This window comes from Sebastes umbrosus, chromosome 13, assembly GCF_015220745.1.
Source record: "Sebastes umbrosus isolate fSebUmb1 chromosome 13, fSebUmb1.pri, whole genome shotgun sequence".
NCBI classification, from domain to species: domain Eukaryota; kingdom Metazoa; phylum Chordata; class Actinopteri; order Perciformes; family Sebastidae; genus Sebastes; species Sebastes umbrosus.
Genome location: NC_051281.1, coordinates 2,904,980 through 3,026,875, shown reverse-complemented (window position 1 = coordinate 3,026,875; position 121,896 = coordinate 2,904,980). Strand labels below are relative to the sequence as shown.

The window sequence follows — 121,896 nt, the reverse complement described above, 5'->3', positions numbered from 1 at the left end:
TTCGGCCGTGGCCAAAGTGTCACTGGGGCGGACTGTCCTTAGTGCGTCCCAGCCTCGTCGTGCCCCCAGGGCAGGGCTAAGCCCACGTAAAAGGCGCCAGGGGTCTGCGGCGATGTCTGCAACCCACTCGACTCGTCTTGAAACACGGACCAAGGAGTCTAATGCACGCGCGAGTCAGAGGGTGCAAGCAAAACCCCGTGGCGCAATGAAAGTGAGGGCCATCGCGCGCCGGGTCGAGCGCACCACCAGCCCGTCTCGCCCGCACCGTCGGGAGGCGGAGCGCGTGCGCGTGCGATTGGAGCTGAAAGATGGTGACGAGAGGTTAACGTCATGAAATTTGGTGCAGACATTCATGGTCCCCAGAGGATTAATCCTGCTGACTTTTACTCTAGTCAGGTCGGCGATGGAAACTGTACCGTTGGTCACAAGAACAATCCCTTTTTTGTTTTGGGTGCATGTTCAACACACTGTTGTTGGAGCCCCAAATTGAGCTTTGTCTGGTTGTCAGTACAGCCGCGGACAGCGCAACAAGAACCACAGCTCCGCAAGGACATTTTAGAAAATGCAAATTTAACGTTAGTTAAATATCTATTAAAAAAATAAAACAGGATTTGTTAAATTGAACGCAAATTACTTTTCAAAAGAAGCGCTGTTGGCGGTTAACCACTATGGTTAGCTTATGGGACTAACTAGCTTACTGCTACTTCCGCTACCTCACCGGAAGTTACGCACATAATCATTTCTACAGTAACACCCCCGAGAATAAGATGGATAGAAGTCTATGAGAAAGTGAGCCTACTTCTCATTTTTGTTTCTCAGTAAACATTGTAAACATGAGTTTATGGTCTCAATCAGGATGCACCGATCGCAAAATGATGGGCCGATACCGATGTTTTCTTGTTGTTTATTTTGTTGGTATTTATTCTTCCTTTGTTGCCGCGGAAACAAAGACATCTTCATTAAAAAAAAAAAGTACAAAGTAGTGTAAAAACTAACATCACTAATTCTTCCTGCCCGTCGTCCGCCATGTTTGTTTACACTAAAGTCACGTTTGATCGCCAGAGACTTTGCGAGATATCAGATTTTTTCAGTGGGGACTCTTGTCGTTCATGAGTGAATCTGTTAGTGTGTGGTGTGCTGTTTTGTCCAAGTCGTTGCTCTCCTCACACTATAGGAACAGAACTGTTAAATTGAACATAACATGGTTGGGCTCTCTCTGAATGTGGGCCAGCGTTGAGCTGTGCCTTCAGTACAGCCTCACAGAGCTGCTAGCAAAGCTGTTGTCTCTTAGTCTTGTTTATTCTTGCGCTCTTGTTTCACCTCCATGTGCATCACATTTTCCTCTGGGTTTTATGCTATTTGCCTCTGTAGACATTCAAGTTGTTTTTTTCCATCCCTGTGTGTATTCTTCTTCCCTTTTATTATATCGAAAACCAGACTGAGAATCTACTCAGACTCGATCCAGACTTTACTCGGGGTCACAAGCGTTTGGAGTTTGGTTACCAGTTGTTAAAAAGGGGACAACAAACCACCACATTGGACGGGCGACAGTAAACCAAAGAAACTGACTCATTCTCAACAGCAGCGTTGGTGTTTAATTCTTGGTAGAAAGCAGGGAAACATATAAACAGCAGGAGAGGTAATGACTTTGGAAACTACTCAGCCTCCCTTCGGAGGTCTCATTAGTGCGTCCGCACATTTTTTATGGGTCTGACCGTGAACGTGACCGAACTCACACTCGACAAATCAGGTCACATCGTCCAACAGCTTCCACATGCACTTCAACATTCCTCTCTTGTTTTGTGTACTGTTACTAATTACCAATAGGGACAGTTTTTAATTTTCTTTATCATCTGGAGATCGGTTCTATTGATCATGCAGTCACACAATACTGTCTAAATGTGAGCTTCAAAGGAAGTGCTGAGACCTAATAGCTATGAGCTCATGTCAGACGTGAAAACTCCACACATGGTTGCTGACTGTGTGCTTACAAGTTTATTTTTCTAACCTCCATTGCACTGTTGAAAGTCTGCATTTCATTTTGCTGTTTCACTAATTTGTCATTAGTTTGTCTGTGCGAATGTGTGAACCTTCTGCAGATGAGTCACTCTGATTCACAGCCTTTCCCTTTCTGTCACACTCCCTACAGGTGCCCACTCACTGCTCTGAAGTCAGAGTGGATTATGGGAAACATTATCATGTAAAACAGCTGCACCGCCGGCCTATAAGCTGAGATGAGTCATCAAGGCTCTGCAGATGGTCCACACCAAGAATGCATGGAGGGGTTAGTTGAGTTTGTTTGACCAGGTTACAGCAGATAATGCATTGTGAACTTTAGTTCAACATTTTGAGGAATGCACTTATTTGCTTAGAGTTACAGTAGATGAGAAGATCGATACCACTCTTGTGAGCTTTAGAGGTGCTCAGAAGGCAGATTTTGTTACCGATGTATGGAGCCAGGCTACATGTTTCCCTCTGTTTCCAGTCTTTGTGCTAAGATAAACTAAACTAGCTTTATATTTAATGTTCGGATTAGGGCTGTCAATCAATTCAAATATGTAATTTTGATTAATTGCACAATTTGTATCTGTTCAAGATGTACTTTAAAGGGAGATTTGTCAAGTATTTAATCCTCTTATCAACATGAGAGTGGACAAATATGCTGCTTTATGCAAATATATGTATATATTTATTATTGGGGATCAATTAACAACACAAAACAATGACAGATATTGTCCAGAAACCCTCACAGGTACTGCATTTAGCATAAAACAATATGCTCAAATCATAACATGGCAAACTGCAGCCCAACAGGCAACAACAGCTGTCAGTGTGTCAGTGTGCTGACTTGACTATGACTTGCCCCAAACTGCATGTGATTATTATAAAGTGGGCATGTCTGTAAAGGGGAGACTCGTGGGTACCCATAGAACCCATTTACATTCACTGATCTGGATGTCAGAGGTCAAGGGACCCCTTTGAAAATGGCCATGACAGTTTTTCCTCACCACAATTTAGCGTCATTTAACCTCCTTCGGGGCGAGCTAGTATGACATGGTTGGTACAGATGGATTCATCAGGTTTTCTAGTTTCATATGATATGATGTGTGTTTTCCTGTTATATATCAGTTTTCTGTATATTTAAGTTCAGTTGCAAATAGCACATTTTGTCCCTCAGAGTGTAATTTGATCACTCCGAGGCGACTGATAGTTTCCTGTGTTTTCCTGCTCGGTCTGCCTCCGTGTTCTGACCAGCTAATCCTTGTCTGTCACGGAGGGAGGTCCATAAAAGATGGATTTGCTTCCTCCACTCACCACAGCTTTTTCATTTACAGAAGAGACCGCAGCATCCTTCCATCCTCATCCCCCCCTCGCTCAGTGCTTTAATCCAGCCGGAACGAATAGAGAGATTAAAAAGCTGAAGATGAGACATGATGAAAGAGGGTCACAGCGGTCAGCAGGATGTGGGCAGGTGAAGAGACGGGAGGTGTCGAGGACAGAGGAGGACAGACGTGTAGGTTGGAGGTTTTTAATCAGCACAGGGCCACTACTTCACTTCCTGGAACACGATGCTGTGTTTCTGCGGAGGGAAGGTGAAAAAAACACTCTGAATGCAACACCTGCTGTTTATCCTCCTTATTCAGCCACTTATGTGTCTCCATCTTTCCTGTGCTCTTAAAGGGGAAACACTATCTGTAAAAAGTGTTTAACCATATACAGTGGTAGGAGAAGTGCACTGATCTTTTACTGATGCAAAAGTAGTAAAACCAAAGTGTAGAACTACTCTGTTACAAGTAAAGGCCATGTATTGAAAATGTTACTTAAGAAAAAGTATTATAATCAAAATATACCACCAAAACACCAAGTAAACATACTAATTATGCAGAACAACTTCAGAATAAAGTGTATTATATATTTGTATAATAACCAGTATATTGTTAAAAAAATAAGAACAAATTCATACTATAGTATGTCATAAAAACTGTCATAAAAAAAATTCATAGTATAGTATTTCATATTTTTTTATGAAAAAGTCTTACTATAGTATGTCATACAAAAAATGTCATAGTATAGTAGGTCATAAAATATATTATACAAAAGTCATACTATAGTATGTGATAAAAAATCCATGGTATAGTATGTTGTAAAAAAGTTAAAAAAAATAATACTATAGTATGTCATAAAAAATATTATTACTATTTTTCTTTGTTTATTTATTTGTCTTTGTATTAATTCCCTTATTTATTTACTCTTCTCTTTAATTTTCCCTTTTATTAATTTATTTTTTATAATTGTTTTTTAATTAATTAATTCATTTTTGCATTTATTTATTTATACTTATTTATTTATTTTTTGCATTTATCTTTTATTCATTTATTTATTTTTGCATGTTTTATTTATTTATTTTTGCCTTCGATCTTTATTAATTAATTTATTTTTGCATTTATATTTATTTCTTTTAAAATTCTTTTAAAATGTTTGTATTTATATATGTATTTATGCATTTTTTTATTTATTTCTGCACAATTTTCCCATTGCATTTCACCCCTTATTCATTTCCCCAAACTAATTTATTTCTTTATTTATTTTCTTCATATATTGATTATAACTGGGATGATTGAGAGGCTGTCTGAGTTGTTATATTTATTTGTGCTGTAGGAGGAGCTGGTGGTGCAAACAGGAGGTGAAGAGGTCACTGGAGAAGAAGAAGATGTGCAAACAGGGCCTGCTTTGCAGCCCAGAGTTGTTGTGGTGCAGGTGAGTCAAGTGGTGCAGGTGGAGGTGAGTCAGGTGGTGCAGGTGCAGGTGAGTCAGGTGGTGCAGGTGGAGGTGAGTCAGGTACCATGAGACTGGAGGAACTGCATGGAAAATGTTTGCAGACAGTGCACATGTGCCATGGAGGCTGGAGTGGATACCATCTCTGCTGAAACAGGACTAATGTTCCCAAAAAAGGACTAAAGTTGTTCATAAAAGAGGAGTGAAGCCTGAAGCATGCCATGAAAAGGTAAGAAAACATAATTGTATAGTATGTCAAAAAATGTCATGAAAAATGTCACAGTATGTCATGAAAAGTTGTAGTATAGTATGTTGAAAACAGTGGAGAGGACAAGAGGAAACCAACCCACTGTGTCATGTTATTGTATACTAGTTGGCTACCAGTGGAGGCTGGACCATAGAGAAAGAGGAGGTTCCTCTATTTCTGAGAGGCAAGAGGGAGAAATATTTAAAAAGAGTAATTGGTTGAAATGAACCATGACCAAATCTCAGTATCATTTATAAGTACGTTTTTCTATTCAGAAAAAATCCATGCTTTACATAATAAAGTAGAGATAAATAGCCTAGTCAACTAATGATGTAGTAGTAGTAATAATAATAATAATAATTTATATAGTAATGTTGTCAAGCTTAAATGCAAAGTGCTTGCCGGATTAAAAGATATACGGATACAAATTTATTTATTTATTTTTGCACTATTTTTTAAAATAATTAATGACTTTTAAATGTATTTATTTATTTGTGCATTTATTTTTATTTATTTTAAAGTTATTTTTGCATATTATGTATTTATGCATTTCTTTATTTATTTCTGCACAATTTCCCCTCGTCCATAGGTTCCTCCTCTATTTCTGAGAGGCAAGAGGTCAACTAGTGTAGTAAAAAAAAATTATAATATAGTATGTCGAAAATTTCATGAAAAAATCTCACAGTGTAGCATGTTGAAAGATTTCATGAAAAAATGCCATAGTATAGTATTTCGAAAATGTCATGAAAAAATGTCAGTGTAGTATGTCGAAAAAAATGCATGAAAAAAAGTCATAGTATAGCTTGTTGAAAAAATTTCGTGAAAAATTGTCACAGTATAGTAAAACGAAAAATTTCATGAAAAAAATGTAATAGTATAATATGTCGAAAAGGTTTTATGAAAAAAAGTAATGTTATAGTAAATGTTAAAATTTTATGATAAGAAAGTCATAGTCTAGTATGTTGAAAAGTTTCATGAAAAAAATGACAGTATAGTATGTTGAAAACATCTCATGAAAAATTGTCATAGTATAGTATGTCGAAAAAGTTTCATGAAAAAAAGTAATGTTATAGTAAATGTTAAAATTTTATGATAAGAAAGTTATAGTCTACTATGTTGAAAAATGTATTGAAAAAAATTATATAATATAGTATGTCGAAAACATTTCATGAAAAGTCATAGTATATGGTAGTATGTCGAAAAACCTTTGTGAAAAAAAAGTCATAGTCTAGTATGTCAAAAACATTTCTTGAAAAAAGTCATAGTATAGTATGTTAAAAAATTTCATGAAAAATTGTCACAGTATAGTATAACAACAAATTTCATGAAAAAAAGTCATAGTATGTTGAAAAATGTCATAGTATAGCATGTCGAAAAAATTTCATGAAAAAAGTCATAGTATAGCATGTCGAAAAAAAATTGGAGAAAATAAGTCCTAGTATAGTATGTCGAAAAATTTCATGAAAAATTGTCACAGTATAGTATCTCGAAATATTTCATGAAAAAAAGTTATAGTATAGCATGTCAAAAAAATGTCATGATAAGAAAGTCATAATATAGTATGTTGAAAAAAAAGTCGGGTCACACTATCACCTCCATCAGGACAAAGAAGCTGACAGTATTTATAGTTTTACATCTTCTCCCTGGAAGACGCCCACCCTGAACTGTTTAAGTGTCTGAACTCGAGGCCTCAGGAGGATTATTTGACATGTTAAACGTTTTACAAGAAAACCCTGTTTGAAGACAGATTTTCACTTCACAGAAGTTTGGCTGCAGCACAGGCTGAAACTCTCCAACACCTAATAGCCGACTGTCTTTAACTTGTGAGTGTTGAGCTAGAAATGTTTTAATTTTCTCCTCATCCGCTGCGAGCGATGGATTTGATTTCCCCCTCTGTGGCCGGCTTAAATTCACAGCAGTGCCTGGACTCAGTGCATATAGACAACAGATTTAGTAAATGCGTAACATATGACTTTTAATTTGTCTTGGTATTATTATCTCTGCTAAGAATTCACGGCTTTCCATCACAGTTGCAAAAATCACTTATAGGTCCAATTGTTTAAAGGTGCAGTTGAACTGGAGGTGAGGCGTTATACTGAAGGGGAGAGTTTAACCATTAGAATAGAGCACTAATTTGTGAATGTAAATAAAACTAGGGCTGTCAATCAATTAAAATATTTAATTGTGATTAATCGCACATTTATTTTATCCGTTCAAAATGTACCTTAAAGGGAGATTTGTCAAGTATTTAATACTCTTATCAACATGGGAGTGGACAAATATGCTGCTTTATGCAAATGTATGTATATATTTATTAGGGCTGTCAAACTTAACGCTTTAATAACGCAACTTGGGATTTTTAGGTTGTAGTCGCAAGTTTCGTTAATGCGTTAACGCGATAACTTCAAGTTCAACTGCAACTTAATACACCTGACAACCCTCTTTGATTTGAAGAGCATGATTTAAAATCAAATTAGTCTGCTATATTGTATTCTATTATGATAGACATGAGCTTTATTGTCTTAACAATCAGAGCTTTAAATTATCAAACTGAAACAGTTTTACAGAGGAAAATCATTTTAATCAGTATATATATACACACGATATATATATATATAAAAAAAACAGTAACAATGCTGTAAATCTCAGGAGTTATGGACAACCAACCCCCATTTATCACTTTGAAATCATAAAAAAAAAGATAATATACATTTTCAAGAAGTCAAAGTTTGGCTCATCATTTATATACATTCAGACATCATCACAGTTCTGACAGTAAAGTTTATCTGAAGCCATTTTTCTGGTTGTTTCTTGAGACGGCTGGAAACATCCCGAGTCGTATATGTGATATTTTTAATGAGTCATATTCGGTCTTTAAATCTGTATTTTTATAAAAGCACGAGGTGAGGAAAGTCACTAGTTTTCAACTCTGCTTCGAATCATCTCAGTTGTTTTTAGAAAAACAAGATTTAAAGTTGTTAAAATCTAGTTAAGCGTTGACTGCTTTCTTTACAGGGTGATTGTTTGATTTAAAACGGAGTACAGCAATCGAATGAAACGTCCTCGAGCGACTGACACGACACATCTCCCCGCTGGAAGATGACTCTACACAAATCCAACAACGTGTAAGTTACAATTTAAGAAGCTGAACTCTGTAATGATAATCTCTCTCATGACTCGCCTGACTGTGCCGACATGCTTCTGTGTCAGGATTGAGAACATCTAAGGACGAGAGCTCTACTGTACCACGACGGACGAGAGGAGAGGAGGGATGCTGCTCCTCGCCAACAGCTGAAATGATTTAAAGATGTGCAGATTCCTGAAGCTGTGTGGAAACACGGCAGACGGGACAGTGTGAGATGAGTACATGCATGTGGAAGCTCTCCCAACAGTGACACACGTTAGTCAAACACAACCTACATTTATTGCGATAGTGTTACCTCTCGGGGTGCTGGACACCGGGGTCTGCTACATCATGACTTGAAAGTTAAATCACAGGAATGTTTTCAAAGTTTATTTCACTACATTTGATTTGCCGTCGCCCCGTTAAAGTCTGGTAGTCCGAGTTAAATCAAACTACTCGTGCATTGTGAAAACACCAAGTAAAGCTAACTGTGCAAATAAAAAAAGGGACAAAACGCACAAATGTCGAGCTCCGGTGGCAACGGGAGGAGAAAAATGAGCTTTCCTTCATCACGTGAGGTGAGAATAGCTATAAAAAAGCAAGTCTCCTCCTTTCTGGCTTGTGTACCCTTAAAGCAACCTCTGTCTCCTCCATAATCACGTTGCCACTAAGCTGCATTCTCAGTTACATTTTGAGGGACCGGATCACGGTCGCAGTTTTAAACATGCTTTCATCCTTTTATCCAAGGTGCTTGGGAGGTTGCGCTGCTGTCGCACCTGCCGTTACTAAGCAACCAAAACCTGCGCGCTGCGATGACGAAGTAATTTAGTAGTAAAAGCCGCACTGACTAAAGTAAACAAAGTCGGACTGAGAGGGTGAAGCAAGTAAAACAGTCAGTAGGGCAGATGGTAAAGCTCTGAATAGTCCTGCACTAAAATTATCCATTTATTTATCGTTGACTTATATTTATGGAAGTAAAGATATCCGCCGGCTGTGATTGGTTGTTCCTCGTCACATGACATGCGGTGCTCCAAAATAACTGTTTATCTCGGGTTGCAAGACTGTAATGCTGCACTATGGCGTCCTCCTCGGCTGAGCTGTAACGTGAGCTAGTAACTAGGTGAGCTAGCAGTATTGAGTGTAGACGCACGCTTGTTCTGTGCGGTGATACGGTTGCTGGGTGTAGTTCGGTATAGTTTACCATTATAGGATCATTTGGAAGCAAATACACGAGAGGATATTGTTTGTAATGTGTATAAATCATCTCCTGACCTGCAGGTGGAGAACCGCAGGCATAAAGCTGTAAAACTCATCTGCTTACAGGAAGGACCTTCAGCGTGACAGGAAGGACCTTCAGCGTGACAGGTAGGACCTTCAGCGTGACAGGAAGGACCTTCAGCGTGACAGACAGGTAGGCTGATTTAACAACAGCAGAACTTCCTGACTGACGGCTTTGTGATTAGAGATTTAAAATGAATTGCTTTATTGTATAATCTATAAAGTTTCAAGAAATACATCACAGATTCCCAGAGGCTCAGGTGACGTCCAAAAAATGTAGAACAATATAAAACAGAAAAAGCAGCAAATTATTTCAGAAACTGAAAGAAAAAAAGTCGTTGCAGTTTAATTTTCCATCCCATGAATTGTTTCAGAGCTACTTTTATCAACGATAGTGACAGAACGTTTAGTTCACTACGTATTCAGGTGCCTTCAGGACACACCATAAAGTGAGAAATTACAAACTTCCTGCGAGGAAAATCCAACAGAACAGCTGTCCCAAATATTTTGTGAAATATGCTTATTTGCTCTCCTGCCAAGAGTTAAATATAAAGAAGGATACCACTCTCATGTGTGCATAAAACCTGAAGCTACAGTTAGCGTGGCTCGTTTTAATGTGAGAAAATACACCTACCAGCACCATTCAAACTCTCAAACTAAAACGCTACACCTTGTTTGTGTAATCTAACAAATAATTATGTGGTTTTCCCCATTTCCAGTGTTTATGCTAAGCTAATTATCCCCTCAATGTAGCTTCATATGGAGCGTAAAATATGAGCGTGGTATTGATCTTCTCATCTAACTCATGTTAACAAAGCAAATAAGCGTATTTTCCAAATTGTAGAAGTATTGCTTTAAGTTGCTAAATGGATAAAAGTAACGTTGTGATATAAAGTGAATGTTCTATGATGAGCTGTGGAGTTTCTTCTGTGTCTTTATTATTCAAGCAAACAGAATCAAGTTTGAGAGCAAAACTATCAACATGAAATCAAAACTAACATGTTTTATTGCCAGTCAAATAAAGTTGTGATTATAAATGTATTAATGCAAATCTAGAAATTTGACTTGCTGTTGAGCTGAATCTCGTGGGCGGGACCAACGCTGAGAGACGTAAGACACGATTGGAATGACAATGTGGCGTGGAGACGGAGTTTTGAAGTTCACGGAGAAGACGAAGATGATGAAGATGAATGCGCTTAATTAATTATTTACAGACATAACTTCCGTCTTACTAATGACAAGAATGTAAACCTAACTAAAGTGGGTTTTGTTACCTAAACTAAAGCAAGTGTTTTTGTTTAATTCACACCATTTATCACGTGTTTACTGCGACCAAAAAGTGACGGCGAGGGGTCTGACAAAGCGTCAATATGTGACGTGGTGGGACGGTTTTGTTTGAACTGGTGCATGGAGATTGATGATTTGTTTAATGATCGTTGTGTTAGTTTGTTATTACACAGCTATTTTCTTTATAACAGACCGTTGCTATGGGTGCAGTGCTGATCTCGGACCCAATCAAAATATTGATTTCTTCAGTAAGTAGTCGTGTAATAAGCGGGATAATGTACAGCTAGCGGGTCATTGTTGTGAAAGAATCCCCTCTGGGGCGATGAGAGACCTGTCGGGGATTCTTTCACAACAATGACCAGCTCGCTGTACATTATCCCGTACTTATATTTGTGATGTAATGTGCATTTACTAACTAAGTGGATGTTGCCAAGCTATCGATATTAACCAATAGAAACAAGACTTGCATCTTTCAGCGTACGTCGCGCCCACGGGATTCAGCTCAACAGCAAACACACATTTTGGATTGGTATTAACAGCTCCAATTTTATTTTACTTGCATTAAAACTTTTCTGACTGTAGTGTCATTAGTTTAGCTCTTTAATTTATTCTGTTTGATCGGATGATAAAGACACAAAAGTGACTCCATAGATACGTAGCTTAGCTAACATAGAACCGGGGTTTTCCGATTGTGACTGCAACGTATCGGGTGGGAATTTCCAGTTTCCGTCTTGAGTCTTTATATCCGTGCAGCGCGGTGCGGCACACAATGAGACAGACGGACGTCATGTTACTCCAGCATTTAAAAAAGTCTGACAATAATCTGAGACGTGGGCGAGGACGTCCGACGCGACCACACGGTGGAAAACGTTTAGAGCAAACTGTCAGGCTTCACACGGAACTTCATATTTCGGGATGTTTGAGGAAACTGCTGAATAAGAACTCTCGTCGTAAGGCATAATCCAGAAACCGTTACCAGATCCACAAATAGAGTCTGTGGTGAGGGAGAGAGAGAATGGCCGCTCAGCAGACCACATGCTGCTAAATGTGGGCCGCGACTGTTAATTTAGTCCTTTTGGCGGAGACGGAACAGAAAAGGAGAGTTTCCCCCGCGGCGGTTCAGAGCCTTAAAGAGGAGGTTAGGAGTTCAGAGCCACACGATGGGCAACACCACGTCCAGAAACGGCTTCCAGTTGACGGGCTGACGTCACCTCGGCGGGGAGGTCCGACTGGTCTCCTGTCACAGACTGGAGGACTGGGAGCGATGGTACGGTCCATTCACCTGAGATGGAGGAGAGAAACAGTCGAGGTTAAAGGAGCTAAATGTGAGATGGGGAGCTTTTCTATTGCCTCCACACGGCTCTCAACATGGCGGCTGCTTACAGCTAACGGCGTTAACAGTGACAGCAGTGTGAACCTGAGGGGGCTGGAGGGCGGACGCTACGCTGGCATGACTGGTCAGTCTCGCCCGGTTAGTCTCTCTCTCGCTCGCCCCGTCAGTCTCTCGCTCGCCCAGTCAGTCTCTCTCTCTCTCGCTCGCTCCGTCCGTCTCTCTCTTCTCTCTCTCTCTCTCTCGCTCGCTCTGTCAGTCTCTCTCTCTCGGTCGGTCTCTCTCTCTCACTCTGTCAGTCTCTCTCTCTCTCTCGCTCCATCAGTCTCTCTCTCTCGGTCAGTCTCTCAGTCTCTCTCTCGCTCTGTCAGTCTCTCTCGGTCTCTCTCTCGCTCCATCAGTCTCTCTCTTGCTCCGTCAGTCTCTCTCTCTCTCTCTTTCGCTCGCTCGCTCTGTCAGTCTCTCTCTCTCGGTCGGTCTCTCTCTCTCTCTCCATCAGTCTCTCTCTCTCGGTCTCTCTCTCGCTCCATCAGTCTCTCTCTCTCGGTCAGTCTCTCTCTCTCCATCAGTCTCTCTCACTCTGTCAGTCTCTCTCGGTCTCTCTCTCGCTCCATCAGTCTCTCTCTCGCTCCGTCAGTCTCTCTCTCTCTCTCTTTCGCTCGCTCGCTCTGTCAGTCTCTCTCTCTCTCTTTCGCTCGCTCGCTCCATCAGTCTCTCTCTCTCTCTCTTTCGCTCGCTCGCTCCATCAGTCTCTCTCTCTCTTTCGCTCGCTCGCTCCATCAGTCTCTCTCTCTCGGTCGGTCTCTCTCTCTCACTCTGTCAGTCTCTCTCTCTCTCGCTCCATCAGTCTCTCTCTCTTGGTCAGTCTCTCTCGCTCCATCAGTCTCTCTCTCTTGGTCAGTCTCTCTCACTCTGTCAGTCTCTCGGTCTCTCTCGCGCTCCGTCAGTCTCTCTCTCTCTGTCTCTCTCTCGCTCCATCAGTCTCTCTCTCTCGGTCTCTCTCGCTCCATCAGTCTCTCTCTCTCGCTCTATCAGTCTCTCTCTCGGTCTCTCTCTCGGTCTCTCTCTCGCTCCATCAGTCTCTCTCTCTGTCTCTCTCTCGCTCCATCAGTCTCTCTCTCGCTCCGTCAGTCTCTCTCTCTCTCTTTCGCTCGCTCGCTCTGTCAGTCTCTCTCTCTCGGTCGGTCTCTCTCTCTCTCTCTCTCGCTCGCTCCATCAGTCTCTCTCTCTTGGTCAGTCTCTCTCTCTCTGTCAGTCTCTCGGTCTCTCTCTCGCTCCATCAGTCTCTCTCTCTCGGTCTCTCTCTCGCTCCATCAGTCTCTCTCTCTCTGTCTCTCTCTCGCTCCATCAGTCTCTCTCTCTCTGTCTCTCTCTCTCTGTCTCTCTCTCGCTCCATCAGTCTCTCTCTCGGTCTCTCTCTCGCTCCATCAGTCTCTCTCTCTTGGTCAGTCTCTCTCACTCTGTCAGTCTCTCGGTCTCTCTCGCGCTCCGTCAGTCTCTCTCTCTCTGTCTCTCTCTCGCTCCATCAGTCTCTCTCTCTCGGTCTCTCTCGCTCCATCAGTCTCTCTCTCTCGCTCTATCAGTCTCTCTCTCGGTCTCTCTCTCGGTCTCTCTCTCGCTCCATCAGTCTCTCTCTCTGTCTCTCTCTCGCTCCATCAGTCTCTCTCTCGCTCCGTCAGTCTCTCTCTCTCTCTTTCGCTCGCTCGCTCTGTCAGTCTCTCTCTCTCGGTCGGTCTCTCTCTCTCTCTCTCTCGCTCGCTCCATCAGTCTCTCTCTCTTGGTCAGTCTCTCTCTCTCTGTCAGTCTCTCGGTCTCTCTCTCGCTCCATCAGTCTCTCTCTCGCTCCATCAGTCTCTCTCTCTCTGTCTCTCTCTCGCTCCATCAGTCTCTCTCTCTCTGTCTCTCTCTCTCTGTCTCTCTCTCGCTCCATCAGTCTCTCTCTCGGTCTCTCTCTCGCTCCATCAGTCTCTCTCTCTTGGTCAGTCTCTCTCACTCTGTCAGTCTCTCGGTCTCTCTCTCGCTCCATCAGTCTCTCTCTCTCGGTCTCTCTCTCGCTCCATCAGTCTCTCTCTCTCTGTCTCTCTCTCGCTCCATCAGTCTCTCTCTCTCTGTCTCTCTCTCTCTGTCTCTCTCTCGCTCCATCAGTCTCTCTCTCGGTCTCTCTCTCGCTCCATCAGTCTCTCTCTCTTGGTCAGTCTCTCTCACTCTGTCAGTCTCTCGGTCTCTCTCTCGCTCCATTAGTCTCTCTCTCTCTGTCTCTCTCTCGCTCCATCAGTCTCTCTCTCTCTGTCTCTCTCTCGCTCCATCAGTCTCTCTCTCTTGGTCAGTCTCTCTCACTCTGTCAGTCTCTCGGTCTCTCTCTCGCTCCATTAGTCTCTCTCTCTCTGTCTCTCTCTCGCTCCATCAGTCTCTCTCTCTCGGTCTCTCTCGCTCCATCAGTCTCTCTCTCTCGCTCTATCAGTCTCTCTCTCGGTCTCTCTCTCGGTCTCTCTCTCGCTCCATCAGTCTCTCTCTCTGTCTCTCTCTCGCTCCATCAGTCTCTCTCTCGCTCCGTCAGTCTCTCTCTCTCTCTTTCGCTCGCTCGCTCTGTCAGTCTCTCTCTCTCGGTCGGTCTCTCTCTCTCTCTCTCTCTCGCTCGCTCCATCAGTCTCTCTCTCTTGGTCAGTCTCTCTCTCTCTGTCAGTCTCTCGGTCTCTCTCTCGCTCCATCAGTCTCTCTCTCTCGGTCTCTCTCTCGCTCCATCAGTCTCTCTCTCTCTGTCTCTCTCTCGCTCCATCAGTCTCTCTCTCTCTGTCTCTCTCTCTCTGTCTCTCTCTCGCTCCATCAGTCTCTCTCTCGGTCTCTCTCTCGCTCCATCAGTCTCTCTCTCTTGGTCAGTCTCTCTCACTCTGTCAGTCTCTCGGTCTCTCTCTCGCTCCATCAGTCTCTCTCTCTCGGTCTCTCTCTCGCTCCATCAGTCTCTCTCTCTCTGTCTCTCTCTCGCTCCATCAGTCTCTCTCTCTCTGTCTCTCTCTCTCTGTCTCTCTCTCGCTCCATCAGTCTCTCTCTCGGTCTCTCTCTCGCTCCATCAGTCTCTCTCTCTTGGTCAGTCTCTCTCACTCTGTCAGTCTCTCGGTCTCTCTCTCGCTCCATTAGTCTCTCTCTCTCTGTCTCTCTCTCGCTCCATCAGTCTCTCTCTCTCTGTCTCTCTCTCGCTCCATCAGTCTCTCTCTCTTGGTCAGTCTCTCTCACTCTGTCAGTCTCTCGGTCTCTCTCTCGCTCCATTAGTCTCTCTCTCTCTGTCTCTCTCTCGCTCCATCAGTCTCTCTCTCTCTGTCTCTCTCTCTCGGTCTCTCTCTTGCTCCATCAGTCTCTCTCTCTCGGTCTCTCTCTCGCTCCATCAGTCTCTCTCTCTGTCTCTCTCTCTCGGTCTCTCTCTTGCTCCATCAGTCTCTCTCTTGCTCTCTCTCTCCATCAGTCTCTCTCTATCTCTTGGTCAGTCAGAAACATCAGATCTAACAGTAAAACGCTGCTCTATCAGTACTGTTACTTTAAGTGCTGTTTTCAATGCTGGCCTTGTAGTGGAGTATTTTCTCAGTGTTGTATTAGTACCTCTGCTGCAGTAAAGGATCTGAATACGTCTTCTACTGTTCTAGAGAAATGAGTGAACATGTTGTCCCTTTAGGAAGGACACAGTCCCCCTCTGGGCCAAATCAGGAACAAAAATGTCACAGCGGTGACATAATTAGTCTCCAACAGGTTGAGAATTAATTCCCTGAGGGAGGTGACGGAGGCTCAACTAACAACTGGCCATGAATGCATCATTCTGAGACACTTACAACTGCATTTCCACACAGAAATTGAAAGAAAAAAAATGTTTTTGGGTGGGTCGAAACACCTCTCCCTGTTCTGGCAGAGACAGTTACAACAGTGACTGGCCTCCTTTGAGACCAAGAGCTGTGACAAATGACTGTTAAGTGTTAAAAGGAAAGAACTTCCACAAGTTTCTGGCAACCAGAGAGTCTGCAGTATGTCATAAGAAAGGACACAATAATGTCCCCTTTTGGACATCCTGTTTATTCCAGCTGGACCTGTCTGCATAATAATAATAATACTTCCTTGATTATTCATCCTTTACTGTTACAACTGTGGCACCGTGACAACCAGATTACCTCCAGATAAAAGTTACTAAAGACACTAATTATTCATCTAACAAAGCAAGAGGTGGGCATTGGGCTGGTTTAACACTTTGATGAAACACAATCGGGGGTTTTGTACCTGTTTGAATGGGAGGCTTTCAGTAGAAGTAGAGCTGATAGCGGTCCAGCTCCAACTAGCTGAGCTCTGAGGTAACTCAAGCTCACCTGTGTTTCTCTCACGCTGCTTATCAGTGATGCTGCTGGTGTGTTATATCATCGTGAAATACCATCGGACTGAGTGTGTGTGTGTAATGGAGGGCTGCTGTAAACTCTCAAACTAAGTCCTAAAAAAGCTTTTTAAAGGGGGAAACCTGTATTTTAAGTAATAATCTCGAAGATTTACATTTAAATAAATGTCTATTAAAGGTGCTAAATGCCAGATTGGGAGCATTTCTATTGCCTCCACCCGGCTCTCAACATGAGGATGAGTGGGTGGCTGGCAGTTAACGGTGCTAGGAAATGCTGACAGAGATAACAGCATTTACCTGTGGTGGGACTGGAGGGTGGGCGCTACACTTCCGCGACGACGGCGTCAGTCGGGACGGCGTTATCAGCTGTAACCGTCGTATGAGCGCAATACCGAGCGGCGGACCTGAGCTAACCAGTGGGGCATACTCACATGCTCAAACATGCACTAGCAGGCATGGCTTGCCCGGCTATGTCAACAAAGCACAGAGGGAGAGAGACTTCATTCTCTGCTCAGGTAGACATCACTCCTATCTTTACGTAGACAATAGTTGTTCTGCTGTATAGAGCACCTTTAAACCTGCAATAACAGTTTTTTTTTTGGCAACTTGGGGTCAGCGGAAACTAGATGTGATATATATAGCGTATTTGTTAACAGAACAGTTGCTTATTTACACATCCTGCAGTTATGGAGCAACATTATCATTCATTTTGCGATTGTAAGTCTAATATTCACTCTCTTTTAGCTCTGTTTTTGGTCTCCACCAACTCCTGAGGGAAATATCTGTCTCTTTAGCCGCTAAATGCTCCACTATGTTCACCAGATAGTCGCTAACTGTGTCTGTCTGCTGTTTGATGCTGAGCAGGTAGTGTACAGTGCCTTTTTGCAGCTGAACTAGGCGGCCTACTACGACCAAAAACAACACTATAAGAGCAGTGAGATTCAACCAAAACAGCAAGGTCGGACAGCTAAACAATAAGCTGAAACTTCCTATAAAGCTCTCTGAAGCCAGTGTTATAAAACTGGTCAAAAGGAATCATTATTTCCTGGACTCCGGCACCATCTCTGTAATTCAGCCCAGCAGAGAGAACTATTTCTGGGTAACAGCAACACACAGGTGTTGATATGGATGTTCCTGCCCAGTTCACTGGCTGGCTGCAGCAGCGCTGAAAAAGAGGGGAAATGCACCGTACTAAAGCCTTAAAGGAGGCCAGCTCATTGTGTTCACACACTGACTGTTAAATTCCCCGCAAGAGACTGAGGGTGACCTAAAAATAAAGTTCCTGATGAGTAAGCGAAGCCACAGAGAACAGTAAAACACCGGCAGTGAGAGTGAAGCATCTCAAGACTACTGAGACAGAAACTAAGCAGCATGGCATCAGACTACAACACTTATTACTTCTAACCCCTGATCAGTGCAGTTTCTAAGTAAGAGGACTTGTTTTGGCTCTGTACTCCAGCAGTTTAGCAGTGAAATAAAACAGTGACTGACTCTCAGCTGTTTTAATAAATATCAGATGAACATTGGAGGAACTTTTTGTCCAAACCCCCAAGAGAGCTACGAGTCCTACGTTGTTCACCCGATATGGAATTTAACACCAATAAATACCTCAATTTGAGGTCCAATGTCTTTACGAGCCAACAAACCAAAAAAACATGTTGCTCTCATGTCTCCTGCTGGAATATTTATACTGTGTCTTTTCCTTAGTCCCCAACAGGACAAGGTTTACTTTTACCGAAACTGCAATGGGTATCTAGTACTACCCAAACCAACTACTTAAACATCATTTACAGATCAATCTCGGTATGGATTGCAATACCAAAATACATCATCTAAAGCGTCAGCACAAGTGCAAAACTAGAATTACCACCTCGGGGTTACAGTCCAAACTGTCATCACTTCATCCTGTTAGACGTTTGTGTGAAATTGTCATAATTAACATATGAATTCTTGACTTAAGAGCAGGATCCGGCACACATTAAGCCCCGAGTCATAGTATACAAATAGTATAACCACCGCAATCTAACCGTAATACAACTATTTTAATGTTATGTTAACATTTTCACATTAAATAAATAGTTTACTGGACTTGAACCAAAGCTCCTACAGAAACATACCCGTGATGACGCAGCGTCTAACAGACAAAGTACGTTGTAAAACAGGTGGTAAAATCTTTAAGCCAAGTTCACACTACACGGCTTTCAAAGTCGTCTCATCGTAGTACTGTTCACACTACACAACTTTCTTAGTCATCCCATCATAGTACTATTCACACTACACAACTTGCTGTCTTGTAATCAGGAGTCTTTAAGACTCTTTAATGACTGACCGGCGACAGGAGGTCACACACTACAGGAGGAATCCCCGATGAGGTCTCCAAACTACGTTACGTCACAAAAACACGCGACAAATACACGGTAAATGACACGATACCATACGTGAGAAATGCAGCACATACAGTAAGTTCCTGTTGTTACAGACGACCCCTCCTCAACCTGTGTCTCGCAAACTGGGCATTAGCTCCGTTTGACCTACAAACACACTACATGTCATTTCAGTTTGCCACCAGTGCTGTAAGTACAAAAAAACAATGTAAATATGACGGTAAAGAGTCGTGTTTCTGGAACACATAGAAGCTAATCTGTTCATTTGTTCATGTAGAGTTCACAGTGAGGCTGAAATAAACGTTCCATGAAATGTAACATGCCTCTTATGACTCCCCATATATGTAAAAAATACATTTATATATCAAAATCAAATCTTAATCAAATGGTGCATGAGGAATTTAACACAAAATGAATTAAAATAATAAAAGGTTTTGGGATGGCCTACAAAAGAATACTTCCCTCACATAAAACCAGCACGTCAACCTTCGTTCTACAGATAGTTACCAGCAGTAAGATGGATCCAAGATGTATAACAACACTGTTCCTATTTGTGCCCATGTGCCGTCCCAAGTGACTGAAAATTATTTCATGTCAAAGAGGTTTTTTCCAAAACAAACTAGACACGCTAACGTTCCTTGATGCTGCTTTTAGAACCGTCATCAATATTCAAATCAAGTCCCTCCTGATGTGAAATCGTGCCCAACTGAAGAAACTTACAACACCAAAGTCATTTCATGGACTCGAGTCTCGACAGAAGAATCAAAAATGAGCTTAAAAGGTCACGGCTCAACTGGACCGAATACTCCTCAAAACCTCATCCAGAATCTCAACTCAACTCAGGAAAAGGCACATCGATACCTTTTCATCAGCCAACAAGAACAACTACAAAATCACCACAAAGTCAAAACACAGAGGCAGATGCCAGACAATCACGGATCAGGAGGAATCCAAACATGATTCATCTAAAAAGGAGCTGAACATGAAAACCTTTTCAGCTGGATTGGACTCAGAGCAGAGTCACATCTACATCTGGTGCTCTAAACATCTATTCTTCACGTTCTCACCGGTCAGATCAGTAACAAGAGTTCCCTCTTCCTACTGCCCTGAAGCCTTGTTAAATCAAAGCTATCGATACCCATGACTTCATTCGATTATCCTCACATCACTTCCAACATTTCAAAGGGTAATCAACACAGAGCATCCTGTAAATCTCACGTTAACTTGTGAGTGTGCAGGCTAACTGATTTATAGGTTTCATTTATGGAAACACACAATAAACAAGTCGTTAGCTGATTGTTAAACCCGTTTACCCCCTTTCTCTGGTTTACATCAGTAACAAGACGAGAAACATCAAATGGAGATAAATTAACAGACTTTTTTCCTCATTGCCTTCAAAAAACAGCTGATGAATAGTTGCTCAGAATAAAACACACATGCTTGTAAACACGTTTCAGTGTTTAGATTTGACATGTGAAGACACGGGGGAAATCTGCGAGAGGTTAAGTTTCCATTAAAACACAATAAGAAAGGGGATGTGAGGCTATACAGTATGTAACTGTGAACATTTCCTGTCACCTGCGAACGCTAAAGACTGACCGGAAATACAAAAAAAGCGAGCTGCAGACACAGACACTCACAAATGTGTATAAGGAAGTCAGTCACTGACGATAAGTTTTAGACATCAGAGCTTTTAAAGCTGCAATATGCATCTTTTTCCTTATAAAACAGGTGGTTCAAATCAAGCTATTTGTATGGTTTTGCTTGCAGCCAATCACCAAAGGCGTTCTTCGGATTAATGCGACGTGTGACTGGCTCACTACCGCCACAGCTACAACCCGTACAGCCGGGATTGTCTGCCTGCACACGGAGATGTCTGAGCCGGCGGCCAGCAGCTAACAGCGCTAACAGCAACAACAACAACAACAACAAGTGCTGACAGAGCTCACAGTTTGAACCTGGAGGGAAACCGGAGTTGTGGGCGTTACGCTTCTGCGACAACGCGGTTGCGCCACTGTGAGTCGGGGGGACGGCGTTATCAGCGGTAACGGCTTTATGAACGCTGTGCAGTGCGGCGGCGATTAGCCAACCACATGATGGGTATTGAAAGAAGTACTCTATTGGTATCAGTATCACAAAAGGACCAGACACACTAACTTGACAGCGACGAAGGCCACCAGGTGCGTCGCCTCATGTTGCCTTATGTCGCCTTTGCCAAAAAGTTGCACTCGAACACACCGAAAAGACTACAGTACAGCACAGTATCGATACACGGATGTCAAGTATTGATCTTTTATTATATAAACTATTAACCTCTTTAACAATCCGACGCTCTCGGGCGCTATTCTGTCGGCATCTTATCAGATAAAACAGATGTTGACAAACTGCATAATTTGTGGTTGTAAAAAGGTAATATAACTTATCGCAATACTCAGCGTATGTTTAAAATCACAATGGAAATGTTCAAGATTGTATCGCGACTTAAGTATGACGAGTATTACGAGCCAGTGATATCTGTGAGTGTGTGTACGTTATGGATTAATCTACCCGTCTGTGTATTCGTGTGCGTTTTGCTGCTTACCCGCGCGTCGTACTCCAGGACGAACGGAGGGATGTCGATCTGCTCCGGTTTGATGCAGGTGAAGAGCTGCTGCAGGTTGTCCAGGTAGCGGACCTTGTCCTTCGTCCCCGACACGCTGAAGGTGGTGAAGAACCACGTTGAGACCTGGAGTGACCCGGCGAACAAAAGAAGACGACACATTTGATCTTGATTTACCGACAAAGACAAAACTCTCTAAAGCTAAACAACAGAACCAGATTAAGTCTAATGAACCTTTAATGATCTCAGAGGAGAAGTTTGGCAAATGGAGCAAAAAGTACTGGAATGTCAGTAAACAACAAAGAAACTGATGTAAACCAGAAAGCACTCAGAGAGCACAGACCTCCGCCCAGGCTGCACAATTCTGCAGATATGTTATTTTAATAACAGAAAAGTATTTAGAAGTTTTTGCATCCAGATCCAAATCTCAATACAGTATGATGGACAATCATGCTGTTTTTTGGATAATACCTCATCTTGGGAAAGTTAGGGTTTTATCCAAGAACAAAATTAATCAAAATTTCAAGCGAGGCCACCGAGCTATTTAAAATGATCTCGTTACCGTAGCGGACTAACCAAGTAGCAGATAGTAAAACAATATTATTAGGGCTGTCAAAGTTAACGCAATAATAACACCACTAATTTCTTTAATGCATTAACACAACTTGTTAGGTTTTATCGGGCTTAGTTTTAAAGTTATAGTGAAGATACTGGTATATGAAACTACAAAAAACAAAAGAATCCATTGGTACCAACCATGTCATTCTAGCTTGATTCAAGGGAGGCTAAATAACGCTCCAAACTTACGCTAAATTTTGGTGAAGAAAAACTGGCATGGCCATTTTCAAAGGGGTCCCTTGACCTCTGACCTCCAGATCAGTGAATGTAAATGGGTTCTATGGGTACCCACGAGTCTCCCCTTTACAGACATGCCCACTTTATGATAATCACATGCAGTTTGGGGCAAGTCATAGTCAAGTCAGCACACTGACACACTGACAGCTGTTGTTGCCTGTTGGGCTGCAGTTTGCCATGTTATGATTGGAGCATATTGTTTTATGCTAAATGCAGTACCTGTGAGGGTTTCTGGGCAATATCTGTCATTGTTTTGTGTTGTTAATTGATTTCCAATAATAAATATATACATACATTTGCATAAAGCAGCATATTTGTCCACTCCCATGTTGATAAGAGGATTAAATACTCGACATATCTCCCTTTAAGGTACATTTTGAACAGATAAAAAATGCGTGATTAATCACGATTAAATATTTTAATCGATTGACAGCCCTAATTAAACCCAACCGCAATCGAATGATTTACTCTGGTACATGGGGGGGGAATTAAACAAAACAAAAAAAGGTTTGGGGTTGACCTAAAAAAAGTACTCTGATTACATAAAACCTGCAGGATGACCTTCCTCCTAAAGATAGCTACCAGCAGTAAGATCGATCCAAGATGTATAAAAACATTGTTTCCATTTGTGCCCATGTGGAGTCCAAGTGAGTGAAAGTGATTCATGTCAAAGAGGCTGGTACAAGACTGTGGTACGTTTTCCCACAACAAACCAGACACGCTAACGTTCCTTGATGCTGCTTTTGAACCGTCATCAATATTCAAATGAAGTCCCTCCTGATGTTAAATTGTGCCCTGACGTCTCGTTTCACCACTGAAGAAACTTACGACGTCAAAAGTAATTTCATAGTTTTATAATTTTATGGTTTTTATTGTTAATACTTATTTTATTTATCCTCATCATTATAGTGTTTATTTTACTCTATTTTATTTATTTAATTAACATTTTATTGCTGATCATTATCTTTTTTATTCTATTTTATTTTATTAAAATTGTATCAGATTAATACAGTCTGCTTATTTTGTGTAGTTTCATAATTTTTATTCATTTATTTTTAGTTATTTTTATTTCCTTGTATTTTATTTATCTTTTATTATCCTAAATACCCATCTCTTATTTTTTTTTCTTATTCAATGAACTTTTATAATGGTTGTTTTGGTATGCATTAGTCTCTAAATCCATTTTTAACACTATATTTTTGTCAATCGTCTGTCCAGCACTTTGAATTGCATTTGACTTGTTTGAAAGGTGCTATATAAATAAGTTAAGTAAGTAAGTAATAAGTTTGATTGATTGATTGATTGATTGAAGGTCACAAATAAATAAAATAATGTGTGATTAATCTGCAATTAATCGCAATTAACTATGGACAAATATTAAATATTTTAATCGTGATGAAATATTTTAATCAATTGACAGCTCTAAATATTACCTATCAAAAAACTAATTAATTTTGTCTTAAGGTCACTCAAATGTTTTAACAAATTTGGTGAAGGTTGGTTCAAATGTGGTAAAAGGTTTTGCAAAAATCTTTACAGATATAAGAAATTATTTTTATTCTCCTTTTTTACATTTTATTAACTCATTAATTTATTTATTTTAAGGTCTATTTTTTTTCTTCTTTTTTACATTTAATTTAAATTTATTTATTTGTTAAGGTCTCTATTTGTTTCTTCTTTTTTACATTTAATTAATTAGGTCTCTATCTTACTACCATGATTATTATTATTATGTTATTGTAGTACTTATTATCTTTAATTTTAACCAATTCATTAAATTATTTTTAAATTTATTTCTATTTTTTTTTCTGTAACTTTACCTCTCGGGGTGGAAGGAAGGATGAAGAACCCGTTTCTTTGTGGGAGTGAGAAGCGATGTGTATGTGTCTATATATACTGTATGTATGTACATATTAAATGTTTAATGTAAGATGTAATGTCTTGTATTATGATACCGATGTTATGTTTTCTTATGTTTGTTATGCTGTAATGATTTTGCCTTTATGAGCCAAAAGTGGCAAATTGAGCTGAAATGTGATAGATAGAACGACAATAACACTTCTACAACAATTCTACTTTACTACTACCACTACTGAAATTTAAATTTTTATTACTCCGACAGTACTCACTGATATGATCCTCTAGGCCTGAACATACAGCTCTGTTGACACTGCAAACATCAACACATGAGAGAGCACACTCTTACCTTGGAGCGAAACGTTGGATGTACAAAGTAGAAGGCCTTCAAATTCTTTTTAAACCTGCAACACAGAAAAACAGAAAACCTTCAGGAAGAATACTTTACAGTAAGGAATGACTCATTAATCCTTAAACACAACAGAAGAAAATGACAAAGATGAAGTGAAAGGGGATTAATCCTCTGAAAGAGAAGACGGGATAGTGTGTGTGAAGTCACTAGTCGTGTCCAAAGACGAGAGATTCTGACCCAAAAAACACAACTTCACAGTGAGTCAGCTCCAGCCCGTCCATCCATCAGTAACAGGAACATTTACCACATAGAGACACAAAAGCATCTGCAGCACATCAGCCTTTCAAATAGTCACTTTTTTTTATCTTACAGCCTCAAATCAAAGCTCATTTAAACATATCTTTTTACAGCTTTATTTATACATTTTGCCTTACAGCATTCAACTAACGAAAAGACTTTGAAAAACTAGAATAACAGGAATGGAAAAGTGATCAGTCCTCTGATTTAATACTTCGTAGAGACAACTTCTTTTGGATATGTCTCTACCAGCTTTGCTCACCTAGATCGGGGAATATTTGTCCATACTTTTTTGCAGAATTCTTCGAGATCAGTCAAAGTTTGTGGATTTTCTAACGGGTTTAAGTCTCTGACTTGACCATTCAAGGACTTTCCTATGCACAAGTCACTGCGTTGTTCTTTTTGGCGGTGCGTTTAGGGTCGTTGTCGTGCTGGAAGATGAACCCGCCTGCTCATCTTCAGCTGTCTAGCACAGAGTCGCAGGTTTTCATCAACCACTACTTGGAACCATCCATTTTCCCAATCCTGACCAATTGCCCAGTCCACGCTGAAGAGAAACACCCCCACAACACAATACTGCCACCACCATGTTGCACAATAGGTGTTTTGTTTTCAAACATAGCACTTGGAGTTCAATCTTAGACTCATCTGACCTTAAAACCTTCTAACCTCCTAACTGTTTGAGGGTTTCAAGCAACTCACAAGAGCAAGCTCAGACTTGCTAACAGTTTTTCTTTTGACTCGTCACATGTTTTAAACTAAGAATACCAACTTCCGCCCTCCAATTGAGTCCCTTAATTTAAACGCAACAGGCTGAAGAATTTCTTTATACATCAGTCTGTCCTGTTGCTAAACTAAAAACAGTGTTGCTGCTAAATAAGATCTGAATCAACATCATAACTGTTTGAATGTGTTTCGCACGTCTATGAAACTGTCATATGTGTAAAAGTATGTTTAACCTATATGGAAATTTCTTGAACAGAACTGCCTGAGGATGCTGAATTATTTTTAGTGCAAACTGACAATAAAGGTGTGTCGTGTCTTATCGTATCGTTGATAGGCTACCCTGACACTTTTCCTCCGGTGCTGCCAAGACGTCACAATTTGCCAACATTCGATTTTGACAGTGTATTATAAGTAATAAGTAACAGCAGGAAATTAATGGATTTCCTGCTGGCCTTTCCTCCAGCATCACACACAAATCAGATTGTATTAACCAACATATTAATACATATTCTGCATTGGACAGGTGTGTTGATAGACAGTGTTAAGTTACAGTACAGTGTTGTACTTTACTGTACGGATCAGAACTAATGAGAGTTAAACGTGTCCCTAAAGGGGGAAGCCAAAACAGCCTGCAAAGGAAACTCATTTCTGTCACTTGTCTCCATGATCTCATACCATGAGTTCATGGCCAGAGGTGAGGACTGGAATAGAGTTGTAAATGGAGACCTTCACCTTCAGACAAAGCTCTTTTTTCAACACGACACTCGACATTTAACGCAGCCAAAACCACAGATGGTGCACCAATTCAGCCCGTCAATCTCACACACACACACCTCACATTCGCTCATGAAAAAGGACCTCAAGACACTCCTTCTCTTGGGGGCAGCAACTCAACAGTCCCAATCCACCGTTATCTGGCAGAGTACCATGACCTCAGAAGAACTGGAGGTGCTGACCCTCATCCCAGTCACACTTCACCCTCGGCTGCAAACCGCCACAGTGCGTGCTGGAGGTCTCGGTCCAGTGAAGCAAGAAAAACCACATCATTGGCAAAAAGCAGAGATGCAATCCTGAGGTTACCAAAACCAGTAAAAGCCAGTTAAACCGGTGATTCCTTATCCCTAATAATTGGGAGCACACGCTTGGCTTCCTTGTTTTAACCCTCTGAGACCCACAGTAGACCTGTTTTTGTCTTTTTTAGGGGGGTAGAGGGGGTCTTTATGGGGAGATAGCAGGTAAACAGGAGATGTCACATAGAAGTGGTGTACATCATCTGAAATTTGGGAACCTGGAGATTAATTTGTGATGCAGCTCAGTACTCTGTGTCAAGCTTTTCTAGTCATAAATCAGAATTAACTAATTGAAATAAATTGTGAAAGTGTATAAGGGTTTAGAACATTATGACAGAAGTATATGATGGTCATCCCCATGCTCTATTATGTCTCATAAGTTGTTATAGCAATTTTTTGGGGTTGATGCCATTTGTTACACAGATTTAGTGCTAAATTTAACCATTTTTTACCACTCAAGAATTGATAAAAAAAGGTCAATAATCCCTCTACAATACCACATTAAGACACCAAGACCTTGAGGAACACCATAGAAAAAGCCATGATGTGATTTGGTCTCAAAAACGTTTGACATTTGGAGATTTCTGCAAGAATTGCATTTTTCGGCGATTGGATGGCGAGCACTTCTGTTGTGTAAACTGCTCAGAAACCCCCTTATTGTCAATCTACCTAGGAAAGCCATCCATCCTATGAATGCTCTAGGTCTGTAGTTTGTGGCTGTACAGTTTCATGAGGCTGTGATTATCCTAGAGGTCACCACAGGTCATTTTATACAGTGAGGTCAAATTTCACTACAATGAAATGTCTCCTATGGGGACTAACATCATCACACATGAATACAGTTGGGCTCATTGGATCCACAAGAGTCTCAGCTTTACAGTGATACCCAATTTATGTAATTTCAAGACTGTTTAGGGACCCCAGTATGCAGAAATATTCAAACACACCATTTTAGAATAGGAGAAAATAACATATTTGCACAAACCCTTTGAAAATGGCCATGCCAGTTTTTCCTTCGCCAAAATTTAGCGTAGGTTTGGAGCGTTATTTAACCTCCTTCACAACAAGTTAGCTTGAAATGGTTGGTACCAATGGATTCATTAGATTTCAGGGGGTTAAAGATGGGAGACACAGTTTCCCAGTCGAGATTCAATGGCCCTGATTTGCCAGCTTTAATACTCAGAGGGCGACTCTAGGACACCAGCAAACCTGAAGTAACCTAAACTGTAAATACAAACCAAATATCAGCAGTTATTTTCAGATTTTCAGTGACTGACAGGTCATCTATAATCTACTCAGCACTGGAGACTCATTTCATGGCTGCACTCTGACAATAACACGCCACATTTGCAACAGTTTGCATTGTCATGCTACACACACACACACACATAGTGGTGGTCTGGCTGCATCTGTTGATATAACACGAACCAGTCGGCCAAGAGAGGGAGGAACTCGATGTCTTTAAGTTGTCACTCTAACTCAGAGGGGAATCAGGAGGACTAAACCATGACGTGGGGCTTCTGCTCCGGTCCAGCTCAGGACCCTGAGGGGACAAAATATAATGATCAACCTCATCTGTCTCCTGGAGAAAGCAATCAACGTCGCCCCACTTAGCCAGACAGTTTTGGAAACTGTTTGTGTTGCATGTTTGGCTTTAGTCTGCTTAGTTGGGGTTTGTCTGGAGCCAAATTGCATCTGCAGCAAATCAATAGCTTGATGGGTTGAACATGCTGGACATGCCAAGCCAGGGTTAGTGGTAGATCAACACTGCCTCGCCAAGGCAAAGAACAGGAAGAGTGTTTGAGAAGTGACTTACAAGTTGGGGCATAAGTAGAAACTGTAGACCTTAAATTTGACATTTACAGACGAAGGTTGTGTTTATATGACATGTGATCCCTAAACTTGATCTGAAACAGACTTTTGTGCTGCTTGTTGAGTAGAATAAGAACAGCAAGTACTTGAGGAAAGGGTTTGACTCCCACTGGGACTACCTGACCTCACGATGCTTTAAGGTTCATTATATACAACCGTTCAAGAGTTTGGTTTTTCTCCTTTCCTTCAATAACGGCTATTTTAACTAGGGCTGGGCAATATGGTCAAAATCTTCTATTCCGATATACGTTATTATTAGGGCTGTTAATCAATTAAAATAGTTAATTGCGATTAATCGTAAATTAATCATACATTTTTTATCTGTTCAAAATGTACCCATGTTTCAAGACAAATGTTTTCTATTGCTAAGATGGATCACAAGACTATTTCCTGAAGGTGTGGAAGCCGTTTTTGACATCGCTTGATGAGACTTAACTGTATGACACATGAGGCCAATTCATACTTTCTTTCTTACTCACTTATAAAAAGGGACAGCCGGCATAGTGGGACTCACTCACACACTAGACGACGACGCTGTTGTGTTAAACGTCACGACGCCATGAGTGAGTCCACGACATGCCGCAAGTCAGTTTATACGGAAGTTAGCCTGCTACAACCGGCTACAACGGTTGCAATAGAGCGCTACAGGAATGAGTCCTAAAACCCAGAAATGAGTTAGCATTTTAGCACTTCCTGTTCCCTCGTCTGGAAGTCAATAGGTTTTTAATTAGATGTCTGAAATCAGGTCTGTGGTTAACACAAACTGAAGAGATTTTAACGTTTTGTTCTACGACATAAAATACATCAATAAATATCCCACTCGTGAATTTTGAAACCTTTATGTGTCTTAAAAAAGGCGGTTGCTAACAAGTGGCTAAATGAGACTACTGAACGTCACCACGTTGACTCGTCATCCGTTACAACCTTGTTGTGTATACTCGTGCTCATGTGACCATAGTGTAGTTCGTTTATAGCCTACAATTAGCTTTTTACTTCTGGTGATTACATTTACACTTCGAAAATCATCAAAGTGGTGATAATTTGTGGAGATTATCTTGCTGAACAAAACGTGTAAGTATCATAAACATGTGTTTGCCACAGAGCTTATTTCCTGCAATAATCCAAAACCCAATGGAACAATCTCATTGGCTTTTTGTGGAGGGAACCAGAGCGATGCTAACTTCCTGGTTGGCCTACAAAAATACGTCATCCCTGGACCACTCTACGGCAACGGTGTGACCATCCTGCTGTTGATTTGAATGGGAATGTCTGTTCTACTCCTATTCTATTTCTATGGTATATAGCTAACCAGTCAAGTTGCAGTTTCAACCATATCTGTCCAAAATAACCTTCAACCACGAAAATCGAATCAACTCATCCTTGATGGACGTTTTTGCCAAATTTGAAGAAATTCTCTTTCGCTTTCCTGAGATATTGTGTTCACAAGAATGGATTGGACTCACTTACGTACGGACAACCTGAAAACATAATGCCTCCGGCCAAAGCTGTGGCCGGCGTGGAGGCATAAAAAAAGATGACTGCTCACAGAATCATAGAGAGCTGCTGAGCCTAGGTTACTGCTAAATATCAAACCTTTTAGAAGAAACTGGTTCTGTGTGTTTTTCTACTCAAATTGTTCCCTTCAGGCAGCCAGAGTCTAATATCTAAGTCAAAAGTTGTTTAATACAAAACATTAAAATCAGCAGGTCTGTGGTTGTCAAACTATTCCTAATTTCAGTCTAACCAGTCCAGCTTCTCTTGAGCCAAAGCTAAAGTTTGCAGAGAGTCTGTGGAACTTTAAATGACCGTGACATTTAGAGGCGATTACACCCCGGGCTGTGATGAATCAGCAACAAAGCAGTCATGGTTATTGTTGATGGCTGAATGGGGTTTCCCTGTTCCGATGACAGAAAGGGGGAAGCTGAGTGAAGGTGTCTTCACTTTTGCAGCCTCTGGGTGACAAACGCATCATGTGAAAGAAAAAGGGCAGACATCAGGAATATGTTGCTTCATCTCACTGAAGTTTCCAGACAGAGAAAGGTTAAGAAAGGTGTGGTGAAACCAACTGAATGACCAGTCTCACAAAGAACTGAATAGAGAGACACGGTTAAAGGTGCGTAATGACTGCATGGAGTTTCCCACCGACACAGGAAGCTTGTTTGGTCGTGGTTACTAGAAACTAGAAAGAGACTACAACTCGAAACCTTTAACCCATTCAGGCCTGGAGTTTTTCTTTAAGTAAATTAGAAAAATACAAAACTATGATTTAATATTCCCCCACAAATGTCCTCCTGTTTCTGTAACATGTGCCGAATACAGCTGAATCCCAGCTGTATTAGGACATGATTAAGCCCTTTTCTAAAAATAAAACTATATGTGATCTGTTCTTAAAATGTACTTTCATTGAATACAAGTTAAATCACATCATTCTGTTAGAGAAGCCCAAGAATGACCTTTATTTCTATGATTATGGATTATTAGAGATGACAAATTTGTGGCGCTTTTTAGGATATTTTAGGGAGAGTGTAGACAGGCAAATTAAGATAGGGGCTGTGTTTTTTGCACCCTTTAATCCATTGTTTTCAATGTAAATGTGCAACGGGCCTGCTCAAACGAGGGCGTGACGCCATCGTGACATGCAAGGCTGCACCCTGAGATAAAAATAGTTCAAACTTTTGGAACGCTGCAGCACGCACCGCATGTCATGTGACGAGGAATAACCTATCACAGCCCACAGCAGTTATCTTTTCTTTCTTCTGTAAATATCAGTCTACAGTAAATATACTGTATGGAGGAGAAGTTAATCATTTTAGAGCAGGACTACCCAGAGATTTACGATTTTTACTTTTACTTGCTTCACTCTTTCTGTCCGAGGACGTCACAACATCCTGTTGAAAGGTCAGCCAGACTGACGCAGACAGATCGAGCGTAAAGCTACTGTGAGGGATGTACGATGCTGGATATCCATTAATCTTTTTGACTGCGTTTAGTTTAGTCAGTGAGGCTTTTACTGCTAAATTACCACAACTTCAAACTGCAGGTTTTGGTTGCTTAGTAACAGCAGGCGCGACAGGAGCGCAGTCTCCAAAGAACCCTGGATAAAAGGATGAAAATGGCACGACTGGCGTTTTCTACGCATTTTTAGACGCTGCATGTGAACGTCCCCTGAGGAAGCTTACTTGATGCAGGAAGGGCTGTCAAACGATTAAAATATTTAGTTAATCGCGATTAAATATATTACATTTATTTATAAGGGAGATTTGTCAAGTATTTAATACTCTTATCAACATGGGAGTGGACAAATATGCTGCTTTATGCAAATGTATGTATATATTAATTATTGGAAATCAATTAACAACACAAAACAATGACAGATATTGATCCAGAAACCCTCACAGGTACTGCATTTAGCATAAAACAATATGCTCAATTCATAACATGGCAAACTGCAGCCCAACAGGCAACAACAGCTGTCAGTGTGTCAGTGTGCTGACTTGACTATGACTTGCCCCAAACTGCATGTGATTATCATAAAGTGGGCATGTCTGTAAAGGGGAGACTCGTGGGTACCCATAGAACCCATTTACATTCACACATCTGGAGGTCAGAGGTCAAGGGACCCCTTTGAAAATGGTCATGAAAGTTTTTCTTAGCCAAAATTTTGCGTGATTGGAGTGTTATTTAACCTCTTTCATGACAAGCTAGTATGACATGGTTGGTACTGATGGATTCATCAGGTTTTCTAGTTTCATTTGATACCAGTATCTTCACTCTAGCTTCAAAAGATTGAGTGCGTAAAGAAATTACTGGCATTAAGACAAATTTGCGTATTATCGCGTTAACTTTGACAGCCCTAATTTAATGCTTTTTATTTATTTTTTTCATTTTCCTTTGTGAATCACTTTGAACTGCATTTTATGTATGACAGGTGCAATATAAATTCAAAATATTATTAACTTTTAACAATCTAGTTTTTATTTGGAAGATGTTTTTAGTTACTATTTAGTTTAATAAAAACAGTCGGACAGAGCAACACCAGGCTGGTACTGATACAACATCTAACTACATGTGTGGAGTATTTGATGTGATAATCGTCCGTATGTGGTGAAACGTCGTATTCAAAACAATCTTTGAAGTTTCTCTTTACAATCACTGACTTAGATCCAGGTCCGACCTCTGGACCGCATCTGTCGGGTGTTTGACACAGCAACGTTGACAGATTATCATCAGCATGTTGATTTTAAGATAAGAAGGAATATTTTTCAAGTTTGTTTATAAATATATGACACTCACTCTATCCTGTATTTATTGAGAATAAGAGGAGATTGTCCTGCATGTAATTCAGATTTCATTTAAAAAGTGAGTGGGCTATTGCTTCTTTGGTTTCTATGTTCTTTATTCTTTATTTTGGATTTGCACCGTCAACCTGTTTATTTTCCTGGCATTATTGATAATCTTTATTTTGTAATCTCTGTCCTACTTTGTACTGTAACTGCTCAGGATGAATAAAGCTCTATCTATCCACAGTAAGTTCAGAACAAGAATCTGCTCTCAAATCCTTGAACCCTCTGATTAAGGGCTGAGTCACAGCCGATACATCACCCCGAAAACACGCTCCAAGTTTGGGTTTCCTTGTTCCAAATATGGCCGCCAGATTTCCACGGCGAAACAAAAGCGTTTCACAACTCGTTTTGCTTTCCCAAAAGTCTAAACAGTGTAACCTTGGCGGTGTCACGCTGTAGCATGAACGATGTATCTGAGTGTCAACGCAGCTGCAGCTCAGACAGAGGGAGAGCCAAAAAAACGAGGGTCAGATGACAGCCCTGGCCTCAAACAGAAGATGATGCGTTTATCATATCCAGCTAGAGCCTGTCAGACCTTCGGTTTCCATCTGGAGGACGTCTTTCGTATCATTTCTTAGAAAACGCCTCACGATTTATGTTCGATACGCAGTTCTGGCTATTAAAGAGCGGAGACGTGGAACACGCAGCACAGAACATTAAAGTCGTGCGCTTGCGTAGGCGGGAGGTTAAAGCAATAAGAGTTTCAATCATAGTATGTGGCAGAGAGATGAGACAAAACCGAGAGTAAAACAATGGGATCTAAGCTAATGCCTCATATAATCAGCTTTATATTTGACTTCAAAGTAATCACAGTTAACACACATGAGGTGCTTTGATCCAAAATGACGAGTCCAATAACTGGACATCGTACAAATAGAACAAAATGTCTATGAAATGCATTTGGTGGAAGGTTTAGATTAAGTTCATCTGACTATTTGTCCCTTCCAGTGTTTCCGCTGGCAACGTTTAGTTGTGTTTTGAGTTACTGGTTGTAACTTCAGATTTATGAGTATGGGAAATGCAAGGAGAGGAAGAGTGGGTGTGACAGCGCCTGGTTTTTATAGATTATAAAAATGCAGCGCAGTCGAGACATTTCATACACGAGAACCTGCCGATTCAACCCGCGTTGGACCCGTTGACTCCGCTGTCACACCATACCACTGACAAACCAGAGAATTACACAGTAACATTTAGGGCTGCCCCGTCTTAAGCTATGTTCACACTACACAACTTGCTGTCTTTAAGTCGTTGTGGTTTTCACACTACATGACTGACCGGAGACAGGAGGTCACACACTACACGATCTTTCACCGGGAAGAATCCCAGATGAGGTCTCTAAACTGTTTTGTCACAAAAAACACATGCAAGAAATACACGGTAAATGACGTGATACCATATGCGAGACATATTGCTGATGTTGTCTTCACAAAAGAGCCTGTTTCCACTTGTCTTTTTTACTATTTATTCCTCAAGGTGCAACAACAACTTACAGCACATACAGTAAGTTCCTGTTGTTACAGGCGACCATCAACCCGTGTCTCGCGCTCTCATTGGCTGTAGCTTGTGGCCGGAGTCCCCGACAGGTCCAGATGTTTAGCCTGCTAGATATCTGGAATGTGTGTGTTCGTGTCTTGAGCAGTTCACACATGACGCTCGAGCACCGATGTGCGAGCAGCGAGCCAAAGCCGATTTGCCTCTGATCTGGGACTTTTTTTGTCGGGGACCGGAAAATCAGGGCTAATGTCATGTAGTGTGAACTAGACATTAGTCGATTAGTCGACTAATCAGTCGTTTTGGTCGATTAGTAACTTTTCATGCTGAACCACATCTCTGGTAAACACCAGATTTAAAGTCTTTCTGGAGAAACTCCATTAAATCAACTAATTGATAAGTCGACAAAATCGTATGAGTGTTAGTCGACTAAGAATCTCTTTAGTCGAGGACAGCCCTAGTAACACTAGGCCTCATTGGTTGCGTTTGAAAGGTCAGCGGCATCTGAGGTCAAAGTGAAAATAATTTGAACTTTTAATTTGAACAACGCCAAGGGCCTAGTCAGGCGTCACCGCAAACAATGAGAGTGATTTTACCGCTGATCATATGACGGGCGGCTTTAGGCTTCATGGTCAGAGAATGTTTTTGTATCCCGTCTACACTTCTGTCCTCTCTCTCTCTCTCTCTCTCTCTCTCCCTCCCTCCCGGGGGGAGTACAGTATGTTCAAACATTATTAAATAAAAAAAGGCTCCAAGCCTTCTAATTTTAGAGCAAGATCTAGTTGCCAGATCTATTTTATAATCAAGAGCTAGAACAAAATCACACCTCCTGTTGCAGGGTTCAACGTTCTTGCCCAGTCGGGCAAGTAGGTCATGAATCTACTTGCCCCTATACAAATTGTTTTATTTATTAGTGGCTATCAAGTAACAACAGAGACTAAAGTTAATTGTCATATTGTATCCGCCTTGCTCTCAAAGTTGCAGCAAACTGCGCAATACATAGTTGGGAGTCTCGCCCACATCCTCCAACGCCACCCATCTAAACTCCTGTTTCCAGGATAATTAAAATGCTCGCTTACACTTCAGCTCATAAACTTTGTCTTTACCAGCCGCCATTTTCTTGTGAGTGCCTGATCTGTACTGTGCATGTGCAAAGAAGGAAGATGAGAGGGCTCACTCCACAGCTACTTCTAACATCAGCTCCTTTTTTTACCACTAGCAAGTGAGTTGCTAAATTGACGAGCTTGACGTGGCATTTTACTTGCCACCGGGCAAGCCGGCAAACCTTCCTGTTGAGCATGAGTCTCCAAACAATCTAGACTTATAACGAAATCACACATCCTGTTGTACAAATTGCCCCGGTCTCTGTACACCGACAGTAATAGCAGTTACTCTATAGCTGACTGGATTGAACTCTCTCCAGAGAGTCTGCCTGGATTCAGTGGGACCTTGAAAAACGTTTGTACTGCGATCAGTCTGCATCACAAGGAAGCTATAATGGACTAATGTAAACGGATAAAAAACAAAGCAAATCCTCTTTCCCACCACAAATACTTGTGTACTACACATGTAGCCTGTATCCCAGTAAGAAAGTTAAGAAACAGTTATAATCTCAGTGTAACGAGGAGTGGAAAATGTCAGACTCACTTGGCGTCGACGATGTCGTAGACGTTCTTGAGGAAGTCGGAGTCCAGGTGGTTGTGCTCGCCGGTCAGCGTGTGGAAGTAAACCATCACATATTCCTTCACTGTGATGTGGTCCATCACGTGGATGAAGTACAGCAGCGCCTGCACACACAAACACACACCAAATCAGTCTTATAGTCCTGGATTCTCCAACATTTTCTATATCATTTTACAGTATTCACATTTCTTGTGTTTGTTTTAGTTTCTTTTGGTTCAAGTTTTAGTGTTGTTGGTAGACGGTGGTGGATTTAAATTACAATAACAGATGTTTTGAAGAGGTCCAACATGTATTGTGGAATGCCAACATATGTACACACAAACGAAACACATTTGCACAGTTTGCACACAGCCATAAGCACATGTGAATACAGATGAACACGTGAAAAGACACACAAACACAGATGCTTAAAACACGCACAAAAACACATCGACTGAAACACGCACATAAAACCCACCAGACACAAACACACAACTTGGTATCTCACATTAATATAAAGACGAACATGTGCTCAAATATAATATATAATATAAATATCAATAAAAGCATTTTACTCTGAAATGATTTTTTTATTTTGTTACCTTTTCGATGTCGATGAGGGTCACTGGGATGTTTCGTCCAACCAAAACCATCACTGTCCTTCCACACATGTCCACACCTGAGGACACACACAATATTAACGGGTCAAACACACACAATTAATCCCCAAATATCATCTCTTAATTCAACAAAGACGGTGTCACTGTGACATCTTCTTCACTGGACTTCCTGTTGATGCAGTTTTCTCTTTTTCTGTTCAGCTATGATCGTGGTTATCACTGCTTATGTTCTGATATGTTTTGATAATCATTAAGTTAAATGACGTATAAAAGGAAAAATGCCAAACATGCATTAGTTACAGCTTCTTAAAAGTGAGGATTTGCTGTTTTTCACAATTGCATTTCATTGTAAATTGAACATGTTTGGGTTTTGGGCAGCTGGTTGGACAAAACTAGATATTATAAGATGCCACGGTGGGCTCTGAGAACTGGTGACAGACTTTTCCCTCCAATATTCTGACATTTTATAGACTAAATGAATAATTAATTTATTCTAAAAAAAATAAATCAACAGATTAATTGAGGAATGAAAATGAAAATTTACACTAGCTGATAGAAACAGAGGTTAAATTGCTGATATGTTACATCAAAACTGGATCGTCAGTCTCCTGCATGTGAAACACCATCATATATTGAATTTAGAGCTGCAACAAGTTGTTATTTGATTAAGTTATATAATTGACAAATTTGATGATCAGTTAATAGTTTGCCATGTTATGATTTGAGCATATTTTTTATGCTAAATTCAGTACCTGTGAGGGTTTCTGGACAATATCTGTCATTGTTTTGTGTTGTTAATTGATTTCCAATAATAAATATATACATATATTTGCATAAAGCAGCATATTTGTCCACTCCCATGTTGATAAGAGTATTAAATACTTAACAGATCTCCCTTTAAGGTACATTTTGATCAGATAAAAAATGTGTGATTAATTTGCAATTAATCGCGATTAAATATTTTAATCGATTGACAGCCCATTATCTTTGTCACGTGAGGACACAGTCATATACTGGTAAATAAAAACAGAGACCTCTATTCATGATCATCCTCATAAGACAATTAACCACAAGAAGAAACTGAAATAAGGTTTCAGAAAAGCATTATATTCTGCTCTTTTGGATTATTTTATACATTATGTGTGCCATTTATTGTGTTTAATTCCAATTAAATATCGTTAAGATTAACAGGAAGACAGGAAGTTCATATGGGTTTAATCATATCATTTTAAATCTGAGGTCGTGGGCAAATTGACCTTTGACACCCATAACCCAAATGAGATAACACTGGGGCTAAACTGTGTAACAACGCTGCCTCCTACTGGTAGTTAGATTCAACTGCACCTTATAACAGCTGGAGATGGAGATACAGGGCTGTGGTGAATGAGGTGGAAGAAACATAAATGTACCAGATGAAGAATCACCCAACACATTCTTCTGTTTCTTTTTCCTTTTACATCTACATTACACGGGTGACAGATTCACACTTATATGACTTCCCTCTCTCTCTGTTTCTCACACACACACATGAACACATACCGGTTTGATATAAGGCCTTCAGTGCAGCGACGTCTGACAGATCCTCTGCTCTCGCCCGACACAGCCAGCGGTTGTAACTGCAGGAGAGAAACACACACACACACACACACACACACACACAGAGAGAAGTGGCTTTAATTTATGGCTCATGGTTACATCGCTGCAACGCGCAGCATATTATACAGATTAGACATACATCTGAAGTAATAACAACCGTCTATCTGGGAAGATTTAAAGGCAGGAAGGGCTCAATGAAAGTAATCAAGAGGGGGAAGTTTCATGGTGATGAAAGACTCTCAGACTCGGTAAGCTACATAAAATCTTCCCACAAATTTCACCAATTTGTGAGAACCAAGCAGAGGCAGATTTACGTCATAGCTACAGTATGCATTATGCCCTGTTTGTTTTGTCTTGATGCTTCTGTGATTGTCAGTTTTAAACTCTGGTTCTTAAAGCTGCAGTAGGTAGAATATTTTTTGGCATCATCGGGCAAAAATCCCATAATAACCTTTCAGCATATTGTAATTCAAGTGTTCTGAGAGAGACTTCTGCTCCTCATCATGGCTCTGTTTTCAGACTTTAGAACATCTAGTCCGTGACGGGAGACTTTAACCAATCACAGGTCATTTCAGAGAGAGAGCGTTCCTATTGGCTCTGCTCCGGTCATGTGACCAGAACTTGGCGTTCCTTCACCAGATTTCTACAACGGCGGCGGCGTCACAATCTTTCTCATTTTACAGCTAAACCGTGCACTACAAGATGATTCTGAAATCATTTGATGAGAGAAATAGGCATTAACGTAACAAAATATTGATTCATATTTCATCAGCGCTGCCTAGTTTGACCGTTTGGTCGGAGTTCGTGAGTGACTGATAGACGGCTCTCATTGATGGCAGACCTTAGATCAGCTCTTGCTGCTTGTTTTCCTCCGGTCTGTGAAATCTTGCAGATGACGTTAGGAGCACCGGAGGACACAGAGACACATGATTTTTTTCAGGTTCTCTTTCATGTACTACTGTCACGATATAGCGACCGTTTTATAAAAATAACTTCTTTTTTTTAATCACATTTGCTCCAATCTCGCCTACTGATGCTTTAAGAAACATTATTCCATCTCAACTGCATTTCTTACATCTGTTTATGGTCTTAATTTTGTGAGTAAAAACTTCAATGCAGGAATCCACAGTTTAGTTCTGACTGGGTTCCCTTGTTGCACGTCTTCCCACGTTTCCCATCTCTTCCTACTGTCAACTACTGAATAAAGCCAGAAATGCTAATGTTGCTAATGTTAGTGCTCATGGGTCACAACTGAGACTTGAAGCGACATATTTTATTATATAAAATGCATTTTTCCCAGTATGTTCTAGTTATTTTAGTTAACATGGTGTTGGACTCTTACTTCCTCTGGTGTTGTTTCTGGATGGCCGCCTCCGACATCTGGCCCTGCAGGATCTGTTTCCGCTGTTTGTCCACGTCGCCCTCCATCCGGGCGAAAGCGTGATTCCCCACCTGACCCAGATCTGACTCCAGACTCTCCTCTTCAGAATCATCTACACACACAAACAAAACACAAACAAACAGATGACAACCCGACTTCTCATTTATCTGCTAGCATCACTTTATTTGTGTTTGAAGACAGAATCCAGGCTCTGGTCTCTGTTTGTTTTTCTAAAAACCACGTGTACGGTCACGTCCACGTTATTTTATCTACATCCAAATGGGCATGTGCGTCTGTCAGTGTGTATACATCAGGCCTGTTGTTGTTGGGTTTCACTCACAGGCGGCCTGCTTGCTTTGGATCAACACCCCAAAGCCACATCTCGTCACCTCTGAAGCGCCACGCCAGCAGACGTTCGGACTGGAGGTCAATGGAGGCAACAGGCTCAACGCCGAACCCACAAACACACTGATGTTCACAATCCTCTTCACCAAAAACTAACATTTAGACAAAGGGCAGGCAAAAGCTCGTACTAAATACAGTTTATAGGAGGCCTTAAAGGGAGCTGCCAACAGTCTTTATGTCTCATTTCAACCTTTTTCTTCTTCTTCTTCTTCTTTGCGGGTTTTTATTTTCGGTGCAATGGAGCCAAACACTGAACATGCAGTCATATAAATAAATAAAAAGCTTTCTCAGTTCCTCCATGGCTACAGAAAAAACTATTCAGTCTCCATATGGATGGAGGACAAATAAAAGGTAAGAATACAACATGTAAATTGTATTGTTGGGTCACACTGAGCCTCCAGAAGAGCTTCAATATGACTTGATATAAGTTTCTGGAACTCTACTGGATAGATCATCCCTCATTTGATACTGGCATGGTGACCGTTTTTAACATCATTTAGGAGCATATTAGTGCAGAATGGTTGACTGTCAGATCCGAGAAACTAACTTATTATAACCTTATTGATTAGGTTACTTTGCTAACCTACGTCACTGCTTTTTGGAAAAGAACGCAGATGGACCCGCTCTTTAACTCTCAACTGAACAAAGCTGAGGGTGATTTTGTTTTCATTTTTTCAAAAGTAAAAACACTGTAAACATGAAAAGCTTCACATTATTAACCTATTAAAAAACGGGTCTTTATTTTGCACTTGACGCTTTCCTCGGTTACGTTTTGCCTCAAACTGAAATAAAAGCCGACATCTGTCTAAAGTCAAATTACACCAGAGGAGAGGAACAAAACAACAACTGGTTCCTCTTGAGAAATAGAGCAGAACACAATATTAAATTATGCCATAAAGGCACATTAAGTGATCTTGGACTATGTTTTATTGACACAGGAAAAGAGTCCAAAACTAAATATGAACCACTTGAAGAACAGAAAAAGATGCCTGCTCTTATAAATAGATTGCTGACATGAACATTACGTGTCCTTTCTAATGCCGGGAAAACATTTCATCACATTATATATATATATATATATATATATATATTAATATATATAATATATAATAAATATATATAATATATAATAAATATATATATATATAAATATATATATATTATATAAATATATGTATATAATAATAAATAATATAAAAATATATATAATAAATAATATAAAAAATATATATATAATAATAATAATAATATATATAAATATATATATATAATAATAATATATATAAATATAAAATAAGGTCTTTTTTATGATGTCCTTGTTTTATGATCTTTCTATCTATGTAAAGTGTCTTTGAGTTTTTAGAAAAGCGCTATATAAATAAAATGTATTATTATTATTATTATTATTATTATTATTAAGGTTTGTTTGTGTACCTTCTAAGGTTCCTGGTTTCTCAGCGATGCGGATCTGTCTCTCTGGGACGACGGGTTCCCCCTCAGAGTTGCCAATGTCGGCTGGGATGAGAGGCAGGCAGGTCTTCTCCTCTTCCTCAGAGCGAGGGTAGTACAGAGGCAGCAGCTTCTTGTACACCGTCTGAAAGAAAAATACACACATATCAGTATTCATATTAAAGCCCAAAAGTATACGTACATATTAGAAAGCAGGGTGGCATAAGAAAGACCGACATTAAATAAGTGGAATATGTGGGTTTAACAGCATCTAACTCTCTGAATTGACCTTCAGCAAGACATTAAAGGCGTCAGTATGCTTCAACGAACAGAGACCCTGTTTACACTTGGTTTTAAAATGCCAAATATAAAATAATAAAATAGTCTAAAAGTGTTTTCCATTATCACCATCTGAATGAATATCACGTCTCGCCCCACTCTCATGGCTCTTTCACACAGTAAAATACTGGGATAACCTTTCATGCACCGCGAGTGATTTTCATTATTCACACCTTCACTACATTCAGGAATACTTCCGACTTGCACCTTTTCACACATGACATGGCAATAGATAGATAATAGAGTCAAGGGACAGTCCAGCAGATGGCGGTAATGCCAACCGTCATAAAACTCAACAGAAGAAGAAGAAGATGGGGCGAGGCTGGATGTACGTGTACGCGGCGGAAGAGTTATTATTTTCAGGAACATGGCGGGTGAGGAGTTGTTTTTGTCTGCTGCCAATGTTCTTGTAATGTATTAAATAATCAACAAGTTTGTGAGACAAGTAATGTTTTTTTCTTGATGTGCTTGAATCAGAAACATGCATTCGATACTCAAATACGTCATCGGCGCAGTCTTGTGATTGGTTCGCTCGCTCCACTTGAAAACGTCTTTTGTCAGACGGACGTAACCCTTTACGCGCTTGTCCATTCACAAGATGTCAAAACTCCAGCAACACTATATAGAACAACTTTATTGTAAGACCAACACGTGGCATTCATGAGTTTCATCAGGGCTGAAACTCAAAGTTGTTCTATATAGTGTTGCTGGAGTTTTGACCACTTCTCCCTTCTCCATGTTTGGAAGTAGGTGAAGTTGTGCCAGAAATCCCCCCTCTGTTCTCATTCACAACACAGCCGTACCCTGAAATGTTACACAAGGTCTTGAGATGGGAAATTTGCGGTACTGATTACCCTGAATATCGATCCCTGCTCCCATTCACACATGACCACATGCAAGAAATGTTCCTGAACATTTCATGGATTGACTGCATGTGCAAAAGGGACTTAAGACCCAGGTTTTTCATCCTGCCTTTGGGTGTGGCCGCTCGCAACAGCGTTAAAAGCACACTGACACCTTAACGTTGTCCCAATTAAGGGACTGAATCGTCTGAAGGATGCAGACAAGAAGGTGGGTCCTTCAGAAGACCCAAAGACGAGGCTGACCAAAACTAATGGTGACTTTAGGCGCTTTTCATCAACATATAAATACAGAACTTCACATTATTTCCATCAGGAAGACGCCCGCAAACAGCTGACAAAGTGTAAATCAGAGTGGTAAACACAGTGGGCATAACCCACCTTTCACTCACTGCAGGATTAATCTGGACACAGATTATAAATTCCTTTCACATTTTTGTGAATATACTTCTCAGTTAGCCATACTGTGACTATTGTGGGATGTAGTTTTTAGTTAGTTCACAGACTAAAGTCACACAAACCTCCTCTGTGTCTGACACTGCGAACACCACGGCCTCCAGCCTGTTTCCATGATTCTCCAGGAACCGGCGCACCGTTCCTATAAAACACATGAACACACACCGCTGTTACAGTACTCAATAAGACATGACAAACGACTTAACAATTAAAGGAATTATACATTTAGATTGACCATCTATAGTGTTCAGTGAATGTTCAGTTTTACATCACTGGATCTGTGATGTGTTTGTGTGCATCTGAAACGTGGATGTTTCCATTATCAGATTATCAGATCTTATCAGGTCATCATGTGCGTTTAAGTGATAAAGGATTGCAGTGTGTGTTATAATTAAATGTCTGCCTGTATAAATTGTTGACCTAATTTTGGAGTATGAGTCGTATGTGTGTGTCTTTGTGGGGCTGAGGTTAAATGTTATTTAGTCCCACATACTCACAGATAATCGTCTTGGAAACTGTGTCTACCAAAGAAAAGTAAAGTATAAGATACGACACCTTAAAGAACCATCACTAAGTTGTGTACGTCTGTACCTCACTGATATAAAGCTGTGTGTGTGTGTGTGTGTGTGTGTGTGTGTGTGTGTGCGTGCGTGCGTGCGTGCGTGCGTGTGTGTGGGTGTCTTACTGAAAGCGATGTGTGTTGCGTCCGCCAGTGGGTAACCTCTTTTGGTCGTGTTCACCACACAGAAGCCAACAGATGCCATCGACTGCTCTCTGAGCCCACAAGAAAAACAAATGACTGGTTAGATGGTTTCCTCACACACACACACACACACACACACTCTTTCAAACAAAGACAACTACACATACCATAAGTAAAAATATAATGTTATTAAACACCTTTATTGATATTTTTTGCTTCCACAGCTATTAAAAACCCACTGTGGTCAATTTGTAAACCACATTCAGAGCCGCAGTATCGATCAGGAAACCTCAATGTCACAAAAACTTCCATCTTGTCAAGCAAATACAAGATGCAAACGACTAATCGCAGCTGGTGCGAGAGGCTTTAGCAGCTTTTATGTTGTGGTCTGAGGCAAATCCTGTATTTTCCACTTCTGAATTACTGCATTTTACATTATTACAACTTTAATGAGTTCACAGTAGGGCTGTCAAATTTAACATGATAACGCTTTAACGCAAATTTGTTTTAAAGCCACTAATTTCTTTAACGCATTAATGCCATTTCTAGTTTTAAAGCTACTGGTATCATGTGAAACTAGAAAACCTAAGAAACCCATCGGTACCAACCATGTCATACTAGCTTGTCAGGACGGAGGCTAAATAATGCTCCAAACTTACGCTACATTTTGGTGAGGGAAAACTTGGCATGGCCATTTTCGAAGGAGTCCCTGCAGCTGTTGTTGCCTGTTGGGCTGCAGTTTGCCATGTTATGATTTGAGCATATTGTTTTATATTAAATGCAGTACCTGTGAGGGTTTCTGGACAATATCTGTCATTGTGTTGTGTTGTTAACTGATTTCTAATAATAAATATGTACATGCATTTGTATAAAGCAGCATATTTGTCCATTCCCATGTTGATAAGAGGATTAAATACTTGAGAAATCTCCCTTTAAGGTATATCTTGAACGGATACAAAATGTGAGATTCATGTATATCATACATTTGTTAATCCATTATATATATTTGATTAAAAAACAATTCTTACGCTGCCAGCTGCATGGTGTTCCGATAGCAGCTGTACAGCGAGCTCTCCGCCGCCGTCCGGTACTTGGATTTGTACTTTGGTCCCACCGTGTGGACGATATACCTCGCCGCCAGGTTGAAGCCTTTGGTCAGCTTCGCCTCGCCCGTCCGACATCCTGCACACAAACGTGCAAATTATTAGATTAGAAAGATATTATTTCAAACATGTAACAAATAAGAAAACACAACAAGTTCAAAAAGGAGAAGGTAAACGCTTATGAGATAATATACTGTATATCAGAGTAACGATGGCAGTTACGACCCTTTTTATTGAGTTCAGCGGAGCGTCATGTGCCGGCTTTTGTCTCCAGTGAAGTTCATATTTTGTGGTCTCCTTATGTCCTCCAGACTCTGCAGCATCACCAAGCAGCCAAACTCAAACCAAACTTTTCCTGTTTCAACTCCTACCTTTGAGTTTGAGCAGCTCGTCTCTCAGCTCGGGTCCCGCCAGCTGGTGGACTCTGTCGGACACCGGGTTCTTGTCGTTGAGCGACTCGTTGCTGGTGTTCACGATGGCGGTGCAGTTCAGCAGAGCGATGTCACCACAACTGTTGTGGAAAGGAAAAAAAATGATATATGTTAGTTAGAATGATATGATATGTAAAAACATGTAGGCAGAAACACAACATATGTTATCTGGCTACAAAATACAACTATTTTTAAAATTGTATTTCACTCTTAATCTTGCACAAATCTACGACGGCATATTAGTGCCATTGTAGGAAAAAGAAAATTAACTACAGAGCCGGGTTTTACTTATCATATCATCACTTTTAAATTATGGAAAGAATTTTATCGTAGAAAAACAAATATTTTATAACTGGGACGGCCAGCATTTACTTCGGGACGGTTTAAATTGTATTTCGGGGTTATTTGAGCCCCGCATGTGCTACATTCTTATTAATATTTCATACCTACTTCAGTATTTATTGCAGTGAATCCCCAAATATCAGCACAAGCCATTCACCATGAAGATTTAGACATTTATCCAAAGTCAAAAGCTAATTTTATTGCTTCAGTAAAATCATTTCTTTACTCTGGAGCCCTTCAGGGTTCGTTTGGAGAGAATATAGAGGAACTACTCAAGCACGTGTTGAAAGCATTTGGTCACAAGACGAGTTCCGCCTCCAGGAACGACAAGGAAGAAGGCTTTTTTCCCTTCTACATCATCTCTTTTATGTTAATAAAAGATGAGTCAGGCACTAACTCTTACTGAGAAACAGACCGTGTTGGCAGTCACAGCCTTTAAGATGCTGTTTTACTGAGTCTTATCTACATCCGTCTGAATCTTAAGGTTACAAATACTTAAAAGCGTTATATACAATGACTGAGCTACGTCAACAGTCTCACCCTCAACACATTTATAATAGGTACTAAAAGCTTTGCATGCTGCTTGTGTATGAGTCGTAATCAGCTGGGGTTTGCCATATCAAATTGTTCATGTGGCAGCAAACGTTTTTGACAGCAGCAACAAGCTCATCTGAAAGTGAAGGTAATGTTGCTGCTGTGACCATTAAATGTAAGCAGTAATTAGATTTATAGGGGACATATCATGCTTGTTTCCAGGTTCATACTTGTAGTTTGGGTTTCTACTAAAACATGTTTAAATGCTTTAATGTTCAAAAAACAATATTATTATTAGGGCTGTCAATCGATTTAAGTATTTAATTGAGATTAATCGCATGATTGTCCATAGTTAAGCGTGATTATACGCAAATTAATAATTTTTAATCTGTTCAAAATGTACCTTAAAGGGAGATTTGTCAAGTATTTAATACTCTTATCAACAAATATACTTTCTTTATGCAAATGTATGTATACATTTATTATTGTAAATCAATTAACACAAAACAAAGACAGATATTGTCCAGAAACCCTCACAGGTACTGCATTTAAATACATGCTCTGCTGTGTCTGAACATTTTTGTGTTGGGTTCCATAGAAACCATCATCCTCTAGGTAAATGGTTCTGAATCCACGGGTTGCAAGTTAAATCTGAGAAGCAGTGGAATGATTACCAACCAGGACATTTTCTTTTTTACGTGAGAAATACTTAACAGTTTTACCTCGTCTAAAATGCAACCAAAAGGTTCTAAGGGACAATCCATCTATGGTTGGACTGTTCAGCACTCATGACGAAGTGGTCACAAGCTAAAAGGTGCTGCTGCTGCTGGAGGAGCTCCGGTCACGTTAGAGCTGCAGGAATGTGCTCGCTCCAACAACAAGGCTCTCACAGAGAGAAACCGCTGCCGAGTCAGACTCCGGACGGTCATGTGCTCGCTCCTCCACAAAGAGGATTTATGAGGTGTTCTGGACTCTGAACTGGTCCGGGGCGAGCACGTGGAGAGAGCGCACAGGCAGCAGCGTTCACACGACAGACCCAAAAACCTGCTGCTAAGACCTGAGGAGTTTGTATAACTGCTGCTGTATTTTCTAGGATGTAACTGATTAACTGACTGCATGTAGAGTCGTAATAAACTGTCACAACCACCTCTGTGTGCTTTTTCTACTACACGGAAAAACTGTCAAAATGATGATGTTTCCCCTGATTTACAATATTTCTATTCATTACAACACTGACAAATTCTACCTCAAGCTTCCATACAAGTGTTGCATGTAGGCTGAATGCCTCGGGATCAGGATCTGGGAGGTTTTGGTGCTGCAGTGTGAACACTGAAGAGTTCAAAGGGCACCAAAAGAAAACAAACGTGTAGTATACAGTATAGTGATCAGATCAAATGAGATATTTGACTGATTTCAAATAAAAAAAAGCAGACAGATTTTGAAATTTGAGTCATGTGATTCCACTGAAGATGATTCATTTACTGCATTATAAAATGATCCAGATTGGACATTAATGTTTCATTGATTAGTCTGAATCTGTCTGCTGCTGTTTTAACATTTGAAACTGGTCAACTATCACATTCTGCTGTCTTTTAGGTGTCTTGTTTCTCCAAACTCCATCTACTGTAGGTAATACACTGACTACGGAGAAGAACCTCATACAACCACACTTCAAAACACCCAAACTATCCCTTTAAGTCACCATCATGCATTGCCTTTGTGTCAGCATACCAAAGTACAAAAGGCAAAGTACTCCAAACCTGTTCTGTGGTAGTTCCCGCTACAGTAGGACCATGTTTTGACATGATGACACACACACAGAGACTCAGGCTCATACAAGAGCTGAGAATCCCACGGTTCAGACACAGTTCAAAGCTCGTCTCTATCACAAACGGATCCAAAGTTATTTCATGTTTTGTAGAAACATGTCAAGTGTAGCATCGATGCTAAAAGAGCGTGACCCCAGTGTGAGAGTAGTTTTGTAAACATTTGGCTTTAAGACTGAAATATAAAGAACTATTGAAAACCGATTTGTCAAAAGACGACACAACAAGTCCAGCTGACGACACAGCAAACCTGGTTGAAAGATTATTCACAGACGCGCTTCAGTTAGTGGGAAATCGAATTCTTTACTCTGTATGAAAAGAGGATTCAGAGGAAATCCCACTTCACTGAAACATATTGAAATGTAAAACTTTTGGTTTTCATTGTTTTTATTGACTTGGCCTACAATGATCGGATATTGAATTGATATGTATTGCGATTTTTAAGTATTGCGATTTGATATCAAGATTTATTGTGTTGGATCCTACACTTCTAGGGACTTTTACCTCAGAAAATATCTAAATTAATACAGTAAAAATGTTTGATTTTCAGCATGTATGTAGTCGAATGGAAAAAAATCAACTCAAGTTTTGGTAATTCATATGTTGCATCATAATTTAAAAGATGATATGATCCTCTACTGCTGTCGACAGGAGATTTTCCCCCAACAACAGCAACAATGTGAAGAAACACACGTGTGACTCACAAGAGGATGATCTTGCGGTTGATGTCCGGTCTGAAGGGGAAGGGCGAGGGGAAGGCCTGCTGGCTGAGCAGGCTGTCCGTGTGGTCCCGCGGCGTCTCCTCGCCATCCTCGCCCAGCTGCTGCTGCCACGTGGGGAGAGTCTGGATGTCCACGAACTGGGAGCGAGCACCCAGAGGATCCATCCCACCTCTGGCTCTAACAGGCTGACGCTGGACCTCCAAGCAGCCGCGCTGCAAGAAATGTGGATTACAACATTAGTTATCAAGACCACTTTACTTATAAAAACTAAAATCAGAAATCTGCATCAAAGGGATTTAATAGTGTTGTTCATGTCTGCTATGATCAAGGTTCCTCCCAGGATACAGTGACAGATAAGCATTAATCAATTAATCCATTAGTCATTGTTTTCTCCATTCATCAAGTCATCATTTTGACTATAATGTCAGAAAATAGTGAAAAAATGCCCAGTATCATTTCCAAGAGGTGACGTCTTCAAATTCTTTATTTTACCATGAGTCCAATTTTCTGTTGATCAACCAATCAATTAAGCAATCCATTTCATCCATCCATTAATCTTTAAAGTCCTTTATGATGCAGGAAATGCCAAACCATCTGCAGGCTCCAGTTTCTCAAATATTTTGTTTTCAGATTAAAATCGATAATGAATATAATTATTAGCTTCAGACCAAACTGAAACTACACCTGCTTCAATTAAAAGTTCAGTTGTTTCAGTTTAGTGAAGAGGAGTTGAACCGTCTGATTCTACCCAAAGAACGTGTATTGATAAGAAGTGAAAGTTAATAGATCGTTCCATTGCAAAATCAGCGCCCAGTAGTGATGTTACGTGACGTACCGAGGCTTCGGAGCGTGTGTCGAGTAAAACAGGAAGTTTTCTGTGAAGCGTGTATCGAGGCTTGTATCGTTTTAGACAAATGAAAGACACCCGAAGCCGAAATGCAGTTGAGAAATTATTATTCCTGAATAAAAACGAATAGTGTCTCCCTTCTTTCATTTTCCTTTAGTTACACAAACACATCCACTGCCCTCTGCCCAGTTAAAGCCACTGCCACATATCTGGAATATATGTACCTGTTCTACACTATTTGACCGATAGGTGGTTTTGTGTGCATATGAAGCCCAGATGAAGCCTCGTGAAATGAACCCTTTTGCGAACCAATTTGTGCTTCATGAAGCTTCATCTCGCCATCACTAGCGCCCAGCAGCAGAGCTACGCTTTCACCATTTTGGACTGTAGGCAACTACCGGACGCCAGTAAAACGTCCGCCTGAAAAGACTTTACAAAAGTAAAACTAAATCATTTCTACTCTATTGTCATATTCTACTGAAATGGCCTGTGTTGAACCATACAATATTATAAATATAGTAAGCATTCAGTCCAAAATGGCAGCAGCGGCTGTCAAGAAAGTACCTGAGTTTTGTCTCTTTGCTTCTACACACTTTGGCTGTACCCGAAACCGCCTACTACAAACTACTGACGAACGCAGCATGCAGTATGTACGTCAGTAGTATGTAGTATGGAATGTAAATTGATTTATTTTGTAGTACGCTAGGCCGGGTTTCGCGGGTTTTCCGGGTTTGGAAAGCGGAAGTAAACAGCACGGACAATAGCAAACCTCCACTACTTTACATTACAAAAATCACCGAAAGTGACGGTTTCAGTGCTTTGCATTGTGGGATACAGTATGCGAAGTAGACTGGTCCGATGCATACTTGTGATTTTTTCCGAATCAGTATGACATCCGGGTATTTTTGGCATACTTTCGCATATTGCATTCTACAGGCCTTTGATTCTACTTTGCTTCATGGTTTCCCAGAATGCCTGTTGTCCCCGACTCAGATTGCATTCTGGTCTATTTTTATGATGGATTGTTGCAGGTCGGTGTAAAATAGCAGCTCTGGAAACAAAACCTCGCTATCTGATTTCTGCAGGACAATAAAAACGTTGCTATTTGAGACTGCTGAAACATTTTGTGCTGAACATCACGAGTTCCCGGAGTCCACAAGGACGTCTTCAGATAGCTTGTTTTGTCTGACGAACAATCAAAAATCGAAAGATATAAAATTTATAATTATATAAAACAGAGAACATGGAGAAGCTGGAAACAGTAAATGTGTGTTTTATAGTTATTTTCCATGATAAATGGCTTAAAATGATTAAACAAGTATAAAAACGGCTGCAGATTATCATCATTTATCATTTCATCTGCAGATTTTTCCTTTAAATAACAGTTATGTGTGCCACAGTCTAAAGAACTTTTTCATTGGTGTTTTCAGTGGAGTTTTAAAAATAAAAAACCAGAGGGAACACTTGTGATTGTTAGTATGAAACAGCTCAAATCTGGAGATACAGATCATCACAACGTACTTCTTCAAAAGACCGTCAGTCTGACAGCTGACACATAAATTACTGATGTCAAACAGTAATCTTACTGAGAACCCTGCATAACGACATTATCTACAGATCAGAGAAGATGAATGCTTCATTAAATACAAGCATGACAACAATTTCTCTGCTCACTAACTAAACTAAACTATATTAATTCATAGGAAACACAGGAAGTTATAGCAAAACTGATTAAAGTTATTGGTTCACATAATCATTTTCACTTATTGATTGTTATTCAAACACTGATTTTTATTTTTGTTAAGTCATTTATCAAACACAAAAATGTCTTTCCAGCTGTTTCCAGCTTCTAGAATGAGATAAATCGCTGCTTATATGATTGTAAAATTGACATTTAGATCACCAACAATTCTGATTATAGTTTAAATTATTTATCAAGCAAACATTTTACGACTTGCAGCTTCTCTAATGTGATTATTTGCTGCTTTTATCTGCTTTATTTCACTCTAAATTGATTATCACAGAGTTTGAGGTTATTTTAAAAGGGATTAATGGACATGTTACTCTATCTTTAACACCATGTATTCCTAAAATTATATGTATTTTACCTATACTAGTCATTATAAGACAAATTCTCCATTTGTTTATGATTTATTTGCCACCATGTTGCTGCTACATTTCTGTTTTTGTATTGTTATTCAACACTAATTTTGTGTCTTATGGCTTATGATGATATATGATTGTAAAATTGACAGTTAGTCGATTAATTGATTATTCCATTCTAATGATAGTTTAAATTATTTATCAAGCAACTTGCAGCTTTTCTAATGTGATTATTTGCTGCTTTATTTCACTCTTAATTGATTATCACAGAGTTTGAGGTCATTTTAAAGAGATTAATCCACATATTACTGTATCTTTAACATGATATATTAATAAAATATATGTATTTTACCTATACTGGTTGTTTTAAGACACTTATTGATTGTTATTCAACACTAATTTTGATTTTGATTGAGTCATTTATCAAACAAAAATGTCTTTCCAGCTGTTTCTGGCTTCTAGAAGGAGATAAATTGCTGTTTATATGATTGTAAATTGACATTTAGTCGGTTAATTGATTATTCCATCGACAGGAAATGAATCACCAACAATTCTGAGCAAACATTTATGACTTGCAGCTTCTCTAATGTGATTATTTGCTGCTTTATTTCACTCTAAATTGATTATCACAGAGTTTGAGGTCATTTTAAAGGGATTAATCAACATATTAGTGTATCTTTAACACCATGTATTCCTAGAAATATATGTATTTTACCTATACTGGTTGTTATAAGACAAATACACCATGTTTTAATGATTTATTCACCCTTACATTCCTGCTACAGTACTCCTCACAGCTGCACATCATCAGATAAATTAACCAAAACACAGCAGGATGATGAAAAAGAAAGCAGGAAAACAGTCGAATAAATGTATTTCTCCCACAATAACTGATCTCTTCTGTCTTCCTAAACATATTTACATCACTGTAGAAGAGGACTCTTGTCTTTATAGATGTATTAAACCTGTTTTTAGTCCTTTAATCACAGATAACCAGTAGAATCACTCACCTCTCAGCTGAGTCTCCTCCAGCTAGTTTCTGATGTTTCCAAACGACCAAAAATAAACTAATAAATCATAAATAAATCTCCACACGATGATTTATACACTCAGGAGGTGTTGTAGTTAAACTGAGTTCTCATACTAGCGAGTAAAAGAATCAAAAAGAGTCAAAAATGAAGTTAAAAAGTGATAATTAACCAGTTTACCTCAGTTAGCCTGCATGCTAGCTGATAGCTGCTAGCTGCTGCAGAGTCATGCTGGCGGGAGTACACACAACAACATCCGGTTAAGAGTTTCAGAATAAAGGTCAAGGTTTTTTTCACATGCTCAACATACTGAATCTCTACATTGTGAAATGAAATGCTTGTTTAGCTAACTATGTTTGAAATATACATATTAAAAATACAATATACAAAATTATAAAATATGTAAAACAGAGAAAACACAGTTTATCAGCCAACAACAAAGATGGCAAATATAGATATGTGCAAAATGAAATATTAAATATAGTAAAGAAAATATTAAATATGGTGCTAATAAAGGGATGCAGGGCAATAGTGAAGATTATTGTCAGCATTGTCATTGTAATATATATATATATATATAGAGATATATGTATATATATCTCTCTCTCTATATCTATATCTATATATAGATATAGATAGATAGATACGACACGATACTCTGCATTTGATATACAAGCTGTCAGGATTTCTGCCCATTTGTGATGTCACAAATATACAGTATTTAGACCCTTGACACAATTTTAAACGTAAACATTCTAAATGTGTCCCAGTTTATTCCTGGTTGCAGTGGATGTGAATGTCATCAGCTGACAGGAAGTAAACATGGACTCAAGCTGTTGCCTAGCAACGCAATTCTGTTGCAATTCCGTCAAAATGCGCTAAAACGGAGCGTTTCAGGCAGAGGGTGAATACAGGTATATTCAGACAGACAGTATGAGGAAATAAAGTGTTTTTTTAACATTACAGCATGTAAACATGTTCTTGTAGAAACACAAAATACAAGTATGAACCTGGAAATGAGCATGATATGGGACCTTTAAACTAGATAATATATATATATATACTCAGTATGAGTATCAAAATATACTTAAAGTACCAAAAGTAAATGTACTTATTATGCAAAATGGCCCATTTCAGATTCATATTCAGTATATACGTTACATTTACGTCTTCACATCTGTCTATATACGTTACATTAACGCACATCTTTGAGACTATAATTGCATATTCTTTTATATGCTTACCGTGAAACTTTGCACATTCCTTGGTCAACTTTGCACAAAAACTACCACTTCTAAAAACTGAAGATATATTGCACATATATTGTATAATTTTTTTCTTCATATTTTTATTATATTTTTCTTCTATTCTATGTTTGTTTCTTGATTTTTCCAATACTTTAAAATTAATTAAATTAATAAAAATAAAAATTTAATTTTCTCTTGCTATGTTTATGTTATGCACCAATACACTGAAGCAAATTCATTGTATGTGAAAACCTACTTAGCAATAAACATTTTATTTTGTAGGGCCTACACAAGCAAACTTCCGGTTCTCTTCTTGTTATTTCTATTTAACTTGTTCTCCAGCTTCTAATCAGGTGACTAATGAGAGAAACTCACTTCCTCTCTGGTTGTTAAGCAACTGACAGAAGTCACTGCACCTTTTCCTGTGAGCCAAACATGTCAGGCCACTGATAAAATAAACAAAATGATTATCAGCAACAAAATCTGAGCTTTATTTCTGGATTTATTTTAAAAGAAGTATAAAATCTTTTGTAACTCTGCTGTCAGGTGTGTTGGGGTTCTTCTGGGGTGCAGACAAAAGCAACAGAAACAGAAAGATCGAGCAAAGAAAAACACAACAAACAAACTCACCACAGTTGTTTCATCATTGCTACTGAGTACTTTTTATAAAAGCATACTATATTTTAACAGTGCACGTCAGAGTTGACATGAATATTCATCAGATATGTGTGTTTATATATAAATACATGTTCTTGCATTCTTCTCTACCATCATCGTTTAGCAACTTCTTTAAATCTAATTCTCAAATTCATTCACATAATACTAGACAGGTTAATCATCTTCACCAGAACACGACCAGTACTCCCTCAGATATCGTGGTGTACAAATATGAAACACCAAAAAGATGTTATCAAAAGCTCGTTATCCTTAGAACATTTTAAAAGGAAATTATCATCACATTTAATTAATGATGTCTAATTATCTTTTGATATGTTTAGATGTATTTTCTTTTTTTCCTGCACTGTTTCTTTTGTATGTATTTCATAGATTTTATTGGATTGTTTTCCACTCTTTGGTTAGGTTTTTCTGCACATTTTGTGTACTTCTTGTTGTTTAACTTTTGTTGTATTTTTAAAATGATGTTAGTTTAGATCTTTCTTTCTTTCTTTTTTCTCCTGGGGTTGGTGGGAGGTCCTTTGTATAAGCCTGTGGCCTCTTGACCTTTCCTGTCACATTTCTTGTTTCTTTTTCATTGACTGGATTTTGTGCAGTTTTATATATGTGCAAATAAATTAAAAAAAACACTGCGTGTGCGTATATGTGTCCATCCATCCATCCATCTGCAACCGCTTATCCCGTTAGGGGTCGCGGGGGGGCTGGAGCCGATCCCAGCCGACATTGGGCGAAGGCAGGGTACACCCTGGACAGGTCGCCAGTCCATCGCAGGGCTGACACATATAGACAGACAACCATTCACGCTCACATTCACACCTACGGGCAATTTAGAGTCCACAATTAACCTAACCTGCATGTCTTTGGACTGTGGGAGGAAACCGGAGTACCCGGAGAAAACCCACGCTAACACGGGGAGAACATGCAAACTCCACACAGAAGGGTCCCAAGCCGGATTCGAACCTGCAACCCTCTAGCTGTGAGGCGCCAGTGCTAACCACTGCACCACCGTGCAGCGTATATGTGTATGTATGTATATATGTATGTATGTATGTATGTATATTTATACAGTATATGTGTATATATAGTAGTATAGTATATATATATATATATATATATATATATATATATATATATATATATAAATAAATCGATTTTATTTTGTTTTATTCTTTTTCATTTTTATTTAATTAATTTTTCTTACTTGTGTATATTCTTTTTATTTATCTATTTTTTGTATATGATATGCTTTTTCTAAATCTATACTGACTTATTTTAAATGAATATTAGGTTTCAAAATGAACAAAAAAAACTAATAAATATAGTATTGAAAAAAAAATACATTAATTAATTCATAAATAAATAATGGAATTTAAAATTATATTATAAAATGCAGTTTATTTAGTTTCAGTTTACTAAAAAAAATGTCACTTATTTTGTTTAGTTGTAGTTTACTATAATAACCCTTCAGCCTCAGTGCCTGTGTATCGATGCTGTGTGTGATCGACTGGTCGGGTCTGGATCAGCAGCTCAGAGAAAACAACAGAAGTGAAGCTAGCAGCCGGATTTTAGAGGTAAGAAGAGAAAATAAACCAACATTTAAACACGTTAAGTTAAAGAAAGAAACGTTAACTTAATTGTTTAACATAAACAAACATTAATCTACATTATATCAGAGTTTAAACAGCTATTTTAACCAGGAACTTCACCACGTGTGTTCAGCAAGGAGCGGTGTGTCACGCCATTCGTTGTACAGCGCTGACTGGGCGGGCGGGGTTTACCGCGTATTGAGTTGATTCAGTTGCCAGGAGCTCTTAACTCCGCCTGCGCGGGATATTACGTGTAACAAAACAAACGACTAAACAGACTAGCATGCTTTACCAAGCTAGAAATGTACTAAAAGTAAGTCTTTAGGTTTATTATGGCTTGTTTAAAAGCAGAATATACAAATATTAGTTACAGAAAAACATAATTACACCTGTAATAATATTAAAGTGAAACAACTGGAGGTGAAAATAGCACCAAACACTATATCTCACCACCACAGACACATTATATGAATAAACTGTAGTGTAAGTTATGCATTATGATCAGTGGAAGAAGAAGTATTCAGAACTTTTACTTAAGTAAAAGTAGTAATATTGCAGTGTAATAATACTCTGTTTCAAGTAAAAGTCATGCATTCATAATTGTACTAGTAGTGCAAACGTATTAACATCAAAATATACTTAAAATGCCAAAAGTAAAAGTACTCATTATGCAGAATTGTTCATTTCATATTAATATACAGTATGGGAAATTATTTAATTATTAATGTGTTCATTCATTGCTTTAATGTTGTAGCTTGTAAAGGTGGATCAAGTTTAATTACTTTATGTGCTGCTGGGTACCTTAACCTATATTAACATATCATAATTCAATCATATAAGTCAATTGACTAATTGATTAATCAACTAATTGTTTCAGTTGTACTTATATAAACTGATGGGCAGATTAATTTATAACAAAATGTCATATTTTATAAACTCTTAATATGCACAAATCTTAATTTGTAAAGTAACTAAAGCTGCCAGATAAATGTAGTGCAGTAAAAGGTACAATATTTCCCTCTGAGATGAGGTGGAGTAGAAGTATGAAGTAACAGAAAATGGAAATACTCAAGTAAAGTACCTCAAAATTGTACTTAAGTACAATTCTTGCGTAAATGTACTTAGTTACTTTCCACCGCTGATTATGATCATACTTTAACAGCTTAATAATAATGTCATATAGCACACTGAGGTCAGTAATATATTTAATATTTAGTACCTTATGTTTGCATGCTGTGTTATTATTTGTGTGGCTCTTCTCAACAAATGTGTTATTGTCTTATTACATTATAATGTCAATGATATGAGATATCAGTTCAAACATGTAACGCTAGATAACACAAGTTACATTACTGATTAGAATAAAAAATAATTGTCAATGCCCATTAGGTTTTTTAAATGTAATGTTAAATGCATCCTAAATAAATAATAATGTTTTTTATCGCTGTAATTACCAGCAGGGGTTCTCAAATGTTTTGGAGCCAGATAATAAACATAGTTATTATAGAATATGTTCGTTTTGTAAGGACATTTGTCGGCATATTATAAAGAGAAGAAACACTAAATAAAGGACAAGGTCACACCGTAGGTTCCTGTTTGAGTAGTTTAGGAATACTACAGTGTTGTTATTTTATGTTGTGATCAATCAAAGTCTCTCTCATGTTCTTGTGAAACAGGATTCAGCATCACCTGCCGGTCATGGGGTTGACCAAGCAGTACCTGCGCTACGTTGCTAGTGCCGTGTTTGGAGTCATCGGCAGCCAAAAAGCCAACATCGCGTATGTGACCCTCCGAGGGGGAGAGAAAGGGCGCTATGTCGCCGTTGCTGCATGTGAACACGTGTTCATCTGGGACGTCCGGAAAGGAGAGAAGGTGAGATTTAGACGTGGTGATGACAGCAGTGGAGGAGAAGTTCAGATCTTCCGAAAAAACAGTACCAGCTCAGATCGTTTCTTTCCGTCTTTCTGTCTAGGTCCTGATCCTGCAGGGCCAGAAACATGAGGTGACCTTCCTCTGCGCGTCGCCCGATGGCATCCACATTGCCGTGGGTTACGAGGATGGAGCTGTGCGGATCTTTAGCCTGCTGAGCAGCGAGAGCAGCGTCTCCTTCAATGGCCACAAGACTGCTGTCAGCGTCATGCAGTATGACGCGCTCGGAGCTCGGCTCGTCACAGGTTCCAGGGTAAGACGGGAAGGATTTACTATGCTCTCTTCAAAGCCACTAGACTCCATTGACAAAAACAGTAATTTTACACCGCAGAACACAGGAGTCGCTGGTCTACCTCTGCATCGATCTGTTAGTTTGTTTGTGTTATTGTGTGACTTTGGGGATTTAAAGGGTTAGTTTGGATTCACCAAAGTTTATCTGCGAGGTAAAATTACTGTTTTTTTCAATGGAGTCTGGTGACTTTGAAAAGAGCACAGATAACGGCGTTGGAAAGGGCTGGATTAACAGGATTATTTTAGCTGGCTAATAAAGAAAAAGGACTGGTTTGCTTCCTATTTGTTATAGCATGTGTGTATGAGCATGTTATTACCTTTTCCTCCCCGTTCAGGACACCGATGTGATCGTGTGGGACATCATCAATGAGTGTGGGCTGTACAGGCTGAAAGGCCATAAAGACGTCATCACACAGGCCTTGTTCCTCAAAGACAAGAACCTCCTGGTCACCAGGTAACTCACCTTTTAACACATTATCACAATAATGATTGTTAATTAAAGATTGAGGACACAGAAGAGTCAAACTTATGTCCACATGCTATCATTGAAAGCACAGTAGTAGTAGTAGTGTAAATAATGTGGTTTGTGAGTTTAAGCTTGATGTGGATGCAGCCAGACAGCCTCATGGGCCTGCATGTGCTTTTCAAACAATATAATCTTAATCTAGTTTTTTCAGCCAATAACCTTTATTAACAATAAAAACACCTCTTTAGGCTTAACTCTGTCTGTGTGTTCTGCTGCTGTATAGCTCCAAGGACAGTTTTGTGAAGTGGTGGGACCTGGACACACAGCACTGCTTCAAGACCATGGTGGGCCATCGCAGTGAGGTGAGAGACTTCATCCTCTATATTCATTGACGTTAAAGGGATACCTACAGTAGATGGTGGTCGGCACACCCCCAGTTTGGAGAAACCGACAGGAGTACCAGCACGGGAGCAAAGCGATGTACTGCTTTGGATGGGGGCAGCAGAAAAACAGATTATAGACACCTAAAAAAAACAATATCAGTTCAAGTGTACACTGTATTTAGAAAGACAGCCCTTTCTTACGGGGAACTGAAGCCGTTATATCCATCTATGCTCTCTTCAAAGTCACCAGACTCAATCGACAAAAACAGTAATTTTACCTCGCAGAACACGCAAGCTGCTGGTCTACCGCTTTTTGTATTATTGTGTGACTTTGGTGAATCCGAACTAACCCTTTAACACACCAAAGTCACACAATAACACAAACAAACTAACAGATCGAGGCAGCGGTAGACCAACAACTCCTGTTCTGTGAGGTAAAATTACTGTTTTTGTCAATGGAGTCTGGTGGCTTTGAAGAGAGTTAAACGGAGCTAATGTTTGTTTGTAATGAGAAAGAGAAGATATTATATTTTGGACAATGGTAATATGTCTTTAACATCTCTACACAAAAACAGATGTTTCTTTGGTCTTTTTTAAGAGGCTGCATCAGCCACCGATGATAAAAAAAACAGCCCATTTGAACGTTAACATTTTGTCCAATTTGACTTTGTCCCACCTGGATGAATCTATGTGACGGTGTTTATTATTCTGTGTGTGTGTGTTAGGTGTGGGGCATGGCGTTGCTGAACCAGGAGAACAGGCTGTTAACAGGCTCAGCAGACAGCGAGCTCAGAGCCTGGGACATCAACTACCTGCAGGAGGTGAGCAACAACACAGCTGGAAGCTTTGCTCGATGGAAACTTTACCAAAAGAGATGAATAAATAAAAACTGGTGTTACCTTGGTTTGTTGTAAAGGTTCTCTCTGTCTGTCTGTCTGTCTGTCTGTCTGTCTGTCTGCGTGTCTATCTGCTCAGGAGAAAGCTGAGGGTGAGCCCAAGGTGAAGAAGGGGAAATCTCTGCTGGATGATGACGATGATGATGAAGACAATGAGGAAGGGGTGGATGAAAGTCTCGAGGAGGTACGAGAGTTAATGGACTCTTGTTATGTCAGAAAAATACTGTAATAAAATGAAGACGAGTACATGGATATATAACATTTTTAAACCTTACCAAGTGGGATAAACAATATATCTCTGAATAATTTGAGGCCACAAAACCTGAATCATATATACGTTACCTACATTAATATATGTGCTCCTTTGTCCTCAGCGGATCCTGAGTTGTAAGAAAGCCGGCTCTATCCTGAGAGAGGCCCGAGATCGAGTCGTCTCGCTGGCTGCAGACGCCAAGGCCAGAGTCATCGCCTGCCATGTGAGTGATGAAGCGTCTTCCGGTTCCCTCAGAAAGATCGTAAAATGTCTAGAACACAAGATGCAGAGGAGGATGTCAGGGTTCCTTCAGCAATCATGAAACATCTTTTCCACCCAAACCAAACTCAACACACTTAGTGGATGATTTTAGTTCATGACAGTGCCTCACAGTGGACATGGAAATTACACACATCAACTATAAAGCCCAGATAAAGCTCACTTAGTTTCTACACTATTTATAGAATCATTTTAATATCTCATGTAGGAACCCTAAGTGAGAAAATCTTTTTAAGTTCCTTACTTATGTTTCATCTGTGAAACAGGTTGAAAAAAAAAAAAGTTTTGCCAAGAAAACATTAATGATTTAAGGGCGCTTTCACAAGCCAACATTTAGTCAGTTTTAATCAAACTCTGGTGCGGTTGTGAACGCAGTAATCGTACTCTTGTGTGGACCAAAACAACTAGTCCGAGAACGCTTGCGAGACGTGGTCTCGGACGGTTACCAATCAAACTAAAATGCAGGCTGCTTGTGCGACCATTTGTTGAGATGGACACAGGTAAACGACAGGTTAACATGAGTGGGGAGAGGACTGACCTGATGTTTACTTGACATCTGGGCCGAAGAGAACCTGCAGAATATGATAAATATAGTCCACAAATGAAGTGACATTTATAAAAATCATTTGAGATGAACTGGAGGAGAAGGGATTCGTAGCGCAGTGGATCAGTGACGAGTCAAAGGGTGAAAAAGTGAAAAGTCTACGATTCCCTGCGTAGAGGTGGCAGCTCTCGAGACGAGAAAGATAAATTCGCTCTTTCGTACATGCCAGCAAATTATTTTTTTGGTCCGCTTTAATTTGTGCAAAGTGACACCGAATCAGACTTAATAAGAAACAAACCAAAAGTATATATTTCACTCTGATTCAGACTAACCGAACGGACTATAGCTTGCGAAAGCGCCCTTCGTCCCATTTAGAACATGGGGTAGTGGCCGAAATGAGTATTACAACAACAACAAAAAAATCACCCCCCAAATTTTTTTCTAATTTAAAGGTTATTCTGGCAAAACCTTTTTTCATCTGTTCTTAAGTCATAAACACAGCAGAGAAAACACTTTAGATCAGACTTAGAAAGTGGATCAGCGGATATATTTTTCTCTTTTGCCTCTCAGGGCTTCTGTACAACTCAGATGTGTTTTTTAAGGGAGACTCAAGGTGACATTAACGGCCATAGTTTTGGTGTTTTTCCGGCACTGTTGGCTCTAATAGGCCCTCATCAGTGTCTGTGTGACTGATTTAGCTCATTGAAGGCAGTCTTGTGGCTGTTTAACCCACTGCATTAGTGATTTTGCTCATTTAGTCTGGTTTCTTTCATTCTCTTTGTCCACTGCCACGAGACCACGGGGCAAATCAAAGAAATGCTTCACAGATCAGAACAGAAAAATGTCTGCCCTTTAATCAATCTGTTATATTGTGACCACATGATGAGACCCCGTTTGAAATGATTCATCTGTTGTTTGTTTTTCTTCATTTTTAAAAATTATTTTTTGATTAGGATCTTTGTTTACTGACAAGTTATTTCCTCAGAATGAACATGCTTGTCAGCGTTCAGCTGGCTGTCAGCTGTATTTTTTTACAGTGTGTTCAATTAACATGAGGTGAAACGAGGCAGCTGTTGATTGTTGTCTGTGTTGGTTTTATGATGTTGGCCAGATGTGTCGGGACTCTAAAGATGGAGTTACAGAGAGATTTCTTACATTGTTGTTTAGGAGCATTTTATGCAACCAATGCACTTTGTGTTCATCAGAATTTGTGACTTTCAAATGCATTATTGTTATTTATATTTTGTAGGAAATGAATGCTATAGATACATATCTGTTTTCATGTTTCCTCAGGGCAACGACTCAGTCCTGGAGCTCTTCACTGTGCTGTCAGAGGAAGAAGTGCAGAAGAAAATGACGAAGAAGATGAAGAAAGCCAAAAAGAAGGCAGCAAAGTAAAGACGGTTATTTCTGTTTAGTTCATTTAGAAGGTTTAAATCAGGGTTCCTGCAGATCCTTAACAGTCGTAAAAGGCAATGAATTAATAAATCTAAAAATAAGGATTTAATTTGTATTAAAATGTCTTCAATCAATCTTTCAAAAAAACTTAAAAACGCATAAAGACCATGGGAAGTATGATTTTCAGATTATTTTTTTTTCTGACATTGCAATTTAAATTCTCATCTAATGTGTATTTTTTACATAATTTACCGAATGCCTTTCGCATAAACGTCTCGCAGATCAGGATAGCAGAACCATCTATGCTGCACTGTAGTGTGTATGCAGTAGTTACTCACTTGCATGCTGAAGCTTGTCGTGTTGCTGCTTCCTGCTGTAGAGCTCAGGAAGATGCCGGCGAGGAGGCAGCGGAGACGGTGGTGGAGAGGACGCTGAAGGACGAGATCCTCAGACTGACCAACGTCAAGGCCTCCGCCAAGATCAGGTGAGAGTGGAGCCAAACACATCAGCAGCTCAGAGGATAGAGAGACGTATCATTAACTCCTCCGTCCCCTCTCAGGTGGGTGGATATCCTGTCGTGTGCAGGCGGCGAGCTGAAGGTGGCGCTGCTGCTGCAGAACAACACCGTCGAGACCTACAGCCTGAAGCCTTCAGACAAGACGCCCACGGCCAATAAGACGTCTCGCCTCACGCTCGGCGGCCACCGCACCGACGTCCGCACGCTGGCCTTCAGCTCGGACAACCTGGCCGTCCTCTCCGCCTCTGGGGACACAGTCAAAGTTTGGAACAGGTGAAAAGTCTCACTGCTCTTTCACGAATATGACAAAACACATATAATCTGAGTGGTGGTCTAACAGGAAGTCCTTCCTCACCGTTTACAGGTCAACTCTGCAGGTGATTCGTACCATGGCCTGTGAATACGCCCTCTGCTCCCTCTTCGTGCCCGGAGACAGACAGATCATCCTTGGAACCAAGGTATTAAATCCATCTTTCTATGAATTTACTGCTGTTTAAGAGTCTGTTTAGTGTCTCATTTTAATTAAGAACTTCGATGTGACGGGAGGACACGGCTGCCAGCGTGAAGGTCTGTTAATCAAAATCTTTTCTAATTCGTATTTTATGTTGTTTTTCCTGTCAGAGCGGGAATCTGCAGATCTTTGAGTTGGCCTCAGGAAGCCTCCTGGAGACTGTGGACGCCCATAACGGGTCTCTGTGGTCCCTGTGCCTCGCCCCAGACCAGGTAAACCCATCTTAATGTCTCTCACCAGGTCATACCTTTACATTAATCAGAAAAATAGCTGTCTTTTCTGTGCTTTATCTCATTTGTTGTGTCATTCCTGTAGAGGGGGATCATCACAGGAAGTGCAGATAAGACGGTGAAGTTCTGGGAGTTTGAGCTGATAAAGGACGAAGGGACGGGACAGAAGTAAGTCACCACTTTGTCCAATTGCTCATTAAAGCACCAAAATGCTCAGTAACAAGACTGAGAGCCATGATTCATATTTAAAATTGTGGGTGTGTTTGTGTTGTAGGAGGTTAACATTGAAGCACACACGCACTCTGCAGTTGGAGGAAGATGTTTTGTGTGTGAAGTTTTCACCCGACCACCGACTGCTGGCCGTCTCTCTGCTAGACTGCACTGTCAAGGTCTTCTACACAGACACACTGAAGGTACACACCACCTAACATTACACAGCATTATTCAATATAATGATGGTATATTCAGTGTATCATTGCTTCATTAAAGACTAACTGGACATTTGTCCCTCTCTCTGCTGTAGTTCTTCTTGTCTCTGTACGGACACAAGCTGCCTGTTCTCTGTCTGGACATCTCACATGTGAGTACTCTCAAACTATCAGCTGCTTTCAGGCCTCAGTAGTAAATGTTATACTACGCTTTATTTTGCACGATGATCACAGTTAAAGGACCGGTGTGTGGGGATCTATTGGCAGCAGGTATTAGGAGCAGGTCCTCTCCACAGAGTCCGCCATGTTTCTACAGTAGCCCAGAACAGACAAACCAGACTCTGTTAACTTTTCCTGCTTGGGCCGGAGTCGATAACGTTACCCACTGCCGTCGCCGCCACTCTTACTCTCTCTCTCTCTCTCGCTTCACCACTCACTTCCCACGTACAGACATACTCTACTCTTAAAACAACCGGCTCTAGAGAGGGACATTCACGTTTTTACGTCAAAGATCAATTCGATTAATAAATCCACGTCTGTTCATCCTTAAAGGTGACATGTCGAGTTTTCTTGTAAACAAACATCCTTACTACATACACTGTGTATCCTTGATCTCTAACAAATGTACTGAATGCACTTCTTTCCACACTTGCAAACCCAAAAGCGATGCTTACAGGGAACCAATCTAAACACCGACGGTGTCATTATTCTACAGCCATTACACTGTGTAATCAACATTTACTTCATAATGATAAGTTACAGAAAAAAACGTGTCTATCTCCACTTTAAGTATTTAAAATCCAGCATGTTTACTTGCTAGCAGTCTTCCTTTACGTTGCTGATGCATTGCAGCATATGCACGCACAAAATAGAGACTAGAGGTCAAAGACTCTACAGGAAACCTTTAAGAATCTCTTTCCACATTAGTGCAGCTATTGTTGATTGTTGATTGTTTCTTGGTGTTGGATAAGATGTTGTTTTGATGTCGGTCTCCACTTGGTCGTGAACGTCATTGCATCAGTTTGTGTAATCGACTCGGATCATCTTGACTCTGACCTTCTCTGTTTTCTGTTAACCAGGACAACACGCTCATCGCCACCGGCTCCGCCGACAGAAACGTGAAGATCTGGGGTTTGGACTTCGGCGACTGTCACCGCTCCATGTTTGCTCATGACGACAGGTAACGCCCCGACAACATGGACCCAAAACCAAATGTCTGCCCTGTGTTCATCTGGAATATTATCAGATGATTCTTCTAGGCTGTTGGGTTTCCAGCTGTGACCTCATCTGTTGTGGTCAGAGACTCTGATCTGCGTCCTGTTAGCTCGGACTGCCCTGTGACTTCACACCAGCTGCTCTTTCATCTCATCTGCTTTCTCATGGATCATCTCACTTTGTATCTTCTTATTGAATTCATTTAGCCTTTCTGTGTTTTCACTTAGTCTTCCATCTTTCTTTTGATCTTTTTTGATGTCTGTCTCTGTGTCTTTTTCTCATGTCCTGCTTTATGATTATTTCCCGCTCTTCTTAGTTTCCTGCTGAGTCGTGCGCTTTCTTTCTTATGATTTATTTTCTATTTTATCTATCCACTTGGCTGACGTTATCTCTCTCTCTCTCTCTCTCTCTCTCTCCACAGCGTCATGTTCCTCCAGTTTGTGCCCAAGACTCACACTTTCTTCACCGCGGGGAAGGACAAGAAGATCAAACAGTGGGACGCCGACAAGTTTGAGCACATCCAGACGCTGGAGGTGACGCTCCGCTCCCTAGCCTAGATATTTATCAGTCCAGTGGCTTAGATTAAGCGTCCTCTGGCAGACTTACTCCACATCTCAAACACTGAAATAAAACACTGGCCGCGCCTCATTTATCAAACAGAGAGTCCAAAACTATGGATCACTTGTGTTGTTACTAGGCGGTTTCTGCATGATCATGTGCATTTGATAGGCAGTTAAGTACATTAACTCAAGTACTGTATTTAAGGATAATTTTGAGGTACTTGTGTTTGCTTCAGTGTTTCCATTTCATGCTACTTTATACTTCTACTCCACCACATTTATTAGATTTTAGTTACTTTAGTTATTGGTTACTTAAAGGGGAGCTTTGGTATTTTTCAGCATGGATCCTATTTTCCATGTTTTTGTGTCTAAATGACTAACGGAGACAATAATTTATGAAACTGGTCCAGTATTGAGGGAGAACGCTGCAGACAGCAGCCGCTAACCGGGCTGTAATGTAATCATATCGGGGCAACCCCTCACCGTCATTTACGTCCACTAAAAGTGTTTGTTTTTGCCACTGACAACTGACTGATAACATTATGGAAAGGACCCTACAGAGATATTAAAATGTTTTTGCTTTACCTTTCTCTTGATCCGGTCTTCCAGGGCCATCATCGGGAGGTCTGGTGTCTGACCATCAGCCCAAACGGCGACCACATTGTGTCGGCATCACACGACAAATCCCTGCGTCTGTGGGAGAGGACCAGGGAGCCAATCATCCTAGAGGAGGAGCGGGAGATGGTGAGGAGGAGGAGGACGACGACGGGGTCCACACAGACAGATATTCAATAAAAACACAGTTTCATTGTGTCTCTAAATGAGCCTGTTTTCATATTTACAGGAGCGAGAAGCAGAGTTTGAGGAGAGCATGGCCAAAGGAGATGCGCCTGTGGTGAGCGCTCAGTTTTTAACATTTTAACACCAGACATTACCTAAACCTATAATACAGCTTCACACTGGCCTGTTTCAAGCGAGACACAGTTGAGTTTTTGGTGGTGGAGATGCAGATTTCATAAAGAGCTATCAGCTGACATTTGTTTACAAAAAATAACACTGGATCCTTACATTTTTATGGAGGACGGAAGCTGCCCAAATAAAGAAAGAAAAATCTGTTGTGCTGTTGTGTTAGTTACATGGATGGATGTCAGTGATGCATTAACTTGTTTTATCTTCAGGTACCCGGAGAGACTGAAGGAGAGGCAGCACCAGCCGCGAAGAAGACCGTCGAGACGGTCAAAGCTGTGAGTTGAACATCATTCTCATTAGCATTTAAAACATGTTGGATGTTGCTTGGATGCAAATATTTAGATAGTCTAGGTTATAGTTGATTTCACTGACATTAAAATACTTCTGTGATTGGCTAAAGCTAGTGGCTTTCATGTTTATTTGTGCAGGTAAAAACGCACTTATTTAAAAATTCATGCAAGTTTTTATGCTCTTTGTTGATGTTTTTGCTGTTGTGTGATTTCTTTCTGCAGGCAGAGCGAATCATGGAGGCTCTGGAGCTTTACAAAGAAGAAAGCAGGAAGCTTGAAGAATATAAATTAGCTTGTCAGACAGCAGGAAACGAGGTAAAGTCATGATCCACTAATCCTACTTTTCATACCCTCTGTTGTTGCCACATTTTAGAGGAATGAGCATAAAACATCCTGTTGTGTTGTTCTTTCGATGCAAGATGGAAAATGTTCTTTCAGCTTCTTCATGGCTTTTGTTTATGCATATTTATGATGTCAGGATTAGGATTTATCAAATAAATGATGTTGTTTTGCAGCTTCCTCCACCGCAACCCAACCCTATCCTCGTGGCTTTTGGAAACGTTTCAGTAAGTAGAACACTGATATCAGTTATAAACCTAAATGTGTTGTTTTTAGTTTGTAGGTAACTAAAGTCCATCTTTGTCCCTCTTTCAGCCGTCCCGCTACGTTCTAGACGTCATAAAGAAGGTCAGATCGAGGTAAGACGAGACCAAACCCACCTGATGTTTCACTCTGATTTAAAGCTAATCACCGTCTGCAATGTTCGGTGATTATAAACTGAATCGGTGTGTTTTTGTGTTCCTCAGTGAGCTGGAGGTTTCTCTGCTGGTCTTACCGTTCCCTTACGTCCCCGAGCTGCTGACGCTGTTCAACAGCTACATCCAGCAGGGCCTGGAGGTGGAGCTGGTCTGTCGCTGCCTTTTCTTCCTCCTCAAGTAAGAGCTCTACCTGTGTCTGCAAAAGAAAAAATAGGTTTTGGTGGTTAAATTAAATATTTGAGTCAAATAATTCAGAGATCTGGCAGCAGGAAACAGGATGAGCTGAGAAAATCTTCTGTTGCTATAAACATGCATATGTGAATTTAAAAGTTTACTACCGGTATGTATCTTGGAATACATTTTTATGCACTTTTAAATATCGCTCATTCAGATAGCATGCCGCCTAAAAGCTATTTACATGCACAGCCAACAGTGTGTGAGAGTACAGTTATCTTATTTTCAGATCATTGTACAAAAACTAAAAAAAATTATAATAAAATCTCTTCTCACTGTATGGATTATTTTAGCAATTTTAAACATATAAAAAAATATTTCAAATTAAATTATTTAATAATAATAAATTAATAATTTTGGTTGAGAAATTTGATGGTGTGAGAAAGAAAAAAAAAGGCTCTTTTACTTTTAAATAATCGAGAATCGGGTTGCTTTCCAACCGTTATGCGTGCACAATGACGTAACGCCTTACGAGGAGAGAAAAAACCGCTCAAAGCATGGCGCTACTACTAATAAACCTGAGGGGACGTACCTTATTTTTTCACCTCATAATGCGACACTGTTAACAACAAATCTGTGTTGAAATTGGCAGAAAAAGAGCTAATTAATGTTAGCTGTTAGCATCCGGTAGGAGGTTCCATTGAGTTACAGTATGATGCATTTAGTCTCTAATCAGTAAAAATGAGTACAGGGCAAGAAAGGGGAAAAAAAGAAGGTAGATTTCAAAAGTGGCAGATAAACTTCTGAGTGGAAGACAAAAAAAGCCTGCCACTGTGGCAGGAAGTGAGAAAAGTTAATTTCAGACCCTGCTGATTTGAATATTGTTTTGTGAATAATTTGAAGAATCAATAGCGTGTCCAGTTGTTTCCCAGAGGTGGTAGAGCAACATCTAATTGTAAATGTAGAGTATCTGGCTGATATTGTTGTTGGTTTCCTTCTAGGATCCATTTTGGTCACATCTCCAGTAACCAGATGCTGCTGTCGGTCATAGACGAGCTACGGACCAATACCGTCTCAAAAGTGCGGGAAATCAGAGTAAGTTAACATCTGGAGAAGAGAGTTCTGTCTCAGAGAAAAGGCTGTTGGTTCTTCTCATTCTCATCACACCTATTTCTTTCTTTCTTTCTTTGCGTCCCAGGACGTGATGGGCTTCAACAGCGCGGCGCTCCAGTTCCTCCAGCGGGAGATCGAGAACAAAGAGGACGTGATGTTCTTTGCCGACGCCACGGGCCAACTGGCGGAGAAGAAGAGGAAGAGGAGGAAGAGGGAGCGAGCCATCCTGACCATCGCTTGAATCATAATGGACATTTTGTGACTGTCTGTGTATAAAGCGGGTTCACACTGTTGGTTTTTCTATGTTATGAGATCCTGAAAGGATGTGAAGTGTTATTCAGTGGCACGCTTCATCTCCCAAATAAACGGTCCGACTTTTTCTCACAGTACTTGAGGTTTTATTGGGGGGCTTTCAAAACAAATAAATCCTCCACTGCAGAGAGAAATGTAGTGTTTCTACAGCGGTTCCCTCTGCAGCTCTATAAAATACATTCATATACGGTTTAAGCCTTAAATAGATGCAGCACTCCCTCCATGATTACCACACACAGAGGACAGGTATGATTTAAGCTGCTTTCTCTCATACAAGCCTAAAGGGAGCGATTCAGGCCTGGAGCCAAACCAGAAGAACGATGGTTTGGACATGGCGGGGGGGTTTGAAACCTGTCAGACTACCTGAGCTCCAGACCACCTGGGTGTGACGAGTCACTGAGAAACAACCTCCCCTGATCCCCGCTGGCCTCGCTGCCGCCGTCTACCGCTGTAATCAGGGAGATGCAGCTCGACTTTACAGCCGTTGTAACTTTGGCTGGATTTATCGTCCCGAGGCCGGGCAGATGTGGTAAACATATATCATAGTAGGGGAGAAGGTGCCCGGCCTTTTAGAATAGTTTCTCACCCACATCTGACACTTCATTGTCCACTAGTGTGTTTATTTCCTGTCTATTTATGTCACAATATTTTTTAAGGATTTATTTATTTTTAAATAAATAAATACATGGGAAAATTAAATAGGGGAATTAATAAAAATGTAAATAAATAAAGAAGCAAATCAAAACATATCAATTTATTTTACATTCTTTTTTATGTATTTATTTTTAAATAAATAATTAAATAGGAAAGTAAATAAATAGGGAAATTAATAAAAAGGTAAATAAATAAAGAAGCAAAACAAATATCAATATATGTTACATTATTTTTTATGTATTTACTTTTAAATAAATAAATGGGAAAATTAAATAGGAAAGTAATTAAACAGGGAAATAAATAAAAAAGTAAATAAATAAAGAAGCAAAACAAATATCAATTTATGTTACAATATTTTTTATGTATTTATTTTTAAATAAATGGGAAAATTAAATAGGAAAATAAATAAATAGTGGAATTAATAAAAAAAAAAGGTAAATAATTAAAGAAGCAAATTAAAACAGAAATATCAATTTATCAAGTCATTTATTTATTTGTTCATTTATAAATTTATTTTTTTATTTTTTTGTTAATTAATTAATTAATTAATTAATTAATATATTTGTTCATTCATTCATTTATCTATCTATTTATTTATGCAGACTACCTGAGCTCCAGACCACCTGGGTCCCACAGAGCTAAACCTCCCCTGACCCCGTTGGCCTCGCTGCCGCCGTCCACCACTGAAATCAGGGAGATGCAGCTCGACTTTACAGCCGTTGTAACTTTGGCTGGATTCATCATCCTGAGGCCGGGTAGATGTGGTAAACATATTTCATAGCGGGGGAGAAATGCGTCCTCGAAGGTGCCCGGCCTTTTAGAAAAGTTTCACACCCACATCAGACACTTCATTTTCCACAAGTGTGTTTATTTCCTGACCGTGGGGCGCTCTGGAATAATGAAACGAACCCTTTAAAACACCTCTCGCTCAGCGTTCACGTTTTAATCTCACGGCGGACAGAAAACAAATTAACTCTGTATTTACAGGGTTGTTAAAAAAAGAAAAGGGGCCAGCAGCTCTTTATGAGGCTGGTTTGGGTCTCCAGGCTGTAAATGTCACACCTACCAAAATTAAAAATTCTTCAGGAAAATCCCAGACCGCACTCTGACACACTCACACGGCTCTGACAGCGTATTAGCACCCAACAACAGTTTAGATTAATCATCACAAAGTGTGATTTAAAGGGGGAAAGAGATCTGAGTGTGAGCCAAACATGTATGTGACATTTCACTGAACTTAAAGTGAAGTTACAGATCGAGATATGGTTCAGTATTTCTGAATATGAAAATCCCACAGCAATATTTCCAGGGTGTGTTTTGCTTTTTAACAACGTAAATGAAACGTCAACGTCTCTCTCACTTCACTCATCTGTCCTGACTTTATTGTGTTTAAAGGTCCTGACACACCAAGTCCACGGTTGTCCGTCGGCGAGCGTCTGTCGGTCTAGTTTTCTTGGTGTGTCCCGCACCGTCGGCTCTAGTCGGCCAGTGTCGGGAGTTTTTTCGTCCGATTCAGCATGTTGAATCGGCGGCGGAGCCGTCAGTGAGAGAAATCCCTCTGATTGGCTGTTCAGCTCTAACCAATCAGTGCACAAGAAGAGAAATGGAAGTGAGGAAAGCAAACCTACCAGTAAAAAAAATGTGAAAATAGTCGTCAATCAGCGCTTTGTTTGTTGTTTACAACAATACAAATTCAAATGGAAATAAAATACCCAAAAGTAATATAAAAAATAAAAGCAATAACATTAAAATGAGACATAAAATGATGATCTTAAATTAACAAAAAGTTATTTCAAAAGTAAAATTGGGATTTAAAAGATATCACTGGAATTATTATTATTATTATTTTTTAATTTATTATGTATTTATTATATTTCTTATTTAATTATTTATTATTTTGCCTTATTATTATTTTATTATTATTACCATTTTTTCTCCTCCCTTGTTTTTGAACACTTTGTAATTTATGTACATATCACTTTATTTGTTATGGTTTAGATTGTTGTAGTCATTTTTCTTAAGGCACAACAATAAACAATAAAAAGCACGATTTAAAAAAAGATATCACTGGAATTATTATTATTATTTATTTTCTTTATTTAAAATGTTTAATTTTTATTTCTTATATTTCTTATTTGATTATTTGTATTTTTTTAATTTAAAATTTAGTTTTCTTATATATTTTTTTATTATTATCAGTCTTTCTTCTCCCTTGTTTTTGAATACTTTCTTTTTCAATTTGCAGTTACTAATGTTATTATATGAACATATTACTTTATTTTTTTATGGTTTAGGCTATTGTAGTCATGAGTAAAAAAAATATATATTACTGAAATGCAGAGGAATAAGCAGGTCAGGACACTGAGTAGTCTGCCTTTGAGTCACTAGATGGCAGTCTTGTCTTTTCTTAAACTGGCTCCAGACGGCCCCCCTTTGGTATCTGGCCTCAGATCCCTGCTCCATGTTCGGAGCTTACACGCCTCCTGCCACCTGCTGCAGCGCTCAGCCCATAATGGTCTAGAGTCCGGCTGCTGGCTGCCGGCCACATGTCAGAGATACTGAGGGTCAAGGGTCAGAGGTCAGAGGTCATCGTCTCTGCACTGATATCCAAACATGGAGGCATTACTGGCGCTTTTAGTGCTGATTGGCTTTGGACCACGTTTTCCTACAGCTGCCTTGTGTGTTGGTCAAAGCAGCACCGTGTCTTTTACTTGAATTACCTATAAAGTTTAGATTTTTGTAGGTGGTGCTCTCTTCTTCATGTTCAGATATTACTGCTCTTATGATCTTATGTTGTTTATTCCAAACAAGTAAAACACATCCTGTGTGACTGAGGATATTTTGTCCCAGGCAGCAGAGTTACAGCGTATTAGCATGACATGTTGATGGACAGGAGATAGTGTTACTTTGTGGTCTGCGCTGCTATAGTCTGTCATCATACGGTCTGCGTGACATTATATACTGCAGGATACGATCGACTCGGAGCTGCTGACTTGATTTGGTGGCCGGTGAATGTGATCTGAGCTATAAATGAGTATGACCCGACCCGTACTTGAGATAGATGTTGTTGGCAGTGACAGGCCTGTTACAGCGGCGCTATCACTCTGCTGAACAGTTTGCACTGAAACTCTTTAACACAAGAGGAGCCGGGTTATAACAACCCGTCCATTATTTATTTAATATTCACCACTGAAAGCTGCTGGTTAGAAATACTAGATTTAAACTTCCAGAATTATTTATTTGCAATTTATGCAAATTATAATTTGCCTTTAAATCTGTTGGCATTTTACTGTGAGAAAACCTTGTGATGTGATTTAATCTTCATGTTTTCTCAAGTAATACATCTTCCTAGTGGCAGCAGCAACACATTTCCTCTAACCCTTAAAATATATTGAATCAAAGCAGCCAACTGGCTCTTCAAAAAAGTCCAGGAATACTTCCCAGCAGCTCCGTCTGTCTGCGATGACCTCAGCGCCGTCGGTACGGCGTCCAGTCAGACAGCAGAACAGCTCCGACCGACAGACAGGCCGTCCATCAGCCCGCCAGGCCACCAGTCATCCCAGCGACGGGCCTTGTGTTAAATCTGTGTCCAGCACTCATGAATGAGCCCGTACGTGCGCTGAGATATGAGGTGGCGGGTGGTTCTGACGAGACGCAGTCGTAATGTGGCTGCAGCGGCGGTGGCGGTAGCGGCAGCGGCAGGGCGGCGGCTGCTGGGTGTCCAGGCAGGCCGCTGAGTGATGAGGTGATGGTGCACGCAGCGCCGGCCAACAGAGCTGACTGGCCACGAACTGAACTGCATAGCTGCACACACACACGGCCATGAATGTTTCCTTTCTCTGCGTTCACTCTGCTTTTTTTTGCTTTTTTTCCACCCCTCAGCCGTCCTCACACTTTTCACACTTCATTCCTTGATGTTTGTTTGTGTGATCGCACTTTTATAGCAGCAGGTAGTTTCTCTTAAAGATGAACGCAGACGCAGGGGGTCTAGTAAAATCCTCGTTGTTGAAATTTGAGGACTTGAAAGTTGAAGTTCCTCATTTTGCAGAGGTGAAAATTAGGGGTGTAAGAAAATATCGATATGAGTATCACGATATTATGTTTTGCGATACTGTTACGATTCTCCAAAATGCTGTATCGATTTTTAATTAACCTCTTAAATATCCAACGGCCCACCGGTGAACCTGGCCGCTATTCTGTCTTTCAGAGGTTGTAGCGGGCTCAGTTTTAAAGCTAGAGTGAAGATACTCGCATCATATAAAACTAGAAAAACCTCAAGATCCATTAGTACCAACCATGTCATACTAACTTGTCTCGAAGGAGGTTAAATATCGCTGCAAATTACGCTACATTTTAGCGAGGAAAAACTGGCATGGCCATTTTCAAAGGGGTCCCTTGACCTCTGACCTCCAGATATGTGAATAAAAACTCTGAGATGAACAGAGTGAAAACTATATCTTATTCGATAAAACAGATGTTAACAAACTGCATAATTTGCAGTTTAAAAAAGGTAATAAATCGCAATATATCTTATCGCAATACTCAGCATATCGCATAATGAAACTAGTACACCTGATGAATCCATCGGTACCAACCATGTCATACTTTAATGTCGCGAAGGAGGTTAAATAATGTTCTGAACTTGCGCTAAATTTTGGCGAGGAAAAACTGGCATGGTCATTTTCAAAGGAGTCCCTTGACCTCTGACCTCCAGATCAGTGAATGTAAATGGGTTCTATGGGTACCCACGAGTCTCCCCTTTACAGACATGCCCACTTTATGATAATCACATGCAGTTTTGGGGCAAGTCATAGTCAAGTCAGCACACTGACACACTGACAGCTGTTGTTGCCTGTTGGGCTGCAGTTTGCCAGGTTATGATTTGAGCATATTGTTTTATGCTAAATTCAGTACCTGTGAGGGTTTCTGGACAATATCTGTCATTGTTTTGTGTTGTTAATTGATTTCCAATAATAAATATATACATACATTTGCATAAAGCAGCATATTTGTCCACTCTCATGTTGATAAGAGTATTAAATACTTGACAAATCTCCCTTTAAGGTACATTTTGAACAGATAAAAAATGTGTGATTAATTTGCGATTAATCGTGATTGAATATTTTAATCGATTGACAGACCTATTTCATTTCATTTTGGTGATAAAGTCAAAAGTCTGAGTCAAATCTGAGTATTTCTTAGTGTTATGATCTTAAAGTCTTGGTTGCTTTAAGTGAAAAATCCGCCTCAATCAACTCCCAGAAGTGCAACCAATCCAACAATAAATCTATCAAGTTCATCAATAAAAAAAACTACTTTATCTATTCCTTTATAACTGTTCTTTTCCATGTCAGGTTTTTTTTTTTTATTATTAATGGTGGCTGAAAAAGTCGTCACCGCACGTGTTGAGGGGGTCGGCAGCTCACCTCCTCTCATCTCAGCGGAAGAGGGAAACATGTTTTAATAACCAGAGTCTGCCGAGATCAGGGGAGAGGAAACTATTTTTTTCCTCCCGCGCTGCACCGAGGTCAGCCCTCTGTGGGCTGTTATGAAGCCACACACACACACACACATTTATACACGTGCACACATGTGCAACACACGCCGGCTCGTAATACTGCAGTAGGAATAAAGTTAAGACCGAGCAAATGGACCTAAAGCGTAGAATAGACTAAATATTCGCTTAGGCATGAGGCTGCCAAAAACACATTAGACATCTTATGCAAACCTCCACACACACACACACACACACACACACACACACACTTACAGCCACCAATACCCCTTTTAAGAGCTCTCTGCAGAAATCCACATAGCTGATGTAATTAGTGATTTTAGAGCTCTGCACTTCATATTACAAGTCATAAACAGACATTCAATACTGGGCTTTGAGAGAGCTGTTTATTCTGGGGGTTTTATAGTCCACGCAGGACCCTTTCTGTGTTTATTCTCCGAGAACAATAATGCCACTATGCTCCCCGGCTGGAATGCTATTCATTTGTCCAATTAAACACAAAAAAATAAATAACGAAAAAATGGAGCCGAACTCTTTTCTGCTCCAGAAACACTTTAACAACGGCGCTCTCGCTTGGATTTACAGGGTGGTTGTTGGCTCCACGATAAAATGGCTGGATGTTTGCTGAAGGTTTAATCTGTGTTATTATGTTGGGTTTCTTGGGGAACAATGGGACGTTAAAGGCCAATAAACGTTTGTGCATTAAGAAGAAAATCCAATGAGAGTCTAACGAGAGCTCATTAAAAAGTTAATTTGTAAACGGAATCAGCATCGAGTAATGAAAACATGTTTGCTGAGAAATAACACGTTGATCCATTTTATGTAACACGGAGTTACTGCGTGGTCACCGTTAGAGCCGTGATTTACGAGCAGGACGCTGACCCACAATCCTCCTGACAGACATGCAATTTCCTGTGTGAGAAAAACACTAACTTAATCCATACAGCAAAGAGAACCACGGACAGAAACTATTCCTTCGTGAGTAATCGTCCAACCACTGGCAGAGACGGTCAGACCGTCACTGCTCGAGAGCTTCAGCTCACATTTTCCTACGAAACATTTACTTTTACGGTATTTCCTGTGAAAATCCATAAACACTAACAGCACAATTGACCTGCAAAGTCGACTTACTTTATGTAATTCCACAAATCTGGAGGCACACGTCATAAATATTCTGCACACACACACACATCAAAACACACGTCTGAGTGTTTCATCCAAGATCTGACGGTATCGTAAATCTTCCACTAAATTATTTCTAAAAAGTACGCAAGCTTTTTGAGCAGTGTGGTTTAAAATGTATGAGTCAAGATGGAAGCACGCTAGTTTGGATCATTAGTATTTAAAATGATGCTTTTTATGGAAATAAATATGGGCGACAGTGTCGTCTTCATTAGGAAAACTGGCACAAACACATTTGAGTTCAGCTCACAGCTGGTTTTTCTGTCAGTTTTGAGCACTAAATGTAAATCAGTGAAGTCACGTCTAAAGATAAAAAGTCCAAAAAGACCAAAAGACCTGAAACATAAAGTTTTATTGGAAACTTTGGGCTATAATTGTTGTTACAGTCATTGTTAAAAGGTTGAGTGTTTCCACATTTTCTTGCACAGATATAATGCGTCACTTTGAAAGAACGTAAGAAGACCTACACATATTATATAGTGTTGGGGAATTTTTTTATTATTATTATTTATTTTATTTTATTCTATTTTATTTTATTTGAATTCTTATTTTATTTACTTATTTATTAATTAATTTAATTATTTATTTAATTTCTTATTATTTTTATTTTTAACACATTACCTAGTGTTGGGGAATTTTTTTTAAATTATTATTTTATTCTATTTTATTTTTTTATTCTATTATTTTATTTTATTTTAATTCTTATTTTTAACGCACACATAACCTAGTATTGGGGAATTTATTTTATTTATTATTTTTAACACACATTACCTAGTGATATTTTTATTTTATTTTATTTCTATATTATTTTATTTTTAACACACACATCTAGTATTGGGGATTTTTAAAATTAATTTATTACATTCTTTATTTATTCTACAGTCAACATATCCTCATACAACTGTTTGTATCTTATGAAAAGTTATTCCTCGTTTTTCATGTTTTCCTACGAATCCAGGAACACGTGTCATTTTTTGCTCGTGTATTAACGGTGTATGAAAACAGCCTGATAATGACGATTTTCATGTGACAAAGACAATAAAAAGTGTATTGCCTTTGTAAGCAAACATTAATATTTAAAACACCTGTCTATAAAAATCAGACCACTGCTTCACTCTTTGTTTCTCTGCAGACGATACTCAAACCCAAACACACAGCCAATTACTGGTTTCACTGGGGAGGTCGGTCCACTCTGTTGACTCTCAACATCCTCCAGAGCTCTAACACAGACCTGATCAGTGGTCCATACCATCATTCTGTGTTTGGTCTAACATCGGATCAAGGTGTCAAAACTACCGTGGACCGACCCAGCGAGAGGAAACAAGGAATAATCAGACAGAATGAGAAACAATGTGAAGAATGTCTGTGAAGTCTGGCCGGTGGTAAAACCCTCCATCTGGATGAGGTACGACACTTACAGGGCAGAAGGTCAATGACTGTTTTAAGCCTCTAGCAAGGATATGGTTATTAGCTTGAGATGGGAAGGTTGCCAGGATGATGAGGGTCAACTCTCTCCTCTCTCAGCGACTACAGCCGAGGTGAATGTGTGAAACTGGTTCAACACAAACTGAGGCAAAGATGCATAAAATAAAATTAAAAAAGCCTCAACTGGACATTAGCAGGATGATTGAAATCACTCACAGATAATGGTGAGACATTTTGGCCCAGAGAGAACACCATGATGGCTCCTTCATTATGATAATGACTTCATCAGGAGTTTCATCATGATATGATATTATATTGATTCTTTGGACAACAAGATGATATTTGCAGATATCACAAAGTCTGCCACGATATGATTTGATTTGACTCTGGAGGAAGGAGGTGAGCTTGGACTGAAATTGGTGACACAAACGTGCCATTGGGAATTTCAAAATAAAGGTGCATCCTTAAGATGATGAAATGGATTGATGTTTTCACTTTGCATTAAAGATATATCGATCCAGATCGATGTATCGTTACACCCCTAATAATGATATCTGGGAAAAAAACCCTCTATGTTCAGTGTTGCAGACAATGCTCTCAAATGCATAAATCAGAGACAGACAATTAAATTCCAGCTGAATTAAAGTCCTGTGCTCTCCAAAAGGGAGAGATTTATATGTTTTTGGTTTCAAGATGGTGCCCCTATATTTTTGCATAAATTCAATGGAACACAGTACATCCGTCTACATACGTAGAGGGAGAAGTTTATTTCTATTCAGCTAATTAAATCTCTCATAAAGCAGTGACATCAGCGTCCTGCTACACAACACAAGAGCCACAGACTGTGAATAACATTAGCTTCAGCCTCCTTATCTAACTCAACTCAACAAACAACTTGTTGAACGAGCGTCCAAACAAACATTGAACAGAGAAAAGTGTACCGCTAACGTCTTCAATACCACAGCTAACAACACACTGTCTGCCCATGACATGTGGGCTACAGAGTAAAGTCTGATTTATGCCTGCCACATCCGCGAGGGTCGCGAGTGTCCGCATGGCCAAAGTGACATCACACCATCAGACTAGTGATGTGACGGTGAGGAAATGTTCCCACCGGTTAATAAACTCGTGACAACACCGGTGTTACCGATTACACCGGACATTTTACAAGAAAAGATGACAGTCAATATGTGTAAAGCGCTCACTTTGATCTTCACCGTTGGATGGCCGTGTGTCTGGCCTCACTGGTCCAGCTTTCGCTGTGATGCTGCAGGTTTCCACCCTGACACCTGCTACTCGGAGCTGCGACTCGGAGCAGACACTTTCACTGTCAGTTTCTAGCATCCGTCGTCCGACTTTGTATTGATAACATGCCGCTGATACGCCAAAAATGGGTACTTAAGTCTACATCAGACACAGCCTTTCATGGGGTTCCGTGCAGCAAGTTTTCACCTGTTGGTGCACATCCAGCCTTTCCTAACTACACGGACGCGGCTGGGTGGAGAAAATGATATTCCAAGTATTCCAAGTCCCTAGTTTTCCCATGCAGCTACACCATTCACACCCATTTTTACAAGAGTTCAGCTTATAAAACACTTTTGCTGTTGCGGTATCAGGTCATTTTCACAAACACAGCAACAATCATGAATCCCAAATAATCAGGGACCTGAAGTTTAATATGGAATCATCCCATAAAACCTGTTACAAAGGCAGATGAACGTGATATTAAACTATATTTTAGTGATTTCAACGTCTGAATGTTTGAAATATTCTTCACTAACGGGTTAGGGAAAGTGAGTGTGAGGTCATTTAAAGAGGGCCGAGTGTCTCTTTAAGGGAGTTAGAGATTCTGTGTCTAACATGTCAGAACGGCCTTTGGGGCCGAGGAACCGACACATGACCTGCGTAATGTGGCTATTCCCTTTAAAGTGTTTTTGTGGGGAAAAAACGAGGGATGAAAAATAGCTGAGAGGGTAACATAGAGCCTGTTAACCCCCCCCCCCTCCACCACCACCACCGGAGACCACCCAGAAAGAATAGTGAGCTGTCAATCATCTCATTTAGGGGATAAACATTGCAGTATTTTGTTTCGTAGTGAAGCATTGCTCCATATTTCACTACTTTAACTCATATACGGGATATATCGCTGTGGCGTACACAGATGTTTTTATATGTCTGTGAGTGCACGGCTTCACTTTTTGTGGTCGTTTTCTAAAGATCTCTTTATGGGAACGGTAATGCATTTTTCAACCAAGCCCAACTCAAACTCATTCAGACATTCCCATTTGTTCTCTTGTTAGATTTAGAGACTTTAGAGAGGGATTTATCCTGATTTTTTTTACATTTTTATATCATATAAGCCTGAAAAACACCCCATAAAATGACAGAGAAATTCTGGGATTGATAAAGTTGATAAAGACAGCCCTGCAGTCATCGGTGTGATAGAAACACACACATCGGGTCAGGTGGGGGCGCGGGCCGAGTGCGTCTCCAGAGTGTGTGTCGACTCTCTGGGGCGAGTTGTCTGTCAGCGCAGAGGCTTGAACTCCGAGCTCGCCGTAATCCCTCTGTCAATAACTGGACCTCCTGCCAGTAACACACACACACACACACACACACACACACACACTGACCAATCAACCGAGCAACATCAGTCCAAACACAACCTGCTGCTTCAGTCCAGACCACCACACAGCCGTCTGGCATCTGGCTAATCTGGGGAGATTTAAGAGAAGTTGATGTAAACGGCGTTCCTTTCATGTAATGACAGACAAAGTGATATACGATTACATATTGAAAAACACTGTGAAGACCGCTCATGATTGAGTTGTGAGACAGGAGCTGTTACCCCCTTTTCCACTAGAGGTGGGAATCACCAGAGGCCCCATGATATGATATTATCACCACACTTAAAGGGACTCTATGTAAGAATCAGAAATGCTTGTTAACAGCGACACCTGTGGCCGTCAAGTCAACGAAAATCAGCGTCCTGTTGCTCGCGCTTGTGCTCACTCTAAATAGATATGAACGAGCATCGCTCAAAACAGTGAGGCGACACACGTCAGCTAAAAGCACAATATCACTCTATATTTCAGCTGCTTGGCAGTAATGTTAGCTGACCAGACGAAGGTCTTTCCATGAATCAATGCTGATCCTAGTGTAGGCTTTTCCTGCCTCAGCCTCCCGACCGCGGCCGGAGGGAACGGGGGAGACGCCGGAGTTTTGGTCGGAGACGATAACGTTTCTCTCTGCGGAGCCCCGTCACTTCACAAGACACGGGAAACCTCTGTTGGTCTGGAGGAGCTGCAGCAGTTATTTCTGCACAAACGTCCACTGTACATTCACTAGATATTCTCAGAGCTAAACTAACTCTTCTGTAGTGTGGAGTGAGCGTGCATGCAATTGAGAGGTGGAGCGAAAGAGCAAGAACGAGCGCGGTGTGTGAGTGAAGGCAGGCAGGCAGGCAGAGGAGCAGAGTACAGCAGAGACTCCGGTCCTGGAGATCAAAGCTACGGTCTCCCCCGCGTCCTCCGACTGCGGCCAAAACTGTTTAACAGACGGGCTTCACTAGATACAAATTTGCGGTTTTGGTGCTTCCGTGTAGTTTGTGTTGGAGTCTGAGTCTGAACAGCGTAGCCACAAGCGAGCGCGCATGGGACACCGACCCGCAATGATTTATACGTCTAAGAAGTTACAAACAGTCCCTTTAATTATAATAATAATAATATATCTTATTTTGCGATAAGATATATTGCAATTTATTAACTTTTTTTTACCTGCAAATTATGCAGTTTGTCAACGTCTGTTTTATATAATAAGATGCAGTTTTCTATGTTGCAATACCACGCTATTGACAAGCCAACCGCAGGGGATGGCCCTGCTGAAGGATTATCTGAGCAAATTCAACAAGGAATGGAGCACAACAGGAAGTTATGCTTCCATGTGAATGTTAATGGTAAGTGACTGAGAGGGTTTAGAGAAAACCACAGACAGTCCGATTAATCAGCGCCTCTTGTCGGTTGTAGTACTGAATACAAAACATCCCAGATCAACCAATTTAAAGGACCATACCAGTGGTTTTGTACTTGTTCGCCCATTAACTTGCATACACTTCACATCATCTGCCTTTTATCTACAGTTCATTAAAGTCTCTGGAAGTTGATTCTCATACTGTACTGACATAAAACCAGCGGCTGCATGGAAGGAGGGAAAAACACATTTATCAGTCTGCAGAACGTTCAGCCGTAAACTCTGCATGGTTTGCAGCTAATGGGCTAAAACATTCAAAACCAGCGGTGTGATACTTTAAGGAGACGTTAGCAGATCGTGTTGGCAGTTACCTGTGACCTGAAAACTCAACTTCCAGCTGTTAGATATTGTGTAACTACATATTCAATTGCTGAAATTCTGCAATATGAAACTGAAAAATGCACAAGAGAGGAGAAAAACAGAGCGTTAACATGCCGAGGGCAAAATAATACAAAGGTGCACTCAGCAGGGTACATACTGTACGTAATATAAAACACAGAGGATCAGATGACCTGTAAAACACTGTTACTCCACTTTGATGCTGTATTTACGGCACATTTATGAATTTCTGGCTAGAAATGTACTCAGTTTGTACCCATCCTTACTCAAATGTAGGCAGAAAGACTGTAAATAGTGGTGCCTTCAAATGGGGTCGTGTTTAGTGTGTTTACAACCTCTTCCGTCGCCGCTCTGCAGCTCTGCAGCTCTGCAGCCGGTCTGTGAGCGTCACTGGCCGGCTGCAGAGCGAGCTACGCCCACGGCCGATTGTGGAGCTTTTCAACTCCAAAAACACAGATAACCACAGGTTCCCGTTAATTTAATTTAATTTGTGTTGTGATATTTAAACAAACTATCCGTCAACAAAGAAATAAAAGCCTCTCCTCTACAGACCGGTCTCTAGAGAGCTCCTGTCAGCTCATAGCGGTCTGTGAGCGCGACCGCCCGGCTGGAGAGGTAGCGATGTCGGCAGGCTCTAGCTAGCTGTCACGGCAGTTTGTGGAGCTTCTAAACTCCGAAAATGTTGGAGCAAATGTTCGATTTGCCATTTAATATCGTAAAACCAACCAAAACCTACACAGTAGGGATGTGCATTACAAGCAAAAATACTATTCGAAAATCACTGGGAATTATTCAATTATCATTCGAACGACATGTAGCGTCGTCACATTTCCTAATCTAACGCTGTGGATTAAGAGTTTTTTTCAACCATATTGTTGGAACAGTAGAAAAGGTTGGTGGAAAGACAAACCAAAACGGTTTTGGTGAGTTTTATTTTGTTTCTGTCGGGTTTGAATGACGATATGCTCCGCTGCTGGAACGCTGATCTACCTGCTGAAACTACTAGGGGACGCAGCGCCGCTTACACGCGGACACGACGTCGGGTTGCATCAACTATTCAATTTCTTTTTTTTATAATTAACGACTATTCGAAAAATCGAAAATCATAACCCATCCCTACTACACAGTTGATTTCTTGCCTCAAAAAGTCAATTTAGTGATGAAATAGCTACGAAAAATGTTAAAAAAGAGCCATTTTTTTGGATGCTGTTGTTGTGACCGTAGCCTGTACTGTTCCAGCACTTTGCATTGTGGGATACAGTAGGCGAGGTTGACTGGTCTGATGCAGACTGGAGACTTTTTACAAACATCCAGGTATTTTTGGCGTACTGTAGATGTTGCTTTTGTTTGCATACTACATGCTGCATGCTACATTTTGGCCAAATCAGTACGTACTACTAATATAGTATGCAGGTTTGAATACAGCCTGTGTGTTTGTTTATGAGAGAGTCAGGGTGTTTACAGGAACTCCTCTGCTCTTAAAATGTGTCAATGAATCAAGTCGTTAAACGCCAAAGTGAAAATGTCAAATATTAAAAATATGTTCCTCATAAAACAATTTTTTCTTGACTTGAGGGCTCAGCTACACGAATACACACAACCCTGTGGCCTCTGACTAATCCTATCAGACTAATGCTATCAAAACACACACTCCCACCCACACACACCCACACACACACACACACACACACACACACACACTAATCTCTCTATCCTCATCTAATAACACCTCTGACTTGGCCAGTACTGGAGACTCCAGAGGGGGTCCACGCTCACAAACTTCTCTGTCAAAGACTTCACCTCCAGCCATGCACACACACACACACACACACACGCACACACACGCGCACACACACACACACACACACACACACACACACATGAAAGGGGGTGAGGCACTGACTGCTTCATATTAGTGTTTAATTAAGTTAAAAGGCCTCTCTCTTTCTCCACCTCTCAGTCCAATAACTCAATTGAAGTAGTCTTCTATTCTTTCATGGCTGTGAGCTCGGCCGCGTTCCTGCAGTCTGGGATCACCGGCCATAAAAAGCACATCGCGGCATCACCGCCGCGGCGCTCTGACAGACGCCTCTGGCCATAGCCGATGTCTCACTCATGTGATTAACTCAATAAAACTATTACACAGACCTCCCTCTGTCCACACACACCTCTCTCTCTTTGTCTTTGGTGCCCCCTCTTTTTGTTTTCTTTTCATACTACCAGCTCTCTCTCTCTCTCGCTCTCATCTCCCATCAGCCCTCTCTTCTCTGACAGTGTCCAACCTTTTACTTTATTCTGAGCTTCAGGTTTTCCCCCTGCGGGCCCAGAGTTCAGCCTCACAGCTGCCAAGACAAGCAGGTAGCTCTCTTTTATCTGAAATGTTGAAGGAGGAAGCAGGCAGCCAGAAAATCTGATTTGTTTTTTCAAATCTGATCTTTAAAGACGACTGTCCAAACGTTAATATACAGAGCAATATACAGTGGAATATCTGGCAGTTATTTTATATGCCGTAGGCATCTTCTGTCAAAAAAATGTCATGTGTATAATGACACAGTGGGTTTGACATGAACATTTTTTTCAAGATATACAAGATAATACTGACTTTTTGTACGGCAACGTATGGCAGGAGCTGATATTTGCCATATTGTCTGAATAGAAAGGGGCTATATTTTATTCTCTTAACTGACTCTCACTTGTGTTTTATAGGTAGGAGAAACATAAAGCAAAGGGTGATTTCATAGAAGAAAACACAACAAAACATATTGAGACAAAAATGTTTTAATTTTGAAACATTTTCTTAACCGATAACCGACCCTCGTTAACCGATTATTAACCGTTAACCGACATGATTTGTGCCTCATACCAGCTGCAGGAGCACAACAGATAGTCGTTGACGGGACTCCCCAGTTCACCGTCCGGGAGCGTTAACTTGGCAGCTACGATGCTGCGTGTAGTGTCGCGGACATGCAGCAACTTTCCCGGTAAAAGTCTCCACCGCAAATTTTGTTTAGTTTAGCAGGTTGTCAGCTGTGTGTCTGCCCGGTGTAACTTTAGCGATATTTTAACCGAAACCATACCATACTGTACTGTATATGTGGGGAGATTGTAACGCCTATATCAGACCATAAATCTAGTTTTTTTATCAATACAATTGACGCTATTGGTTGCCTCATTCTGCTGCTCAGTGTCCAGAGTGAGATGTACAATCTGAATCACATAACTTTTTCACGTTGACAGAGTTTGCTAAACTTCCATCCTTTCACTCCTCTCCTCCCGTGTGTTTCCACCTCCTCTTCCTCCAATACATCCTGTCGTTTTCACCACCTCTCTGCACCGTAACTACCTCCCTCTTCCCTCCCCGCTCATCAGCTACTTTCCTCCCCATTCCTCCTCCACAATGACAGATCTCTGCTTAGCACCTTCATAAATTGCAGATAACCTTTTTTCAGCGCCGAATAAACACGGCCGGGCGCTCGCCTCCAGAGGCCGTCGCTGTGGTTCCGATCGGATGTCGGGGAGGGCTAGAAAAACAGATGAAATCTCTTTGAGAAATCCTCTCCCCTTGCTCGCTTGTTTTATCAGCCGCGGGAGGAGAGAGGAGGCTTTTCAGCTGCTGCAGAGATACGATAAGATGCATGTGTGAGAGATCATTAGATAGGAAGGATGGGGATTTATTTTATTCCACTTTCACCAATTTTTTTCTTTTTCTGTCACATTTTTTATTTTTCTCTGTCCTTTCCACGCTTCCCATTCATTGTCTATGTAAGCAGCCGTACAATGCATTCTGGTAGCATGGCGGCGCGACTCCAGAGACACTTCTAGGGACTTTTACTTTGGAAAATATCTAAATTAATACAGTAAAATGTCTGATTTTCAGCATGTATGTAGTCAGAGATGTCCTGAAGTCAAATATATCAGTCATTATCAGGAATTATTTATTAAATCTTTACCAGCAACCCAAAAATCAAAGAATAAAGACATTTTCCTCTCAAATTAGTGGTATTTTCTTTTTAATTTATAAGGGATATGTAATGTTTTATACTTCTGGTGAATATAATCCAATCAATCTTATTTCTATATATGTGTTTTGTATATACAGTTCCCTTTGTTAACACCTTATTTTGAAAAGCGAACGTAGTCACGCGTGTCTACTTCCTCTAACTTCTCCAAGGTGGTCTCTAGCTCTCCCGTCAGCTCTGTTCTCTTCATCCATCCATGGTCAGCTCCATCGGGGCCGTTTCAATGCAGAGAACATAAATGTCAGTATATGGGTGCTCTACAGTCGTAGCGTCGGCCCGTTTGACCACGGAGATGAGAGCGACAGCCGGCTTGACCGCAACGTTACCGCGATACGATAACGTTTCCTGTCCGAGACAGAGTTAGCATGCAGCTTTAGCCGTGATGTCTAGCTCTGCTTTTCTTGCAAAACCCAAAGTGTTTCCATCCTTTACTGGATGTGTAGTGTTTAGATTTAACATGTGAGGGTGCAGGTCGTATCCACGCGGACCCTGCGCCGTTTTCTGCATTTTCATTTTGGCTAGCAGCGGCCGGCTGTGGTTTGTTTTGGTTGACGGATACAGAACAGATATGACGTTACGTTACTCAGACTACAACAATAAAAGCGGTAACTTCCTTTTGCCTTCGCATAAAATCAAATGAAGCAAATATATCGATTCTGGCATTAAAAAATCGCGATACAAAGGTGAATAGTTTTCTTTCCCCCACCCCTAGTGCCGAGTGCCTTGTGTCTAGAGGCATCAAGCCTCCAATGCTGGGAAGCGAGGTGATCCTGTGGACACGTACCATCAGCCTCACTATCTCACTCCCAGCCACTCTGAGTTCATTCCTACCTACAGCAGGGGTTTTAATGTCTCTCAAGTAACATTTTATCTGGCTAACATGCTGCTGTACGGGCGATAAATCTTCCCCCGTGCTCACTGCGACTCCCACGGTTCGATTACACCTCCTTGGCAGCACATTTATTTCATATCCCCAAATTACCCCCCCACAGAAAAATCTACGAAGCTTTATAAATCCTTCATTCATCACACTACTGTTAAAGTCCATGTTGATTCAAGCCTTCTGTATTTCATCCTGAGTCTTAGCTGAAAAGGCAAAAAAAAAGGAGCAGACGCCGTGTTGAGGGTTATGTTCAGCCTCAGATAAATCAAAGCGTTGGAAATGAAGCGGTTAGAGATGCTCCTGGCGGCGTCGGGGTGTTGAGAGGGTTAAGGACCACTATCCGCTGGTGGTAGAGGTGGAGGGGGTCTACCGGGCAGAGTGCCATCAACCTGGCGGGGGGGGAAATGCCTTATTCCCAAACTTGATAGAATATAAATGTACACCCGAGGAGATTAACCAGCCGTATCGCATGAGAGCGTCGTGTGTCCGAATTGTAAAAATAAAGCGCCGCTGCTTTCACTTCCTCTCACTGCACACTTGTGGCACATTTTTGGTGGGTTGGGTAAGAGTATCTTGTTCAGCGTTCCCCCCCTCCCCAGAGATGGCAGGCAACGGATACATCTACTGGTTACACAGACGGGACAGCGGGGAGGAAGGTGAGAGACGGGGATGTCCAGTCCCTAACGAGAGGCAGTAACTCATGTCGAGGGAGGAGAGTTGTGAGTTATGACCTTTTAAGCCACGGTGGGGTTAAGTGTTTTCATTCCCAAACCAGCTGACACTCGACCTAAGGAGTGCGTAGACAGCTTGATGTGTCTGCGGCACAATTTACGGCCGTGATCACTGTCTTTGTTATTTTTGCCCTCTGAACTCCTCACGCCGGCGTCCCATCACATCTCCAAACTGTGCATTTCAGTCTTGCCGGTTTAGTTTCCTTGACGTGTTCTGGTGTCAGGATGAGAGAAGACGGGGCAGAGACACCGGGGTGGGGAATTGGGCTGACCTCTTGGCTGACATTTGGGATTTTAATTAGCATAAGAGTAACCCTTTGACACTTGAACCCTCTGCAGGAGTGAGTTTCGCTTTGACGCAATGAACCCTGTTTCGATTCGACTGATAACACGCTCGTGTGTTGCTTGTGAGCTCTTTTTTTGTCAGTTCCCTCATCCATCTCCGGCACAAAACACATAGTCGCACGTCCTGGCGGAGCTTCAGCCACTTGCTCGAGCGACACAGTTTCCATGAGCTGTCAATGTGGCTCGACGCTCAGTCGGGGACATCCAACTTTCCACCGGGGTCGCCTGCAAAATATTGATCTCGTCACCAAGTAAACAAACTTGGTGATGGATGGTGGAGGTTATTTTTTTTCTTGTTTGAATCCATCTTTCTTTGAAGGCTTTATATGGCGGCTGTCTGACAGACTTGGGCAAAAACACTACTTTCAAATATGTGGGAAAAACATGTAATGAGGTTCAGATGATTTGCACTTATGTGGCAAACAGTTTCCATTAAATGGTGTGTGAGTGGTTGAGGTCGGGGATGTAGTAGAGCAACCCAGTCGCCAGAAGAAATGTTGGCATCGTACGTTTCTGCAAACCGTTGAACCAAAAATACATGTCCCATACAGCCTCGTATCATGCTTGCAGAAATGCACAATGCCACGTGGTTAACGTTGTGAAACGATTGGTTAGGTTTAGGCAACAAAACTACTTGGTTATGGTTAGAAAAAAGATCACAGTTTGTGTTCAAATAAAAACGCAATAAGAAAATATGAGCAGAATTCAAAGGACCGGCTCGTCACTAAAAGGATCTGGTACTCCTTAAAGGTGAAGTAAGAGCAAATATGACTAAAAGTTATTTTTTAAAACGGTCACTATATCCTGACAGTAGTGCATGAGACAGGAAGTCCTCCGGTGTCCTCTGGTGCTCCTAATGGCATCTGCAAGGTTTCACAGACCGGAGGAAAACAAGCAGTAAGAGCTGATCTGAGGTCTGCTGTCCAGCTGCCGTCTATGAGAGCCGGCTGTCAATCACTCGCGAACACGGACCAAATGGTCAAACTAGGCAGCGTTGATCAAATATGAATCAATATTCTGTTACGTTAATGCCTATTTCTCTCCTCACATGTTCTCAGACTCATCTTGTAGTGCACGGTTTAGCTGTAAAATGAGAAAGTTTGTGAAATTCGGTGAAGGAACGCCAAGTTCTGGTCACATGACCGGAGCACAGCCAATAGGAGCGCTCTCTCAATCTGAAATGACCTGTGATTGGTCAAAGTCTCCCGTCACGGGCTAGATGTTCTAAAGCCTGAAAACAGAGCCATGAGGAGGAGCAGACGTCTAGTTATCTCTCAACACTTGCAATATGCTGAAAGGTTATTATGGAATTTTTGCCCACTGATGCCAAAAGATATACTGCCTACTGCAGCTTTAACGTATCAGTGGTTTGCAGAAACTTCCAATGCCAACATTTATTCCTTGCAACAAATGTTAATCAGTTGGGAAACAAGAGAGATCATAAGTCTGATGTGGCTAACTTTGTCTTGGCTAACAAACCTGTTTAGCTTCTCTGGTCACTCAGCTCTTCTTTTCACTTTTACCTCTCAAACTCTCATCTACATATTCTTCTCTCTTCCTGTCACTCTCTCCATCTCTCTCTACCACCTCCTGCTCCTCTACATCTCTATCTCCTTCTCTCTCTCTTTCTACATGTCTTTCTCTGAAACTCTTTCCAAATCTCAGCAGGAGAGCAGAGATGCTGAGTGCTGAGCTCATAAATTCTGCCCGGTGTGAAACAGAAGATGGCTTCCCAGGAGGTTTTTCATCACTGGAGCCTTTTTAGTGCCGTCTGCCACCACCTCCACCGCCACCACATGTCACCAAACCCACGCTGTGCTACGCGTTTATGTGTATTTATTTGGGACAATATCAGAAAGAGAGGATGGGATGACGATGAGGAGTTCATTGTCATGTGGTTGAGGTGGCGGTGGCGGTTTGAAGACAACATTTACTGACAAGATTAACATGCAGCTGATGGGAAGGTTTTCCCGACAGGGTGCCAACAAATAAACACAATTCAGAGATGACACCTACCCGGTGGGGCGGGCACGGCGGAGGGACAGCGCCATTCCCCAAATTCCACCCGAGTGATCCGGTGTCAGATGGTCCCAGCCGTTCTGTCTTGCCCCCCCGCCGCCCCATGGGACGGAAAGGTTATCCCGTTCTGCGAGAAACACGAATATGGAGGCACGATAAGGTTCTCTGGGACAGCTGTGGCCTAATTTCAAATCCACACCAGCCGTTACACGGCGCTGGCAGATCACAGCCAGTTATCCGATAGCAGTGTGAAAATGAGACAATTCGTTTTAAGATACATACAAATCGATTTTGCTTGCGCCGGCGGTGCCCGGTTACATCTATCAGGCTTAACAATCAGACGGAAATTTCATATCTAACCATATATCTAACCAGCTGCAAACATTACACACAAGTTTCATGTTTAACCAAAGTGAAATTAATTCTCCATTGGTGCAAATCTCTAATATGTTTCATCATCAAGCGGATACATTTTGATGATCTGAGACATCGTTGTAACTCTGAGCTGGTAGCGAGATGGATTGCGGTGTAGAGAGTTAGAGATAAAAATCTCTCAACACTCTCTAGTTATAAAAAAATGAAAAGGAACAGCTGATAAACTGTAATGCTGACCACCAGAAGAGCCGGTATGAGTAACACCAGAACGCTCCAACAGACCCAGTGTTGCTGGTGCCAATTACAAGTTCCAGTCTCAGGCAGACATAGCCTACTATGCACTGTGTTTTCCCAACTAAAAATTACTGGTACCATAAAGAAATGTTCAAATCATATCAAACAAACACAGGACCTTCACCCAGAGATTGCTGTTTGTGTCCCGTGTGAAACCTCAACTACGGTAAAATAACATTCAAATGAGTTCACACAATGCTGATTAAGCCTATCGCTGCCAGGGAAAGCTGTCTGGTGTCTGTGGCGGCGTTCCCGTGCAGGGCGCACTGGAAGTGATGCATTTTACATTAACCAGCCGGAGCTAAAGGGAAGGAAGGAGAGAGGAGAGACCATAGCGACGGAGCAGCAGATACAGTAGGAGTAGAGTGGAAAATCCTAAGAAGCGTCTGTTTAGAGCAGGGGTCAGCAACCTGCGCCTCCGGAGCTCCTCTCCAGTGGCTCCCTGTGGATTTTTAAAAATGGAAATGAATAACTGTTTTTTGTTTACATTTTCACTTTTATTTATCATTGTTGTAGGTCTATGGTACGACGGTACGACGGAGTATTAGGGACACATTGAGGGAAAAAAATCAAATCAGAGATTTCGAGAATAAAGTCATAATATTACGAGAATAAAATCATAGTTTTTTTCATTACAGAGCTTTCCACTGCATTTTAAAAAATATATGAAAATTATTAGTAAAATATCTGAAAAATATGGTGGTTGGAGTTTGACTGATGAAGACCAGGAGATGTGACTAAGAGCGTCTGGAAAAATCCAGTACGTAGACCTTGAGTCAAAATAATTCAGTCAAGCTATCAACATATCCTCATACAGCTGTTCGTATGACGTCTTATGAAAAGTTATTCCTCATTTTTCGTGCGGTCTCCTGGTGAGAGTCTGACGTTTTTGGACCCACCCATCCACCCCGACCTCCTCCCTATGCGGTGTTTCTTTATACTTCCTGGTTCATGATTACGTGGATTAAATACTAGGGATGCACCGATACCACTTATTTCAGACCGAGTACAAGTACACGTACTTACATTTGGGTACTCGCCGCTACCGAGTACCGATACGAGTACTTCTCTGTGCCAAAAGACCCTCGTTACCAGCCAGCTGGAGGGTGTGAGCGACACACGGCAGGCTGGGGAGTCCCGCATACGAGGCGGTGCGCCGCGACTGGCCAACCGTGTCGTGCTCCCAAGGCGCCAGGGGTCTGCGGCGATGTCTGCAACCCACCCGACCCGTCTTGAAACACAAACCAAGGAGTCTAACGCACGCGCGAGTCAGAGGATGCAGGCAAAACCCCGTGGCGCAATGAAAGTGAGGGCCGGCGCGTGCAGACTGAGGTGGGATCCCGGCCCTGTGGGGTCGGGCGCACCACCGGCCCGTCTCGCCCGCAGCGTCGGGGAGGTGGAGCGTGAGCGCGTGTGATAGGACCCGAAAGATGCTGACAAGAGGTTAACGTCACGCTGACGTAAAGTGGTATCGGTGCCGTTGTATCGGAGCCGTTTTGCGAGTACGAGTACGTGAGCACAGTATCGGACCTGATACCGGATACTGGTATCGGTATCGTGCATCCCTTAAACACTAAATGATTTTATGGGATATATATGAATTACAGAGCATTACTTTTTGTAGCTACGAACGGTGTATGAGAACAGCCTGAACTACTCTATCTAACTATAGATGTCTAATCTAATCCACTACAGTAATCCGGTCCAATAATTATGGCAATGCTCACATTACCGTCCACCAAACGTAAACTGCATTTCAAAGTTGTGCTTATCTCATTTCTTTCTCACATGTGAGATATTTAAAGCCTCCAAAAGCAACCGAAGGCACTAACGTGAGAAACAAGAGGAAGCAGAACCCGATGCAGACGAAGCATCTGATGATCCCTCCCCGCAGATACAAAGTGTCCCACTTCATCAGCTCGTCCCGTCCCCGCGCCAAGTTAAATCTTTACCCTTCTGCTCCCCTCGTCTCGTCAGTTACCGTCTCAGCACCGCTCTAGGCTTACAAGGTGGCTGCGATGGAAAGAACGTGCAAGAACAGATGGCGTTAGCGCCGGACACATGCTAAGAACCATGTAGCAAATGGTTAAGAACCAACTAAGCAAATGTTGAAATCTCCGCCTGTGTTTGTGTCATCGTGAATGAACTGGCAGGCAGGTGGGCGACGCGGTCATTAGTCTCACAAGTCCTCAAGACACTCAGACACCCACTTAGCATTTGTGAGTGGGAGTAAGACAGAGAGAGTGAGAGGAGACACAAATGCAAACAGACAACTATGGAAAACAGACAGGAGGGTTGAGAGACAGAAACTGATGCCAGTCTGACACCCCAGGGTGTCTGTGTATCTGTGTACACCGTGTGATTTATGTACGACTAGAGACAGCAGAGGGGGACGTAGAGGACAGAGTCAAGATGATGCAGTCCATGAGACAGTCTCTTCATGCATGTTTACGGTCAAATTCACATTTAAATTAAAAGTGTCACATACAGATGTGTTGCCCCTCAAATCACCTGTATTCAAACTAGGGCTGTCAATTGTTTATCTGTTCAAAATGTAACTTAAAGGGAGATATGTCAAGTATTTAATACTCTTATCAATATGGGAGAATGCAAATATGCTGCTTTATGCAAATGTATGTATATATTTATTATTGGAAATCAATTAACAACACAAAACAATGACAGATATTGTCCAGAAACCCTCACAGGTACTGCATTTAGTATAAAACAATATGCTCCAATCATAACATGGTAAACTGCAGCCCAACAGGCAACAACAGCTGTCAGTGTGTCAGTGTGCTGACTTGACTATGACTTGCCCCAAACTGCATGTGATTATCATAAAGTGGGCATGTCTGTAAAGGGGAGACTCGTGGGTACCCATAGAACCCATTTTCATTCACACATCTGGAGGTCAGAGGTCAAGGGACCCCTTTGAAAATTGCCATGACAGTTTTTCCTCGCCAAAATTTAGCATACGTGTGGAGTGTTATTTAGCCTCCTTCACGACAAGCCAGTATGACATGGTTGGTACCGATGGATCCATCAGGTTTTCAAGTTTCATATGATAGTATCCTCACTCTAGCTTTAGAACTGAGCCCGCTACAACCTAAAAATCGCAAGTTGTGCTATTGCGTTAAAGACAAGAGTGACATCTCCTCTTTTAACCATCCTTGAGTTTTGTTGCCTAAACCTAACCAAGTTGTTTCCTGTGAAAACAGAAGTTTATTTTGAAACGTAACGAGGGGTACGTAGAGCGAAGCATCGGGCCGCTGACCAAGCGGCGTATTTGACGAGTTGGGAGTGAGAACGTGTTGCGTCTGTGAGGGTTTCCTCCAGATGTGTGTTGGTTGATAGATAGATTCATTAAAATCTGGGTCTGCAACTGTAGTTCTCTACAGTAGTGTTTCCAAACCTATAGATTTTCTGTTATTGTGGTTGAATAAATGTAATTTATGGTGCTGTTAGACCACCCTGTCAATACAGGTGCAGGCCTCCCTCTGTGTGCATCTAGCGGGAGAGCAAATAGGTTGTTTTTGAAAGGCTAAACGCCAACAAATATGGATTGAAGCAGAATAGTTATACTAGTAATAGTTTTATAGACAGACCTTTGTATAAATTATCCAGTAAAGTGTGTTATTGTAGTTACAGATGAGTAAATCTAATTTTGACAACCTCAGAGTAGACAAATCCTGGCGCACCCCCCCTGTGATCTTTGACCCCGGGTTGGGAACCACTGCTCTACATTGCAGTCAACGTGCGTCATTAAAAGAACTCAAGATGGTAGACAATGGTGTAACCTGGGAAGGCTTGTTGGATAACCCGCCTTGACCCATTTACACAGCAGGTGAACAGGTTTTTCCTGTGTAGTTGTTGGGGATTTCAGGACTCGTGGGCTCTGACAGGGAAAGGACGGTTATATACGGTATACAGACACAGAAAAATGCCGTCTGTAGCAGTGACAGGTCCGGGACAGCACGCCCCATCATCAGATTTAAATTTATCCCGAGGCTGGAGGAGCGGACGAGGCCTGAAGCTGTCAGAGTTGTCACCGTCCTCCTGCCCTTCTCTCTCTGCCTCTTTTTCCTCACTCCTTCCACTTGTCCAATCATTCATCACCGCCCCAGCGCCTCCTCCATCTCCTCTTCATCTCCTCACATAGCGCTTGTCTCTTCTTCTTCACACATGTGGCATTTGGTGGATACTTTTATCCCCGGTTCCTCGCCGTATCACGGCCGTGTGCATTTTTAGCGTTGTTTTCCTCAGTAGGAGATGGAACCGCCGGGAACATGAGTGCGATGTGAGCGTCCTCCTAATCCCAGACTAACCTTCTAAATCTGAGGTTAGCATCTCCGTCTACTTTACCCCACTGAGATTTACATTAGCACGGACATTAATACACTCAGCACGCCTCACAGGCTTTCTCCTATTCATACACAATCATCTCATAAACAAAAAGAAGAAAGACAATACTCTTCCTCAATAAAATCAATGTGATTTGTATTAATATTTTGAACACAGGACTTTTATTTATACCTTGTGGTATTTGATACTTAAATAAAAGCACTAAATAAGAGTACAAACAGCACATCATAATGTTGAGCGTGGTAATGTTGTTGGGCCTGACTTTTACTAATTTGCATTATTATTATGACATAAGTGTCGCTGTGATTTAGAACGAGGTTTTCTTCTGTTTTTGCCAACTGGTGTTTTTCTGCTGTGGGTGTCCCGGTTGACGCTGACAGCTCGTCTTCATCAGAGCTTTTCGCTGTGAGCGGTCAGCATCAGTGGCACTTCCTGTGCCAAGAACACACCGAGCATGCTGGGAGATGTAACCGATCTGTCGCTCAACCTGTCTGCTCCGTGACCTGCGGCCAATAACCCCCAGCAGGCCGCCGCCGGTGCCGCCGACCCCGTAACCTCAGTAGTCGCTTACATGCACGTGAGCTGCAGCACTGAATACAACTTAATTCAGACGCAAACATTTGAGTCTAGTTTTGAGCTAACAGGTTTCAGTAATGAGTCCAGTCTCTCTCTGTCTCTCTCTGTCACACTCACTCACTCTTACACACACCTGCTAGTGCAGCGAACCGCTAACAGCCGAGGATCACAGAGTCCTTTTGTCAAACAGGGAAATTAGCGCTGGCTCTCACTCGTTAGAGACCCATTGTAGCATTAGCACATTGTCATGGCCACTGAGCCTCTTCACTTTAGCACCGCGCCACTTCAGCTACAACACTTTACCCTCCGGGGGAAACACATTTACATAATAAAATAGATTAGGCATCTCCAAAATACGAGCACTGTATGAATTATTTCAGACTGGAATCAGGAAGTCAGGCTGAAGGGACGAATTATAGTTAATATGTTTGTTATATAAGTAAAAGAACATGTGACAGTGTACCACCTTCACTGCTTGATTGGCATCTCTGGGAAAAATGAGAGCAGAAACATTCGATGGTTTTCTGTCCATGTTTACAAAAATATATATTTAACAGAGGTGTGGACTCGAGTCACAAATTTGATGACTTTAGACTCGACTTAACAAAATCAAAAAAGACTTGCAACTGGACTTGGACTTTCAACAGCAGTAACTCGTGACTTCACATGGACTTGAGCCTTTTGACTTGAAAATACTTGATACCTTCATCCCCCAAGCCTAAAGATTAAAGGGACTGTTTGTATGTGCACACACGCGAGCGTGCACATGTGCGCTCGCATGTGCACGCTCGCGTGTGGCGGGAGTCACTCCTCCTCTGCCTGCTTGCCTTCACTCAAACACCGCGCGCGCGTTCTCGCTGTCTCGCTCCACCTCTAGATGTGAACGCGCGCTCACTCCACACTGCAGAAGAGTTAGTTTAGCTCTGAGAATATCTAGTGAATGTTCAGTGGACGTTTGTGCAGAAGTAACTGCTGCAGCTCCTCCAGACCAACAGAGGTTTACCGTGTCTTGTGAAGTGACGGGGCTCCGCAGAGAGAAACGTTATCGTCTCTGACCGGCTGCCGGTGTCTCCCTCCGGCCGCGTTTCTCTTCCTGCTTCAGCCCCGGCACCGACCCGCTTTAGCCCCGGAGGCTGAGGCAGGAAAAGCCAACACTAGGATCAGCATTGATTCAGGGAGTCCTGACTCGAGACCTTCGTCTGGTCAGCTAACATTACTGCCAAGCAGCTGAAATATAGAGTGATGTTGTGGTTTTAGCTGACGTGTGTTGCCTCACTGTTTTGAGCGATGCTTGTTCAGGTCTATGTAGAGCGAGCACAAGCACAAGCGCAAGCCCGACGCTGACTTTCGTTGACTTAAATCCACAGGTGTCGCTGTTAACAAGCATTTCTGAAAGTTACAAATAGTCCCTTTAAATATGAAAGGAACTCATTGATAACCTCTTTAATCTTCCCAAATGCAATCCTTTTAGATCTGTGAAAAAAGGCTGAGCGTTATGTGAACTTTGAACTGAAAAACTCCAGAGTTTCTCAATTAACCTCGTTCTAAAACCAAAGTTGTACTAAGATAGAACTATAATGTTTAAACTGCACATATAACACACGCTGACTGGATGCAACGATCTGAACATGTGTTAGCAATGCAAACGGGTCAATAGCCTCTGGCTGAGAATACCAGTTAGCTAACTGTTGTGCATGTGTGTATGTGCATGTGGGAAGGTGTTGAGTATAATGTTCAGCGTTAGTTTCAAGGTCACAGGCGCACACACACACACACACACACACACACACAGAGAGAGAGAGAGAGAGAGAGAGAGGGATGGTAATAGCGGCGCTGACAGACATGAGCGACCAGCTGAGCTGGAAGCCTCCGCGGTGGTTGAAAGCTCAGAAAAGGCCGTCCGGACACTTTTAAACATCAGCGACTTAAAGCAGCAGAGAGAGAGACATCTGTAAACAAGAGTCGGGAACAGACGAGGGATTACTGCAAATGTCGAGGACTATAGCTGTCCATCTATCTCTCTCTGACTGACAAATGACCTGTTTATTAACTGCACTGCAAATATGAAATATTAATTACCTCATAGAAGAAATATTTTCCATTTGATTATAGTAAATATAAGAGTTAAAGTAAAATATTACAACCTTCCCCAAAATATTTATAGAGATAGATTCATGTGAAACATATCTAACATATAAATATCTATATAAATATAATAAATATCTATAAATATCTTGATCATAATTAATAGATAAGAGCATTTATACACTTTCTTTGTGTTTATTTTCTATTTAAACAAAAATATATAAATAATATGACACTATAAGTTTTTTTTTATTTGGTCTGGGAATATGGTAGAATTTACAAAACACAAATATTAAATACAGATATTTATTCCAAAAAATGCCTGACAAATGTTCACTAACCCTGTTAAATGAATAAATTAAAAATATAAGAATAAATCATAACTTTTACATTCTATACAAATCACAACTATTTATTTATTTCTGAATTTGTTTATTTATATTATTTTATATTTCTATTTTTATGAAAGGAAATGTTTAACTTTTCTTTATCTATGAATGGAATTTATATATAAAAAAACGTATACATTTAGATTACAAAATAAATGTGTTTAATGTGATTGAATGCACATGATTTAAATGTACAAATAAATGTTGAACACAATTGATTCAACACATATCACTAAATAATTAGGCATTTATATAATCTGTCATTTATGTAAAATATTTAAAAAATAAAACACATATCAAGAATAAAATAAAAAATGTAATTTATTTATTTATTTTCAAATTATTTTTTATATATTTATTTATTTATATATTACTATTTTTTTATTTTTTTTTACAGCTTACCTAATTACTGTGTATTTATTTATTATATATTGTTTTACTGATGCCTCTTGTTGTTACCCTGCCCCCTTTGTTGCTGTAACACTGCAGATTTCCCCGCTGTGGGACTAATAACTAGATATATTTATTACATAAATATGTATGTAAATGTCTTTTTGGGAACCTGCTGGCTCACTGCGTCACACCTTGTAAGATGAGCGCCCGGGTTCGTCACGGTCATGCGCCAAATTCCCCCTAACGTTCAGCACCTGGCTGTTGACAGTCATGGCTCTCCCGCCATTTTAATTGGTGCACATGCACATGCACACACGCACACACGCAGATCAAAGTCTTTACTAGCGGTGAACAACACTATTAATAGCTGCTGTGAATAGCAGGAGACATGGCCCACGTATGATAATGTTCTCATTACAACAGGCTTTGTGTGTGCATGTGTGTACAAGACTGTGTGTGTTAATATGCTGTATGGGAATGTGTGTACACCCCGGCAGTGCTGTATGTGTGTGTGTGTGTGTGTGTGTGTGTGTGTGTGTGAGAGAGAGACAGTGTGAGTGTGAAGCCGACAGGTTTCACCACCTCTCTGATCGCCGGTCTCTCTCCTCTGGAGAATCCCGTTTCTGGTCTTCAGTTCCTGAGACTCTGTCGCCTCGAAGACGATTGTAAACAACGTTCAGGATGTTTATCACACTCAGAGTATTACTTGTTTATCTGACATACACTGCATCCTGGGAGACAAACACTACCAAGATTAACCTTTCTTTTTTGGCTTAAATTAAGTTTATCCATCATTTTAGACTAACAGGATTTTTTCTGATAATACAGTATTGTTATTGCATAAATAATAACAAATAATGTCAAACAGGTGCAAGTTTAAAGTTTGGTTAATTGCTGATTGAAAACAGCCTGGTCTCAGGAATTGAAATTAATTGGGGAGACTCGTGGGTACTCATAGAACCCATTTTCATTCCCATATCTGGAGGTCAGAGGTCAAGGGACCCCTTTGAAAATGGACATTACAGTTTTTCCTAGCGCAAGTTTGGAGCGTTATTTAACCTCCTTCACCACAAGCTAGTATGACATGGTTGGTACCGATGGATTCTTTAGGTTTTCTAGTTTCATATGATGCCAGTATCTTCACTCTAAATTTAAAACTGAGCCCGCTACAAATTCTGAAAAATCAATTGTGTTAAGGCGTTAAAGAAATTAGTGGCATTAAAGTGAATTTGTGTTTACGCATTATTATCAGGTTAACTTTGACAACTCTAGAAATGAACTATCCCAAAGTTTAATTGTAGCCCTGATAATAACTTTCTATAGAAACCTGTACTTTACATATGAGTATCGCTTGTAGAGCTGCAACAATTAGTCGACTAAAAGATTAGTCGATCGACAGAAAAATAATCTGCAACTATTTTGATAAATGATTAATCGTTACAGAAATGTTCATGCAAAAGTGTCTGAAAATGCTTTTTTCAGACACTCAAATATGGAGATTAACTTCTTTTCTCTGTTTTATATCATGTTAAACTGAATATCTTTGGATTTTGGACAAAACAAGACACTTAAAGACATCACCTTGGACATGTTTTACTATTTTTGGAAATTTTATAGACCACACAATTAATTTATTAATCTAGAAAATAATAAACAGATTCATTGATAATGAATTGATAATGATAATAAAGTTGTAGCCCTAATTGCTTGTGATATTTGTGTTTAATTTAGTCTAATCTTAGTAGAGAACCATCATCTGATGCCACATCTGTTGACTACTGGTGCATTTCTGTCACACAAACTCTTAACGTGTAGGAATGAAATTGATGGAAAGACGATGTCTGTCTGTGTGGAAGTTTTATATATTTCAGAAAATGACTAAAAAAAAGTTCCGTTAGCAAAAATGTTTGAAATTTTTAAGCCAGAACAAATGTTTTCCACATTTAAGGAGAAGTCATTTGTGCTCATCTGCTTCTGTGATTACAGAGTGTGTGGTGATAAATCAGGACGAGCATTACTGTAATAGTGTTTCATACTGTAGGCATCTCCATCTGCACCAAACTCCACTGGTAAAATAATGATTTCTAGACGCAGAGATTTACAAGATTCATTTCAGCAGTATTTCCATTTTTACTCGAGCTTGCATGCAGCCGTTATTTACTAAAATGTCTCAATAATTTTCCTTTACATTTTAACGTAAACTCTGAGGATTATCTGCTTTATGCTAAAGCCTGCAGAGGATGGCTCTGTCAAATCATTGGAGGTTTTATATTAGTTTGTCTCGTAGCAGCATAAATCAGGAACAGGTTCCCATGAATGCATAAAGCAGGATTTCTATCACTGTGTGACTGTTTTACCTCGATCGATTCAACCTCTATGTTCCCAGATTTCCCTTTAAAAGGGTTAATTCTTTGCACCAGTCCATCTACTACCGTTACCAACAATAATAATCCTAAAAAAGAAAAGCCGGGTAAACAGGGTTTCTCCTGGCAGAGAGAGCTGGTTGTTCTGATCCGAGAGCAGCTGGAGAAACACAAGGTCACATGGGATCAGGCTTTCCCTCCAAACAGCTGGCCAAACAAACCCAGCCTGGCCAGACACACACACACACACACACACACATACACAACTAAGCCTACACAACACACATAAACACACACATTGTACCCACATAAAAGTGTACAAAGAGTGTGAACACACTGCACAAAAATCCTGTCACTGCTCACCAGTCGGTGCACAAAAACCGTGTTAGCACAACGTGCACCACCATGTGAAACAGTTTCCAGAAGGGCAGAAGATGATAAATGGGCATTCATCACTCTTACATCTCCCAAATGTGAACTTTTCAGGTGCAGAAAGAAAAGAAACCACCGTGCATTTCTGAGTTTTAGCTTCCAAAAGTTGAACTATGGCAGCAAATGTATTCCATATGAAAACGTGGAGATTTTTTTTGATCAGATACTCTCAGATGAAGCTGTACCTTTCTGCTGAACACGTTTGGTTTTACCAGACATTCTCTCCATCTCTGTATTGATGTGAACTCCCTCATCCATGCCCACATATCTCACATACACCCAGATGTTCAGTCTGCAGTCTGAATTACAGCACAACCCTGAAAGCCAACTCCAAAAACTGGTGTGTGGATAAGATTAATGAACGATGACAACTCTGAATCACATCCATCAGTTCCAAGAAGTTCAATTTCTCACCCTCTGTTTTTCTCTATAAATATGGACACAAATTAGGCGGAAAGTGAGGCATAATCATTACAATATGATGAAAAGAATGCTGATCGTTCCACCAAATGATCATGACAAGTTCGGGTTGTGAGCATCTTAAAATAATGATTTAATGATCGCAAGAAAACTAAAATAAGGACACCTATGGGCTCAGTACCTGCCACACTTGGACAGATGGACAAATGGAGGATAATAACCATGTACATGATAATCATTAGGGGTGTAAATCATATGTTTCATCATGATACAACATTATATAGACTCTTTGGACAACGCTACGATATTTGCCAATATCACAAAGTCTGCCACAGTACGATTTTGATTTTATTAAATTCAAGGGCCTACGATCGGCCTGGATGGAAATGGTGACACAATCGTGCCATGTGTATCTTAAAGATTATGATATTGATGCTGCACCCGATGTGACTTTTATCAGGCCATGAAATAGGCATTATCAGTCGCTATAAGCACCGTAGATGTGAGTTATTAGGGACCTAAACGTTACATTTTGAACACAAACAAAAGGCTTCTTTAGGATTAGGCAAAAAAAACTACAACTTGTTTAGGTTTAGGCACAAAAAAAAACACTTGCAAACTCGGGTCTCCTGGGTAAAAACCCTGTGTTTTTGTGTCCCATCTATTGTTCCCGACCTCCACCCCTTAGGGAGTTTCACACAGTCGACAGTACAGCTGTGATCTACCATGTGAACAGATGATAAAACCTACTATTGGGTGTAGTAGGCCCCTATTGACCCACATCTATGAGGGTTATAGCGACCGATAACGCCTATTTAATAGCCTGACAACAGTCTAATCGGCTGGATGTTTTTCACTTTGCATCGATGATATTGGATCGTATCGATCCAGATCAATGTATCGTTACACCCCTAATAATTAATGTACGTTATTTAAACCAATCTTTAATACAAACCTTCCCAAAATGCATAGAACTGTTTAGCATAAGAGACATCACAAGTTCTTATTAGCAACTGCATGCTAAAGTGTTGTATGGATTCTGCTGTCTCTCTAAGTGTTAGCATTGAGCATCAAAGCCAATTATATATTATGAACACATCTGTTATTGACGGATCAACAGGCCAATCTCCTGTTAAATCGATTAACATTCATTAAATAGCTGCATTTTTTTCTGCCAAATTTGGTTTCAGAATGAGAATATGTCGTTTGGAATATCTTTAATCATTTAGTGGCAGCATTTGTTCAATGGCCAATGTGTGTGTATTAGTGTGAGCATGTGTGTGTGTTTGTTAAGTGCATATCTGCCGGGTTTATACATCGTGTTTTCCGGACGGGATCATTAACGTGTAACGACATTGTTCACAGCTTATCAGAACATTTGCGTCTCACCATGAGATGTCTGCGCCCAGACGGATCACCACGCCGGCCCTGACAGAGATGAATTGAGCCTAAATGCCAGCAGAGAGGGAGGTCGTGGGGGGGGAGGGGGCAAAGAATGGGAAGGAGTGGTTGCCCCAAATACCCAAACTAAATTTAGGGGGACGCAGGGTTCAGAGGAGATGAGTCGGGGGACAAAGGGTAGGGGTGAGAGGGTCATTGGACGAGGCTTTTGAATGTAAGCTCCCAGAGCTCTCGGCTTTATTTCTCTGGACTCTCTCTCTCCATCTGATCTCTCACTGGCAGCACCAACAAAGAAAAAAGCTTTTGCAGATGAATGTTGTCTATGTGTGATGTGAAATGTGTCTCCTTTTACAGATTACAGGGGATGAACTGGTGTTGCAGAGATACAAACGCCTCCCAGAGGCAGGCTAAATGGTCTGGTTGATGTACCTCAGTACTGTAGGTGGAGTTGTTGCTGCTATGAAGCCCAATGCTATGAAGGGCACCAGCATGCATAACGTTTTCTAGCATACAGGGCAGCCTTTATGGCTATAAAGCGTTTTCTCCAATAGAAGGGAACCCTAGAGGACCCTACATTGTGTTCTCCACCGGAAAAGAACCCTAATGTACCAGCATTACATATATTTTTTTAATTTTTCTCCACTGGAAGGGCACCGTAAAGTACCCTGCATTGTTTCCTCTACTAGAAGAGAACCCTAGAGGGTCCTATATTATGTTTTCTCCACTGGACGGGAACCCTAGAGGGCTCTGCATTATGTTTTCTCCACTAGAAGGGAAACCTAGAGGGTCCTGCATTAGGTTTTCTCTACTAGAAGAGAACCCTAGAGGGTCCTGCATTGTGTTTTCTCTACTAGAAGGGAACCCTAGAGGGTCCTGCATTGGGTTTTCTCCACTGGAAGGGAACCCTAGAGGGACAACATTATGTTTTCTCCACTAGAAGGGAACCCTAGAGGGACAACATTATGTTTTCTCCACTGGAAGGGCACCTAGAGGTCACTTTATGACGTTTTATCTACCGTCCAAGAGGGCACTTTTGCAGCATTTTTTTCGAACATTTTTAAAACTATTCTGATGTGTGTTTGTTTGTAGGAAAGCAAGGAAATGCTTAAATGCACATTTAGTGGATCATGATGCTGTCACAATATCTTTTTAAATTCCAACACATGGGTCACAGCGGATCACCAACAAGAGAATGGCCCAGATTTACCAAGTCACATCCATCTATAAAACCCTATAAAACTTGCCCTCTGAGGTTAAACTCAACTAGTTAGATTATCTCTTTCCCCAGAGCACCGTCACCACTTGCATCTGTAGTGAGGCACTTAACTGTCGGTCAAACAATGTGCAGTCAGCGAACACATGAGCAACAAGCCATACCGAAAGGTTCAGTGGCGTTTCCTCCGTGTACAGGATCTGATGTAAATAGCGCGGTGCCTAGGGACAGATTAAAACAGGATCTGCTCCATCTACGGTGAACTGTCTGTTGCTGACTGATGGAGCGTTTATGCTGTAAAAAGGAGACCTCAAAGAGAGCAGCATGTCAGCATGGCAAGGCAATTTATAGCAATCCGTCCACCAGCTCTTCAGTCACAGATTCACTGTGTAACCCTATCTGTTCAGTCTACACACCCACACACACACACACACACGCAAACACAAACACACACACACACTCACACACTGTGGAGGATTTAATGGCCACTGGACTCTGTTTGACACAATGGACACATTTAAAGTAACCGAAACCCAAATCTTATACGGCTCGCAATAAATAAATAGAAAATATTATGATCCACAAATGTTGAAAGTTCTCTCAAGTATCAGAAGCACAACAATAAATCAAGATATACTTTAAATAACAATATTCTTGGCTCATTATGAAATTTGCAAATCATTTTAAAGCACCATAAACATGAGATCTAGCTGATTTCAACCCCAAATCAAACATTAGTTAGTTACATTAGTTACTTTGGGATATTATTTTGTTAACAACATCTTCCTTTGTATAAAACATCCCATTGTCAGTTTTCTATCAAATTTCGTGGAGCTATCTTATGGAATAAAAGTGTACATTTAATGGATTCATCTGTGTCATTGTCTCTGTACAAAAAGAGACTTCTCTGCTGACAAAAATAAGGAAAGCTTTGGAGAAAAATGTGGAAAAAAATGATCACTCTTTGTATGGTAATATTTGTACCTATTGTATGTCCTTTGGGTGTGTTTTTTTTTTTTTTAAAGCAGCAGTAGGCGATTGGAGCAATTATGATTAAAAAAGTCATTTTTATAAAACGGTCGCTATATCGTGACAGTAGAACATGAAACAGGTAACCTGAAAATCATGTGCTTCTGTGTCCTCTGGTTCTCCTAACGGCATCTGCAGGATTTTACATACCGGAGGAAAACAAGCTGAGCTGCTGTCTATGAGAGCCGGCTGTCAATCACTCGTGAACTCCGATAGAACGGTCAAACTAGGCAGCGCTGATTAAATATGAATCAATATTCTGTTACGTTAATGCCTATTTCTCTCCTCAGATGTTTTCAGAATCATCTTGTAGTGCACGGTTCAGCTGTAAAATGAGATGAAATGTTTGTGACGCCGCCGCCATTGTTAAATCTGGTGAAGGAACGCCAAGTACTTGTCTCGGTTGATTCGGCCGGCTTGACCGCACGTTTCATTCAACTTTCAAGCAAAATATTAATTGTTAATGTCAGGGTTTCTTTTATCTATAGTATTTTTCTTATAATTTATCCAGTTCATAGAAGGTACATTTATTTTTAGATATACATTCATGTTTACATTCTTTGTTTTTTGTTTCTCATCAGAATGTAAAAATTGGCGGATGTGTTTCTTTTCTGGTGTTTGACTCTCGAGAGCTTCAGCTTGTAATGGGTTTCAAACTCTTTGACCTTTGCTCCAGGAAGCATGTCTTGGTGTCGCTGGACGTTTTAAACGCACAGACTGACAGAAAACAAACGTCAGTGTCAATGAAAATGTAAATCATTTAAAGTTGGTGAAAGCTCTCGGTGCCCCGGGGAGCCGGAGAGGGGGGGGGGATACGATCCAGTAACAGCAGAGAGAGAGACAGAGGGAGAGAAAGCTGCCATTCATGACTATTTTCAACAAATCCTCATAAACTGTTGCTTCCTGATACTGATCACGGCTCTGTCAGTGATCCGTTGTATCTAAACAGTACATGTCTCTTTCATATTGGCCTTACAATGGTTAAAAGTGTTTGTTGGACCCATTCACCTCCCCTCCCTCCCGCCCGCCATAAGTCTTTCTCACTTTTTATTCTACGTCACTAGCGCTGAGCTAAGCATATTTACAAGGAGGCATTTACATTGCAGTCAGAACAGACTACATGGCGTGAAAATGACACGCCTAAAGCAAGAACGGCGTTCTTATTACATGCATTTTGCCTTGCGCATTATCGTGTTGTTCATATGCCTTTTTCGTGCGACCGGGCTGCATGTAACTGAGAAATGTGTTTTTGTTATTTGAGTGGACCAAGTCTCTTTAAATGTTTACGTGTCATGACATTTATATCCAGTGGCAGGTTAAATATAATGTTTAGATGTCATTTAAACTCCTGGAATATTAAGCGCAACAAGCTGTCAGCTGAAAGCAATACGTCTTCTGTGAACACAGAAGTGATGAAAGCCATTACCAGAATTTAATTCAGGAAAATATTGTGAATTTCAGTAAAGGTGGACGTGGACGTTGCAGCCCTGCTGTGTGATTCATGCTAAGATGACTGCATTTTTTTTTTTGAAAACAGAAATGTTTCCCAGCTAAACTTCTCTGTTTCCACCTCTGTCTCTCACGCTCTCCTCTCCCTCGTTCCTCCCTCTGGAAGAGTCAGAGTTCTCAGCGCTCATCCACAAAGCCGGGGGGTTATATTTACTGCATGTAGACACGTGAAGGTCAGACGCGTAAAGTGCTCCTGATGGCTTTGCCAAATGGCAGCTCTTGCCTTCCCCCCCCAGCCAGACTTTCTGCGAGGAGCAAATGTCATTTCCACCACGCGGGGCTTGTATACGCCTCCACAGAAACAGCCATGATGAGAATCCAGAGCAACTTTGGGAGGTGACAAAGAGTGGTCTGTGCTGACATCTCAGCAGCGATAATAAAACGAGTAAGGCGACAGGATCGAACGGCATTTAGTAGACGGTTCTGCGACGCAGGCAGAAAAAACAGAGCAGGGAGGGGAGAGGCGTTCTGAAGCTGGGAGTCGGGCCGTAAAGGGACGTCTGAGGCCCTCGAGTCGTGTCCAGTGAATAATTCACGTTGAAAAGTTTTTTCCTCCTTAATTTCCAGTCTGGCAGCTCTTTTCCCCTTCTAATAATTTAGGGCTTGTTCCTTGGGAGCCGCGGGCAACTGGGTATGAATCACCCGCCGTCCACCGAAGCCTTGCTCAAGAGCATAAACGTCCAACTATCAGCGGCGTCTTGCTGTGTGTGTAAATAGCACCTTCATAACCACTGTGTTCTCTCATGGAAACACCGTTAACTCGATAGCTCCTCAGAATCCACACGGAAAGTTTCCAGAGTAACTGAATGTGTTTAGTGGTTGGTGAGACTTTAGCTTCAGATTCTGATGTCTAATAGACATTTTCGTGCGGCGTGATTACATACAAGAATTAGACGCAAATTTGCACCAGGCGATGGAAATGGTGCGAATGACGCAACGTGAACACAGAAAATTCACGTCATTCGCATAGCCTGGCACTGATCGATCCAAACTCCATTCAGAAAACAAGCATTTTAAAAGCTGTTTGATTGTCGTCTTGCAAACAGACTTGGCAAAGCATGAATTCAGACTTTTTACAAATCGGCATCATTATGTAGTTATTTCGGCATCATTTTAATACATTTTACAACAACGTTGCTGCCGTATTTATCCCTAAATGATGCTATGTTGAGTGTTGATGGAGCAGCTGCATAGCCTGGCACCGATTGATCCAAACTCCATTCATAAAACAAGCATTTTAAAAGTTGTTTGATTGTCGTCTTGCGTACAGACCTGACAAAACATGAATTGAGACTTTTTACAAATCTGCATTCTTATGTAGTTATTTTGGCATTCTTTTGGTCTGTTTATTGCAATTAAAGACAGCAGAATCTGTTTTTTTTGGGTTCATAGCACAGTAGCGACGTGTGGCTTGCTAGATACAGTCAGTGCAATGACACTGTATGTGAATACAGCTCACCGCTGGGTAACGTTATGAACCCAGACACAACGGTGTTTGGTTTTCCAATACATCTGTGGCTTCCACAACATGTACAAAGCAGCAACAGTGGTTATTTCTTCCATGGTTGATGGCAGAAATGGAAAGTTGTTGGTATCTATGGAGACAAGCTCCTTCTCCTCTCCGCACGAATGAACACAAATGATACCAGCGGTCCAACTTAGTATTGTCTCCTATTGTAATGGATAGGTGCTGAAAATAATAGTTGACATAGCAGAGTGATGACGGTCGGTCTCTTTAGCTCCACCTGCCTCCAGTAAAAGTTACGAGATTCCACAGTTCATGCTCACCTGCTGTAAGAGGTGTGTGGTCCGTCTGACCTCAGAGGCCGAGGGGGTCAAAGGTGAACGACATAAAGCTGGGATATCAGAGAGGTTATATGTCTGACTTTGACCTTGGGTCAACGAGTCTGAAGGACAAACTGACCTGACCTTCTGCATGCAGGGAGAGCCTGAAGGAGCCATGTTTACCGTCTTCAGTAGGGTTGGACGATGTTGAAATTAGGGGTGGACCGGACACAGACGCCGGAGACTCTGCTCTTAGAGACAACGGCGGAGGGAACAAAATGGGCCAAAGTGTGATTATACTTCAGTCGAGTCGATGCAGACAAAATGTAAGTCTTTTTCTTGTAAGGGCGGAAACACGATCAGCTGCGAGGTTCGGATGGTCGTTCGTTGCTGTTAGCGGACTCCATTTCTAACCGCTAACATTAGCTTTGGTTGCACACTGTTAGCCCTGTAGGAGCTGAAGAGAGTAAAGGCACTCGTGAGCGTGCATGACGTCACATTCGTTGGATCTTCCCAGAAAAAACAGGCCGCATTCTTCACATTAAAAGCCGTCTACAGGCTGAGAGAGGAAACCCAGAAAGTCACGGAAGGTCTCATTTTTTAGGTTAGGTTACAACCTGTTCACACATTGGCAATAAAAAACGATTCAAATCCTTTAACGATACCCATCCCTAGTTGTGAGCACCACAAACTAAATTGAATTCACCTCCATTGCATTGGATTGGCAGCAGAAATCTTAAAACCTTGAAAAATAAATGCTGCCTGGCTCGATACCACTAAAGAGAATATATAAGGTGGGGATGGTTTATATTTGGAAACACAACCCTGATGTGGCTGCAGTTTTTCGTGGTCCTGCACAGATTCAGGTTCCTCTCTGTAAGAACAGAAGAGTGTTTTACGAGGAGATCCCACCGTTGTGAAGGACGGCCACAGTGAGCAGAGAGGCTCCATCACATCTCTTCCATCTCTGACACCGGTCAGAGATTTTATCACACGGGTGAATGAAGATGAAGGAACGGTGGAGCTCCGTGGTTTAGCTATGGACTACTGCAGGCATCTGATACGAGCTCATCTACTGTACGTACACACACACACGCACGCAGCTGATGGCTTTAACATCTGAAGTCCAGCTTTGGTTTTTACAGTCTTGGCTCGGCCAACAGGATTCCTGAAATAGATATCGCAGAGCTCAGAAGAGGCTGAAACTACGATGTCAAAGACAATCTTCCAACTTCTCCGTTTTGCTTCAATTATTGAATCAGATTCTATTACTGGTGGCTACGGAGAGGCAATAAGATGCTGAGTCATAGCTGTAAATATTTCCTTTGTAAGCCATCATTGTCCTCATCTTCCCTCTGATGTCTGCCCGCAGCTTGTTGACCTGTGAATCTATTATTGGGGCGTATTTATAGTCACAGCATCGGAGAGCGTAAGACTCTCACATCGACAACAAGCTGACGGGCTCAGCTCGCTGCACAATAAAGCCCGTCCATTTTCATCGGCCTCCCAGCGCGACACTAAGTGGTGTCACTCACCGACGCTCCGTCCATTTAACAATGTCACAGCATCGGCCACAGCATCACACGTTAGTTATTCGAGTTATACAGCTGCCGGGTGACACCGTGTCACCTCTTTGTGCCGCATTGTGGCAGCAATGACCACGAACAGCAGCAGCCCGTCTGCTCGATATCGCCTCCTGAAGGCATCACAGCTGCTGCCTCAAGATTCAGATTCACACATTACTCATTAGAACCTGTCTGGAATATACTTAGACTGAATCAGACCTGCTATATCGGGGGTGGGGAGGATATTTCATGCAAAAGTTAGTAAATTGTGTGTAAGTAGTAAAACTGGTGGAATATGCAATTTGAATCTCCCCTGTGATTTTGACGCTCCTTCCCAACAGTGGATTCTTCAACAGAGACGTATTATTAAAGAAGTAACCAAGGTACATTTACATTATTTTTGTAAATAAACAAATATAGAAGGACTAAATGCATGTGTATAAAGGAGGGAGGAGCACTTCACTGATTAGTTGAGAGGTATGACTCAAAGGGTGGAAGATGCTACTCCGGGCTGCATGCAAGCAAATACAAAGAGGTGTCATTAAGAGGCGTTTTTGTGGCTATCGTTTCTTTTACACTTGCACACATGTTGAGTACAATGTTATTTATTAATTTTTTTTCCATTTTTATCCAATCAGCATCAGATTATTTTTCTCCACATTTTCAGGAAAATTTGAGGTTTGTTTATCAGCTTCAGTGGGCAACCTCCGGTTCTGAAAAGTGAAGCCGATGTGGAAACAAAGAACGCATATTGCCAAGAAGTGAAAGTCTATTGTTGGCACTGAGCAGCAGAGCTACGCTTCCGCCATTTTGGACTGAAAGCGACTACCGGGCGCCAATAAAACGTCCTCCTACAAAGTGCCTACAAAAGTAAAACAACATTATTTCTATTCTATTGTCATATTCTACTAAAATGGCCTGTGTTGAACATTGAAATATTATAAATATAATAAGAATTTTCAGTCCAAAATTGTGGCAGTTCGTCTCTTTGCGTCTATACTTTATGGTGGAAGTGCCTCAAACCTGCAGCCAGCAGGGGGCGACTCCTCTGGTTGCTAAAAGAAGTCTGATTGTATAGAAGTCTATGAGAAAATGAGCCTACTTCTCTCTTGATTTATTACCTCAATAAACATTGTAAACATGAGTTTATGGTCTCAATCACTAGTTTCAAGTCTTCTTCAATACAGCATGATGTTCATTTAGTAAATTATGGTCCCATTTAGAGTCAAATAGACCATAAAGCAGGGGATGCTTCAGGGCGGGGCTACCTTGTGATTGACAGGTCGCTACCACGGCGTTGTCCGGTCTGGGAGTTGTCTGTGTTTTCGTCTTACAACTTTAACCCTTTCACAGTGTGTTTTCACTTCATGAAAGTTAATTGTATAATTTTTGGTCGCCTAAAAATGTCTTATTCAGCGTTTGGTTGCACTCGAGCTCCACCCTCTCGTATCACTTCTGGTTGCCAGAAACCAAGATGGTGACGGCCAAAACGCTGAACTCAAGGCTTCAAAACAAGAGAACCATAATTCCAGTCTCGGATGCTACTTCCTGTCTGCTGCATCTGTTTGATAAATAACACTCACACGTCTCTGGTTGCAGAACGATGTGTCTAAAACAACGTGATAACACTGAGTTAATCTGCTCCTCTGTATCCACTGGCTCAGCTCAGCAGGCGTGATAAAGCTTCACAATAGACTCACAATAGAGCCACTGTATCATCTGCCAGCACGGAGACACACAGCGGCACAGCTGCACCCACAATGCACTGGGAGGAACGGCCTTAAGCAGGGCTGACTCACACAAACACACACACGAAACAGCTTTTCGCTCATTTCACCAGAAACATGAAAAAGTATTGATTAACTAATCTAGGTGTGAAGACAAACATGCTTTAAACACACACACACATACATGTATATATAATAGACTTTCATAGATGCGAGTGGTTGTGCATGCAAACAGACCCATCCACCATGCAGCATTGATTACCCCCGCTGCATTAAAGCCAGACATTAAGCCATGAGCTCCACGGCATCCAGAAGCGACACCTTAGCCCGGGATTTAATTTTGTGTGGCGGCGGGCGTTAGAAAAACACATGATGTAGCCAGTTGTTTTGGAGGGCGAGCGGAGCAGCCATCATAAAGGCCGGTTTTTATTAGCTGTTGCTTGATTTGTTCCTGCAGGCTGCGGAGCGAGCAGCTAAATCAATGCGTCCAGCTGTTCTCCGAGCTCGCCGGGGCTCTCTGGACGCGCAGCAGGTGTATGGCCCCCTCGGCCCAGTCACACACACCCGCTCACATAACAAATAATAACGGCCTCCACACACGGCCCATCCATCACTGTTATGGCCCGGCCCGGGAGACCGCCGCTCACACGCTCACGCACGTGTGTGTGTGTGTGTGTGTGTATGTGTTAATGTGTAACACAGAGCGCACGCACACATTCACATTTGTGGAAACACACACTGACAAGAATTCCTGCACATACAGTCACACATGTTGGTGTTTCTATACTTCTGAGGCCTTAAAGGACCAGTGTGTAACATTCAGGGGGATCTATTGGCAGATATGGAATATTATATTAATAATAAGTATGTTTTCTTTAGTGTATAATCACCTGATAATAACAATCATTGTGTTTTCATTACATTAGAAAGTAGGTCTGGGACGATTCACCTATCTCCCGATGCGATACTATCACGATACTTGGGTGCCGATTCGATATGTATTTAGATTTTTAGGAATTGTGATTCAATAATAAGATTTATTGTGATTTTTGTTAACTTTTTTAACACTATACCATGGGAAACAGTTAAATCATACACATGTAGGGACTTTTACTTTGGAAAATATCTAAATGAATACAGTAAGAATGTTTGATTTTCAGCATGTATGTAGTCAGAGATGTCAGGGATTATTTATTACATTTTTTCCAGCAACCCAAAAATCAAAGAATAAAGACATTTCCCTCACAAATAAGTGGTATTTTCTGGTATTTGGTCTCTAGCTCTCTCGTCCGCTCCGTTCTCTTCATCCATCCATGGTCAGCTCCATCAGGGCCGTTTGAATGCATTTATACAGTTGTAGCGTCGGACCATTTGACCACGGAGATGAGAGCGACGGCGATACGATAACGTTTCCTGACCGTGACAGAGTTAGCATGCAGTTTTAGCCGTGATGTCTAGCTCTGCTTCTCCTGTCAATGTGTGAAACCCAAAGTGTTTCCATGAAATGATGACATCATACATTACTTTGTATTCATGCAATAAATATGCAAATGAGAAATGATGCACAACAACACAAATGTGGTGATAATAATCATCCGGTTATAGTTATTATCAGACAGACGTGATCACTATGAGCTGTTTCCACTGAACTACAAAACTTTGTAGAAATGTCCTCATAGGTCTAAAACTCAAACTACAAAGATAAAAGAGCACACACAGCAAAAACACATGCTGATTTACACACCAACACTTTCCCACATGTGCTCACACTCACACTTCTGCATAGAAACACTTGCACTCACACACTGACGGATGACGGGCAGTCGGGCACACCTGCACACAGAAACACAAAACAGAAGTATGTGACTCAAACACGCGTGTGTGCATGTGTCCTCCTAACCTCATTTATAGTTTAGGGCTGCAAATAACGATTGTTTTCATTGTTGATTAATTGATTAGTTGTTGGGTCTATAATATAATCACAAAAGTATAATGAACAGAATAATTGATACTTGGAATAATTGTCAGTTGCAACCCTACACATTACAAACTGATTCATTTATCAATAACGGAATAACAGGCCCATAATAAATACATGCAATGATAAGATTAAAGTCAATAATAAACAAAAGTAAGTGCTTAAAAACATGCATCTCTCTCTTTCAGTCTAAAATATTGAATACAGACTAATACACCCCAAAACTAAAGTCTGAAATAACTTTAAATGACACTGATTCAGATTCAGGTTACTTTATTGTCCAGTAGATTTGCATAAACTGAAAATTTGTCTTTGGCATATAAGAAAATACACAAACATACACAACAATTACGCATCCTGAAGTGACCAAGTGGCAGAAATAAAAGTGATTAGAGCTGCAACTAACGATTACTTTCATTGTTGATTATTTTCTCTATCATCGATTAGTTGTTTGGTCTATAAAATGTCAGAAAATGGTGAAAACAGTGTTTCCCAAAGCCGAAAATGACGTCCTCAAATGTCTTGTTTTGTCCACGACTCAACAATATTCAGTTTACTGTCACAGAGGAGTAAAAAACCCCAGAAAATATTCACATTTAAGAAGCTGCAATTAAAAAATTCTTGAAAAATGACTCAACCCGATTAATCAATTATCAAAATAGTTGGCGATTAATTTAATAATGAATTGCTGCAGCTCTATGATGCACAGCAGTATAACTAACAGAGAGACAGAGTATTCTGACATGCAGTACACAGAAGTTACACACACACTTCCGTACATGTAGTAGTAGACAAGACACACACACACACACACACACACACACACAGGGGGGCGATCCATCATAGTTATGGCCCGGCTCCACTCAGAACCCTGAAGGCTCGAGTCCATGAAGAAAAATGTTCCACGTGTTTCTGTCACCAAACTGTCCTCTGCTGCCGCTGCATGTTACACAACATGCTGAGTTTAAAGGGTCAGTTCACACAAAACCATATATTTATACACCTCTATAGGGACTATTTCTTCAGTCAAAATACTGTCAAAAATGTCACTTTTACAACGCCGTGAGCAGCACCAGTGAAAGTCCATTCACCTTCACTGTGTTGGTGTGGAGGTAAAAATCACTGCTAGAGACTATAAGAGGTAAACAAGAGAGCCTCATTTACCGGCAGCTCACAAACACAACAGCTGGATTGCGGTGAGGCCGAAAATCAATCAGACTTCCAAACAGCGAGGCTCCACATCTGGTGTAACTCAACACTAGAGAGGAAGAGGAGGAGGAGGAGGAGGAGGAGGAGGTGTGATTCAGCAGGTGATGGCAGCAAATTTCACTAAAGAGTTAAACTGAGAGGAGAGGAGAGGAGAGGAGAGGAGAGGAGAGGAGAGGAGAGGAGAGGACAGGAGAGCACAGGAGGAGTGAGGAAAGAAGAAGAAAGGAAGGGAAAGGGTAAACAGGAAAGGAAAGAGAGAAGAGGAGAAAAGAGGAGAGAGAAGCAAGAGAAAGGAAAGGAGTGAAGAGAAGTGGAGAGGGGGTAAAAGTAGTGTGAAGAAAATCAAGAAATTGAGAGAAGAGAAAAGGAGAGGAAAGCAGGAGAAAAAAGGAGAGGTAAGGAAATGAGGACAGGGGACAGGAAAGGAGATAAGCAGAACAGAGAGGAAAGGAGTGGAGAAAGGAAAGAATGGAAAAGAAAAGGAATGAATAAAAGAGGAGAGAGGAGACAATAAAAGGAAAGCAGGAGAAAAGATGTGAGGTAAGGAGAGCAGAAGGAAAAGAGATGAGTGGAGTAGAGAGGAGAGGAGAGGAGAGAAGAGGAGAGGAGATGAGAGGGAAAAGAAAGGAAGAAAGAAAGGGAGAGGAAAGGAGAGGAGAGAAAAGAAAAAAGGAGAGGAGATGAAAGCAGAGGAAAGGGAGGGAAAAAACAGGAAAGGAGGAGAGGAAGGAAAGAGAAAAGAGGGAGCAAAGATAAGAGGAAAGGGGACAAAAGCAAAGGAAAGGAGAGGAAAGCAGGAGAAAAGAGGAGAGGTAAGGAAAGGACACAAAAGGAAAGGAAAGAAGATTGATAAACGGATCAGAGAGGAGAGGAAAGGAGAGAAAAGTGGTGTAAAGGAAAGAAAAGAAAAGGGGATAAGAGAAAAGGAAGAGTAGAGGAAAGGAAAGAAAAGAAAAGGAAACCAGGAGAGGAGAGATGGAGAAGAATGAGGAGTAGCCCTTAGGAAAGGGAGGGTAGCGTACGAGGAAAGGAGATGAGGAGAGGAGCTACAGCAGGAGACGAAGTGTTCCCGTGATTTGAGTTATATTTTTATTCATTTTCACGTTTGTCTCTCTATGAAACTGTAGACGCTCTGAGCCTCCGTCCCACCAACCAGGAGCTCTCCAGAGTAAACGCCACTCGTCACCACGTCAAGACCAATGACATTTTATAACGCTGCAGGAATGTGTGTGTGTGTGTGTGTGTGTGTGTGTGTGTGTGTGTGTGTGTGTGTGTGTGTGTGTGTGTGTCCTAGCTGCAGAAAGCAACTGGTCCGGGTAGAGGAACATATCTGCTCCAGCTCTTAACAGCTGGTCTCTGCAGTTGCCCTTTTCTCCACACATGAAAGGCCAACAGTCACTGTGTGTGTGTACATGCATGTGTGTGAGTGTACTTGCATGTGTGTGTGTGTATGTGAGACATGAAAGACAAAGGCAGCAACAGGCATCTCTAAGAAATATTCAGAGCCTCGTAAATCAGCGTTACACTGCTGCATGAACAATCTGTGTGTGTGTGTGTGTGTGTGTGTGTGGGAAAGTTAAGTGTGATTCGTACACGCCTGTTACTGAGCTGCTGTTATTGATCACGGTTACAGATATTACAGTTATGTACTGTACAGTGTGGGAAAAAGCTGCATCAGTTCTTGAGAACAGGTTTATTTTGCCATTTTTCTACACATTTATTTTGTTTAGCATCAAATAAACTGTATTTAGAGTCACTCACATGGTGCTATTCTCATTTTTTAATAGGTATCCATGATTGTATGTAGGTATGGTATTGTCAGTATTGTCAGCACAGAGGTTGGCGAAGTCTCAGATTACCACCAAGTTGTGTGTATTGTCACTGCTGCCTTGACCTGGTTCAGTTTATGGTGAATACGTAGAACATAAAAAGCTCCATTTCTGAGCTCAGCAGGTCTCAATTACTGACCTTACAGCACAACTTTATTAACACTGGCACACCCAGGTTTGGCTCTAAGGTGTGTAACTGCTGCTTGTCTACATCTCAGAGTGGAGTTAATGCCAACTTATTCTCTTGGTGAGCCCATCAACCAGTTCTGCACTCAACAGAGTGTAGAGCAGGAAACGGACAGGAGAAGTACGAAACAGACGAGCTTTCAATTAGCACAGCGTCATACATACTGTACATGGAAAGAAGAGCCATGGTGGGTGTAGGAGTGAGTGTAGGTCATCATGTATGTGTCTTTCTACTGTACACCAAACCTCTACTGGAAATACTGCTTTTTAGTGAATGTTAACTTGTATTATTTAGTTCTTGCACCCTGAAACGTTAGATTGAGTTCAGTTTTACTAGTTCAGACTATAATTACAAACAAAAGAAGCTCTGGTCAGAGCAGCAGATTAACACTCAGCTTGTGTTCTCTGTATACAGTCTCGCTGATAGAATCACTTCACTTCCTGTGTCTCAGCAGTAATCATCACCTCGCTGCTGCTCGCCGCCAGACAAAATACCCCGTAAGGCCCAATCATAACAGAGAGCCATTTGGTCACGACCTGCGCAGTAAAACAGCGACAGAGAGGTTGTATTTTTCCTCTGAGCAGAAATTCCCACCTCGTTTTTTTTGTGTTTCCGCCTCTGCGAGTCCTCAACGCTGCAGACCCTCCGGCTGATTTGGGGGCTGTGACCATTAATCACGCAGCCAGGAGCGGAGGTGAGCGAGCAGGAGAGCAGGTGACCCTCCCTCACCACCCTCCTGACCCCATCATCCCCCAAACACCAGCCGCCGTGTACCACAATAAATTCACAGCAGGACTCTGACAGAGTCTGTTTGTCATCCTTCCTCTCACTTCCTGCCTGATGTCGTCAACGCGGACAAGAGGTGTCATTAATAAAAGACAACGAGGGGATCCAATGGGACTGACAGGACATGAGAGCGTTGGCTCTAAACTAGAACTACATCTCATAATCACTGCAAATATAATGAATTGGATATTTTGGTTAAATGTGTAACTTTTTTTATGCATTTTACTTTTTCCCTTTATCTTTTGAAATGTCATAAAAGGTCTAACATTCAAATTCAAATTCATTTTTAGATGTAACATTTGCTTCTGAGATGTAGTGCATTAGAAATATAAAGAAAATGGAAAGTCAGGTAAAGTACATGTACGTCAATACACAGTATCTGTGCTGCTGAAGGTGGTTTTATGATACTGTGGTATTATATCCTGTCAGTGTCTTCTACTGTACCTACACAAAGGCTGAAGGTGTCCTGTTATAGATGCAACAAGTGCTGCGTGACATGCTCAGTGCTTCTTTGTGTGTTCAGTACAAACCTTCATTAACCTTCTCTACTTTCTCACCATTTATCATTATATAACTGAACTCTGACCCAAATCTCAAACATCGATAAATGTCTGTATATCCTCGATATCCTCGATGATGGGCCAATAAATCCAGGGTACAGTTGCCTTTTATTGAAGTATCTGTAGTATCATATAAACTGGAAAAAGAAAGTTAGTAAACTTGTGTTTGGTGGATTATTTCTCTGTTGTTACAATACTAATTGGCATTGTATTTTACATCGTTGGAAAGCCTGTTTATTTACCTTCTCAATGATGTCCAACTTGTAAGGATCATGCATTTGTGGGATGAGCAGCACAGCTGATTATGTGGGTAGCGCCCAAGAAAAAATTGCCAAAATGCTCCGCCAATGGTAAACAGTGTATCTCATAAGGCTACCAGGAAGCCTGCAATGACTGCCCTTCACCGTCAGGCCCGTTTGCACTGGAGTCGACAACACAGACAATGGAAGCTGAACATGTGGGGGAATGTCATGTTCAGTGATGAGTCCAGGTTCTGTCTACCAAAGTTGGATGGCGGGGTCAAAGTATGGAGACGACACAGAGAACGCTATGCTGATTGTTGAACCGATGGAGTAACAGCTTTTGGTGGGGGCAGTGTCATGGTGTGGGGGGGGGGGCATCTGCCTCACTCGCAAAACTAGGCTTGTCATCATTGAAGGCCATCTCAATGCAGTGAGATATAGGGATGAGATTCTGCAGCCAGTGGCGATCCCATATCTCCACAGTCTGGGACCTAATTTCATCCTCCAAGATGACAACACGGACATCATTGGGAAGGTAAATAAACAGGCTTTCCAACCATGTAAAATACAATGCCAATTAGTATTGTAACAACAGAGAGATAATCCACCAAACACAAGTTTCCGAACCTTCTTTTTTTCCAGTATATATATTTTTGTATGTTGGCTGGTCCAGTAGGAAACCTTGACTGTGTTTGTGTTTTGCTGCCTTCATTAAAGTCAAAAGCTCAACATAAAATCTTAAAATAAAAGTTAGGGATGCACCAATCAGATTTTTTCAGTCACGTTACCGAGTACGGATCTGATACCAGTGTTTAATTAATAATATGTATGCATCACTGTGTGGAAGTGACTGGGATCATTCTTTTATGTATAAGGCAACATCAGGCTAGACTTAAACGTTACTTTCCTAACTTTGGCCCACTTTGGTTTATTTCCTGTCACTTTATCTCACAACCCCCTCATCATGATCTCTTTAAGTCTGTATCATTAGATTTCACACAGAGAATGTTTGGTTTGTTTATGACTATTATTATTAATGTTGTCAGGATAAATAAGGAGCACAGTGAGTGAGTCATCCAGCGGTTCACTGCCTGCTCCCCTGGATCTAAACTAGGTCATTACTGAAGCTGCTGGGGCTCAAACCGGATAGAAGAACCTCCGCAGCATTGTACGTTACCGAGGAATTCATCTCAGGAAGTGTTATGTTCACTGACTTCATGAAGGCTTAGCTATAGAGGCCGTGGAAATCTATATCTTAAAGCATACTCAACAAAGGAAGAAGGACATTGTCTCTGAAGCAAGATACTTCAGGTTTCAGTTGCTGCCCTTAGGATATGGTCCAGATTGGAGCTCTCCTACTTAATACAATACAGTTGTTCACAAATAGCAAGGTGTTTGACCTTCTTTTGGACCAATCCCAGAGGACGAACTTACCTATAAAGACCCCTGAACACAGCCCCAAGACTTCAAACTCACTGAGATCTACCGGCCTTCAGCAGCAGAGTCAAGACAAACACAAGGCAAAGCTGACGAAAAAGAAGAAAAATGATGAAGGTTATTTTACTGTTACTCTCCACTATAGGCAGAAGTAGTCAGCTAACGCTGGGTGAGTGTGGGATAGAAGCAAGACGGCCAGAAATCAGTGACATCGCAGTGCAATGCGGCACTTCATCCATTAGTCTGGCGATTCAAATGTGCCCCGTTGTCTACACCGGCTACAACGAGACTCTGCTGATCCTGAACCACAAGTTGGACCCGGTCTGTAGAGCAACCCTCGATGAATCTGTGACTCCACCTGTTGCTCGCTTCAACTTCCCTCTAAATATGACCCACGCCTGTGGAAGCATATTCAGGACCACCAGCGCTGCTGGGACGGGAATATTCTCTGACTTCTCCAACATCCAGACGGTCAACATCAGCGGCGTTGTCCGGTCTGTCGATCCCACATCGGGCATGGTCACTTACAACGCTGAGCTGAAGTACTACTACTCCTGCGCCTACCCCTTAGAATACCTGATCAACAACACCCAGATCGATGTGTCAGCGTCCTCCATTGCGATCAGGGACAACAACGGGAGTTTCATCAGCACTTTGAGCATGACGTTGTTCAATGACGCCGGCTACACCAGACCAATGGTCATTCCACAGCTGGGGCTTGAACTGAGGACCAAAGTGTACGTCGAAGTCAAGGCCACCAACTTGACAGGGCAGTACCACGTCCTGCTGGACCGGTGCTACGCCTCCATCTCCCCACTGCCTTCCAACTCCACCTTCTTCAACCTGTTCGTCCCCTGCTCACAGGACCAGTTCACCACTATGATCGAGAACGGCGACAGCCAGAGCTCCCGCTTCCACTTC

At 41.0% G+C, this 121,896-nt stretch overlaps 3 protein-coding genes and 1 long non-coding RNA gene across 6 annotated transcripts in view; 3 read left to right on the top strand and 1 right to left on the bottom strand.

Moving 5' to 3' along the window:
- Nucleotides 1–8,004: 8,004 nt before the first annotated feature.
- Nucleotides 8,005–8,491, top strand: LOC119500287. The gene is made up of 2 exons (XR_005209589.1): nt 8,005–8,148; nt 8,234–8,491. It is a non-coding gene; the product is annotated as an uncharacterized LOC119500287 (long non-coding RNA).
- Nucleotides 8,492–11,256: 2,765 nt separating this feature from the next.
- gdap2 (ganglioside induced differentiation associated protein 2) lies at nt 11,257–52,948 on the bottom strand. 3 transcript variants are annotated; one of them, XM_037789950.1, is made up of 14 exons: nt 52,842–52,948; nt 48,666–48,895; nt 45,200–45,339; nt 44,754–44,907; nt 43,708–43,796; nt 43,088–43,164; nt 41,353–41,512; nt 39,475–39,625; nt 38,076–38,152; nt 36,519–36,595; nt 35,902–36,041; nt 24,453–24,507; nt 21,374–21,517; nt 11,953–11,994 (listed from the first exon to the last, which is right to left on the bottom strand). In XM_037789950.1, the coding sequence occupies exons 2-14, from the start codon at nt 48,845–48,847 to the stop codon at nt 11,953–11,955; spliced, it is 1,488 nt and encodes a 495-aa protein (XP_037645878.1). In that variant the 5' UTR covers nt 48,848–48,895; nt 52,842–52,948. The 3 variants fall into 3 exon arrangements, with proteins under 3 accessions (XP_037645876.1, XP_037645878.1, XP_037645877.1); XM_037789949.1 differs by having other exon boundaries at nt 52,644–52,902; XM_037789948.1 differs by lacking the exon at nt 52,842–52,948 and having other exon boundaries at nt 11,257–11,994; nt 48,666–48,847.
- Nucleotides 52,949–56,041: 3,093 nt separating this feature from the next.
- wdr3 (WD repeat domain 3) lies at nt 56,042–69,759 on the top strand. Its single transcript, XM_037790168.1, has 27 exons — nt 56,042–56,154; nt 57,846–58,041; nt 58,142–58,351; nt 58,725–58,843; nt 59,139–59,217; nt 59,964–60,059; nt 60,214–60,318; nt 60,509–60,610; nt 62,504–62,604; nt 62,988–63,092; nt 63,168–63,398; nt 63,490–63,583; nt 63,747–63,848; nt 63,952–64,034; nt 64,141–64,279; nt 64,390–64,446; nt 65,374–65,474; nt 65,931–66,042; nt 66,679–66,813; nt 66,914–66,964; nt 67,248–67,313; nt 67,551–67,643; nt 67,844–67,894; nt 67,983–68,026; nt 68,135–68,263; nt 69,262–69,355; nt 69,459–69,759. The coding sequence occupies exons 2-27, from the start codon at nt 57,868–57,870 to the stop codon at nt 69,612–69,614; spliced, it is 2,829 nt and encodes a 942-aa protein (XP_037646096.1). The 5' UTR covers nt 56,042–56,154; nt 57,846–57,867; the 3' UTR covers nt 69,615–69,759.
- Nucleotides 69,760–121,083: 51,324 nt separating this feature from the next.
- Nucleotides 121,084–121,896, top strand: part of LOC119500395 (zona pellucida-like domain-containing protein 1) — a 1,304-nt gene continuing 491 nt past the window's right edge. Inside the window, exon 1 of the mRNA XM_037790102.1 lies at nt 121,084–121,896. This exon is cut by the window's right edge and continues 491 nt beyond it. Within this exon, the coding sequence (XP_037646030.1) occupies nt 121,084–121,896 (813 nt within the window).

Excerpts from the sequence above, each read along its gene's own strand:
- gdap2 (XM_037789950.1), bottom strand. The coding sequence starts at position 48,847 with ATGGATCCTCTGGGTGCTCGCTCCCAGTTCGTGGACATCCAGACTCTC. Across the intron at positions 45,340-48,665 it reads AACCGCAAGATCATCCTCTT|TTGTGGTGACATCGCTCTGC; the intron begins GTGAGTCACACG and ends TTTCCACAACAG. Across the intron at positions 43,797-44,753 it reads AACACCATGCAGCTGGCAGC|AGAGCAGTCGATGGCATCTG; the intron begins GTAAGAATTGTT and ends TTGTGGGCTCAG.
- wdr3 (XM_037790168.1), top strand. The coding sequence starts at position 57,868 with ATGGGGTTGACCAAGCAGTACCTGCGCTACGTTGCTAGTGCCGTGTTT. Across the intron at positions 58,042-58,141 it reads ACGTCCGGAAAGGAGAGAAG|GTCCTGATCCTGCAGGGCCA; the intron begins GTGAGATTTAGA and ends CTTTCTGTCTAG. Across the intron at positions 60,319-60,508 it reads TGGATGAAAGTCTCGAGGAG|CGGATCCTGAGTTGTAAGAA; the intron begins GTACGAGAGTTA and ends CTTTGTCCTCAG.